The 144,179-nt window shown below is 44.6% G+C and overlaps 1 protein-coding gene across 1 annotated transcript; it reads right to left on the bottom strand.

The window, feature by feature from the left end:
• Positions 1-59,804: 59,804 nt before the first annotated feature.
• Positions 59,805-143,495, bottom strand: LOC135057790 (NXPE family member 1-like). Its single transcript, XM_063963543.1, has 4 exons — positions 142,900-143,495; positions 135,772-135,833; positions 83,654-83,872; positions 59,805-60,340 (listed from the first exon to the last, which is right to left on the bottom strand). Exons 1-4 carry the CDS (start codon positions 143,493-143,495, stop codon positions 59,805-59,807), a joined length of 1,413 nt encoding a protein of 470 aa, XP_063819613.1.
• Between the last annotated feature and the right edge of the window lie 684 nt (positions 143,496-144,179).

Below are 144,179 nucleotides of genomic sequence, written 5' to 3'. Positions count from 1 at the left end.
GCTCCTTATATAGAATCCGAGTCTCGCGATAGAATACGAGCCTCGCGAGAATCCGACAGCGGGATGATGACGTTCGGGCGCGCTCAGGTTAGCCGAGCAAGGCGGGAAGATCCGAGTCTGCCTCGGACCAGTGTAAAAAGGCTGAAGTTCGGGGGGGTTCAGATTCCGAGGAACCGAACCCGCTCATCTCTAAAAATAAGTCCACCACTGGCGCTGCTGTTGTGCAGGGTGGTGGGGAGGCGGCTACTGACTTGATGTACCAGGAAAAACATTTTTCCCTATTTCCAGCAGCAGGGGATCCTGTGGGCCTATTTTGAAGGGGGGGGGCCCATTATTAATCTAGTCCTGTCCCTTCCTTGTGAGACCACACCCTATCCCCTACCTACCACCCTGTGTCACTCTTTCCCCTCCCTACCGCCCTGCATCCCGCTATCCCCCCTACCACCCTGCTTCTCTTTATCTACTCCCTACTGCCCTGCTTCCATCTATCCCATCTCTGTATTCTCGTCCTACCTCCCTGCATCTCCCTGCTTACCGCCATGCATCGTTATACAGTATTTCCTCCCTATAAGGGGGTACAAGCGAAGAGATCCGTGCTTAATTTCTAAGCAATCTGACTAGAAATTAAGAACGGATCTCTCTCTGTGTGTATGCCCCATACCGATGGTGATGCACGACCCCACGCGTCACTATCGCCGGTACTAGATTGTGCCTGCATGCAGGCACAATCTAGTATATCGTTCACGGCTGTGTGAAGTGAGTGTCCCCCCCCGTCCCTCCTGAGCGGAGTTCTGAGCGGGGGTGGAGAGATGCGTGCTGTGCGATCTGTGGTTGATTGCTCAGCACACATCTCCCCGTGTGTACGGGGCTTACCAACCTGCTTGTCTCCCCATGTCTTTAGGGGTAATTCAAAGTTAATCGCTCGCTAGCTGTTTTTTGCAGTCCTGCGTTCGCATAGTCACCGCCCACAAGGGAGTGTATTTTTAGCTGTGCAAGTGTGCGATCGCATGTGTCGCAGAGCTGCACTAACAGATTTTGTGTAGTCTCTGAGCAGTCTAGAACTTACTCACCCGCTGTGATCACTTCAGCCTGTCCAGGACCGGAAGTTACGTCAGACACCCGCCCTGCAAACGCTTGGGAATGCCTGCGTTTTTACAGATGCTCCCTTAAAACGGTCAGTTGCCACCCACAAACGCCTTCTTCCTGTCAATCACCGTGTGATCGCTTTTTTTGCAGCAACCCGTCGCTGTCCGGCGCTCCCCGTCGCACCTGCGCATTGCGGGGCATACGCATGCGCAGTTCAGACCTGATCGCTCGCTGTGCAAAAACCTCTTTATCTTTACACTATGTAGTTTAGTATACTGTTGTATCTTGCTGATTTCTTTATTCACCTTCTTCATATTAGCAATGATTTTGCTCACACTCTTGCTAATTTTGGGTGTCATCTTGCAGTGTGTAAAACATGTATTGTACTGTATCTCAAGATACAGTATAAAATAAGGGAAAGAAAGACACCATTCAGATCATCAACACCAGAGTCTATTGAGTCTCAGCTTGCACTTTGGGGGTTATTAGTGATTTTAGCAGAGGCTGATTGCCTTATCTTTATGGCTTTGGGGTCATTCTGAGTCATTCTGAGTTGATCGCACATAGCAACTTTTTGCTGCCCGTGCAATCAACTAGACGCCGGCTATGGGGGAGGGTTTTTTTGCATAGCAAGGCTGCGAACGCTTGTGCAGCACTGATATGCAAAAAAAGTTCTGCGTAGGACAAGACCAGGGTAAGAGTTACTTACCCTGTGCGATGAATCCAGCTTTGCAGGTCCCGCAATTGATGTCAGACATCCGCCCTCCAAATGCCTAGACACGCCTGCGATCGACACACCACTCCCAGAAAACGGTAAGTTGACGCCCCGGAACGCCTTCCTCCTGTCAATCTTCTTGCGATCACGGCTGTGTTCACTTTCTTCAGTCTTCTTGTCGTTGCCGAGCTACGGCCATTGTTGGGAAACAATGCGCCTGCGCATTGCGCCCGCTGTGCATGCGCAGAACTGACCCATTCGCACCACTGCGAAAAACAGCCGCATGTGAACGGGTCAGAATGACCCCCTTTGTTTGAAGCTTGAGACCTAGTTCCTGGGTAAACAAACTGTAGTTTCACTTGGGTAGTGTGTTCACTAAACTGCAGGCTTCACCCCTGCTGTGTTTAAAAGCTGTAAAGATCAGCTAACCAGTACTGTACATACAGGCTGTGAACCTGTGACATAACATAAAGCTGACCAATCATTTGAATGAACAATTTGGGCAACCTCTTGGAACTTGAGATTGGATTGTACAAGTTATGCTAGCCATACATCAGACCAACTTTCCTTCAACCATCCGACTGACCAACCGTCCAACTTTTTTGTCCAACTAAAACTCTGCCCCACACACCAAACCAACTTTTCCGTCTGACCAGCCAACCTGCAAACTTTTTCATCAGACCAGCCAACTTCTCTCCAACTTGTGATGTCACAGAAGTAGGCGGACAGTGACTGCCTTCTTTAGCATGTTTAAAAAAAAACAAAAAAAAAACTTGCATGTCTATTTATTCCAGTAAAAGCGTATTTTTACTTTCTTTTCTTCCACACCAAAAATTAATTGGTATAGAGAAAAATATTTTATGTTAAAAAGGAAGTTTCATCCACATCAAGTAATTCAATAAAGAATGTGTCTAGCAGACTAAAATACTATTATATTAATAATGAAACTAAGATGTCATATACTAAAAGAAATCTTTTGCACATAGAATAGAAATATATATCATCCTATAAGGGAATGAGTGCACTTAAAATCTTAAGTATTTTGACGTATGTGGAGGTGCCATCTGTTTTAGGGGGGAATCGGAAGTGTTACCTGTTAAGGGGAGGGTTGGGGTGCAGGTGGGGTTGTAAAAATAATAATTTATATGACTGATATTCAGCTGATTGCATTGTCCGTAAAGTGCCCTCCAGGGAAGACCCACAGCCTCCACTGATGACAGGGGGACCCACAGCCGGTGCTGATGACAGGGAAGACCCACATCCGGCACTGATGACATGGGGACCCACAGCTGCCGTTGATGACAGAGAGGACCCACAGCTACCGCTGATGACATTGAGGACCCACAGCCACCGCTGATGACACAGGGGACCCACAGCCGCTGCTGGTGACAGGGTGACCCACAGCCATGGGTCCAACCGTTTTTGGGCATTTTTCAGCATGTGGGAGCAAACGGCTAATTATCATTTGCTCCCACAAACTGCCCAACTATCGTTCAAACCAGCTAACTAGCTGGCTGGTTGGAACAAGATTGTCTTGATGTATGGCTAGCTTTAGTTTACACTTATAGTGGACCTCATACTCCAGTCATATATATGAGTAAATATCAGCAGAATTTATAAGTGGACATTCTATGGCAAATCTCCAAGTAGATTCGATGCCAAGAAGCTTGCCAAGATGCTACCACAGACCACCAAAGCAAAGAAATGATTTTTTGTTTGTTGCAATAAATGTTTATTAAAAAAATAGCTTCAGCCTCCTTCATAAAGCTACTGACATACTGTAACAATAAAGGGAAAATAAAAACATTGTACAACCAGCAACATTACTGGACAATGTATGTCCAATGTAACCATAGAACATGACGTTCTATTATGGGGGAAGGTACTGTAGGGACCAAAAGTAAAAAAAAGTGGCTCAATAAACAAAGGGCAACAGCAATGAGTAGTGACAATACGCAGGGGGAGGGCTACTAAAGACCTACAGTAATTTATTGTCTGTCTGTAGAAAATTTTCAGCCTCTACAATTGAATTCCACCATCCTATGTTTTGAGACAAGCAATGCATTCACCTGGAAGAAGACATGAACATACTGTACTATAAAATGCTGACAGTCAGTTTTTGCATTACAGTATACGCATACCTCCCAACATGACCCTCTCCAGGAGGGACATAATTTTCTGCTCCTGGACTTCCCTCTTAATTTATTATTGCTATTACCTGTGCTGAAACACCTTTCTTATCCAGGAACCTGTTCAAAACAGGTGCTGGCAATTATTCATTAAGAGAAAAGTCCAGAAGCAGAGCATTCTGTCCCTCCTGGAGAGGGTCATGTTGGGAGGTATGGTATATGGTATCTAACAACAGTATTTGTAATACGGTGCCAGTTTCTTAAGGACAGTTTCAAGTGCCAGTTTTTTCAAGCTAATTTCTAAACATTCTCGAAACACATTTTGTAGTCAACCTATGACCCTTTTTATACTGTAGTGTGCCGGAGGTGTCCTCAGTGCAGGAGTGCCGGCAGTGTCCTCAGTGCAGGGTTGCCGACAGTGTATGCAGTGCTAGAGTACCGGTGGTGTCCTCAGTGCAGGGTTCCCGGCATTGTCGGCAATGCAGGAGTGCTGGAGGCGTCCTCAGTGCAGGAGTCACGGCAGTGTCCTCAGTGAATGGGTGATGGCAGTGTGGGAGTGCTGGAGGTGTTCTCAGTGCAGGGGTACCGGCAGTGTCAGCAGTGCAGGATTACCGGAGGTGTACTCAGTGCAGGAGTGCCAGCATTGTCCTGAGTGCAGGGGTGCCGGCAGTGTTGGCAATGCAGGAGTGCTGAAGGTGTACTCAGTGCAGGAGTGCCGGCAGTGTCCACAGTGCAGGGGTGGTGGCAGTGTCGGCAGTGCAGGAGTGCTGGAAGTGTCCTCAGAGTAGAAGTCTTGAAAAGAAAGTGCCAGTCATCCCTCTTTAGTGGCTGTGAAAACCCCAGAATGTCAGGTGCCCATTGAAGTCACTTTCAGTCTCAGCCAGTAACAAGAAGTGGTAAACTTAGTAGCACAGTACCAGGTTGTGTTCTCTGCCCTCCCCAGGGAAAACTCAAATCATACACCATGACATTGTTACTCCACCCAGGGTGGTGATAAAACAAAGGCCATATTGCAGTGGTGCTCAAACTGTGCTGTGAAACCATGGGATGCCTCATGGTACTTGCAGGGGTGCCCTGAGCTGGTGGTCCAGGCCAAATTAAAATTATTTAAGGTCAATTTAATAGACAAAACCAGTGCTTGTGGGTTACAATCATAAAATATGTGGACAAAAAGATGTGAACCCTGTCCCTCACCTCAGGATAATATATATAAACACAAATGTCTTAATTTAATATTTTTTTCTGAATTTCTCAATAAGAAACTTTTGGCCTAGCAGTGCCGTGAAAACAATTCTGATACTGTATGGCAACATGCAGTAGGTTGACAGGGTTTCTAGGTCGATATGGTCCATAGGTCCACATGTACTAGGTTGACATGACACAGAGCACGTACAAACTCCATCAGTACTAAAAACTATGGGCCTAATTCAGACCTGATCGCTTGCTAGCAGTTTTTTGCAGTCCTGCAATCAGATAGTCGCCGCCTACAGGGGAGTTTATTTTAGCTTTGCAAGTGTGCGATCGCATGTGCAGCTGTGCGGTACATAAAAACTTTGTGCAGTTTCTGAGTTGCCCAGAACTTACTCAGCCACTGCGATCACTTCAGCCTGTCCGGGCCCGGAATTGACTTCAGACACCCCACCTGCAAACGCTTGGATACGCCCTTTGTTTTTCCAAACACTCCCAGAAAATGGTCAGTTGACACCCACAAAAGCCTTCTTCCTGTCAATCACCTTGTGTTCGGCTGTGCGAATGGATTCTTCGTAAATCCCATCGCACAGCAATGATCCGCTTTGTACCCGTGCGACGTGCCTGCGCATTGCGGTGCATATGCATGCGCAGTCCTGACCTGATTGCGGCGCTGCAAAAAATGCTAGCGAGCGATCAGGTCTGAATGACACCCTATGTACATCTATGTATCAATGTTCTATGATGTTATGATTCTGCAGGGACTGTGTATAGATGGCTCATTTTTTGAATACGCATATGTGTTTATTTTTTATATTTATTGTAGAGAGTATAAACGTCTCATGAACTGCACACATCACTGAATTAAATCCGGGTGCTTGATCCACAGAATTTAATATCACAAAACCTCATAAACACATTCAGCTATGCTGAGTGAATAGAAGTGATCTGCACAACCAGTTGCAAAAAAGAATTTATTCCACCAATTATAGAGTTTCCATCAAATGCTCAAACAGACGAGTCAAAAATGCATATTTTAAGAGTAGCAGCGTTTACAAGCGTGTTACCACTCCTGGAGACATTCCTCCGATACCCCTGACAGCCGTTTCGGTGTCTGCGCACCTTTCTCAAAGGATGTATGAAAGATAATGACAAAGAGAGCATTTATATAGGGAAAACCAGAATGTCATACCTGAGTTTGATGTCTAATCTCCACCCCTCCGTCACACCACGCTCTCCTGCCGTTCCCGCCATCGTTCCCCGTAGCGGTCCCGGCGCCTCCGAAATGACGTCAGCAACCGGAACCAACATACAGAGACAAATGGCATAGGAGCCGCCAGGGGTTCCCGGGTGCCGGAAGTGAAAGACCGGAAGTCAGAGTAACCATGACTCCCTGTATACAACAACGCTGTGATTAAAAACAGTGAAAAGGACCATTATAAAATAACGATCCATCCTGTACCTTATGGCGTAATACAAAGTATGTAACAATTAAGCCACATGGTGAATAATTATTATAATCACCATAATCGCCACGGTTAACAGGATATGTGAAAGTTTCGTAATATTAAACACCAATAGTAAAACAAAAAATAAATGGACAGAGAAAACAACAACACAAACACATCTAATGAATCTAGGATATAGGGTCAATTATTGTACTCATGTGTACCATTGTCAATACCTGGGTCTAATAGCTAGCACAAAAATACTGACATATTGAACTCTTCATTAAGGCCTGCCGGGGTCATAGATTGTAGATCATAAATCCACAGGCACTCACGCTTAAGTAAAAGCTTGTGTCTGTCACCTCCTCTTCGTAAGGGGGGGATATGATCAATCGGCATGAAGCTGAAATCTTTAACAGTATGTCCTGCAGTAGCAAAGTGTTTGGCAACTGGCGGTGTATTAGTTTCAAGTTTCACAAATGCTTTCTTTAATATAGAACGGTGCATTCTGATTCTTTCTTTTAGCATTCGTATTGTTTTGCCCACATAAATACGTTTACATGGGCACAGGATCATGTAGACCACAAATTTTGTCTCACAGTTCATCCGATGTTTTAAATGATACGTACGGCCTGTCAGGGGATGTTGAAAACTCGTTCCTGTTTGAATAAATCGGCAATTGACGCATCCAGAACACTTAAAGGAGCCCTTGGTGGTAGTTAGTCAATTCCTGCCCTGTGCAACTTTTGGGCTAATGTCCGAGTATGTCACTTGTTGTTTTAGATTGTTGCTCCTCTTGTAGCAGAATAATGGTTTCTCTCCACACAGTTCACCAATAGCTGGATCTGATCTGATGATGTGCCAATGGTTCAAGATTGCTGATCTTAATGCACCCGATGTTATTGAAAAAGTTGTACCAAACATCATTTTCCCATGGCTAAGATTTTTGTTAACTGCTTTTGGGGTTAGTAGATCTTCTCTTCTCAATTTCAGACATTTTTGCTTAGTAGCTTCAATCTCTTTTGGATCATATCCCCGATCTAAAAAGTTGTTTCCCATTCTGGTAAGTGACTGTCGTAGTTCAGTTTGATTAGACGTAATTCTTACAGCTCGAACCAGCTGTGAGAACGGGAGTCCTTTCTTCAACGGTTGGGGATGAAAGCTAGAGGCAAGTAGCAAGCTATTTTTATCAGTCGGTTTCCTGAATAAAGTTGTTTCAAAGAGTCCGTTAATACATAGAATTGATACATCTAAAAACTGTATCACTTTAGAGCTAGCTGAATACATAAATCTAATAGACCCAGGTATCTGATTGAGGGAATCCACAAAGTCCTTAAGAGTGGTCTCGGTCCCAGTCCACACCAAAAACAAATCATCTATAAAACGAACATAAAAAGCAATATACTGAGAAAATTCTTGGTTAGCCATGATATGCCTTCTTTCATAGTCATACATAAATATATTTGCATACGATGGGGCCATATTAGACCCCATCGCAGTCCCTTTGAGTTGTAAATAAAAAGTATTATCAAAGAGGAAATAATTTTTATGCAAAATCAATTCAATCAATAACATCAAAAATTCAGAAGGTGGACCTTTGTAGTGTGGACTGGAACCAACCACTCGTCGGACAGCCTGCATTCCCTCAACATGATCAATGTTGGTATATAAGCTGGCAACATCTAGTGTTACCAGATAGCACCCAGTAGGAGGAGGACCAAAAGAAGACAATTTGTTAAGGAAATCAGTAGTATCTCTCAACCAGTAAGGAGTGTTTTGAACTACTGGCTGTAGATAATAATCTATATACTGAGATATAGGCTGGCAAAGGGAGCCCATGGAGGAAATAATGGGCCTGCCCGGTGGTGATGTCATCGATTTATGTATTTTGGGTAAAATGTACAGTAGTGGAATTTTAGGAAATTCTTGGGTTAGGAATTCAACAGTCTGTATATCAACCCATCCATTTGACAGACCCATCTGTATTATATTATCAATTTCTCTTTTATACTTATCAGTTGGATCAAATAGTAATTTCTTATAACAGACTGAGTCTGACAATTGTCTCATAACTTCTCTAATGTAGTCATCCCTGTTCAAAATCACAATCCCGCCGCCATTATCGGCGGGTCTTATTATTATCTCGGGATTCTCTCTCAGATTGTGTATAGCAACCCTCTCATCGTGTGTGATATTGGAAAAATGCATTTTTGTGTTATGCATAATGGGAAAAATATCTCTCTTGACCAACCTCATAAAAGTCTCAATCGAGGGATTGTTGGAAGGTGGATCAAAGGAGCTTGATTTCTTAAATGGTACACTCGTTGTGGGGGCAATGTTACCTGGATGTTTAGAAAAAAAATCTTTAAGACGTAGCTGGCGATGGAACTTGTACAGTTCAACCTCGCAATCAAATGGTCTTTGTCTGTAAGTTTGTACAAAGGATAAACCTTTGTTAAGTACAGATAGTTCTGGAGGTGTTGGTGTATAGTCAGAAAGATTAAATACCACTATTTCTTGGTCTTGTTTCTCCCTTTCTGGTAACTTCCTCCTGCTGCCCCCTCTCCTACAAGGTCTCTTCCTTTGAATCTGCTTCTTGTAGAAATTTTGTCCCCTAAAAAAGGACCCCTCCCTGATTGGTCAGAATCACTATGAGAGGTGTTGGACTCTATATCAGTAAAATGTGTATCCTGCCGTCTCCTATTTCCAACACCACCTCTCCAGGGTCTCCTATTCGCTTGGCCTGTCAACCATGGGTATACTCTAGATTCTCTATAATCTTCCTTAACTTTTCTATATTTACTCTTCTTAAAAGTCAGAAGTTCTGCTTTAAAAGAATTAACTGAGTCCTCTAATTTGGTTAACCACTCATTACTGGTATCAGATCGTAAGGTTTCAATACCATTGGATTCACACAGCACAATTTCCTTTTTGACACTTTCTATGTCCTGATTAACTTGTTGTATAACAAGGATCATCAAATCACGACTACATTGATTCAAAATTAAACACCATTGTTTGCAGAATTCCTTGTTGTACCGACCTAATGTAGGCTGATTTTTAATACGGAACCCCCTGGGTATGAGGTTCTCTTTATGGTACTGAGAGAGTGTCAACCCATGTAGCTCAAGTTCAATAAGTCTTTTCCGTTGTAGAGAGTATGTACAGATTCCAACAAATCGCTCTACTTAGAAAAAACTGAATTGATTCACATTGGACATGTATAGAATAAGTGCTTGAGAGGGGCAGCCATATCTCCACATACTAAATCTATTAGGTGATAAATATTTTGGCAGATTTTCCAGATACCGAACATATTTTTGCTACCTATGATATAAACAATTGGATGTAAAATTGATCACATTGTTTAGTATTAATCCATTATGTCGCACAATGCCTAGGATTTTAAATTAATTAATAAAAGTTATCTTTTAAACTAATTTATCTTAAAGCGTGCCCCAGATTAGGCTTATACTGTAGTAGTTCTTTTTTTATGTCTTTGTAAAAACACTTTCTTTATATCTTTTCATACAGTATGAAGTAGTCTGTCACTGGGGGGTCATTCCGACCTGTTCGCATGCTGCTGTTTTGCGCAGCGGTGTGAACGGGTCAGTTCTGCGCATGTGCGGCGGCCGCAGTGCGCAGGCACGTCGTTGCCCAGCGACAGCTGTTGCTGGGCAATGACAAGAAGAATGAAGAAAGCAATCACTCCCGCGATCGCAAGAAGATTGACAGCAGGAACGCGTTACGGGGCTGCAACTCACCATTTTATGGGAGTGGAGATCCGAACGCAGGCGTGTCAAGGCGTCTGGAGGGCGGCTGTCTGACGTCAATTCCGTAACCTGCAACGCTGGATTGATTGCACTGGGTAAGAAACTCTTACCCTGGTCTTGTTCTACACAAAAAAAATTTGCATAACAGGGCTGCACAACCATTCGCAGCCTTGCTATGCAAAAAAACCCTCCCCCATAGTCGACGTCTAATCGCATGGGCAGCAAAAGTTGCTACGTGCGATCAACTCGGAATGACCCCAATGGTCCGCAAAGCTTGGCCTCCCAGTGGTGAAACTCAGAATTGCAACTTGCTACTCCGCTTGAATGCATGGCAGGAATCAATCATGTCAGGCCATGTCAGGCCAAATTAAGTGCCATGGCACCATTTTATCTAAGCTGTAGATGGACACATCTGTATTAATTCGTCCCCACTAGAATCCATCATCACAGGTCCCTGTGTACTTTCTGGTAGCAATTGTTGGTAAATGTCTTCCTGGAGGAATTTATCATTCATTTTGATGACCATCATCTTCTTCACATTTTTTCTGATATGCCTACTTGGATGCTGTCACCAATATAATTCTCCACCATTCTTTCAATGGTGACAGCATCATATGCAGTGACAGAAGACATGTCAGTAATTGTTGGCAGCTCCTTCAGTGCAGACCAGATGTCAGCACTTGCTCCTGACTGCCCTACATCACCACCAGTGGGTTGGCTAAGAAATGTTATTATTTTCATTGCAGCCCCAGTTGCGGGATAAATGAATGAAGAGCTGATGACGGGTCACATTCTGCTTGAGTTGACAATTTTCTCACCAGCAGGTCTTTAAACCTCTGCAGACTTGTGACTGCCAGAAAGATAGCTACAACATAGGCTTTAAACCTAGGATCAAGCACGGTGGCCAAAATGTAGTGCTGATTAGATAAGCTGAAGGCTGCATAAGCCTGAGGCCATATAAGAGCCCAATTTTTTGTGATTGGTTGTTTATGACTAAGCAGTTGCTAGGCAGATCAGTGTTTTCTTGGGTATTTTCCTATAGGATTATAGGGCTGTCCATCAAGGGTTTAGGGGTTGGTCTTGGAATAATATATAAGCCATAGTCATGTGCCTCAGACTTCCTCTTGCCATTTTGGAATGCCATCCCGCCCGCCCTGACTATATTTTTTCCTGCATCTTGTCTTTCTCGGTGGGCTCTTGACAGCCAGATTGGCGGGAAGTCGCTACCAACCAGCGGTCAGATGGGCATAAGTGGTCATTGTGGGGCACCCTCTTTAGAAGGACGGCAGGTGTGTCCTTACCTTGCGGTTGGACATTTAGACGTTCCCCTGCGGGAACCAAACGTTTGCCAGAGAAAAGAGTGGTGAGTCCTGCACAATGCGGGTTATGCAGGGAGGAGGCGGGGTTTGGGTACTCCCCTCCTTGGTGGTTGGATTTCATCCAAGGGACTGGAGCTGGTGTCTGGTAGCGACTTGTCCTTTGCCATCCTCCAATATAAAATCAATTCAATTACAATTATAGTTTAAAGAACAGGTCAGCGATCAATAAATATCGTCTGACCTTTAACTACAGCTAAACGTGTCCGTGTCGTTATTTTAGTGTGTCATTATTTTAGTGATAAGCTAGCTTAAAGAAGTGTTTATGTCAATCGCAATAAAATTATGGGTGCCTTATAACAGATTGACCACCCTTAAATCCTGGCAAAGCGAATAAAGGGCTCCATCCACAAGTCCCACATACATAGCATAATTGCTCCATCTTAGCTCCTCCTTCAATTTCTCCAGCTGCTTCTGCAAAAGCCTGATGAGGGGATTGACCTGACTCAAGCTGGCAGTGTCTGAACTGACTTCACGTGTGGCAAGTTCGAAGGGTTGGAGAACCTTGCACAACACGGAAATCATTCTTCACTGCACTTGAGTCAGGTGCATTCCCCCTCCTTTGCCTATAGCGTGGGTAGATGTATAGGCTTGAATAACCTTTTGCTGCTCCTCCATCCTCTGGAACATATAGAGGGTTGAATTCCATCTCATTACTACCTCTTGCTTCAGGTGATGGCAGGGCAGGTTCAAGAGTGTTTGCTGGCACTCCAGTCTTTAGCACACAGTCACTGAATGTCGAAAGTGGCCTGCAATTTTTCAGGCCACCAACAGCATCTCCTGCATGCCCATGTCATTTTTCAAATAATTCTGCACCACCAAATTAATTGTATGTGCAAAATATGGGACATGCTGGAATTTGCCCAGATGTAATGCATGCACAATATTGGTGGCATTTTCAGATATCACAAAACCCAAGGAGAGTCTAAGTAGGGTATGCCATTGTGCGATGATGTCCCTCAGTTTCTGTAAGAGGTTGTCAGCGGTGTGCCTCTTACGGAAACAGATGATACACAGCATAGCCTGCCTAGGAATGAGTTGGCATTTGTGAGATGCTGCTGCTGGTGCCGCTGCTGGTGCTGCTGCGGAAGGCAATACATCTACCCAGTGGGCTTTCACAGTCATGTAGTCCTTAGTTTTCCCTGCTCCACTTGTCCACATGTCTGTGGTTAAGTGAACCGCATTTTTAAGGACACTGAGGACACTTTTCTTAATGTCCCTGTACAGCCCAGGAATCGCTTGCCTAGTGAAGTGGAATCTAGATGGAATTTGGTAACGGGGAAACAGTATGTCCATCAACTGTTTAAATCCCATTGCACTAATGGTGTTCGACACACATGCTGGTGTTCGACACACGTCAAACACCAGCATAGTTGTTATAGCCTCAGTAATCTGCTTTGCAACAGGGTGACTGCTGTCATATTTCATCTTCCTCACAAAGGATTGTTGGACAGTCAATTGCTTAGTTAAAGTAGTACAAGTGGTTCTTCTGACTTCCTCTCTGGGATGACGATCGACTCCCAGCAGCAACAGCAGCAGCGTCATCAGTAGGCGTACCACTGAAAGATCCTCCTGAGGAATCCCGGATAGGAGAGGACTCATCAGTCATGCCAGTGATATGGCCTGCAGGACTACTTCTGTTCCCGACTGAGGAGGAAATTGATGTTGAGGGAGTTGGTGGTGTGGATTGCAGGTGCTTGGATACAACATGAAGAAGGTACTTAGGTGTCAGTGAACTGCTTACGCTATTACCCAATGTTTCTGAACTTGACAATGACTTATGATGAATGCGCTCCAGGTGACGTATAAGGGAGGATGTTCCTAGGTGGTTAAAATCCTTACCCCTACTTATTATGGATTGACAAAGGCAACACATGGCTTGACACCTGTTGTCCAGATTTGTGGAGAAACAATTCCACACCGAAGAGGTGGCTTTTTCAGTATTTTGCCCAGGCATGACAATGGACTTTTTCATCCCATGGACAACAGCTGTCTCCACTGGTGCGTTATTCAAACAAACCACATCACCATCAGAATCCTCGTCTTCAACTTCCTCCTCAGCGCCAGCTACACCAATATCCTCCTCATCCTGTTGTACTTCTACAGTCACATCCTCAATGTCAATATCAGCAACTGGACTGGCGGTGCTCCTCCCAGCACTTGCAGAGGGCGTGCAAATGGTGGTAGGAACCTTCTCTTCCCATACAGTGTTGGGAAAGTCAGGCATAGACTTTGCAACCACTGACACACTTGGACTCTCCTTGTGGATTTGTGATATCTCTGAAAGCACAGTTGTTTTTACCTGTACTTTAACAAGCGTAATTTTTTAATTTTTCAAGAGGGAGGAGGGCTTCCATCAAGTCATGGCCAATGTATCTTTATTTTCACAGCACCCCTGTAATTTTACAGCATTATAGACAAAGGCAGTGTACCTTTATAACACCCCTGTATTTTTTACAGCATACAGGACAGAACCAGCACCCCTGTATTTTCACAGCACCCCTGTATTTTTACAGCATACAAGACAGGGCAAGTGTACCTTTATTTTATTAACAGTACCCCTGTATTTTTACAGCATACAGGACAGGGCCAGTGTACCTTTATTTTCACAGCACCCCTGTAATTTTACAGCATTATAGACAAAGGCAGTGTACCTTTATAACACCCCTGTATTTTTTACAGCATACAGGACAGAACCAGCACCCCTGTATTTTCACAGCACCCCTGTATTTTTACAGCATACAAGACAGGGCCAGTGTACCTTTATTTTCACAGCACCCCTGTATTTTTACAGCATTCAAGACAGGGCCAGTGTACCTTTATTTTCACAGCACCTCTGTAATTTTACAGCATACAAAACAGGGCCAGTGTACCTTTACAACACCCCTGTATTTTTTACAGCATACAGGAAAGAACCGGGTGGTCTTCAGTATGCCGACTGACGGGATTCCGGCGCACAGAACCAGCACCCCTATATTTTCACAGCACCCCTGTATTTTTACAGCATTCAGGACAGGGCCAGCACCCCTGTATTTTAACAACAACCCTGTAATTTTACCTCTGTAATTTTACAGCATACAAGACAGGGCCATTGTACCTTTACAACACCCCTGTATTTTTTACAACACACAGGACAGTGCCCCTGTACAGCACAGTGACAGGACAGCAACACCCATGTACAGCATTCCTAACAGCACAGGACACCACAGTGACAGGACAGCTTCCCTAACAGCACAGGACACCACAGTGACAGGACAGCACCCCTAACAGCACACAGGACATCACCCCTAAAGAGCACACACTGACTCCACCCGACACCACCACCCACAGAGAGACACAGGTTTGAGGATGAGATCCTATCATAAGGGCCTCTGTTTTATCAGGATTCAGTCAACAGTCAACTAGCATTTATCCACTCTTGGATCTCAGCTAGACAGCCATTAAGGAGTATTGTTGTGTTCTCAGTAGCTTGAGCAAAGGGCAGGTACAGTTGTGTATCATCTGCATCATAGTGGTAGACTAGGCAATGGCAACTGATTATTTCACCCAGTGGTAGTATGTATACTGCAAAAAGCATGGGGGATAGTATAGAAGCTTGTGGGACACCACATGGCAGTGTCACTGATGACAATGAGTATACTCCAGATGAAAGTCTCTGTGACTTGCGGTGAGAAATTATTTGAACCGGTTTTGGACTGTGCCATCCAGCACACAAAAAAATATTCAGGTTCTCAATCACATATTTTTTACACTTATAACACTGCTCAGCTAAACTTCACATTCTAACACTCTGACACTTTACTGCTGTCCTCTTCTTTTCTTTTACATTCAGCAGCCTCTTTCATTTGCTTAACACTGATCTTTCACTCCTATCCTTTTTCTGTGTGATGCCCTGGGGTGGTTTGGCTGGGGTGGTCTGGGGGTGCTCTGCGTCGTGGAGGTGAACCCCTGTAGTGTTAGGGACCTGTCCGATGAGGTCACCGTGAAGCAGGTGGGCAGGCTCATATACTGGCCAATATATGCCAAGAACCTCAAATATTATATTATGGTTATAATAATTTTAATGGTGTATGGTGCACCTGCACCCTTTGTCCCTATGTTGTAGTATTACAGTACTTAGTCCCAGCAAGGTAGCACATCCCATTATAATAAACTAGGGTGTGCAGTCCAGGCCCCATTTCCATATAGTCTATATTATGTGTGTGTATACACACCTGAGGGATTGGGACAGCCCTCATCTCTGGATTAGCACCCCACCCACTCCTCTCAGGCTTTTAAACAGGGAACCAGAACATTCTGACTGCACAAAAGACATAGGTATGATCCTTTTAATTATATACAAAGTCAGTTTGGGGGTGAGCTTTTGGGGCGTGGAGCTCCCCATATTGCTCTGGCTGGGCCACCTTGGGGCATCAACACCTTACATTTACTTTTAACACATATCACATTGTGTTTGTTTTATAATTATGTAGTTTTTTTCACATATTTTTTACACTTATAACACTGCTCAGCTAAACTTCACATTCTAACACTCTGACACTTTACTGCTGTCCTCTTCTTTTCTTTTACATTCAGCAGCCTCTTTCATTTGCTTAACACTGATCTTTCACTCCTATCCTTTTTCTGTGTGATGCCCTGGGGTGGTTTGGCTGGGGTGGTCTGGGGGTGCTCTGCGTCGTGGAGGTGAACCCCTGTAGTGTTAGGGACCTGTCCGATGAGGTCACCGTGAAGCAGGTTGGCAGGCTCATATACTGGCCAATATATGCCAAGAACCTCAAATATTATATTATGGTTATAATAATTTTAATGGTGTATGGTGCACCTGCACCCTTTGTTCCTATGTTGTAGTATTACAGTACTTAGTCCCAGCAAGGTAGCACATCCCATTATAATAAGCTAGGGTGTGTAGTCCAGACCTCGTTTCCATATAGTCTCAATCAGAAGCCCATGGTCTACAGTATCAGATACTCCAGAGAGATCCAGAATGATTAAAACGAAGCAGTCACCTGTCTCTTGCCATCAGAAAACCATTTAACACACACCAGGGCTTTTTTAGTGCTATACCTTCACCTGAAACCTAATTGGAATGGATCATAAATGCCATGGGTTGTCAGATGGGTTTCCAGTTGATTTTCAACCACTATCTAAATAACCTTTCTTAGAAAAGGAAGGTTTGAGACTGGTCTGTAGTTGGTCATGCATTCGGGATCTAAATTAGTTTTTAAGAAAAGGTCTAAAAATTGCTTCCTTTAGGAGTTAACGAAAAATGACTGCCTGCAAAGAACACTGAACTATTTTTGCAAATACATGGCCAATTATATTCATGCACCCTATTAAAACTTGATTAAGGGAGGGTCAAGATAAAAAGTAGTGGGACACAATATTCAGCCAGATTCAGCAATGTCCTTTACATCCATTGGGTCAAAGCTGGTCAATGAAGGCAGGTGACTTACATTGGTAGGTTTTGGTAGTTTGCCAATCCTTTGATGGCACTGTGAAGATTCCAGCCCAGATGGCAGATACTTTATATGCAAAGAAGGTGCAAACTCCTCGCATCTTGCCTCGGAGAGAGGGTTTTATCAGGCTGCCGGCATGCTGGCTTACAAAGCATATCCACTGTATGGAAAAGTTGAGCTGGCCTGCTGTACCTTGGCTTCTAAGCATATCTCAGGTTCTTCTATTATCACTAACACATGGTCAGATTACTCCATTTTAACTGCCTCTTTTGACTTCTTGGACACAAAAACATCCCACCCTTCTTGGCATTTAAACGAAACTCTGCTGAAAATCCCACACTTCCAAGAAAAAATTACATTGGCTATAACTGACTATTTCACTTTGAATATTTCTGATTCCTTATATACTCCATTAGAGTGGGAAGCACATATAGCAGTTATCAGGAGACATATCATTAGTTATGCCTCCCATAGAAATATAGAACATAAACTCAAATTGGCTTCTCTCATGGAAGAGGTCCACGCTGAAAACAGCAACAAGGCTGACACCTTACTAGCCAATAGATTGAAAGCTCGGAGAGCGTTGATGGCCATTGCAGCTATTAAGGACGACTCAGGGTAATTGCAATATAACCCGGTCACCATTAATGCTTTGTTTAAAGAATATTATGATAGGCTCTACAATCTTTCAGGCTCCTCAGCCTCGACGGCTTCTACCGACCCATCAGTCTCCGCTTACCTCCCTTCATGTAATCTCTCTTGTATAGACTCAGAGACATCTCTTGGTCTAGATAGGCTCATAACTGAAGAAGAAATACATTTAGCTCTTTAAACACAAAAGCCATCTAAGGTACCAGGTCCGGATGGCTTTGCTATGTCATACTATAAAACCTTCAAATCCTCTTTGATGCCCCATCTCGCCACTGTATGTAATCTTATTCTTGAGGGCAACCCTTTTCATTACAAAATGACCTAGGCCAAGATTACTGTCATCCCGAAACCCAACAAAGACCCGCATCTTCTGTCTAACTATCGACCCATCTCACTTTTGAACACAGACCTAAACATTTTTGCAAAAAGTTTGCCCAATATGCTCAATCCTGTACTCCCGTCCCTGATCCACCCAGTACAAGTGGGTTTTGTCCCGGCCAGACAAGCACTAGACAACACCACACGCACTATTGACATTATCCATTAAATTAATGTTCATAGGACTCCTTCTGCTGGTGCTTGCTCTGGATGCGGAGAAAGCCTTTGATAGGGTCTCTTGGCCATTTATGCTCCAGGCTCTCCAACACTTTGGTTTTCGGGGAAAATTCCTTCAAGCCATGCAAACCTTGTACCACAATCCCTCTGCTACTATGGTACTTATGAATTGCCTTTTATTTGAATCTTTCCAAATTGCTAATAAGACTAGACAGGGGTGCCCGCTGTCCCCCCTAATTTTTGTGCTCATAATTGAACCTCTCGCAAGCCACATATGGGCCAACCCGGACATTACTGGTATCTATGTTCACCGCTCCCAATATACCTTGTCTCTCTTTGCCGACGATATACTCCTTACACTAATTTATCTGCTAATTTCTCTCGCTAACCTATTCCATGAACTTTTAACATATGGTAATCTTTCGGGATACAAATTTAATGAGACGAAATCGGAAGCCTTACCTCTTCACATTCCTGGGTTCACTAAAACCCTATTGAATTCGAATTTTGACTTATCTTGGCGTAAACACTCGCTTATATATTTGGGAGTTCATCTGACCAGATCTTATGATTCTCTTTACTATACAAATTATCCCCCTCTTTTTAAATCAATTCTCCAGGATCTTCAGTGCTTGGAATCATATTTTATGTTGTGGATTGCTCATATCAACTCAGTAAAAATGAACGCGCTTCCTAAGCTTTTGTATCTGTTCCAAACCCTCCTGATTCAGATTCCCTCACACACTCTCCACACTCTTCAAACTGCATTTTGTAAATTTATTTGGAACCACAAAAAGCCATGAATTTTGCATGATATTTTAGCTAAACACTCACAGAATGGGGGTCTCGGACTGCCCATCCTTCAACGTTATTTTCATGCTACTCGGTTAAGTCAACTACTAGCCTGGCATGCCCCGTGATACACTAAGAGATGGGTCAATCTGGAGAGTGATTTAATAGGTGTCCATTCGATTTCCTTTCTGCCATGGTTATTATGTAAGCTTTATCTGCAATTTAACTCTCCTTCCCCCTACAGTCGAATTAACGCTTTGCAGTTGGGGATCTCTCAATAAGAAACTAAAGTTGTCTTCAAATCCGTCTCTCCTTACTCCCCTTTGGAATAACCCCAATTTCGCTCCGGGCTCTCCCCTGCAATGGCTCTCCCCTGGATTTCAGCAGGCATTACTAGAGTTTGTCACATCACAAGTACTCATGTTATCCAATCATTTGCCGAATTGCAAGATAACAATGGTATCCCTAATTCCCTACACTTTCAGTACTTGCAAGTCCGTCATTTTATTCACTCGCTATATCTCTCATACCTACTGCCTGTTCCCTCCCACATGGAAAGTTTATGCTTATATAACCCAACTGACAGTGGTGCGATCTCTTTCCTCTACAAATCTGGTCTGGCATTGGAATCTCCCCCCTGAAGCCTCACGAATGGACTTTGGAAATGGATATTGGGCGACAATTAGAGGAGGAGGTTTGGGACACGATTCGCTCGGGAGTTTATAAATGCTCTATTAGTTTCGCCATACGTGAAAACTCATACAAAGTTTACACGTGATGGTATCTGGTACCAGAGCGGCTACACTGCATCTACCCTAATACCTCTGACTTGACTGGAGAAATTGCAGACAGGTTCTTTTTATCATGTGTGGTGGACTTGCCCCATGATTATATGCTATTGGACCATGGTCCGCCGCCTTCCAGCACACTTGGTTGACTTCTCTGAGCGCCTTTCCCCTGTTAAACTACTCCTTTGTGCTCCTATAGACCATGCCTGTAAGGATTCCAACAAGCTGGTTCTTCATGTGTCTTGCGCAGCTAGATATCAAATTGGCCGTAACTGAAAACTCTCTGATGCGCCCAGTCTTCGAGAACTCAAAAATAGAATATGGTTCATTAACAAAATGGAATACATTATGAGTATATAAAACAACACAGTAAAACAATTCCACACTATCTGGCTCCTCTGGTTTAGATTTCATAATGCTCCTCTCCCAGGTCTTGGTTATTGTAGACCTGGATCTGTAAGCATTTACATGTTTACTTTTCTCTTTTTTGTTGTTGTTGTTGTTGTTCTGTTCCCCGATATGTTATGGGGTCCTTACTAGTGATGTGCACCGGAAATTTTTCGGGTTTTGTGTTTTGGTTTGGGATTCGGTTCCGCGGCCGTGTTTTGGATTCGGACACGTTTTGGCAAAACCTCACCGAAAATGTTTTGTCGAATTCGGGTGTGTTTTGGATTCGGGTGTTTTTTTCAAAAACCCCTAAAAAACAGCTTAAATCATAGAATTCGGGGGTCATTTTGATCCCATAGTATTATTAACCTGAATTACCATAATTTCCACTCATTTCCAGTCTATTCTGAACACCTCACACCTCACAGTATTATTTTTAGTCCTAAAATTTGCACCGCGGTCGCTGGATGACTAAGCTAAGCGACCCAAGTGGCCGACACAAACACCTGGCCCATCTAGGAGTGGCACTGCAGTGTCAGACAGGATGGCCGATTTAAAAAATAGTCCCCAAACAGCGCATGATGCAAAGAAAAAAAGAGGCGCACCAAGGTGGCTGTTTGACTAAGCTAAGCGACACAAGTGGCCGACACAAACACCTGGCCCATCTAGGAGTGGCACTGCAGTGTCAATCAAGACAGGATGGCACTTCCAAAAAATTGTCCCCAAACAGCACATGATGCAAAGAAAAATGAAAGAAAAAAGAGTTGCAAGATGGAATTGTCCTTGGGCCCTCCCACCCACCCTTATGTTGTATAAACAGGACATGCACACTTTAACGAACCCATCATTTCAGCAACAGGGTCTGCCACACGACTGTGACTGAAATGACTGGTTGGTTTGTGCCCCCACCAAAAAAGAAGCAATCAATCTCTCCTTGCACAAACTGGCTCTACAGAGGCAAGATGTCCACCTCATCATCATCCTCTGATTCCTCACCCCTTTCACTGTGTACATCCCCCTCCTCACAGATTATTAATTCGTCCCCACTGGAATCCTCCATCTCAGGTCCCCGTGTACTTTCTGGAGGCAATTGCTGCTGGTCAATGTCTCCACGGAGGAATTGATTATAATTAATTTTGATGAACATCATCTTCTCCACATTTTCTGGAAGTAACCTCGTACGCCGATTGCTGACAAGGTGAGCGGCTGCACTAAACACTCTTTCGGAGTACACACTTGAGGGAGGGCAACTTAGGTAGAATAAAGCCAGTTTGTGCAAGGGCCTCCAAATTGCCTCTTTTTCCTGCCAGTATACGTACGGACTGTCTGACGTGCCTACTTGAATGTGGTCACTCATATAATCCTCCACCATTCTTTCCATGGTGAGAGAATCATATGCAGTGACAGTAGACGACATGTCAGTAATCATTGGCAGGTCCTTCAGTCCGGACCAGATGTCAGCACTCGCTCCAGACTGCCCTGCATCACCGCCAGCGGGTGGGCTAGGAATTCTTAGCCTTTTCCTCGCACCCCCAGTTGCGGGAGAATGTGAAGGAGGAGATGTTGACGGGTCACGTTCTGCTTGACTTGACAATTTTCTCACCAGCAGGTCTTTGAACCTCTGCAGACTTGTGTCTGCCGGAAAGAGAGATACAACGTAGGTTTTAAATCTAGGATCGAGCACGGTGGCCAAAATGTAGTGCTCTGATTTCAACAGATTGACCACCCGTGAATCCTGGTTAAGCGAATTAAGGGCTCCATCCACAAGTCCCACATGCCTAGCGGAATCGCTCTGTTTTAGCTCCTCCTTCAATGTCTCCAGCTTCTTCTGCAAAAGCCTGATGAGGGGAATGACCTGACTCAGGCTGGCAGTGTCTGAACTGACTTCATGTGTGGCAAGTTCAAAGGGTTGCAGAACCTTGCACAACGTTGAAATCATTCTCCACTGCACTTGAGTCAGGTGCATTCCCCCTCCTTTGCCTATATCGTGGGCAGATGTATAGGCTTGAATGGCCTTTTGCTGCTCCTCCATCCTCTGAAGCATATAGAGGGTTGAATTCCACCTCGTTACCACCTCTTGCTTCAGATGATGGCAGGGCAGGTTCAGGAATGTTTGGTGGTGCTCCAGTCTTCTGTACGCGGTGCCTGAATGCCGAAAGTGGCCGCAATTCTTCGGGCCACCGACAGCATCTCTTGCACGCCCCTGTCTTTTTTTAAATAATTCTGCACCACCAAATTCAATGTATGTGCAAAACATGGGACATGCTGGAATTTGCCCAGATGTAATGCACGCACAATATTGCTGGCGTTGTCCGATGTCACAAATCCCCAGGAGAGTCCAATTGGGGTAAGCCATTCTGCGATGATCTTCCTCAGTTGCCGTAAGAGGTTGTCAGCTGTGTGCCTATTCTGGAAAGCGGTGATACAAAGCGTAGCCTGCCTAGGAACGAGTTGGCGTTTGCGAGATGCTGCTACTGGTGCCGCCGCTGCTGTTCTTGCAGCGGGAGGCAATACATCTACCCAGTGGGCTTTCACAGTCATATAGTCCTGAGTCTGCCCTGCTCCACTTGTCCACATGTCCGTGGTTAAGTGGACATTGGGTACAACTGCATTTTTTAGGACACTGGTGAGTCTTTTTCTGAGATCTGTGTACATTTTCGGTATCGCCTGCCTAGAGAAATGGAACCTAGATGGTATTGGGTACCGGGGACACAGTACCTCAATCAAGTCTATAGTTGCCTCTGAATTAACGATGGATACCGGAACCACGTTTCTCACCGCCCAGGCTGCCAAGGCCTGAGTTATCTGCTTTGCAGCAGGATGACTGCTGTGATATTTCATCTTCCTTGCAAAGGACTGTTGGACAGTCAATTGCTTACTGGAAGTAGTACAAGTGGTCTTCCGACTTCCCCTCTTGGATGACGATCGACTCCCAGCAGCAACAACAGCAGCGCCAGCAGCAGTAGGCGTTACACTCAAGGATGCATCGGAGGAATCCCAGGCAGGAGAGGACTCGTCAGACTTGACAGTGACATGGCCTGCAGGACTATTGGCTTTCCTGGGTAAGGAGGATTTTGACACTGAGGTAGTTGGTGGTGTGGTTTGCAGGAGCTTGGTTACAAGAGGAAGGGATTTAGTGGTCAGTGGACTGCTTCCGCTGTCACCCAAAGTTTTTGAACTTGTCACTGACTTATGATGAATGCGCTGCAGGTGACGTATAAGGGAGGATGTTCCGAGGTGGTTAACGTCCTTACCCCTACTTATTACAGCTTGACAAAGGCAACACACGGCTTGACACCTGTTGTCCGCATTTGTGTTGAAATAATTCCACACGAAGAGCTGATTTTTTTTGTATTTTGACCAGGCATGTCAATGGCCATATTTCTCCCACGGACAACAGGTGTCTTCCCGGATGCCTGACTTAAACAAACCACCTCACCATCAGAATCCTCCTTGTCAATTTCCTCCCCAGCGCCAGCAACACCCATATCCTCATCCTGGTGTACTTCAACAGTGACATCTTCACTTTGACTATCAGGAACTGGACTGCGGGTGCTACATCCAGCACTTGCAGGGGGCGTGCAAATGGTGGAAGGCGCAAGCTCTTCCCGTCCAGTGTTGGGAAGGTCAGGCATCGCAACCGACACAATTGGACTCTCCTTGGGTATTTGTGATTTAGAAGAACGCACAGTTCTTTGCTGTGCTTTTGCCAGCTTAAATCTTTTCATTTTTCTAGCGAGAGGATGAGTGTTTCCATCCTCATGTGAAGCTGAACCACTAGCCATTAACATAGGCCAGGGCCTCAACCGTTCCTTGCCACTCCGTGTCGTAAATGGCATATTGGCAAGTTTACGCTTCTCCTCAGACGCTTTTAATTTTGATTTTTGGGTCATTTTACTGAACTTTTGTGTTTTAGATTTTACATGCTCTCTACTATGACATTTGGCATCGGCCTTGGCAGACGACGTTGATGGCATTTCATCGTCTCGGCCATGACTAGTGGCAGCAGCTTCAGCACGAGGTGGAAGTGGATCTTGATCTTTCCCTTTAACCTCCACATTTTTGTTCTCCATTTTTTAATGTGTGGAATTATATGCCAGTATCAATATCAATGGCCTACTACTATATTTACTGCGCAAAACTAAAATGCGTCACAGGTATAGAATGTAGATGGATAGTATACTTAATGGATGACGAGTGACGACACAGAGGTAGGTACAGCAGTGGCCTACCGTACTGCTATAAGTATATATATAGTATACTGGTGGACACTGTCAGCCATCTGCAAAACTGTCTAAAATGCACCACAGGTATAGAATGTAGATGGATAGTATACTTAATGGATGATGAGTGACGACACAGAGGTAGGTACATCAGTGGCCTACCGTACTGCTATAAGTATATATATAGTATACTGGTGGACACTGTCAGCAAACTGCAAAACTGTCTAAAATGCACCACAGGTATAGAATGTAGATGGATAGTATACTTAATGGATGACGAGTGACGACACAGAGGTAGGTACAGCAGTGGCCTACCGTACTGCTCTAAGTATATATATAGTATACTGGTGGACACTGTCAGCAAACTGCAAAACTGTCTAAAATGCACCACAGGAATAGAATGTAGATGGATAGTATACTTAATGGATGACGAGTGACGACACAGAGGTAAGTACAGCAGTGGCCTACTGTACTGCTATAAGTATATATATAATAAACTGGTGGACACTGTCAGCAAACTGCAAAACTGTCTAAAATGCACCACAGGTATAGAATGTAGATGGATAGTATACTTAATGGATGACGAGTGATGACACAGAGGTAGGTACAGCAGTGGCCTACCGTAATGCTATAAGTATATATATAGTATACTGGTGGACACTGTCAGCAAACTGCAAAACTAAAATGCACCACATGTATAGAATGTAGATGGATAGTATACTTAATGGATGATGAGTGACAACACAGAGGTAGGTACAGCAGTGGCCTACCGTACTGCTATAAGTATATATATAGTATACTGGTGGACACTGTCAGCAAACTGCAAAACTGTCTAAAATGCACCACAGGTATAGAATGTAGATGGATAGTATACTTAATGGATGACGAGTGACGACACAGAGGTAGGTACAGCAGTGGCCTACCGTACTGCTATAAGTATATATATAGTATACTGTTGGACACTGTCAGCAAACTGCAAAACTGTCTAAAATGCACCACAGGTATAGAATGTAGATGGATAGTATACTTAATGGATGACGAGTGACGACACAGAGGTAGGTACAGCAGTGGCCTACCGTACTGCTATAAGTATATATATAGTATACTGGTGGACACTGTCAGCAAACTGCAAAACTGTCTAAAATGCACCACAGGTATAGAATGTAGATGGATAGTATACTTAATGGATGACGAGTGACGACACAGAGGTAGGTACAGCAGTGGCCTACCGTACTGCTATAAGTATATATATAATAAACTGGTGGACACTGTCAGCAAACTGTAAAACTGTCTAAAATGCACCACAGGTATAGAATGTAGATGGATTGTATACTTAATGGATGACGAGTGACGACACAGAGGTAGGTACAGCAGTGTCCTACCGTACTGCTATAAGTATATATATAGTATACTGGTGGACACTGTCAGCAAACTGCAAAACTGTCTAAAATGCACCACAGGTATAGAATGTAGATGGATAGTATACTTAATGGATGACGAGTGACGACACAGAGGTAGGTACAGCAGTGGCCTACCGTACTGCTATAAGTATATATATAGTATACTGGTGGACACTGTCAGCAAACTGCAAAACTGTCTAAAATGCACCACAGGTAAAGAATGTAGATGGATAGTATACTTAATGGATGACGAGTGACGACACAGAGGTAGGTACAGCAGTGGCCTACCGTACTGTTATTGTATATATAGTATACTGGTGGACACTGTGTCAACAAACTGCAAAACTGTCTAAAATGCACCACAGGTATAGAATGTAGATGGATAGTATACTTAATGGATGACGAGTGACGACACAGAGGTAGGTACAGCAGTGGCCTACCGTACTGCTATAAGTATATATATAGTATACTGGTGGACACTGTCAGCAAACTGCAAAACTGTCTAAAATGCACCACAGGTATAGAATGTAGATGGATAGTATACTTAATGGATGACGAGTGACGACACAGAGGTAGGTACAGCAGTGGCCTACCGTACTGCTATAAGTATATATATAATAAACTGGTGGACACTGTCAGCAAACTGTAAAACTGTCTAAAATGCACCACAGGTATAGAATGTAGATGGATTGTATACTTAATGGATGACGAGTGACGACACAGAGGTAGGTACAGCAGTGTCCTACCGTACTGCTATAAGTATATATATAGTATACTGGTGGACACTGTCAGCAAACTGCAAAACTGTCTAAAATGCACCACAGGTAAAGAATGTAGATGGATAGTATACTTAATGGATGACGAGTGACGACACAGAGGTAGGTACAGCAGTGGCCTACCGTACTGTTATTGTATATATAGTATACTGGTGGACACTGTGTCAGCAAACTGCAAAACTGTCTAAAATACACCACAGGTATAGAATGTAGATGGATAGTATACTTAATGGATGACGAGTCGATGACACAGAGGTAGGTACAGCAGTGCACTCTGCACTGTACTCCTCCTATATAATATTAATTATACTGGTGGTCCCCAGTCCCCACACAATAAAGCAGCACACTGAGAGCACAGATATGGAGTGTTTTTCAGGCAGACAACATATACTGGTGGTCACTGTCAGCAAAACTCTGCACTGTACTCCTGCTATAGCTGCTCCCCAGCAGGGGCGTATCTACCCATTGGCCGGGATGGCACTCGCCAGGGGCGCCAGCCAAGGAGGGGCGCCGCCCAGCGGTGCCATCCGAGGCCATGGGGTAGATTCACTTTGCAGAGGCTGCGGGATCACCTGTCTGCCGCCGCGCCCCCCCCCCCCTTCCGCTCCCCAACCTCTCCTCACCCGCAGTGAAGTTAGTGACAACAGCAGCGGCAGCCCCTGTTCTTGATGCTGGTGTCCGGCACTTGCACCGCACTACAATCAAGAACATGTGTAGAAACTACAGCTCCCAGCAGCCCTTCCTGCTGAGAGCTCCCGGCCGCAAAGGCTGCTGGGAGCTGTAGTTTTAGCAGAGCTTTTTGATTGTATTGCGGTGCAGTGTTGGACGGACACCGGCATCAGGAACAGTGGATGCCGCCGCTGCTGCCTGCTGTGCAGCACTGTAGGTGAGCAACTGCCTGGAGGGGAGTGGGGGAAGACAGGAGAGAAAAAATAATAAAAAACAACAACAAATGTGTATATATATATATATATATGTATATATATGTATATATATGTATGTATGTATTATATATGTGTGTGTATATATATATATATATATATAATATATGTTTATATATATATATATATATATATATTATATGTGTGTATATATATATATATATATATATATATATATATATATACAGTGGTCGAAGTGGGGTGGTATATATATAATGTAAATTTAGGCTCATTCAGTGTGCTACAATGTGAATTTCAGCTCATTCAGTGTGCTACAATGTGAATTTTCGTCTCATTCAGTGTGCTATAATGTGAATTTCGGCTCATTCAGTGTGCTATAATGTGAATTTCGGCTCATTCAGTGTGCTATAATGTGAATTTCGGCTCATTCAGTGTGCTATAATGTGAATTTCGGCTCATTCAGTGTGCTATAATGTGAATTTCGGCTCATACCGTGTGCTATAATGTGAATTTCGGCTCGTACTGTGTGCTATAATGTGAATTTTCACTCGTACCGTGTGCTGTAATGTGAAAGGGGCACCAGCACTAGATAGTATAAGGGGTTCTACTACACTGGACATGCCCCCTTTTGGGTGACGCGTCCTTAACTTTTCCATACCCCCACTTCAAAATGTCCACTTTGACCACTGTGTATATGTATATTTTATATATATATATATATATATATATATATATAGAACGGAGAGAGACGGCGGCACTCAGAGTCTTTCACTTACAGGTGAATTGAAGCAAAAAAGTGCATTTATTCGTCAACGTTTCGGGGGACGAACCCCCTTCCTCAGGACACTGCAAACTAGTGGTGATACAAAGAAAAACAACTTAAATACCTTACCTATACCGCGTACCTGCGTCCGCGTCCACGTCCCCGCCGTCCAGTGTGTGGAACCCGCACTTCCGGCAGCGTGTGGCATGCGACATCCGGAAGTCACGTCATCCCGTTACACGGACCCCTCAGTGACGTGGCTGCGGACAGAGGAAAGCCGGTAACCATGGAGACGCGACGCAGCATCGTAGTGCTGCGCCGCCTCACGTGACATGTATAACATACAAAAATGGATTAAAAACTACCCGTGCTTAATTATGTGGATGAATGAATGACAAATCCAATATGTTACAATACAGTGAATCATAAAATCATCATACAGTACTTATATAAACAGTGAGAGTGAATATCTTACATATAATTGCACAAGTTAACCACTGTTATCCACCCAGCGTGGTCATTGTTAGACCACACTAAATCCTGTCACATCAGGACTGTTTGAACGGGGGGTAAACAAAGCAGATGTATAATGAAACAATTAATCTAGACATCATTAAATGTATAGCAGGTGTGATTCCTGCATAACCCCTATTTAAGGACTGCCTGTACCTGGGTCACGGATCTAATCAATCTCTAATTTGAGGTCAAATGATGTTTAGAACATGTTTTTACTACTTGATTTTATACAAAGTTTAACAGTTTAAGGGAAATATATAATACACCGTTTAAAGACCTTGTGGGCACATAACTGCCAAAGCAAGGTCCACACCTAGCTGACAGGAATGTCCTAGGGCACCATGGCGGAGCGACAAGTCGTCATGCATCAGCAGAAATACATGTTATTGCTATGTCATGTGTTTCTGCTGATGCATGACGACTTGTCGCTCCGCCATGGTGCCCTAGGACATTCCTGTCAGCTAGGTGTGGACCTTGCTTTGGCAGTTATGTGCCCACAAGGTCTTTAAACGGTGTATTATATATTTCCCTTAAACTGTTAAACTTTGTATAAAATCAAGTAGTAAAAACATGTTCTAAACATCATTTGACCTCAAATTAGAGATTGATTAGATCCGTGACCCAGGTACAGGCAGTCCTTAAATAGGGGTTATGCAGGAATCACACCTGCTATACTTTTAATGATGTCTAGATTAATTGTTTCATTATACATCTGCTTTGTTTACCCCCCGTTCAAACAGTCCTGATGTGACAGGATTTAGTGTGGTCTAACAATGACCACGCTGGGTGGATAACAGTGGTTAACTTGTGCAATTATATGTAAGGTATTCACTCTCACTGTTTATATAAGTACTGTATGATGATTTTATGATTCACTGTATTGTAACATATTGGATTTGTCATTCATTCATCCATCCACATAAGCACGGGTAGTTTTTAATCCATTTTTGTATGTTATACATGTCACGTGAGGCGGCGCAGCACTACGATGCTGCGTCGCGTCTCCATGGTTACCGGCTTTCCTCTGTCCGCAGCCACGTCACTGAGGGGTCCGTGTAACGGGATGACGTGACTTCCGGATGTCGCATGCCACACGCTGCCGGAAGTGCGGGTTCCACACACTGGACGGCGGGGACGCGGACGCAGGTACGCGGTATAGGTAAGGTATTTAAGTTGTTTTTCTTTGTATCACCACTAGTTTGCAGTGTCCTGAGGAAGGGGGTTCGTCCCCCGAAACGTTGACGAATAAATGCACTTTTTTGCTTCAATTCACCTGTAAGTGAAAGACTCTGAGTGCCGCCGTCTCTCTCCGTTCTGCATATTGGGGCCGCCATACCCCTAGGAGGGCACCGGAGCAATACCCCTACGGGGACAACGGAGTGCCGGGCTGCCATCATGGACTATATATATATATATATATATATATTTGTAGAAAATTTTTTTTTTTTTGCGTGGATGTTCTGCACTCAGAGAGAATACGATTAGCTGCCGGTGCCAGGGTGCCCTCCTTGCATAATGATATAGCCTGGTATGGTTTGCTGTGTGAGGTTTGCACCTTCCTGACACACAAAAAGACACAGGCGGAATTCGACAGACTTATATATAAATATATTAGTGCAAATACAGCATCAAGGATCCCAACGTTTCAACACCATGCAGGGTGTTTTTTTCAACCACATTGTTTACTTGAAAAAAACAACAAAAAACACCCTGCATGGTGTTGAAACGTTGGAATCCATGATGCTGTATTTGCACTTATATATATATATATATATATATATATGCAATGGTGTACATTTGTGCTGGTACATCAAAATGAAAGCATCCAGTCCACAGGTTTAAACTCCGGCTGTAGCACAGGTAGTCTTAATTACCGCAGCTACTCTCTCAATAAGTAGCTCCGAACTCATGGAGCAAATGGATTTCTAAACACAAAGGTGAAAGGAGAATGCGCTTATAGTGCAGATTCTTTTTATTATTGTAAAAACAATATTTCAGAACAGGCCAACAGTATTAGTAAGACTTGTACCATGAATACCGCCACTGTGGGCTGGTTACCACATGAAAAAATCTTGCCTTTTGTATTGTATTTTATCATGTGGTAACCAGCCCACAGTGTGGGTATTCATGGTACGAGACTTACTAATACTGTTGGCCTGTCCTGAAATATTGTAATATTGCTTTTATAATAATAAATATAATCTGCACTATGAGTGCATTTTCCTTTCATCTTTGTCTTTAGAAATATATATCTGACGACAGTAAGTATTGCGTGGCTGTGCCCCTATTTCAAATATGTGTGTGTGTGTGTGGGGGGGGGGGGGGCGCGCCAGTCCCCTACTTTGCCAGGGGTGCTCAGACCGCTAGATACACCCCTGCTCCCCAGTCCCCACAATTAAGCAGTGTGAGCACTCAGCACAGATATATTATGCAGCACACTGAGCACAGATATGGTATGGAGCGTTTTTTTCAGGCAGAGAACGTATAAAAACTAGAGATGAGCGGGTTCGGTTCCTCGGAATCCGAACCCGCCCGAACTTCAGTTTTTTTTACACGGGGCCGAGCGACTCGGATCTTCCCGCCTTGCTCGGTTAACCCGAGCGCGCCCGAACGTCATCATCCCGCTGTCGGATTCTCGCGAGGCTCGGATTCTATCGCGAGACTCGGATTCTATATAAGGAGCCGCGCGTCGCCGCCATTTTCACACGTGCATTGAGATTCATAGGGAGAGGACGTGGCTGGCGTCCTCTCCGTTTATAGAGAAGAGAGTGAGACAGTAGAGAGAGACACAGTAGTAATTTTGGGGAGCATTAGGAGGAGTACTAGTAGTTACTTGCTGAAGTGATAGATAGTGTGACTGTATATTATCTGACTTGTGGGGGAGACACTGACAGTGGGGAGCAGTTAGAGTCTGAGAGCAGGACTCAGGAGTACATATAACGTACAGTGCACACTTTTGCTGCCAGAGTGCCACACTGCCATTGTGACCACACTGACCACCAGTATAATATATATTGTGATTGTCTGCTTAGGAGTACTACTTGCAAGTTGCTGATAGTGTGACCAGTGACCTGACCACCAGTTTAATAATCACCACCAGTGAGTTTAATATATATATATATATATATAATTGTATATAATATATATATATATAATATTGTATACCACCTACCCGTGGTTTTTTTTTTTTCTTTCTTCTTTATACATACTACTATAGTAGCTTACTGTAGCAGTCTGCGGTGCTGCTGAGCTGACAGTGTCCAGCAGGTCCGTCATCAGTCATTACATAATAAATATATCTACCTGTCCGGCTGCAGTACTAGTGATATTATATATATATATATATATATTGATTTCATCTCATTATTATCCAGTCTATATTAGCAGCAGACACAGTACGGTAGTCCACGGCTGTAGCTACCTCTGTGTCGGCAGTCGCTCGTCCATCCATAATTGTATACCACCTACCCGTGTTTTTTTTCTTTCTTTCTTCTTTATACATACTACTATAGTAGCTTACTGTAGCAGTCTGCGGTGCTGCTGAGCTGACAGTGTCCAGCAGGTCCGTCATCAGTCATTACATAATAAATATATATACCTGTCCGGCTGCAGTACTAGTGATATTATATATATATATATATATATTGATTTCATCTCATTATCATCCAGTCTATATATTAGCAGCAGACACAGTACGGTAGTCCACGGCTGTAGCTACCTCTGTGTCGGCAGTCGCTCGTCCATCCATAATTGTATACCACCTACCCGTGGTTTTTTTTTTTTCTTTCTTCTTTATACATACTACTATAGTAGCTTACTGTAGCAGTCTGCGGTGCTGCTGAGCTGACAGTGTCCAGCAGGTCCGTCATCAGTCATTACATAATAAATATATATACCTGTCCGGCTGCAGTACTAGTGATATTATATATATATATTGATTTCATCTCATTATCATCCAGTCTATATTAGCAGCAGACACAGTACGGCAGTCCACGGCTGTAGCTACCTCTGTGTCGGCAGTCGCTCGTCCATCCATAATTGTATACCACCTACCCGTGTTTTTTTTTTCTTTCTTCTTTATACATACTACTATAGTAGCTTACTGTAGCAGTCTGCGGTGCTGCTGAGCTGACAGTGTCCAGCAGGTCCGTCATCAGTCATTACATAATAAATATATATACCTGTCCGGCTGCAGTACTAGTGATATTATATATATATATATTGATTTCATCTCATTATCATCCAGTCTATATTAGCAGCAGACACAGTACGGTAGTCCACGGCTGTAGCTACCTCTTTGTCGGCAGTCGCTCGTCCATCCATAATTGTATACCACCTACCCGTGGTTTTTTTTTTTCTTTCTTCTTTATACATACTACTATAGTAGCTTACTGTAGCAGTCTGCGGTGCTGCTGAGCTGACAGTGTCCAGCAGGTCCGTCATCAGTCATTACATAATAAATATATCTACCTGTCCGGCTGCAGTACTAGTGATATTATATATATATATATTGATTTCATCTCATTATCATCCAGTCTATATTAGCAGCAGACACAGTACGGTAGTCCACGGCTGTAGCTACCTCTTTGTCGGCAGTCGCTCGTCCATCCATAATTGTATACCACCTACCCGTGGTTTTTTTTTTTCTTTCTTCTTTATACATACTACTATAGTAGCTTACTATAGCAGTCTGCGGTGCTGCTGAGCTGACAATGTCCAGCAGGTCCGTCATCAGTCATTACATAATAAATATATCTACCTGTCCGGCTGCAGTACTAGTGTGATATAATATATATTGATTTAATCTCATTATCATCCAGTCTATATAAGCAGCAGACACAGTATGGTAGTCCACGGCTGTAGCTACCTCTGTGTCTTTTAGTTGTGCCTATTAAAATATGGAGAACAAAAATGTTGAGGTTCCAAAATTAGGGAAAGATCAAGATCCACTTCCACCTCGTGCTGAAGCTGCTGCCACTAGTCATGGCCGAGACGATGAAATGCCAGCAACGTCGTCTGCCAAGGCCGATGCCCAATGTCATAGTACAGAGCATGTAAAATCCAAAACACCAAATATCAGTAAAAAAAGGACTCCAAAATCTAAAATAAAATTGTCGGAGGAGAAGCGTAAACTTGCCAATATGCCATTTACCACACGGAGTGGCAAGGAACGGCTGAGGCCCTGGCCTATGTTCATGGCTAGTGGTTCAGCTTCACATGAGGATGGAAGCACTCAGCCTCTCGCTAGAAAACTGAAAAGACTCAAGCTGGCAAAAGCACTGCAAAGAACTGTGCGTTCTTCGAAATCCCAAATCCACAAGGAGAGTCCAATTGTGTCGGTTGCGATGCCTGACCTTCCCAACACTGGACGTGAAGAGCATGCGCCTTCCACCATTTGCACGCCCCCTGCAAGTGCTGGAAGGAGCACCCGCAGTCCAGTTCCTGATAGTCAGATTGAAGATGTCAGTGTTGAAGTACACCAGGATGAGGAGGATATGGGTGTTGCTGGCGCTGGGGAGGAAATTGACAAGGAGGATTCTGATGGTGAGGTGGTTTGTTTAAGTCAGGCACCCGGGGAGACACCTGTTGTCCGTGGGAGGAATAGGGCCGTTGACATGCCTGGTGAAAATACCAAAAAAATCAGCTCTTCGGTGTGGAAGTATTTCACCAGAAATGCGGACAACATTTGTCAAGCCGTGTGTTGCCTTTGTCAAGCTGTAATAAGTAGGGGTAAGGACGTTAACCACCTCGGAACATCCTCCCTTATACGTCACCTGCAGCGCATTCATAATAAGTCAGTGACAAGTTCAAAAACTTTGGGCGACAGCGGAAGCAGTCCACTGACCAGTGAATCCCTTCCTCTTGTAACCAAGCTCACGCAAACCACCCCACCAACTCCCTCAGTGTCAATTTCCTCCTTCCCCAGGAATGCCAATAGTCCTGCAGGCCATGTCACTGGCAATTCTGACGAGTCCTCTCCTGCCTGGGATTCCTCCGATGCATCCTTGCGTGTAACGCCTACTGCTGCTGGCGCTGCTGTTGTTGCTCATGGGAGTCGATGGTCATCCCAGAAGGGAAGTCGTAAGCCCACTTTTACTACTTCCACCAAGCAATTGACTGTCCAACAGTCCTTTGCGAGGAAGATGAAATATCACAGCAGTCATCCTGTTGCAAAGCGGATAACTGAGGCCTTGACAACTATGTTGGTGTTAGACGTGCGTCCGGTATCCGCCGTTAGTTCACAGGGAACTAGACAATTTCTTGAGGTAGTGTGCCCCCGTTACCAAAAACCATCTAGGTTCCACTTCTCTAGGCAGGCGATACCGAGAATGTACACGGACGTCAGAAAAAGACTCACCAGTGTCCTAAAAAATGCAGTTGTACCCAATGTCCACTTAACCACGGACATGTGGACAAGTGGAGCAGGGCAGGGTCAGGACTATATGACTGTGACAGCCCACTGGGTAGATGTATGGACTCCCGCCGCAAGAACAGCAGCGGCGGCACCAGTAGCAGCATCTCGCAAACGCCAACTCTTTCCTAGGCAGGCTACGCTTTGTATCACCGGTTTCCAGAATACGCACACAGCTGAAAACCTCTTACGGCAACTGAGGAAGATCATCGCGGAATGGCTTACCCCAATTGGACTCTCCTGTGGATTTGTGGCATCGGACAACGCCAGCAATATTGTGTGTGCATTAAATATGGGCAAATTCCAGCACGTCCCATGTTTTGCACATACCTTGAATTTGGTGGTGCAGAATTTTTTAAAAAACGACAGGGGCGTGCAAGAGATGCTGTCGGTGGCCAGAAGAATTGCAGGACACTTTCGGCGTACAGGCACCACGTACAGAAGACTGGAGCACCACCAAAAACGCCTGAACCTGCCCTGCCATCATCTGAAGCAAGAAGTGGTAACGAGGTGGAATTCAACCCTCTATATGCTTCAGAGGATGGAGGAGCAGCAAAAGGCCATTCAAGCCTATACAATTGAGCACGATATAGGAGGTGGAATGTACCTGTCTCAAGCGCAGTGGAGAATGATTTCAACGTTGTGCAAGGTTCTGCAACCTTTTGAACTTGCCACACGTGAAGTCAGTTCAGACACTGCCAGCCTGAGTCAGGTCATTCCCCTCATCAGGCTTTTGCAGAAGAAGCTGGAGGCATTGAAGGAGGAGCTAAAAGGGAGCGATTCCGCTAGGCATGTGGGACTTGTGGATGGAGCCCTTAATTCGCTTAACAAGGATTCACGGGTGGTCAATCTGTTGAAATCAGAGCACTACATTTTGGCCACCGTGCTCGATCCTAGATTTAAAACCTACCTTGGATCTCTCTTTCCGGCAGACACAAGTCTGCTGGGGTTCAAAGACCTGCTGGTGAGAAAATTGTCAAGTCAAGCGGAACGCGACCTGTCAACATCTCCTCCTTCACATTCTCCCGCAACTGGGGGTGCGAGGAAAAGGCTCAGAATTCCGAGCCCACCCGCTGGCGGTGATGCAGGGCAGTCTGGAGCGACTGCTGATGCTGACATCTGGTCCGGACTGAAGGACCTGACAACGATTACGGACATGTCGTCTACTGTCACTGCATATGATTCTCTCACCATTGAAAGAATGGTGGAGGATTATATGAGTGACCGCATCCAAGCAGGCACGTCAGACAGTCCGTACTTATACTGGCAGGAAAAAGAGGCAATTTGGAGGCCCTTGCACAAACTGGCTTTATTCTACCTAAGTTGCCCTCCCACAAGTGTGTACTCCGAAAGAGTGTTTAGTGCCGCCGCTCACCTTGTCAGCAATCGGCGTACGAGGTTACTTCCAGAAAATGTGGAGAAGATGATGTTCATTAAAATGAATTATAATCAATTCCTCCGTGGAGACATTGACCAGCAGCAATTGCCTCCACAAAGTACACAGGGAGCTGAGATGGTGGATTCCAGTGGGGACGAATTGATAATCTGTGAGGAGCGGGATGTACACGGTGATATATCGGAGGATGATGATGAGGTGGACATCTTGCCTCTGTAGAGGCAGTTTGTGCAAGGAGAGATTAATTGCTTCTTTTTCGGTGGGGGTCCAAACCAACCCGTCATTTCAGTCACAGTCGTGTGGCAGACCCTGTCACTGAAATGATGGGTTGGTTAAAGTGTGCATGTCCTGTTTATACAACATAAGGGTGGGTGGGAGGGCCCAAGGACAATTCCATCTTGCACCTCTTTTTTCTTTCATTTTTCTTTGCGTCATGTGCTGTTTGGGGAGTGTTTTTTGGAAGGGCCATCCTGCGTGACACTGCAGTGCCACTCCTAGATGTGCCAGGTGTTTGTGTCGGCCACTAGGGTCGCTTATCTTACTCACACAGCTGCCTCATTGCGCCTATTTTTTTCTTATTTGCGTCATGTGCTGTTTGGGGAGTGTTTTTTGGAAGGACCATCCTGCGTGACACTGCAGTGCCACTCCTAGATGGGCCAGGTGTTTGTGTCGGCCTCTAGGGTCGCTTAGCTTACTCACACAGCTACCTCATTGCGCCTCTTTTTTTCTTCTTTGCGTCATGTGCTGTTTGGGGAGTGTTTTTTGGAAGGGCCATCCTGCGTGACACTGCAGTGCCACTCCTAGATGGGCCAGGTGTTTGTGTCGGCCACTAGGGTCGCTTATCTTACTCACACAGCTACCTCATTGCGCCTCTTTTTTTCTTCTTTGCGTCATGTGCTGTTTGGGGAGTGTTTTTTGGAAGGGCCATCCTGCGTGACACTGCAGTGCCACTCCTAGATGGGCCAGGTGTTTGTGTCGGCCACTAGGGTCGCTTAGCTTACTCACACAGCTACCTCATTGCGCCTCTTTTTTTCTTCTTTGCGTCATGTGCTGTTTCTGGAGTGTTTTTTGGAAGGGCCATCCTGCGTGACACTGCAGTGCCACTCCTAGATGGGCCAGGTGTTTGTGTCGGCCACTAGGGTCGCTTAGCTTACTCACACAGCTACCTCATTGCGCCTCTTTTTTTCTTCTTTGCGTCATGTGCTGTTTGGGGAGTGTTTTTTGGAAGGGCCATCCTGCGTGACACTGCAGTGCCACTCCTAGATGGGCCAGGTGTTTGTGTCGGCCACTAGGGTCGCTTAGCTTACTCACACAGCTACCTCATTGCGCCTCTTTTTTTCTTCTTTGCGTCATGTGCTGTTTGGGGAGTGTTTTTTGGAAGGGCCATCCTGCGTGACACTGCAGTGCCACTCCTAGATGGGCCAGGTGTTTGTGTCGGCCACTAGGGTCGCTTAGCTTACTCACACAGCTACCTCATTGCGCCTCTTTTTTTCTTTGCGTCATGTGCTGTTTGGGGAGTTTTTTTTGGAAGGGCCATCCTGCGTGACACTGCAGTGCCACTCCTAGATGGGCCAGGTGTTTGTGTCGGCCACTAGGGTCGCTTAGCTTAGTCATCCAGCGACCTCGGTGCAAATTTTAGGACTAAAAATAATATTGTGAGGTGTGAGGTATTCAGAATAGACTGAAAATGAGTGGAAATTATGGTTTTTGAGGTTAATAATACTTTGGGATCAAAATGACCCCCAAATTCTATGATTTAAGCTGTTTTTTAGGGTTTTTTGAAAAAAACACCCGAATCCAAAACACACCCGAATCCGACAAAAAAAATTCGGTGAGGTTTTGCCAAAACGCGGTCGAACCCAAAACACGGCCGCGGAACCGAACCCAAAACCAAAACACAAAACCTGAAAAATTTCAAGTGCACATCCCTAATAAAAACTGGTGGTCACTTATCAGCAAAACTCTGCACTGTACTCCTCCTAATAGCTGCTCCCCAATCCTCCCCACAAATAAGAAATAAAGTAAACCAATCAACTTCTACAATAAACGGAGAGGACGCCAGCCACGTCCTCTCCCTATCATCTCCAATGCACGAGTGAAAATGGCGGCGACGCGCGGCTGCTTATATAGAATCCGAATCTCGTGAGAATCCGACAGCGGGATGATGACGTTCGGGCGCGCTCGGGTTAGCCGAGCAAGGCGGGAAGGTTCTAACCTGCCTCGGACCCGTGTGAAAAAGGTGAAGTTCGGGGGGGTTCGGTTTCGGAGAAACCGAACCCGCTCATCACTAGTCCTTACTACTCTCCATTCTCTTTAGCCCCCCATATCCCAATCTTCTTCCCATTTTTCCTCTCTTTACCATGCTGTCTTTTCTTTCACCACTGACAATACTCAGATTTACATCTGTTTACTGGTATTTGTTTTATATATCTGTTACGACTGTGTTTATGTTTCACAGTTACTATTGTGTACTGATACCTCCTATCTTTTTTCTATATTGAATTGGTACACGACTTTTCTTGTATTTTATTTTTTTATTTTTGATGTGCATGTACAACTAAAGGGGGGTATACATGGGAGAGATGTGTGCTGAGCGAACCTCTCAGCACACATCTCTCCCGCAGCTCAGCACAGCGCGATGTGTGCTGAGCGATGCGAGGGGAGGACGGGGGCTGCTCATTTCACCTAGTGGGTGCATGCAGGCTCAATCTAGCAGCGGCGATAGCGATGTGCGGGGCCGCGCATCACTATCGCTGAGGGGGCTACACACGAGTGATCTGTGCTTAAAATCTAAGCAATCTAGTCAGATTGCTTAGATTTTAAGCATGGATCTCTCCGTGAGTACCCCCCTTTAAGGTTGAGCTGGCCTATTGTTTGCTACTATTATCTCATTTTACAGGAACTGATGAATGTAAAACTGTAAGAACTGCATCCTCAGTACATCGGTTTACCCGATAAGCAAACTGGAAAGGGTTAAATGTCCTAGGGAGAAGGGACTTAAAATGCATTAATACAAGACGTTCAAAACATTTCATAATAAGAGAGGTCAGCGCAATGGGCGAAAGTCATCGCAACATTTTGCTGGACCTTTCTTAAGAATAGGGACAATTGTAGTGGACCAGTACAATTAGCTAAATAGAGGTTGAATAATAAAGTCAGTATCCAATTTAACTGGTTACCGCATCCCCTAAGGACTTTATTAGGGATCCCATCAGGACCAGCAGATTTCTTAGAATCCACTCATCGCACACAATATAAAACTGCACACTTTGTAAGCACCAAGGTGGAATCATCAGGGCCAGTAAGTAATGGGACAGAAGATGCTATATTGTCCCTGTCAAACCTACATGAAAATGAGTTTAAATACTCCACTAATGCGGTATTATTAACCATCATTACCTCAGATTTTGTATGGCAACCAATGGCCTCTTTTATCCACTGGCACATCCGACTTGGATTCCTCAGTTGGGAACTCTCTGCCTCAACCTTTGCTGAATAGGCAGCCTTGGCCCTGATGATACCAGATTGTAACCTGGACCTGGCATTTCTGAAGGTATCACTGTACCCAGACTAGGGATGAGCGGGTTTGCATCTCAGAGATCTGACCCCCCCCCCCCCATTCCGAACGTCAAGATTCAAGCCGGGACCCGAGTCCAGTTCAGGACTTCCCACCAGACTCGGATCCCAGATCAAGGCAAAACGTCATCAACCCGCTATTGGATTCTCGCAGGTTTTGGATTTCATATAAGTAGACACATATCGCCGCCATTTGATGGGTGGTAGTGTAGAGGGGTGATGCTTTCCTGTGCTGTCCTGTGCTGTTCTGGGGTGGTGTCCTGGGCTGTTAGGGGTGCTGCTGTCCTGTGCTGTTATGGGATGGGGGTGGTGTCCTGTGCTGTTAGGGGTGCTGCTGTCCTTTGCTGTACAGGAGGAGTGCTGTCCTGTGCTGTTAGGGGTGCTGCTGTCCTGTGCTGTCCTGTGCTGTACAGGAGGAGTGCTGTCCTGTGCTGTTAGGGGTGCTGCTGTCCTGTACAAAGGTGCTGTTCTGGGGTGTCCTGTGCTGTTTGAGGTGCTGTACAGGAGTGATGTACAGGGGTGCTGCAGTCCTCTGCTGTACACGTGGAGTAAAGAAAAAAGGAAAACAGCGCTAGAATCAAATTCCTAAACACATTTAATATATTGGTGTTAAAAGACAACTTTAAAATTCAATTGAACTAACAAATCACACATGGAAATAAAATGTCCATTGACCATGGGGATAATAAAATTGGCTAGTTTCTGCCACTACTTTGCAACACCTTATGACCGAGTTACTGATAGATTTGCCAAATTCACATATGAGGACTTTAGTATAATAGAATGTCCATTGTTACCAGCCTTGTGTTCCTATGTTGGGATCCGTAGCGATGGTGTCTGAATGCAGCTAGACTCCACGCAATAGTAGTTGGTATCCTGGTCCACAGAGGGCTTGGAAAGCTTGGAAATGGAACCGGATTGATGAATTGCCGGGAAAGTCCTCTAGGTCTTATAAGGGCAGCAGTAAACTCCAGATCTTTCTTGGTGTGGTGATGTACACGTCACTGTTCTGTGTGCTGTAAAAATACAGGGGCACCTTGCTGTAAAAATACAGGGGTGTTGTAATAATAAAGGAATGCTGTGGCACTGTCCTCTATGCTGTAAAAATACAGGGGTGCTGTAAAAACAAAGGAACACTTTGGCCCTGTCCTGTTTGCTGTTCAAAAAACAGGTGTGCTGTAAAAATAAAGGAATGCTGTGGCCCTGTCCTGTATGCTGTAAAAATACAGGGGTAGTGTAAACATAAAGGAACTCTGTGACCCTGTCCTGTGTGCTGTAAAAATAAATGAGTACTGTAAAAATAAAGGAATGCTGTAGCCCTGTCCTGTTTGCTGTTAAAATACAGGGGTGCTGTAAAAAATAAAGGAACACTGTGGCCCTGTCGGATGCTGTAAAAATAAAGGAACATTGTGGCCCTGTCCTGTGTACTGTGAAAATACAAGCAGGGGCGGATCCAGAAGAAAATGATAGAGGGGGCACCATGGAAGGGGCAAGTGTATTTGCGTGCGGCTTCGGTGCATGCGCTTCCAGAAATGGGGTATGTCTCCACTACAAGGGGCAGCGTGTGAGGGGCAGGGGGCAGCATCTGAGGGGCAGCATGTGAGGTGCAGGGGGCAGCGTGTGAGGGGCAGGGTGAAGGGGGCAGTGTGTGAGAGGCAGGGTGCAGGGGGAAGCGTGTGAGGGGCAGGGGGCAGTGTGAGAGGGTCAGGGTGCAGGGGGCAGCGTGTGAGGGGCAGGGGTCAGCATGTTAGGTGCAGGGGACAGCGTGTGAGGGACAGTGTATAGGGGGCAGTGTGTGAGAGCCAGGGTGCAGGGGGAAGCTTGTGAGGGGCAGGGGGCAGCGTGTGAGGAGCAGGGGGCAGGGTGTGAGGGGCAGGGGGCAGCATGTTAGGTGCAGGGGACAGCGTGTGAGGGACAGTGTATAGGGAGCAGTGTGTGAGAGGCAGGGTGCAGGGGGAAGCTTGTGAGGGCAGGGGGCAGCGTGTGAGGAGCAGGGGGCAGGGTGTGAAGGGCAGGGGGCAGCGTGTGAGGTGCAGGGGGCAGCGTGTTAGGGGCAGGGTGCAGGAGGCAGTGTGTGAGGGGCAGGGGCCAGGAGGCAGCGTGTGAGGGGCAGGGTGTGGGGGCAGTGTGTGAGAGGCACATACCACCATATACTACTTATAGACCGGATCGCCCCCCCTTAGTGCCCGCCGCCGCAGCAGCAGCCGCACACACGTTAAACGTAGCTCGCACAGGCTGGCAGCCGCGATACAGCAAACAGCATACTCACTGTGACAGGCTGATATACACAGTGAGTCACTGTCTCCGTCCTGCTGCTGCTGCCTCTGCGGCTCTGCCTGCTTCGATCGGCGCCTCTGCCTCCTCTCTGTGTGGCCGCTGGGGAGCCTGGGCTGGCTGGAAGTGAAATCCAGTCCACGCGGTCCAGGGTCCACCACTACGCGCTGCCTGACTCCTTAGCCTGTCCCGCAGCCCGCTCCGTCTCCCGGCCTCCGTGCGCTGCTGCCTGCTGGTCACATGCACTGCAGCAGGAGAGGAGGAGGGAGGGAGGGCTGCACTCACTGTGGGCGTGAGCCGGCTCTGGTCCCAGCGGCAGCTGTCAAATCAGCGTGCGCTGACAGCCTGCTGGGGCCGGGCCGGCACAAATGAAGAAAAAAAATCCTCTGCCACTGAGCGCAATCCGAGGCCGCGGCCGGGGCCCCTGAGACTTAATGGGCCACAAGTGACAGGGGGGGCACGGGCCCGAGTGCCCCCCCCCTGGATCCGCCACTGAATACAAGGGTACTGTAAAAATAAAGGAACACTGTTCTGTTTGCTGTTAAAAATAAATGGTCACTGTTCTGTTTACTGTAATAATAAAGGGGCATTGTCCTGTGAAATGAAGAACAAAAATTTGAAGGAAAAAATAGTGAAAGCTCAGGAAAACACTTCCTAGTACTAGTGCTGAAGCTGTTGCCACCAGTCATAACATTGACATTGAAAGTTCATCAATGTCATCTGCTAAGGCCGATGCCCAATTCCACAGAGGGCATGTAAAATCCAAGAAGCAAAAAATATTTTTTTATTTTTTTTTATCTGTTGAGAAGCGTAAAATTGGCAATATGCCATTCACAACACGAAGTGGCAAGGAAATGCTAAGGGCTTGACCTATGTTCATTACTGGTGGCTCAGCTTCTCATGAAGATGGAAGCTCTCCTCCCTCTTTAAAAAAAATAAAAATAAAACTTGTTAAAGCAAAGAAAAAATAACTGTGCATTCAGAGATATCACAAATCCCCAAGGAGAGTCTAAGTGTGTACACGGTTGCGATGTCTAGGCCTGACCTTCCCAAGACTGTATTGGAAGAGGAGGCTCCTATCACCATTTGCACACCCTCTGCAAGTGCTGGGAGGATCACTGCTAGTCTAGTTGCTGATATTGAGATTGAGGATGTCACTGTAGAAGTACACCATGATGAGGAGGATATTGGTGTAGCTGGCACTGAGGAGGAAGTTGACGATGAGGATTCTTATGGTTATTTGGTTTGTTTGAATAAGGCACCAGTGGAGACAGTTGTTGGCCATGGGATGAAAAAGCCCATTGTCATGCCTGGGCAAAATACCATAAAATCCACCTCTTCAGTGTGGAATTATTTCTCTGTGAGGATGAGGATGGGGATGTAAACACTGAAGGGGGTGAGGAATTGGAGGATGAGGACGATTTCTTGCTTCTGTAGAGCCAGTTTATTCAAGGAGAGATTAATTGCTTCTTTTTTGGTGGGGGCCCAAACAAAGCAATTATTTCAGCCACAGTCATGTGGCAGACCCTGTCGCTGAAATTATTGGTTTGTTAAAGTGTGCATGTCCTGTTTATACAACATAAGGGTGGGAGGGAGAGCACAAGAACAATTCCATTGTATAACGCTTTTTTTTCCCTTGCGTTATATGCTCTTTAGGGCCTAATTTTTAAAACTGCCATCCTGACTGCCATTGCAGTGCCACTCCTAAATGGGCCACGTGTTTGTGTAACTTAGCATAGTCTGCCATGTACCTTGGTGCAACCTTTTGGCCTAAAAACAATATTGTGAGGTGTTCAGTGTTCAGAATAGACTAGAAATGAGTGGAAATGAATGTTATTGAGGATAATAATACCGTAGGATCAAAATTACAACCAAATTCTGTGATTTTAGCTGTTATTGTTTTTATCAAAAAAATCCAGATCCATAAACAAAACCCGAAAGGATGGTTTTGCCAAAACCAATCCAGATCCAAAACACGAATGGAGATCCAGATCCAAAACCAAAACACAAAAACTGAAAAGTATCCTCTGCACATCTCTACCCCAGACTTAATTGCCTTATCCCAGGCTCCTAAAAGAGACTGGAATTTGTTGTTTAGCCATGGTTTACAGTTAGAAAAAACACAAATGGTCTTCCTAACTGTAAAGGGGGGTACTCACGGAGCGATATTCTAAGCAATCTGACTAGATTGCTTAGAATTTGAGCATTATCGCTCCGTGTATACCCCCTACAGCGATAGCGATGCGCAGCCCCGCGCATCGCTATCGCTGGTGCTAGATTGGCCTGCATGCAGGCCAATCTAGCGGGTCACTCACTTCACCCACTGGGTGAAATGAGCGCCCCCCCAGTCTCCCCCCGCATGCTCAGCACAGATCGCGCTGTGCTGAGCGGTGGGAGAGATGTGTGCTGAGCGGTTCGCTCAGCACAACACATCTTTCCCGCATCGGCCCGTCTATATGGGCCTTAACACTCTCCACACAGCATCAAATAAAAGACAGTACCATAGATGCCAAACTATCAACATCAATATCCCCAGACTGTCTACACTCCTCTACAAACATGTCCCAATCAGGGAATTCAAAAGTATGCTGTAATCTAATTAAAGCCCCCTCTGGCCAAATAGTAAATCCTAGTAGTTAGTCTGAATCTTTTGGCATGGGGTTTGTACACCGGTAATAAAAACAAGGATAAATGATCCGAACGACCAATGTGTGGGCATGCAATAGTTTTGTAAACATTACTCAGGTTCGTATAAACCTGATCTAATGTATGTTCGCCCCTAGTAGGGACAACTTTTTTTTAATACAATTTAGAAAGAACCTTTTTAAGATCAGCCAGATTAAAATCGCCAGCCACTATGAACACAGAATCTGAAAATGCTGTTTGGAGATCCATGATAGAATCATGATAAAATCCCTAAGCTTTACCTATGTTTGCCTGAGGGGAACATAAATCACACTTTCAATATCAGCGGTACAAAGTTATTTAACACAGACAGCGTCCGAACACCACAGACAATTAATATAAACACAAAGCCCACCCTCTCTGCTTTTCGATCTACTTCAAATGTTTTTAATTGCTTTTTTTTCCAGCGCATCTATGATTTGCAAATTTGATTGTATTGTTGTGTTTATGACTAAAGTCTACAGAACTTGCACGCACCACAAATTGGTGAGTATCACAATTTAGACAATTAAGACAGTCAAATACGATGATTTGTACATATGTGTCCTCATACGTCTTTGCTGCAGTTGTGCCAAACAGCCCCTCTTGGCACGACATGTCCCATGAGGCTCTGCTATCATCAGGCAAATTTTTGCAGCTCTATTTACCGAAAATGCATCTTAGATGGAATGTGTAGTAGCTAGGAAAAACAAGGAGACTATGCTAATTAGTTTGATACAGTATGTGACACTTGTACATCTGTGTGCGACTCAGTCTCTGAATCTGCATAAGAACTGCTATGCAACAGCCATGGATTTTTTACATACCAAGTTATGTTGTGCTTCATATACAGACTCTCTTAGCGCAACGGCGGGTCTGCCTTCAAGTCGGCTTGGTATGTACCCAGATTAAGAGTACTTAACACTTTTCTAATAAGATGGTGTGGAATTATTTCTAGAGATGAGCGGGTTCGGTTCCTCGGAATCCGAACCCCCCCGAACTTCAGCCTTTTTACACGGGTCCGAGGCAGACTCGGATCTTCCCGCCTTGCTCGGCTAACCCGAGCGCGCCCGAACGTCATCATCCCGCTGTCGGATTCTCGCGAGGCTCGTATTCTATCGTGAGACTCGGATTCTATATAAGGAGCCGCGTGTCGCCGCCATTTTCACACGTGCATTGAGATTGATAGGGAGAGGACGTGGCTGGCGTCCTCTCCGTTAGAATAGATAGAGACACTTGAGTTGATTACTTAGTAATTTTGGGGAGCATTAGGAGTACTCAGAGTGCAGAGTTTTGCTGATAGTTAGTTACTAGTGACTGACCACTTTATTATTTAATATAATCCGTTCTCTGCCTGAAAAAAACGATACACAGTCACATACCATATCTGTGCTCAGCCTCAGTGTGCTGCATGATTGATAATATCATCTATGTATATCTGACTGTGCTGAGTGCTCACTGCTCACACAGCTGAATTGTGGGGGAGACTGGGGTGCAGTTATAGCAGGAGTACAGTGCACACTTTTGCTGTCAGTGTGACTGACCAGTGACCACCAGTATATTGTCTGCCTGAAAAAGTTGAACACTCCTGTGGTGTTTTTTTTTTTTTATTCTATAAACGCATTCTGCTGACAGTGTCCAGCAGGTCCGTCATTCATTATATTATATAAATATTTACCTGCAGTAGTGTTATATTTTTTTGGTTCATCTCTATCATCTTTATCATCTCTATATTAGCAGACGCAGTACGGTAGTCCACGGCTGTGGCTACCTCTGTGTCGTCAGTGCTCGTCCATAATTGTATACCTACCTGTGGTGGGTTTTTTTTTTCTATCTTCTTCATACTAGTAGTTTAGGAGTCTGCTGACAGTGTCCAGCAGGTCCGTCATTATATTATATATACCTGCAGTAGTGATATATATATATATTTTTTATATCATTATCATCTCTATACTAGCAGACGCAGTACGGTAGTCCACGGCTGTGGCTACCTCTGTGTCGTCAGTGCTCGTCCATAATTGTATACCTACCTGTGGTGGGGTTTTTTTTTTCTATCTTCTTCATACTAGTAGTTTAGGAGTCTGCTGACAGTGTCCAGCAGGTCCGTCATTATATTATATATACCTGCAGTAGTGATATATATATATTTTTTATATCATTATCATCTCTATACTAGCAGACGCAGTACGGTAGTCTGCTACCTCTGTGTCGTCAGTGCTCGTCCATAATTGTATACCTACCTGTGGTGGGGTTTTTTTTTCTATCTTCTTCATACTAGTAGTTTAGGAGTCTGCTGACAGTGTCCAGCAGGTCAATCATTATATTATATATACCTGCAGTAGTGATATATATATATATTTTATATCATTATCATCTCTATACTAGCAGACGCAGTACAGTAGTCCACGGCTGTGGCTACCTCTGTGTCGTCAGTGCTCGTCCATAATTGTATACCTACCCGTGGTGGGTTTTTTTTTCTATCTTCTTCATACTAGTAGTTTAGGAGTCTGCTGACAGTGTCCAGCAGGTCCGTCATTATATTATATATACCTGCAGTAGTAATATATATATATATTTTTTATATCATTATCATCTCTATACTAGCAGACGCAGTACGGTAGTCCACGGCTGTAGCTACCTCTGTGTCGTCAGTGCTCGTCCATAATTGTATACCTACCTGTGGTGGGGTTTTTTTTTCTATCTTCTTTATACTAGTAGTTTAGGAGTCTGCTGACAGTGTCCAGCAGGTCCGTCATTATATTATATATACCTGCAGTAGTGATATATATATATATTTTATATCATTATCATCTCTATACTAGCAGACGCAGTACGGTAGTCCACGGCAGTAGCTACCTATGTGTCGTCAGTGCTCGTCCATAATTGTATACCTACCTGTGGTGGGTTTTTTTTTTCTGTTTTCTTCATACTACTAGTTTAGGAGTCTGCTGACAGTGTCCAGCAGGTCCGTCATTATATTATATATACCTGCAGTAGTGATATATATATATTATTTATATCATTATCATCTCTATACTAGCAGACGCAGTACGGTAGTCCACGGCTGTAGCTACCTCTGTGTCGTCAGTGCTCGTCCATAATTGTATACCTAACTGTGGTGGGTTTTTTTTTCTATCTTCTTCATACTAGTAGTTTAGGAGTCTGCTGACAGTGTCTAGCAGGTCCGTCATTATATTATATATACCTGCAGTAGTGATATATATATATTTTTTATATCATTATCATCTCTATACTAGCAGACGCAGTACGGTAGTCCACGGCTGTGGCTACCTCTGTGTCGTCAGTGCTCGTCCATAATTGTATACCTACCTGTGGTGGGGTTTTTTTTCTATCTTCTTCATACTAGTAGTTTAGGAGTCTGCTGACAGTGTCCAGCAGGTCCATCATTATATTATATATACCTGCAGTAGTGATATATATATATTTTTTTTATATCATTATCATCTCTATACTAGCAGACGCAGTACGGTAGTCCACGGCTGTAGCTACCTCTGTGTCATCAGTGCTCGTCCATAATTGTATACCTACCTGTGGTGGGGTTTTTTTTTCTATCTTCTTCATACTAGTAGTTTAGGAGTCTGCTGACAGTGTCCAGCAGGTCCGTCATTATATTATATATACCTGCAGTAGTGATATATATATATTTTTTATATCATTATCATCTCTATACTAGCAGACGCAGTACGGTAGTCCACGGCTGTAGCTACCTCTGTGTCGTCAGTCACTCGTCATCCATAAGTATACTAGTATCCATCCATCTCCATTGTTTACCTGAGGTGCCTTTTAGTTGTGCCTATTAAAATATGGAGAACAAAAATGTTGAGGTTCCAAAAATAGGGAAAGATCAAGATCCACTTCCACCTCATGCTGAAGCTGCTGCCACTAGTCATGGCCGAGACGATGAAATTCCATCAACGTCGTCTGCCAAGGCCGATGCCCAATGTCATAGTACAGAGCATGTAAAATCCAAAACACAAAATATCAGTAAAAAAAGGACTCAAAAATCTAAAATAAAATCGTCGGAGGAGAAGCGTAAACTTGCCAATATGCCATTTACCACACGGAGTGGCAAGGAACGGCTGAGGCCCTGGCCTATGTTCATGGCTAGTGGTTCAGCTTCACATGAGGATGGAAGCACTCAGCCTCTCGCTAGAAAAATGAAAAGACTTAAGCTGGCAAAAGCACAGCAAAGAACTGTGCGTTCTTCGAAATCACAAATCCACAAGGAGAGTCCAATTGTGTCGGTTGCGATGCCTGACCTTCCCAACACTGGACGTGAAGAGCATGCGCCTTCCACCATTTGCACGCCCCCTGCAAGTGCTGGAAGGAGCACCCGCAGTCCAGTTCCTGATAGTCAGATTGAAGATGTCAGTGTTGAAGTACACCAGGATGAGGAGGATATGGGTGTTGCTGTCGCTGGGGAGGAAATTGACCAGGAGGATTCTGATGGTGAGGTGGTTTGTTTAAGTCAGGCACCCGGGGAGACACCTGTTGTCCGTGGGAGGAATATGGCCATTGACATGCCTGGTGAAAATACCAAAAAAATCAGCTCTTCAGTGTGGAAGTATTTCAACAGAAATGCGGACAACAGGTGTCAAGCCGTGTGTTGCCTTTGTCAAGCTGTAATAAGTAGGGGTAAGGACGTTAACCACCTTGGAACATCCTCCCTTATACGTCACCTGCAGCGCATTCATCATAAGTCAGTGACAAGTTCAAAAACTTTGGGTGACAGCGGAAGCAGTCCACTGACCAGTAAATCCCTTCCTCTTGTAACCAAGCTCACGCAAACCACCCCACCAACTCCCTCAGTGTCAATTTCCTCCTTCCCCAGGAATGCCAATAGTCCTGCAGGCCATGTCACTGGCAATTCTGACGAGTCCTCTCCTGCCTGGGATTCCTCCGATGCATCCTTGAGTGTAACGCCTACTGCTGCTGGCGCTGCTGTTGTTGTTGCTGGGAGTCGATGGTCATCCCAGAGGGGAAGTCGTAAGACCACTTTTACTACTTCCACCAAGCAATTGACTGTCCAACAGTCCTTTGCGAGGAAGATGAAATATCACAGCAGTCATCCTGCTGCAAAGCGGATAACTGAGGCCTTGGCATCCTGGGCGGTGAAAAACGTGGTTCCGGTATCCATCATTACTGCAGAGCCAACTATAGACTTGATTGAGGTACTGTGTCCCCGGTACCAAATACCATCTAGGTTCCGTTTCTCTAGGCAGGCGATACCGAAAATGTACACAGACCTCAGAAAAAGACTCACCAGTGTCCTAAAAAATGCAGTTGTACCCAATGTCCACTTAACCACGGACATGTGGACAAGTGGAGCAGGGCAGACTGACTGTGACAGCCCACTGGGTAGATGTATTGACTCCCGCAGCAAGAACAGCAGCGGCGGCACCAGTAGCAGCATCTCGCAAATGCCAACTCTTTCCTAGGCAGGCTACGCTTTGTATCACCGCTTTCCAGAATACGCACACAGCTAAAAACCTCTTACGGCAACTGAGGAAGATCATCGCAGAATGGCTTACCCCAATTGGACTCTCCTGTGGATTTGTGGCATCGGACAACGCCGGGACACTTTCGGCGTACAGGCACCACGTACAGAAGACTGGAGCAACACCAAAAACGCCTGAACCTGCCCTGCCATCATCTGAAGCAAGAAGTGGTAACGAGGTGGAATTCAACCCTCTATATGCTTCAGAGGTTGGAGGAGCAGCAAAAGGCCATTCAAGCCTATACAACTGACCACGATATAGGAGGTGGAATGCACCTGTCTCAAGCGCAGTGGAGAATGATTTCAACGTTGTGCAAGGTTCTGCAACCTTTTGAACTTGCCACACGTGAAGTCAGTTCAGACACTGCCAGCCTGAGTCAGGTCATTCCCCTCATCAGGCTTTTGCAGAAGAAGCTGGAGACATTGAAGGAGGAGCTAACACTGAGCGATTCCGCTAGGCATGTGGGACTTGTGGATGGAGCCCTTAATTCGCTTAACAAGGATTCACGGGTGGTCAATCTGTTGAAATCAGAGCACTACATTTTGGCCACCGTGCTCGATCCTAGATTTAAAACCTACGTTGTATCTCTCTTTCCGGCAGACACAAGTCTGCAGGGGTTCAAAGAACTGCTGGTGAGAAAATTGTCAAGTCAAGCGGAACGCGACCTGTCAACATCTCCTCCTTCACATTCTCCCGCAACTGGGAGTGCGAGGAAAAGGCTCAGAATTCCGAGCCCACCCGCTGGCGGTGATGCAGGGCAGTCTGGAGCGACTGCTGATGCTGACATCTGGTCCGGACTGAAGGACCTGCCAACGATTACGGACATGTCGTCTACTGTCACTGCATATGATTCTCTCACCATTGAAAGAATGGTGGAGGATTATATGAGTGACCGCATCCAAGTAGGCACGTCAGACAGTCCGTACGTATACTGGCAGGAAAAAGACGCAATTTGGAGGCCCTTGCACAAGCTGGCTTTATTCTACCTAAGTTGCCCTCCCACAAGTGTGTACTCCGAAAGACTGTTTAGTGCCGCCGCTCACCTTGTCAGCAATCGGCGTACGAGGTTACTGCCAGAAAATGTGGAGAAGATGATGTTCATTAAAATGAATTATAATCAATTCCTCCATGGAGACATTCACCAGCAGCAATTGCCTCCACAAAGTACACAGGGAGCTGTGATGGTGGATTCCAGTGGGGACGAATTGATAATCTGTGAGGAGGGGGATGTACACGGTGATGAATCGGAGGATGATGATGAGGTGGACATCTTGCCTCTGTAGAGCCAGTTTGTGCAAGGAGAAATGAATTGCTTCTTTTTTGGTGGGGGTCCAAACCAACCCGTCATTTCAGTCACAGTCGTGTGGCAGACCCTGTCACTGAAATGATGGGTTCGTTAAAGTGTGCATGTCCTGTTTATACAACATAAGGGTGGGTGGGAGGGCCCAAGGACAATTCCATCTTGCACCTCTTTTTTCTTTCATTTTTCTTTGCGTCATGTGCTGTTTGGGGAGTGTTTTTTGGAAGGGCCATCCTGCGTGACACTGCAGTGCCACTCCTAGATGGGCCAGGTGTTTGTGTCGGCCACTAGGGTCGCTGAGCTTAGTCACACAGCTACCTCATTGCGCCTTTTTTTTTCTTTGCGTCATGTGCTGTTTGGGGAGTGTTTTTTGGAAGGGCCATCCTGCGTGACACTGCAGTGCCACTCCTAGATGGGCCAGGTGTTTGTGTCGGCCACTTTGGTCGCTGAGCTTAGTCATCCAGCGACCTCGGTGCAAATTTTAGGACTAAAAATAATATTGTGAGGTGTGAGGTGTGAGAAGCGTAAACTTGCCAATATGCCATTTACCACACGGAGTGGCAAGGAACGGCTGAGGCCCTGGCCTATGTTCATGGCTAGTGGTTCAGCTTCACATGAGGATGGAAGCACTCAGCCTCTCACTAGAAAAATGAAAAGACTTAAGCTGGCAAAAGCACAGCAAAGAACTGCTGGTGAGAAAATTGTCAAGTCAAGCGGAACGCGACCTGTCAACATCTCCTCCTTCACATTCTCCCGCAACTGGGGGTGCGAGGAAAAGGCTCAGAATTCCGAGCCCACCCGCTGGCGGTGATGCAGGGCAGTCTGGAGCGACTGCTGATGCTGACATCTGGTCCGGACTGAAGGACCTGCCAACGATTACGGACATGTCGTCTACTGTCACTGCATATGATTCTCTCACCATTGAAAGAATGGTGGAGGATTATATGAGTGACCGCATCCAAGTAGGCACGTCAGACAGTCCGTACGTATACTGGCAGGAAAAAGACGCAATTTGGAGGCCCTTGCACAAGCTGGCTTTATTCTACCTAAGTTGCCCTCCCACAAGTGTGTACTCCGAAAGAGTGTTTAGTGCCGCCGCTCACCTTGTCAGCAATCGGCGTACGAGGTTACTGCCAGAAAATGTGGAGAAGATGATGTTCATTAAAATGAATTATAATCAATACCTCCATGGAGACATTCACCAGCAGCAATTGCCTCCACAAAGTACACAGGGAGCTGTGATGGTGGATTCCAGTGGGGACGAATTGATAATCTGTGAGGAGGGGGATGTACACGGTGATGAATCGGAGGATGATGATGAGGTGGACATCTTGCCTCTGTAGAGCCAGTTTGTGCAAGGAGAAATTAATTGCTTCTTTTTTGGTGGGGGTCCAAACCAACCCGTCATTTCAGTCACAGTCGTGTGGCAGACCCTGTCACTGAAATGATGGGTTGGTTAAAGTGTGCATGTCCTGTTTATACAACATAAGGGTGGGTGGGAGGGCCCAAGGACAATTCCATCTTGCACCTCTTTTTTCTTTCATTTTTCTTTGCGTCATGTGCTGTTTGGGGAGTGTTTTTTGGAAGGGCCATCCTGTGTGACACTGCAGTGCCACTCCTAGATGGGCCAGGTGTTTGTGTCGGCCACTAGGGTCGCTGAGCTTAGTCACACAGCTACCTCATTGCGCCTTTTTTTTTCTTTGCGTCATGTGCTGTTTGGGGAGTGTTTTTTGGAAGGGCCATCCTGCGTGACACTGTAGTGCCACTCCTAGATGGGCCAGGTGTTTGTGTCGGCCACTTGGGTCGCTGAGCTTAGTCATCCAGCGACCTCGGTGCAAATTTTAGGACTAAAAATAATATTGTGAGGTGTGAGGTGTTCAGAATAGACTGAAAATGAGTGGAAATTATGGTTATTGAGGTTAATAATACTTTGGGATCAAAATGACCCCCAAATTCTATGATTTAAGCTGTTTTTTAGGGTTTTTTGAAAAAAACACCCGAATCCAAAACACACCCGAATCCGACAAAAAAAATTCGGTGAGGTTTTGCCAAAACGCGTTCGAACCCAAAACACGGCCACGGAACCGAACCCAAAACCAAAACACAAAACCCGAAAAATTTCCGGTGCACATCTCTAATTATTTCACCTACGGATCTTGTCTTTTAATAAGCAAATCACTTTTTCATATTTCCATGGACACTGGGGGGGTAAATTTACTAAGATGGGAGTTCTATTTAAGATGGGATGTTGCCAATAGCAACAAATCAAATTCTACTTCTCATTTATCTAACACCTTCTAGAAGATAATACCTGGAATCTGATTCATTGCTATGGGCAACATCCCATCTTAAATAGAACTCTCATCTTAGTAAATTTACCCCTGGGTTTTCATATATTTGAATGCCTTAGGGTAATGCACTATTGTATGTATGTATATATGCTTTTACAGCATACTTGCCTACTTTTGTTTTCATGTCTCCGGGAGAAGTCGGGATAGGAGACGCTGCTGGGCACTCAGGGGGCAGGGACGTGCAGTCAGGGGAGGCAGGGGAGGCAGTGCCTCCCCTGTCATAATCATTAAAATAATATAAAGAAAATACTTATGACACATATTCTGTGTCATAAGTATATGCGTTAGGCTTTATATTATTTTAATGATTCCCCTGTCGCTAAGACTGACCACCACCAGCAGCGGTGGAGAGGGAAGTGAACCTGCCGGCTGCCTCTGTCAGGCCGGAATCCGCAGAGCAGGAGGGGAGCTGCGAGAGTCGGTCTCTGCCAAAGTCTCTGTCCCGCCGCTGTTACCAGTGTGCGGCGCGCCTTCCCCTTGTCCCGCCGCCGTCTTACCTGAGTCCCGCCGCCGCCGTCCTTACTCAGCCCCTGAGACTTGCTTCCTGCTGCCGCCGGCTGTCTGCTCCGGAGCGTCGCCGCAGCTGCCAGGACCCGAGGAGAGTGTCTGTGGATGGTGGATCGTGACCCCCCCCCCAAGGCGAGTACCAACAACAACACACACACACACTCACTCTCACTCTCTCTCTCTCGTCTGCTGATGTACTGTGTAAAAAAAAGAAGGGGGGGGGACGCTGTCTGGCGTAATGTGTAACAAAGGGGGACGCTGTCTGCCGTAATGTGTAACAAAGGGGGACGCTGTCTGCCGTAACGTGTAAAAAGGGGGGCGCTGTCTGCCGTAATGTGTAACAAATGGGGACGCTGTCTGCCGTAACGTGTAAAAAGGGGGATGCTGTCTGCCGTAATGTGTACAAAAAAAGGGGGACTGTCTGCCGTAATGTATAAAAAGGGGACGCTGTCTGCAGTAATGTGTAACAAAGGGGGACGCTGTCTGCCGTAATGAGTAAAAAAGGGGGTCTGTCTGCCGTAATGTGTAAAAAATGGACGCTGTCTGCCGTGATGTGTAAAAAGGGGTGCTGTCTGCCGTATTATGTAAAAAAGGGGTACCTCTGATCCCAATGCCCCAACTATTAAAACTCAAGGGCTACCTAAAACACATATTTGCAAAAAATAAATAAATGTTTAAATAAAAAAATAGAAGTAGGCAGGCACTGTCAGCCTACTTCCATGACATCACAAGTGGCGGTAAGGTTCATCGACGGACTTTGCGGATCATTATGGCTGCAGTGCCTCACCAGCCAATGACCTCACCGCACGCCACTGTCAGGGGGGTGGGTCGGGCTCTGATGTTATGAAGCATGGCCCCGACTACTGCAAAACGCTTTCCTTTGTGGGACTGCAGGGAGGGGGCAGAGCTAAAATTATGCTAATTGCATCCTTTTAGCCCCACCAATTTCCTGGAGAGCCATGATTGCCGGTGATATTCTCTCTATCAGGCCTGCATCACTAGGATGTGGTTGGGATGTGGGAGACCTGCTTGCTCTTCAGGGTGTGCACTGCAGGGGACAACCTTAAAAATCATCTTCTGGGAGAGTAGGCAAGTGTGTTTTACAGTGATTATTATTTTGGAAAACAGTGCTGAGATAAATAAATATTCACTAAACACATGGGCCCTCATTCCGAGTTGATCGGTCGCAATGCGAATGTAGCAGAGTTACACACGCTAAGCCGCCGCCTACTGGGAGTGTATCTTAGCTTCTTAAAAGTGCGACCAAAGTAATCGCAATATTGCGATCACAAACCTCGTAGCAGTTTTGGAGTAGCTCCAGACTTACTCTGCCTGTGCGATCAGTTCAGTGCTTGTCGTTCCTGGTTGACGTCACAAACACACCCAGCGTTCGCCCAGGCACTCCCACCGTTTCTCCGGCCACTCCTGCGTTTTTTCCGGAAACGGTAGCGTTTTCAGCCACACGCCCCTGAAACGCCGTGTTTCCGCCCAGTAACACCCATTTCCTGTCAATCACATTACGATCGCCGGAGCGATGAAAAAGCCGTGAGTAAAATTACTTTCTACATAGCAAAGTTACTTGGCGCAGTCGCAGTGCGAACATTGCGCATGCGTACTAAGCGGATTTTCATTGCGATGCGATGAAAAATACCGAGCGAACAACTCGGAATGAGGGCCATTGCTTTAGTTGTGACCACTTAGGCGATCTCTTCATAGCACACATTTTCCTCATAGCCATCCCTTATTAGTGTATATTTTGTTGTGTTGCAGATCGTATATACTTTTTTCTGAGCTATTTTGGAATTGTTTGTGGATACCAGCTTGAGAGATGAATGCAAGTCCTGTACTGGTTGAAACTCCAATTATTGTCACACTCCTACAACAGAAATATACAACTCCTTACTTTTATGACCCAGACATAATAGACTTCTTCCAATTAAATAATGAATAACATATGGCTTGTTGATTATTATCACCTATACATACCAAATATAATTATGTTATTTATACAGTAGTTCACAGACAAATAGGCTGTATGCTGTAAAAACAATAGATTTACTATATGATTTGTGGACTGATTTATGACGCATCTAAGAAGAGGGTGCTTGTGACTAGTATTTGGTAAGAGGCTGATTGATACCGACGCTGGAATCCCGACACTGCTCAGAATAACTATGCCGGGATCCCAATATGGATCAGAATGCCGGCACCAGAATCCCAAACAATCAACTGCCGGGACAAATGACTGGTAAGGCACAGGGGGAGGGGGGCGGTTATGAGTTCGGTTTAGGCTTTGGGGGGGGGGGGGGAGAGACTAGGGTTGGACTGCAGGGAGGGTTAGGTTTAGGCTGCAGGGAGGGGGGATAGGTTATGCACCAGTGGAGAGGGTTAGGTTTAGGCTGCAGGGGAGGGAGGGTTAGGGTCAAGCTGTTGGAATGGTGGGTTAGGGAGGTTAGGTGTTAGGGATAGTACATTTACCAACTAGGTGTTGAGATTCTGAGCATTTGGATACAGCTGTCAGTATTTTGACTGCCGGCATCCCAAGCGCAAGAATCCTGATACCAACCCAATTGATGCATGTATGTCTGTATGTATGTATGTACGTACGTACATACGTACGTACGTACGTACGTACGTACGTTTGTACGTATGTATGTACGTACGCAGTGGTGTAACTAGAAATTTTGGTTCCCTAAATCCCAAAAAAGTTTCTGGTGCTTCCCACCAACTGCCATTTGAAAATTAAAGAATTTGCACGTGTCTTGCCTCTATATCACATTTACCCCTGGGTGTCATGTTTGTTGCAAGAGTTATGTAATGCTTGTTGCCAGGGGTTTTCATGCTTTGGGTATCATGCTCATTGCCAGGGGTGTGTAACGCTCATTGCCAGATATTTCATGTTCCGCTTGTAATGCTGTTGCCAAAGGTTTCATTCTCAGATTGTCATGCTCATTCGCAGGGTTGTGTAATGTTCTATGTCAGTGGTTTTCATGCATACACCATAATGCTCCTGACACATTATGCCACACACCATAAAGCCTGTGACTCATTATGCCGCACACCACAATGCCCGAGATACATTATGCCACACATCATAATGCCCATGATACATTATGCCACACACCACAATGCCATTGACACATTATGCCACCCACTGCAATGCCGTGATACATTATGCCACACACCACAATGCCCATTACACATTATGCCCCACAAGACTTCTAATTAGTTTTAAAATACCTGCTTTAAGCCAGGGTTTCATGCTCTGAGTGTAATGCTCATTGCCAGGGGTTTCACGCTCTGGGTTCCATGCTTTTTGCCAGGGGTGTAATACTTGTTGCCAGGGGTGTAATGCTTGTTGCAAGGGGTTTCATTGTCTGGGTGTCATGCTTATAGGCAGGAGTGTGTTATACTCATTGCCAAGTGTTTTCATGCTCTGGGTTTCATGCTCATTGCCAGGGGTGTAATGCTCATTGTCAGTGGTGTAATGCTCTGGGTGTCATGTTTTGTTGACAGGGGTATGTAATGTTCATTGTCTGGCGTTTTCATGCTCTGGGTGTCATGCTTATTGCCAGGGTATTTCATGCTCTGGGTGTCATTATCGTTGCCAGGGGTGTGCTATGCTCTGGGATGTAATGCTTGTTGCCAGGGGTTTCATGCTCTGGGTGTCATGCTCATTACCAGGGGTGTGTAATGCTCATTGCCAGGGGTTTTCATGCCTGGGTGCCATGCTCATTTTCAGAGGTGTAATGCTCATTGGTGCCAGTGCTAAGTGCTTCTCGCACTTCCCGGCTCCCTGTCAGACACTAAAGGTCAAGCATGACCTCTAGCATCCGTCTCCTCCAAGACGGTTGCCATTTTAGGAGGGAAATGTAGCTGATTTACATGTTGACGCATAGTCCTCATGGGAATCTGCTGCTTAAACAGTGGTGGTGCCCCCAAAAGACTGGCACCTCCAAGCCTCTGCAGTGGCGGCAAGGGCTGTAGTTACACCAGTGTATGTATGTATGTATGTATGTATGTATGTATGTATGTATGTATGTATAAGGTCATTGTACCCTTATAATTTCTACTACTGTTTTGAATTTCAAAATACTGAGATATATGTACAGACAAGATACAAAATTAAAAGATAAGTATAGCAGGTTTATATCCTTTTTCTAGACATTTTAAGTTCAAGTTTTTATTTAATTCCACTTTAAAAAAAAAAAACAGACACACACAGATCTTTGAACATTTTATTTAAAATGTAATAAAAGCTAAATTGTATCTTGGCATTACACTCATGCACAGCAACCATACACAGTGGCGTCACAAGGGTGGTGCGGGGGGCGGGACCAGCACCCGGGAGTCACCCGTCAAGAGGTGACACCAAAGTGCTGGCTCCTGCTCAGTGACAGGAGCCAGGTGCTGCACTGTAACATTACGTGCAGATACCCGACTCTTGTCACCTTGCAGAAGCCAGCACTGCAAGAACGGCAGTCTCCGGGAGCAGGCAGGCATCTCCCTGACCCCGGAGTGATGAAAATGGGGCTCATGATGCTTATCCCCACCCCTCCACTTAGCTCCACCACTCTGCTTATCCCCACCCATATCCCGTGAAGCTTCACCCCTTTCGCGGCCGCACTGGGTGTCATTAGTGTGAGTGACGCCTCTGTCCATACACCCATACACCACCCTTTTTTCCCCTGACTTCTCTTAAATTATAAATATAATCTGATCAGACATATTATAGAAATGTATCTAAATAAGTTTTAGCATTAAAATAAACAAGCAAAAAATTCAATCAACAAGCATACAGTAATAAAAGTGAATAATATTTTTGTATAGTTTTAACATTATACATAAATATATAAAACCATGTAATTTATCCATAATTGTTTAGCAAATATAAGACAGGAACATATTTATTTGATTCCTAATCACTGTCTCTGATGGGTGAACGCTATAGGATCCAATGGCTGTTGTCATGTCCCATGCATCAATTACCCCAACATTAAGTCCTTTGAAGATATCCTTTGCTAAAAGATATTGTATATATCCATGAAAATCACTGAATCGCTCAACATCTGTATTTATTTCTCTGGTGTTTTCTGACTTAATGATGACCTTTGTATCTGGGCTTCTCAAGAACAGATTTTCTATAGCCTTGCGTACATTGATCAGTCTTCTGATAAACAGAGCAATAGGGAAGGGTCTGAAATGCTGTCCTAGAGCAATGACAATAACTGTGTTAGAGCCACCACCAAGTCGGTTGATTTGTCTTGTTACATAGGCATCGTCTTTCATAGAGAAGTAGCTGTAAGTAACAAATGGGTGTCCATGCTTCTTCCACTGTATATAAATGTTATTTGTTACATCTAAAGCTATGAATGTTTTATGCCAGCCGCTTCCATGAGTGTCAAAAAACTTCAGAGCTGCAAAAAAATATATATATAATAAGAGTGAATATTGTAGCTTGTTTCTTATTTCTGTTTGAAAACTTTGTTTTTAGATTTAGTTAAAAATATATGAAATATCACAAAATAAATTGCAATCCTATGTTCTCCACACAAATCTGTATATTTATTTAAAAAAATATAAACATGAAAACAATGCCGTACTTTTGAAATACATTAAATTTAGAAGAGTATAGTACACTACAAATCTTCAATTAATCTGGGTGTGCGAATCCATCCATAAGTACAAAGGTGCCTCACTTGTCACCTACACATACAAATTACACATACAGTATTTATATTAACTAAACGAGACAAATATTGTTTCACTAGAATCAATATTATATCTATCACCAAAATAAAAACTTATACTAACATTAGTTTGGCCATAATCTAACAATTGTAGTACACAAGCAACGCTTGTGCATCATGATTAAAGTTTAATGGAAGTTTTAATTTATGTTTTTCAACTCTCCCAGAACATCAGGGAAACTCATGAAATTTTCTGAAGTCTCAAGGAATTCAGGAATAGTCAGATACCCTCCCACTAGCACCTTTACAGAGGAGAAGGTCCTAATAGAGTACTCAAAACTGAAAGAGGAGAAATCAATGGGGCCAGATGGAATACATCCAAAAATGCTAAAAGAGCTTAAAGGAGTGCTGGTAGCACCATTAACAAATTATTCAACCAGACACTTGCTAAAGGAGTACTTACAGAGGACTTGAAAAATCTGAACATACTCCCACTGCACAAAAGTGGAAGCAAGGAAGAGGCAAGCAACTACCGACCAGTGAGCCTTATATCAGTAGTAGGGAAGTTGATGGAAACACTTAAAAGGAAGAGTTTTAGATGATCGCAAATCCAGCAAACTAAGCCCAAACAGCATGGATTTATTGAAGAAGGTGGAGGGGGGGGGATTGGTAATGTAAAACACATCTTATTGACTTTTTTGACTGGGTGATTAAAGTAATAGGTAAAGAGGGGTCTGTAGATATAGTTTATCTAGACTTTAGAAAAGCTTTTGACACTGTCCCACATTGCAGACTGTTAAGCTTGAAAGCATGAGATTGGATACTGAGATGGTTGAATGGATACGATCTTGGTTGCAGGATAGAAAACAGAGAGTTGTAATACATGGAGTTTCTTCACAGGAGAGAAATGTTATTAGTGGAGTACCCCACGGATCTTTACTTGGACCACTGCTTTTTAATATCTTCATTGGTGACATTGCAAATGGTATTGCAGGGAAAGTACTGTATGCCTTTTTGCAGATGACACAAAGGTATGCAACATGGTAGACATACCAGAAATTATAAAACAAATGATTGATGATCTAGGTAGACTAGAGGAATGGTAACTACAGTTTAATGCCAAAAAAATTCAAAATCATGCACTTGGGTCTCAAAAATCCAAAGGCTAAATATAGTATTAATGGCACTGTATTGCACACAATATCCGGTCTATATATCTACACTAAAAAGTTCTACAGTAAATAGGTTAACCACTAATGGAAGACATGCATTAGGTTGACAGGGTCAAAAGCTCAACATGTAAAAGGTAGACAGTTAAAAAGTTTGACAGGGTCAAAAGTTTGATAGGGTTAAAAGGTCTACATGACAATGGTCAACACAAATTTTAGTTTTCCATAATTTTCAACTTTTTCATACTTCACCATCCATGTGGACTATGACTGGAAATAGTAACCTGTGCCGAGCGCAGTGGTGCAAGGCACCTTGTCTAAAGCATGGTGAGCGAAGCAACCCATCAGAGGTGACGTGGTGCACTAATGGGCCTTGTTTGTGGCAGAAAAGTGACAAAAAGTCTACTATTTTTGTGTCGTCCATTTCCATTTCGACATTTTAACAATGTTGACATTTTGACCGGTTGGCATTTTCTACAGTCTACATAGTCTATGTCGACCTTTTGACCCTGTTGACCTAATGCATGTCTACCATTCGTGGTCGACCTATTGACTGTAGACCTTTCTAATAATCCAAACCCATTGCAAAATACTAAGGAAGAAAGGCAGTCACTATTTCAGGTGATTTAAAGGCAGGTAAGCAATGTAACAAAGCAACGAGGAAGGAAAGTCAGATGCTGGTTGCATAGGGAGAAGTTTCAGCAGCAGAAAGAAGTAATATAATGCCACTGTAAACAAATAGTAAAAACAGTCTACTTTAAATAATCCATAAAAGCTTTTATGGATTATTTTATGCACGCTGTTTTTATTATTTGTATATGTGGTTGTGGTGCATTTATGTAAGAACCTTAATAGACGTTATGGTAATGCACTATTAGAGTGCTTGTTTGTTTGTTTAATTTATTTTTGTAATACAGTATGCTCCTCATTGGAATATAACTATTTGAGTAGTTGTGTGGATTTGTCCATGGAATGGGCAGGGACGTTTAGCGAGATAAATGGTTGGGGAGACACTGGCTAAAGCTAGACACAGATTTACACACAATATATGAGCACAAGTTTTCATGTGAGTATTATACAAAAGAACAGCAGTATTTACTACCATAGACTTTCTACTCTAGATAGTACATCTGTAGATTTAGCCATGCACAGCTGTGCATGTAAGCTATGCGTTCCAATAATCAAATCATTCCTATCTCTAAGCATTTTGAAAATGAACAGTTAAAAAAACAGTCAGTTATCCTGCACTGGTGTGGACTTTATCATTTTCCTTTTCTGCTCATCCTCAGGTATGTTCACAGTGGTGTAACTAGAACTGTGTGGGCGCCATAGCAAAATCTTGAAAGGACCCTACCTCCCATTGTCACTATAATATGGTTTAGGGGAGCAAGAGAAAGAGTGTGAGGGGATAGAGAGAGAGAGAGACAAAGAGGGTGTCCAGGGGAGAAATAGACAATGAGAAAGAGAGGGAGACAGGAGGGTTTCATGGAATAATAGAGGATGAGAGAAAGAGAGAGAAGTAAGAGAGAGAGGTGGCCAGGGAGAAAGATAAAGAAAGGTATGAGAGGGGGGAGACAGAGCATCAGGGAGAGAGAGGGTGTGAGAGAGAGGTGGGGGAAATAAAAGAGAGGGAGTGGAGTGAGCGAGAGTGAGAAAGAGTGAGAGTGTGTCAGGGTGGGAGAGAAAGAGAAAGACAGGGGAATGAGAGAGTGAGAGTATCAGGGAGTGCCAGAGAGGAATATATAAAGTATGTCAAGGAGAGAGAGAAAGAATGAGAGAATGAAAGAGAGAGAGGGGGTATCAGGATGAGAGAGTCTCAAGGAGAGAGAATGTGTCAGGGAGACAGAAACAGTCTCAGTGAGAGAGATTGAGATACAGCGTCAGAGAGAGAGATGAAATTCCAGTGTCAGGGAGAGTGAGGGAGAGATACAGTGTCAGAGCGAGAGAGAAATACAGTGTCAGGAGGAGAGAGAGGGGGAGACCGTGTCAGAGAGAGACAGAGAGACAGTGTCAGGGGTAGAGAGCTTGAGAGAGAGTGTCAGAGAGAGCGAGCGAGGGGTGTGAGTGGGAGAGAAAGAGTGTTAGGGAGGGAGAGACAGAGAAGGGAACAAGAGAGAGAGAGAAAGTATCAAAGAGTGACAGAGAGGGAGCTAGAGGGTGTCTGAGGCAACGAGAGAGAGTGAGTGTGTTGGAGAGAGAGTAAGTGTCAGAGAGAGACAGTGAGAGAGAGAGGTAGAGGGAGAGTGGGCGTGAGCAGGAGAGAGAGATGGAGGGAGTGAGGAGGAGAGAGAGAGGGAGGGGAAGTGAGCAGGAGAGAGAGGGGAGGGGGTGAGCAGGAGTGAAAGGGAGATGGAGTGAGCAGGAGAGAGAGAGGGAGATAAATAGTGGGAGTGATCAGGAGAGAGGAGGGGTCAGCAGGAGAGAGAAGGGGGAGGGAGAGAGAGAGGAAGTGAGAGAGGGGGGAGTGAGCAGGAAAGAGAGGGAGGGAGAGAGAGTGAGTGAGGGAGTGGGAGTGAGCAGAAGTGAGAGAGGGGGGTAGAGGGAAGGGGAAGTAAACAGGAGAGACATTACATGATGACAGTCACTGTCACAGAGAGCCAGAGAGAGAAATGGAGATACAGTATATGTAGAGACAGTGTCAGGGAGAGAGTGAGCAGAAGTGAGAGAGGGGGGAGTGTGCAGTAGAGGGAGGAAGAGGGAGGGGGAAGTGAACAGGAGAGACATTACCTGATGACTGCACAGGCCTCTGATGGGGGTGGGCACTTCACGGCATTAGGCCTTGCCCCCTAAATACCCATGAATTGCGGCACTGCACTCCATGCTGATGGCGATGTAGGAGACGGGGCTCAGCGGACGGCACAGGCTGGGACGATGTTTACCAGCAGCATCCCCCACGGATGTTCTTCCCTATGGCCTGGGGTTAAAGGGACTGCGGCGGCCTTGGAGGTACCCATTGCGAGGGAGCTGCAGGCCTGAACACACTACACCCAAATCTAACTCTCTCTGCGCATGTTAAATCTGCCTCCCCTGCAGTGCACATGGTTTTGCCCAACTGCTAACAAAATTCCTGCTGCGATCAACTTGGAATTACCCCCTGTGTGTACTGCTGGCTGTCACACTCTCCTCCGTCCTGCTCCATACCTCCCAACATTTTGAATCCCTAAATACAGTAGGTACCTCTCACGAGTCGAAGGTGCACGCTCCCGAAAAGGGGATGTGGTCTATGTAAAAGGAGCATGGCTTTGTGGCAAACGTGAGCCACTCCCTCCATTTTCTGTCTCTCTGGGTGAATGCCCAGCACTCTATGAGTGGCTGGCATGCCCCAGTCCCTCTGTCACCTGTGAATAGACGTTGTGCGCATGGGACTGTCCAGCGAAAATCGGGACAGTTGGGAGGTATGTAGCTCTGTCTCTGCTTGCTGAGGGCCCACCACTGCATCCCGGGAGAAGGAGGAGGGAGTCTCGGAAGCATGCTGTGTCCAGGAGACTTCAGCAGTTGCCCTGATGAGCATTGTTACAGTCAGGTAGCTAGCCAGGAGGGGCGCACAGTACAGCATGTTGTGGGGAAAAAAACATAAAAACCTGTAAATACCAGAGTGTGTACAGGATATATGTGTTTCGCTGTGTGTGTTCTGCTATGGGTGTTTGCTGTGTGTTTGTGTGTGTGTGTTTTACTATGTGTGTGTGTTTTACTGTGTGTGTGTGTGTGTGTGTGTGTGTGTGTGTGTGTGTGTGTGTTTACTTTGTATATATTTAACTGTCTGTCTATAAAAATAGTGCTCTCACATAGGCCCTCATTCCGAGTTGATCGCTCGTTAGCTGCTTTTAGCAGCAGTGCAAACGCTAAGCCACCGCCCTCTGGGAGTGTATCTTAGCTTAGCAGAAGTGCGAACGAAAGGTTAGCAGAACTGCTCTAAAAAAATTTCATGCAGTTTCTCAGTAGCTGCAAACCTACTCCTACCTTGCGATCACTGCAGACTATTTAGTTCAATGTTTTGACGTCACATACACGCCTAGCGTTTGACCAGCCACTCCCCCATTTCCCCAGGCATGCCTGCGTTATCTTCTGACATGCCTGCATTTTTTAGCACACTCCCAGAAAACGGTCAGTTACCTCCCAGAAATGCCCTTTTCCTGTCAATCACTCACCAATCAGCCGAGCGACTGAAAAGAGTCGCTCGACCTTGTGTAAAACTGCATAGTTTTGTGTGAAAGTACTTTGCGCGTGCGTACTGCGGCCCATACGCATGCGCAGAACAGCCGATTTTTAGCCTGATCGCTGAGCTGCGAACAACGGCAGCTAGCGATCAACTTAGAATGACCCCCATACTGCGTGTCAGAACATGTATAAGGAGTACTACAGTGAATCGTAACGTGTAAAAGGTGCTCTACAGTGTGGCGTTGTGTATAATGAGCACTACTCTGTATGGTGTTACATGTATAAGGAGCACTACTGTGTGTGGCGATATATGTATAAGGAGCACTACTGTGTGGCATTATGTGTTTAAGGAGCGCTGCTGTGTGGCATTATGTGTATAAGGAGCACTGCTGTCTGGTGTTATGTGTATAGAAGCACTGCTGTGTGGCGGGACATGTGTAAGGAGCACTGCTGTGTGATGTTACGTGTATAAGGAGTGCTGCTGTGTGGCGTAAGGTGTATAAGGAGTGCTGCTGTGTGGTGTAAGGTATATAATGAGGGCTGCTGTGTGATGTAAGGTGTATAAGGAGTGCTGCTGTGTGAATTAAGGTGTATAAGGAGCGCAGCTGTGTGGCGTAAGGTGTATAAGTGTTATAATCCTGAGCATATTACTTGTTATTGTTTGTTATTGTTATGATTTACCTTTGCCTCAGTTTGTGGAACTACAGGTCACAGCTAGCTCCTGCATAGTTGTCTCCCAGTGCCTCAGCTCCTGCATTCAGCAATTGACTGCACAGGTGTCTGGATTCTGCAATTACAGCTGGTTGCCTGAAACCTACTATTCAGCTTGTCAGCCTGCTCAGTCTGCACTGCAGCTGCATGATATATCAATTACTGGGGGCCTGTCTGGTGCTCACAGATGATTGGTCCAGCCTGTTCTTTTAAGCCTCTCAATCCCAAGAGGCCTTGCCAGTTATAGCTACTCCATACAGCGTTCTGCTCTCTGGTTCCTCTCTGGTCTCAGCTCATCTGTCCAGTGGGTTTTGCCTTGTTCCTGCATTGAATTCCAGCTTCACCATCTTGCTGACGAACTTAGTCTGCCGACTGCCGTTACCCTGTCTCCAAGTATCTGCACCCCAGTCCGTCTGTGTGCCGCTAACTCCTGTGTCTCTCCTAGAGTTCCTGCTGCTGTTCCATCTCCATGGACCCAGTGTACCATCTGGCCGTGTGCACCCTGCCACCTTCTCCAGTTCCTGTTTGTTCCTGCGAACACCTCTACCATAACTCAAGTCCAGTTCAGGTATCAAGTGACCCAGACAGGGGGCCGCGACCTGCAAGTCGGGAGCCACGAGGCCCATATCCCCTTGCGGGGTTCCCTGGTGAAAACCTCCCGGCGTGTTAGGCCTCTGTTCTGGGTAACGTCAACCACTTGGTACCTGATCCCAAATTCCGGATTCGGCACCAGTTTCTGACATTATAACTGGCCCACCACTTCCTGTGCATGGACCCGTCACAGCAAAATCTGGCTAAAATCTTGGCTGGTCAAATACAAAATTTGACGCAGCAACTGCAAGATCTAAAGCTCCGAGTTTCCACCCAGGAAGAAACTAGCAGGTCATTGGTAGCAACAAGGGCTCCTGGGCCTGAACCAAAGCTGCATCTTCCCGATCGGTTCACAGGTGACCGGAAACAGTTCCAGAATTTCCGTGATAGCTGCAAGCTATATTTCAGACTCCGGCCATTATCGTCTGGTTCTGAGGCTCAGCGCGTAGGTATCATTATCTCCCTCCTGCAGGGGGAACCCCAGTCCTGGGCATTCGGATTAAAAATGGAGAATCCCACCTTGCACACAGTGGATGCCTTTTTCAGCGCCCTAGGAATTCTTTATGATGACCTGGACCAAGCAGCTGTCACAACTGAGGGCTGGTGTCGGTAACTGGTAGCCTCAGTTATAGGGGCTGATGGGTACCAGAATTTAGGAGGTAAGAGAGGACTCCTAGACATGCGTTGAGACAGAAGTACCTGATGCCCGAAGGCGTGACCACGACAACAGAGAATGTCTTTGAGGGGTTTTATTAAATCATAAAGTGCAGTCAAATAATAAATGTCACCAGTGATTATAAACAACACAACTGGTAAGGACCAGTATTCCAGAATATGAGTGATGGTACTGTTTAATGCTTGGGAACCCAAGTGAGGAATAATGTGATGCTGGGGATCGCAGGTAAACTGTAAATGAAACTAGAGTTCATAGGTGAGACTGAGAGTGAAGCTGGGGTTCACAGGTGAAACTGAGAAATGAAGCTGGGGTTCGCAGATGAGACTGAGAATGAAGCTGGGGATCGTAGAATATATACTCCACAATGTTGGGGAGTATTTGGCAGGAGAGTACACAGAGGAGTGCTGGAGAGTGGCTGCTGGAAAGCCACAACAACACACACTGCTGGCGCTGGGTGCGGGAACAAGGCAGGCCAGTTGCACCACAGAGCTTTAGCACAGGAGAGCTGGAACTGCACCACAGGGAGGAACCACCAGGGAGTCAGGCTATAATGCAGAAAGGTCCACAGGAGAATCCACAGAACTGCACACTGGAAACGCTGGAGAGACAATTGAAGCACTGACAACCTTCTGGGTGCTGGGACAGAATATATATACCTGCTGGATAGCAGGAATTGGCTGACAATTATGCCCTGGCTCCAGCAGCACTGTGGATAGGTGAAATGGTGACATGTGATTAAAGTCCAAAATGGCTGCACCCACTGATGGAGACTGAAGGGGAGTTAAGTGCTCAGAAACCATGTGTAATGGCGGCGGAGGCCGCAGCAACAGAAATATACGCGCCCAGACGCGCACAGCGGCCACAGGGATGGAAGTGGCGGCCGGAGCACACAGAGGATGCACATCCAGCAGAGAACCACGGGCGCGGCAGTGATGGCCGTGACAGGGCTGAGAGCGCCGCACCACCACAAGTACATACACTGAGGAGGCTGCTAAAACCAGCGCTGCAGGCAATAACCAAAACCATGGCTATAGCCTGGCCCTGGCTTGCTGAGCCAACCTCAGGAGGCACCTAACGGGTAAGAACCGGCGTCTAGTTACCCAGATCGTGACAGCAGCTTCTGCAGAGGCTCACTTACGAGCCCTGAGACAAGGGAAAAACACGGCCGAGGTATACTGCACTGAGTTTCGCAGATGGGCAGGTGATAGTGGTTGGAATGACCCAGCCCTCCGAAGTCAGTTCCGCTTAGGCCTCACTGAGCAAATTAAAGACTACCTTGTCCTCCTGAAACCCTGGACAAGCTCATGCAGTTAGTAATTCGAGTAGATCGTCTGATCAGGGAACGGAGGATGGAGAAAGGAGGGTCACCATCTCCCTCAGCTGTAGCCTTTGGAGAAGCTGAAAACTCCAGTGAACCCATGCAGATTGGGCCCTTTCGTCTTTCTGCTCAGGAAAAATCCCGCAGGCGATCGATGGGCCTATGCTTATATTGTGGAGCAAAGGGTCATTTTGCTAATGTTTGCACCCTGAAGTAGGGAAAAGACAAGACCCAGGGGTAAGAGGGGAGTTACTACTGGGTCTGGCTGGAATCTCTCCTAAAAATTCAGTCTTGCTTCCAGTTCAAATTAGTCTATCTACTCAGCTAGTGGCAGTCAAGGCTTTCGTTGATTGTGGTGCAGCTGCCAACTTTATGGATATCTCTTTCGCCCGGTCCTGGAACATTCCTATACTAAGGATGAAGCCTCCTGTGACTATTTGTGGCCTTGATGGTAACCCCCTCCTCAGTGGGCAGGTGTCTCAGCAAACTCCTCCTGTTCATTTAACTACCATTCTTCTGCATTCGGAGAATATTAGTTTCCTCCTGGTCAATTGCCCCATGGCTTCCATAGTCTTAGGGCTTCCATGGTTGAAATCCCATAATCCATCCATCTGCTGTAAGACAGGAGAACTCTTACAGTGGGGAACAGAATGTACGGGAAGGTGTCTGTCCTTGCCAATGCGATGCTCTCAATTTATACCAGAGGGGCTACCGACTCTATATCATTCATTTGCGGATGTCTTCTCCAAGAAAGAGGCGGATACTTTTCCCCCACATCGACCTTATGACTGTGCCATCACTCTGGTATCTGAAGATAAATTACTAAGGGTAGATTATGTGCTCTTTCTTTGCCGGAAACCAAAACTATGGAGGATTATATTCAGGAGAACCTGAGCAAAGGGTTTATTCGTCCCTCAAAATCACCAGGATTCTTCTTTGTGGCAAAGAAGGACGGCTCCTTACGTCCATGCATTGATTATAGAGGACTCAACAAAATCACTGTTAAGAACTCTTATCCTTTGCCTTTAATTTCCATGTTGTTTGATCAACCCCGGATGGTGGAAATCTTCTCTAAAATTGATCTTCGGGGGGCATTTAAACTCATACAAATTAAGGCCGGTGACAAATGGATGACAGCCTTCAACACTCATTCTGGGCATTATGAATACCTTGTTATGCCATTTGGATTGTCAAATGCTCCTGCCGTCTTCCAAGATTTTATCAATGATGTGCTCCGAGAATTCCAGGAAAAATTTGTTGTGGTCTACTTGGATGACATCCTGATATATTCACGGGCACTTGAGCAGCATCGAGTCCATGTCCAGATGGTATTGCAAAAGCTCTGGGAGCACCATCTATACGCCAAGTTAGAAAAATGTGAATTAGAAGTGAAGGAAGTCACTTTCTTAGGCTACATCATCTCTCCCAAGGGGTTCTCCATGGATCCCAGTAAGCTTCAAGCAATTCAAGATTGGGCATAACCTACTAACCTTAAAGCTGTACAATGCTTTCTTGGATTTGCTAATTATTACAGGAGATTTATTCGTTCTTTTTCAGACATTGTTGCACCTATTGTTGCTTTGACCAAGAAAGGTGCGGATCCATCACATTGGTCACCGTCAGCTCTACAAGCTTTTCTCAAGTTAAAAAAAGCCTTTATATCAGCACCTGTTTTTAGTCATCCAAATCCTGACCTGCATTTTGTTATGGAAGTGGATGCCTCTGAAGTGGGAGTGGGAGCAGTCCTATCGCAGAAAGATCCCGTGAATTCTAAACTTCACCCATGCTCTTTTCTGTCCAGAAAGTTCTCTCCTGCCGAAGCCAACTACGATGTTGTAAACCGTGAATTGCTTGCTATCAAGTGGGCTCTAGAAGAATGGAGGCATTGGTTGGAAGGGGCGAAACACGTGATTACAATCCTCACTGACCATAAAAACCTATCCTATATTGAATCAGCCAAGAGACTGAATCCAAGACAGACACGATGGGCGTTATTCTTCACTAGATTCAACTATGAGATCTCCTATTGGCCAGGATCAAAGAATCTTAAAGCACATGCCTTGTCACGAGGCTTCCTTCCAATTCAAAATTCATCCTGCTCTTCGGAACCAATTATTCCTGTTTCCAATATCCATGCTGGTCTTGCTCAAGATTTAGTCTCCCAGATTCAAGCCAAACAGTCTCTTGCACCCATGGGGACTCCCTCAGGACTCCTCTTTGTCCCTAAAGAGCACAGGACAGCAGTTTTATCTGAATTTCATGTAAAAAGAGTCTCTGGCCATCCAGGGATTTCTAAGACTCTGGATTTATTGTCTCGTTCAGTTTGGTGGCCTTCTATGTGCCAGGACGTTAGAAAGTTCATTCTTGCTTGTGAGATCTGTGCTCAACATAAAACTCCTCGTAAAGCTCCCATGGGACATCTTCTGCCTCTTGCGGTTCCCTCAAGACCTTGGTCCCACATTTCTATGGACTTTGTGGTTGATCTTCCTAAATCATCAGGGTACAATACCATTTGGGTTGTGGTAGACCGGTTCAGTAAGATGGCTCACTTTGTTCCTCTTCGCAAGCTGCCCAGTGCCAGAGAATTGGCAACCTTGTTTATCCAACATATCTTTAAATTACATGGATTACCACAGGACATCGTCTCCGACAGACGAACTCCGTTTATTGCTCGATTCTGGTGAGCTTTCTGTTCAGCCTTGGATATTAATCTTAGTCTGTCCTCTGGTTATCATCCACAATCCAATTGACAGACTTAGCGAGTGAACCAGCCTCTTGAACAGTATCTCCGTTGTTATGTTTCCAAGTACCATAATGATTGGGTGCTGCTGTGTGACATAAGGTGTATAAACAGCGCTGCTGTGTTACGTAAGGTGTATAAGAGCGCTGCTTTATGGTGTAAGGTGTATAAGGAGCGCTGCTGTGTGGCGTAACATGTGTAAAGAGCGCTGCTGTGTGGTGTAAGGTGTATAAAAAGCACTGCAGTGTGGTGTAAGGTGTATAAGGAGTGCTGATGAGTGGTGTAAGGAATAAAATGAGTGCTGCTGTGTGACATAAGGTGTATAAGTAGAGCAGCTGTGTTGCGTAAGGTGTATAAGGAGCACTGCTGTGTGGTGTAAGGTGTATAAGTAGCGCTGCTGTGTGTTGTAAGGTGTATAAGAAACGCTGCAGTGTGACGTAAGGTATATAAGTAGTGCTTCTGTATGGCGTAAGGTGTATAAGTAGAGCAGCTGTGTTGCGTAAGGTATATAAGGAGTGTTGCTGTGTGGAGTAACGTGTGTAAGTAATGCTGCTGTGTGGTGTAAGGTGTATAAAGAGTGCTGCTGTGTGCCGTAATGTGTTTAAGGTGCGCTGCTTTGTGTTGTAAGGTGTATAATGAACGCTGCTGTGTTATGCAAGGTGCATAAGGAGCGCTGCTGTGTGACACAAGGTGTATTAGGAGCGCTGCTGTGTGGCGTAAGGTGTAAAAGGAGCGCTGCTGTGTGGCACAATGTGTAAAAATATTGCTAATGTGTGGTGTAATGTGTATAATGAGCACTGCTTTGTGACGTAAGGTGTATAATGAGTGCTGCTGTGTGAGGTAAGGTGTATAATGAGCACTGTTGTGTGGTGTAAAGTGTATAAGGAGCGATGATGTGTGGCGTAAGATGTAAGGAGTGCTGCTGTGTGCTGTAAGGTGTATAATGGCCCTCATTCCGAGTTGTTCGCTCGTTCTTTTTCATCGCATCGCAGTGAAAATCCGCTTAGTACGCATGCGCAAAGTTCGCACTGCGACTGCGCCAAGTAACTTTACTATGAAGAAAGTATTTTTACTCGCGGCTTTTTCTTCGCTCCGGCGATCGTAATGTGATTGACAGGAAATGGGTGTTACTGGGCGGAAACACGGCGTTTCAGGGGCGTGTGGCTGAAAACGCTACCGTTTCCGGAAAAAACGCAGGAGTGGCCGGAGAATCGGTGGGAGTGCCTGGGCGAACGCTGGGTGTGTTTGTGACGTCAACCAGGAACGACAAGCACTGAACTGATCGCACAGGCAGAGTAAGTCTGGAGCTACTCTGAAACTGCTAAGTAGTTAGTAATCGCAATATTGCGAATACATCGGTCGCAATTTTAAGAAGCTAAGATTCACTCCCAGTAGGCGGCGGCTTAGCGTGTGTAACTCTGCTAAATTCGCCTTGCGACCGATCAACTCGGAATGAGGGCCAATGAGCGCTGATATGTGATGTAAGGTGTATAAGTAGAGCAGCTTTGTGGCATAATGTGTATAAGGAGCGCTGCTTTGTGATGTAAGGTGTATAAGTAGTGCTGCTGTGTGGCGTAAGGTGTATAATGAGCGCTGCTGTGTGGCATAAGGTGTATTAGTAGCCCTGCTGTGTGATGTAAGGTGTATAAAGAGTGCTGCTGTGTGGAGTAAGGTATATAAGGAGTGCTGCTGTGTGGTGTAAGGTGTATAATGAGCATTGCTGTGTGGTGTAAGGTATAAAATGAGTGCTGCTGTGTGATGTAAGGTGTATAATGAGCGCTGCTGTGTGACGTAAGGTGTATAAGTAGAGCAGCTGTGTGGCGTAATGTGTTTAAGGTGCGCTGCTTTGTGTTATGCAAGGTGCATAAGGAGTGCTGCTGTGTGACGCAAGGTGTATTAGGAGCGCTGCTGTGTGGCATAAGGTGTAAAAGGAGCGCTGCTGTGTGGCATAATGTGTAAAAATAGTGCTGATGTGTGGTGTAACGTGTATAATGAGTACTGCTTTGTGACGTAAGGTGTATAATAAGCGCTGCAGTGTGACGTAAGGTGTATAATGAGCACTGCTTTGTGGTGTAAGGTGTATAATGAGCACAGCTGTGTGGTGTAAGATGTATAAGGAGCACTGCAGTGTGACGTAAGGTGTATAAGGAGCACTGCTATGTAACGTAAGGTCTATAATGAGAACTGCTATGTGTTGTAAAGTGTATAAGGAGCGATGATGTGTTGCGTAAGGTGTATAAGAAGTGCTGCTGTGTGGCATAAGGTGTATAAGGAGTGCTGCTGTGTGTTGTAAAGTGTGTAAGTAGCACCGCTGTGTGACGTAAGGTGTATAAGGAGCCCTGCTGTGTGATGTAAAGTGTATAAGGAGCGCTGCTGTGTGGCGTAAAGTGTATAAGTAGTGCTGCTATGTGGCATAAGGAGTGCGGCTGTGTGGTGTAGGGTGCATAATAAGCGCTGCTGTGTGGTGTAAGGTATAAAATGAGCGCTGCTATGTGACGTAAGGTGTATAATGAGCGCTGCTGTGTGACGTAAGGTGTATAAGTAGAGCAGCTGTGTGGCATAATGTGTATAAAGAGTGCTGCTTTGTGATGTAAGGTGTATAAGGAGCACTGCTATGAGGCATAAGGTGTATAAGAAGTACCGCTGTGTGGTGTAAGGTGTATAATGAGCGCTGCTGTGTGGCGTAAGGTGTATAAGGAGTGCTGCTGTGTGGTGTAAGGTATAAAATGAGCACTGCTATGTGACATAAGGTGTATAATGAGCGCTGATGTGTGTCGTAAGATGTATAAGTAGAGCAGCTGTGTGGTGTAATGTGTATAAGGAGCCGTGCTGTGTGATATAAGGTGTATAAAGAGCGCTGCTGTGTAAATTAAGGTGTATAAGGAGCGCTGCTGTTTGGTGTAAGGTGTATAAGGAGTGCTGTTATGTGGCATAAGGTGTATAAGGAGTGTTGCTGTGTGGTGCAAGGTGTATAGTGAGAGCTGCTGTGTAGTGTAATGTATAAAATGAGCACTGCTATATTGAGTGCTGCTATGTGATGTAAGGTGTATAATGAGTGCTGATGTGTGACGTAAGGTGTATAAGTAGAGAAGCTGTGTGGCGTAATGTGTTTAAGGTGCGCTGCTTTGTGATGTAAGGTGTATAAGGAGTGCTGCTGTGTGAGTTAAGGTGTATAAGAAGTGCTGCTGTGTGGCGTAACATGTGTAAGTAGCGCTACTGTGTTGCATAAGGAGTATAAGGAGCCCTGCTGTGTGGTGTAAGATGTATAATGAGCGCTGCTGTGTGACGTAAGGTGTATAAGGAGCGCTGCTGTTTGGTGTAAGGTGTATAAGGAGCACTGCTGTGTGGCGTAAGGTGTATAAGGAGTGCTGCTGTGTGGCATAAGGTATATAAGGAGAGCTGCTGTTTGGTATAAGGTGTATAAGGAGTGCTGCTGTGTGGCGTAACATGTGTAAGTAGCGCTACTGTGTTGCATAAGGAGTATAAGGAGCCCTGCTGTGTGGTGTAAGATGTATAATGAGCGCTGCTGTGTGACATAAGGTGTATAAGGAGCGCTGCTGTTTGGTGTAAGGTGTATAAGGAGCGCTGCTGTGTGGCGTAAGGTGTATAAGGAGTGCTGCTGTGTGGCATAAGGTATATAAGGAGAGCTGCTGTTTGGTATAAGGTGTATAAGGAGTGCTGCTGTGTGGCGTAACATGTGTAAGTAGCGCTACTGTGTTGCAAAAGGAGTATAAGGAGCCCTGCTGTGTGGTGTAAGATGTATAATGAGCGCTGCTGTGTAACGTAAGGTGTATAAGGAGCGCTGCTGTTTGGTGTAAGGTGTATAAGGAGCGCTGCTGTGTGGCGTAAGGTGTATAAGGAGTGCTGCTGTGTGGCATAAGGTATATAAGGAGAGCTGCTGTTTGGTATAAGGAGTGCTGCTGTGTGGTGTAAGGTATATAGTGAGAGCTGCTGTGTAGTGTAATGTGTAAAATGAGCACTGCTTTGTGAAGTAGGGTGTATAAGGAGCACTGCTGTGTGACTTAAGGTGTATAAGGAGCGATGCTGTGTGGCATATGGTGTATAAGGAGTGCTGCTGTGTGGCGTAAGGTGTATAAGGAGTGGCGCTGTATGGTGTAAGAAGTCTAATGAGCACTGCTGTGTGGTGTAAGGTATAAAATAAGCTCTGTTATGTGATGTAAGGTGTATAAGGAGTGCTGCTGTGTGGCGTAAGGTGTATAAGGAGTGCTGCTGTGTGGCATAAGGTATGTAAGGAGAGCTGCTGTTTGGTATAAGGTGTATAAGGAGTGCTACTGTGTGGCGTAAGATGTATAAGGAGTGCTGCTGTGTGGCATAAGTTGCATAAGGAGCGCTGCTGTGTGGTGTAAGGTGTATAGTGAGAGCTGCTGTGTAGTGTAATATGTAAAATGAGCACTGCTTTGTGAAGTGAGGTGTACAATGAGCACTGCTGTGTGACGTAGGGTGTATAAGGAGCACTGCTGTGTAACTTAAGGTGTATAAGGAGTGATGCTGTGTGGCATATGGTGTATAAGTAGTGCTGCTGTGTGGCGTAAGGTGTATAAGGAGTGACGCTGTGTGGTGTAAGAAGTATAATGAGCGCTGCTGTGTGGTGTAAGGTATAAAATAAGCCCTGTTATGTGATGTAAGGTGTATAATGAGCGCTGCTGTGTGACGCATGGTGTATAAGTAGAGCACCTGTGTGGCGTAAGGTGTATAATGAGCGCTGCTGTGTGGTGCAAGGTTTATAAGGAGCACTGCTGTGTGATGTACGGTGTATAAAAGGGCTGCTGTGTAACGTAAGCTGTATAAGGAGTGCTGCTGTGTGGCGTAAGTTGTATAAGGAGTGCTGCTTTGTGGCATAAGGTGTATAAGGAGTGCTGCTGTGTGGTGTAAGGTGTATAGTGAGAGCTTCTGTGCAGTGTAAGGTATAAAATGATCGCTGCTATGTGACGTAAGGTGTATAGTGAGCACTGCTGTGTGACGTAGGGTGTATAAGTAATGCAGCAGTGTGGTGTAAGGTGTATAAGGAGCGCTACTGTGTGATGTAAGGTGTATAAGGAGCACTGCTGTGTGACTAAAGGTGTATAAGCAGCTCTGCTGTCTGGCGTAAGGTGTATAAGGAGCGCTGCAGTGTGGTGTAATGTGTGTAAGTAGCGCTGCAGTGTGATTTTTGGTGTATAATGAGCACTGCGGTGTGGTGTAAGGTGTATAAGTAGCACTGTTGTGTGGTGTAAGGTGTATAAGGAGTGCAGCTGTGTGACGTAAGGTGTATAAGGAGCGCTGCTGTGCAAGCGTAAGGTGTATAAGGAGTACTGCTGTGTGTCGTAAGGTATATAAGGAGCACTGCTGTGTGGCGTAAAGTGTATTAGGAATGCTGCTGTGCGTCATAAGGTGTATAATGAGTGCTGCTGTGTGGTGTAATGTGTATAAGGAGCACTGCTGTGTGGCAAAAGGTGTATAAGGAGCGCTGCTGTGTGGCATAAGGTGTATAAGGAGCGCTGCTGTGTGACGTAAGGTGTAATGTATATAAGGAGCGTAGCTGTGTGGCGTAAGGTGTATAAGGAGCGCTGTTGTGTGACTTAAGGTATATAAATAGCGCTGCTGTGTGACGTAAGGTGTATAAGGAGCACTGCCTTGTAAGCTCAGAGGGAGACAGGTGCAAAAACAGGGGAGGAAGAAGTAAGGGGAGACAGGTGGAAAAACAGTGGAAGAAGGGAAGCACACAGGAGATGGGAGGAAGAATAGGGGCTACATGGGAGGAAGACAGGAGGAAGATATGGGAAGAACAATGGAAGATGGTAGAAAGATGGGGGGAGAACAGTCAGGTGTATAATGAGCGCTGCTGTGTGGCATAAGGTGTATAAGTAGAGCAGCTATGTGGTGTAAGGTGTATAAAGAGCTCTGCTGTGTGACTTAAGGTGTATAAGTAGCGCTGCTATTTGACATAAGGTGTATAAGGAGCGCTGCAGTGTGGTGTAAGCTGTATAAGGAGCACGCTGTGTGGCGTAAGGTGTATAAGGAGTGCTGCTGTGTGGCATAAGGTGTATAGTGAGAGCTGCTGTGTAGTGTAAGGTATAAAATGAGCGCTGCTATGGGATGTAAAGTGTATAATGAGCGCTACTATGTGACGTAAGGAGTATAAGGAGCACTGCTGTGTGACTAATAATGTATAAGGAGCCCTTCTTGTCTGGCTTAAGGTGTATAAGGAGCGCTGCTGTGTGGTGTAATGTGTGTAAGTAGCATTGCTGTGTGACGTATGGTGTATAATGAGCACTGCTGTGTGGCGTAAGGTGTATAAGTAGCGCTGCTGTGTGGCGTACGGTGTATTAGTAGCCCTGCTGTGTGGCATAAGGTGTATAAGGAGTGCTGCTGTATGGGGTAAGGTGTATTAGGAGCGCTGCTGTGTGGTGCAATTTGAGGGTACTATTTTGTGGTGATGCTCCTTCTCAATGAGACCAAACTCCACTTTTTGGGTGGTCCCTATTTTGTGTATGGGAGGGGGGCCCATGGGAGGGGTCCCCTGGGCCCACCACTATCTAGTTCTGCCACTGAGAGGGAGACAGGTGGAAAAACAGTGGAAGATGGGAGGCACACAAGAGATGGGAGGAAGAATAGGGGCTACATGGGAGGAAGACAGGAGGAAGATATGGGAAGAACAATGGAAGATGGGAGAAAGACGAGGGAAGAACAGTCAGGTGTATAATGGCCCTCATTCCGAGTTGTTCGCTCGGTATTTTTCATCGCATCGCAGTGAAAATCCGCTTAGTACGCATGCGCAATGTTCGCACTGCGACTGCGCCAAGTAACTTTACTATGATGAAAGTATTTTTACTCACGGCTTTTTCTTCGCTCCGGCGATCGTAATGTGATTGACAGGAAATGGGTGTTACTGGGCGGAAACACGGCGTTTCAGGGGCGTGTGGCTGAAAACGCTACCGTTTCCGGAAAAAACGCAGGAGTGGCCGGAGAAACGGTGGGAGTGCCTGGGCGAACGCTGGGTGTGTTTGTGACGTCAACCAGGAACGACAAGCACTGAAATGATCGCACAGGCAGAGTAAGTCTGGAGCTACTCTGAAACTGCTAACTCGTTTGTAATCGCAATATTGCGCGTACGTCGGTCGCAATTTTAAGAAGCTAAGATTCACTCCCAGTAGGCGGCGGCTTAGCGTGTGTAACTCTGCTACATTCGCCTTGCGAGCGAACAACTCGGAATGAGGGCCAATGAGCGCTGCTGTGTTACATAAGGTGTATAAGTAGAGCAGCTGTATGGTGTAATGTGTTTAAGGAGCACTGCTGTGTGTTGTAAGGTGTGTAAAGAGTTCTGCTGTGTGGTGTAAGGTGTATAAGGAGCGCTGCTATTTGACATAAGGTGTATAAGGAGCGCTGCTGTGTGGTGTAAGGTGTATAATGAGTGCTGCTGTTTGGCATAAGGTGTATAAGGAGTGCTGCTGTGAGGCGTAAGGTGTATAGTGAGAGCTGCTGTATAGTGTAATGTATAAAATGAACGCTGCTGTGTGACATAAGGTGTATAAGGAGCGCTGCTGTGTGGCGTAAGGTGTATTTGGAGCGCCTCTTTGTGGCGGAAGGTGTATACTGAGTGCTGCAGTGTGGCGTAAGGTGTATAAGGAGTGCTGCTGTGTGACGTAAGGTGTATTAGGAGCGCTGCTGTGTGGCGTAAGGTGTGTAAGGAGCCGCTGCTGTATGGTATAAGGTGTATTAGGAGCGCTGCTGTGTGGTACTATTGTGTGGTGATGCCCCTTCTCAATGAGACCAAACTCCATTTTTTGGGTGGTCCCTATTTTGTATATGGGAGGGGAGGGCTATGGGAGGGGGCCCCAATGCATATTGATGGGAGGGGGGGCCCAATGCATATTGATGCACCTGGGCCCACCATTCTCTAGTTCCGCCACTGAGAGGGAGACAGGTGGAAAAACAGGGGAAGATGGGAGGAAGAAGTAAGGAGAGACAGGTGGAAGAACAGTGGAAGATGGGAGGCACACAGAAGATGGCAGGAAGAATAGGGGCTACATGGGAGGAAGACAGGAGGAAGATATGGGAAGAACAATGGAAAATGGGAGGAAGACGGGGGGAAGAACAGTCAGTTTATTTGGTGGGCAGGGGGTGGGGTATTAGCCCGGTGATGAGGGAAGAGGGGGGGATTAGCCTGGTGACAAGGGGTGGAAATGGGACTAACCTGGTGAGGAGAGGGGGGGAAGTTACCCTGGTAACAGGGTGAAGAGGGTGGATTAGGCTGGTGATGAAGGGGGGTAGCCTGGTGACAGATTGAGGAGGGTGGATTAGGCTGGTGAGGGGGGTGAGTTGGCTTGGTGACATTGGGAGGAGTGTGGATTACACTGTTGAGGGTGGAATAGCCTGGTGACAGGGGAAGGAGGAGGGGTAGCCAGGTCTGGGGATTAGCCTGGTGACAGGGGGAGGAGAAGGATTAGTCTGGTTAGGAGGGGAGGGGGAATAGCAGGAGGCGCTTCCACTTGTGCTGCTGGTGCTACATATTGCAGAGTTTTGGGTTATGTAATATATTCTGTATATTACAGTACCTGTCACTTGCAGATGGCGGCTCCAGTAGTCCTATAATAGGGGTCTCCGGGGTTTCTGTCCTACTTGCCCCGGACACAGTGAGAGCAACAGGGCACACCCGGCCTTCCACGGCCGCCAATCACTGCACAATCTTGGACGGCCCGCCTGGTATGTATAGGGAGCCGCAGCTGAGAAAAGAACACCATAGGAGCAGCCAGAGCCAGGAATGTAGGCTGGTCTCATGGACCAGGCTGCCCGGCTTGTACGCTGTGTAATGGTAGGTCCTGCCATGTACCCTCCCACTCATCCCCTCATCTACACTGTGGAGATGCCGGCAGCAGAGCAGTGCTGGGTCCTAGTGCTGCTGGCTGGATCCTCCTGCCATGCAGCCGACAGTAAATAGAGGTGCTGGCGGGGCGGCTCTGCACTGCAGCTGTGCTCACCACACCGCAGCGTCACTGGCAAGCTGCTGTAGCAGGATTTTTTTTTCCAGTTTACAGCAGCAAAGCAGTACACTATGCAGATGCTGTGGCCTATGGGCCTATTTTGAAGGTAAGCCTGGAGCTGTAGCTCCTTCAGCCCCATTGTTTATCTAGCCCTGGAAGTTATTACCTAATATGCCTACACCAATCCAGCTTACTCTATGCGTCCTAGATTTCTTTTTTAGGTCTGTGTGGCTTGCCGTATTAATCTTCTCTATTACAGTATTGTTTTGATGTCTGTAAAACGCCTTGAGTCCAGTTTGGAGAAAGGGCGCTGTATAAATAAAATTATTATTATTATTATTATTATTATTATTGCTCCAAAGTTTTGTCTATAAAAATTATTAGAATAATATAAAGAAGATATTTATAGTACATTTTTCATATACTTTACATACTCATACTGTAGTCAAAACTCTGGCTGATACTGAAGTATGGCAACAAAGGCTCTGCCTCACCTCACCGCACGTCACTGGTGATGGGAGAGAGATGTCCAAATTCAACCAGGAATTTAATACTGTATATATTTTGGAACCTTATGGGTTAAATTTACTAAGGTGGGAGTTTTTTTTGTGATGTTGCCCATAGCAACCCATCAGATTCTATCTATGGGGGTCATTCCGAGTTGATCGCACGTAGCAACTTTTTGCTGCCCGTGCTATCAACTAGACGCTGCCTATGGGGGAGTGTATATCTGCATAGCAATGCTGCGAACGCTTGTGCAGCCCTGCTATGCAAAAAAAGTTTCCTGTAAAAGAAGACCAAGGTAAGAGTTACTTACCCTGTGCGATTGATCCAGCGATGCAGGTCCCGGAATTGATGTCAGACATCCGCCCTCCAAATGCCTGGACACGCCTGCGTTGGTCTCACCATTCCCCAAAAACGGTGAGTAGCCGCCTTCCTCCTGTTAATTTTCTTGCGGTCGCTGCCTGGTGATGCCCGTCGCCGGGCAACGATGCGCCCGTGCACTGCGTCCGCTGCGCATGCTCAGTTCCGACCCGATCGCACCTGTGTAATCCCGACAGCCATTGACCGACAGTCAAAATACCGACATGGTCAAATACCGACATTCACTATGCCAACATGTTCAAACTGCCGACATAGTCAGAATACCGACATTTGAAATGCCTACTTGTCAAAATGCCGACATGAGTTTTGAAGGATTTTTGCCCCAAAACAGACTTTTCATTCTTTACTATCCCAGTGGACCTAGAGGGGGAATACAATAGGTGTGCCGAGTACAACAAGTCACTGTGCCCAAAGCACGGTGAGTGCAGCGAGCCATGCGAGGGGACGTGGTACACTTAGATGGTGTCCATGTCGACCTATGTCGACATTGACGACACCACAAAAAATAACAGAAAAACTCATGTCGGTATTTTGACATGCTGACATTTCAAATGTTGGTCTTCTGACTATGGTGGTCATTCCGAGTTGTTCGCTCTCTAGCTGCTTTTAGGAGCATTGCAAACGCTAGGCCGCCGCCCTCTGGGAGTGTATCTTAGCTTAGCAGAATAGCGAACGAAAGATTAGCAGAACTGCTACTTAATAATTCCCTGCAGTTTCTGAGTAGCTCCAGACCTACTCCTAGACTGCGATCACCTCAGTCCGTTTAGTTCCTGGTTTGATGTCACAAACACGCCCTGCGTTCGGCCAGCCACTCCCCCGTTTCTCCAGCCACTCCTGCGTTTTTACCTGGCACGCCAGCGTTTTTTAGCACACTCCCTGAAAACGGCCAGTTTCCGCCCAGAAACACCCACTTCCTGTCAATCACACTACGATCACTAGAGCGTTTCAATAACGTCACTCGAGCTTGTGTAAATCTCCAAAGTTTTGTGTTAAATTACTTAGCGCATGCGCGCTGCGTACCATGCGCATGCGCATTTTTGCCGTTTTTTCACTTGATCGCTGCACTGCGAAAATCGGCAGCGAGCGAACAACTCGGAATGATCCCCTATGTCGGCATTTTGAAAATATGGGCATAATGAATGTCGGTATTTTGACCATGTCAGTATTTTGACTGTAGGTGGTCAATGGCTGTCGGATTATGACCATTGGTATTGTGTCCATCGGTTAATCATACTGAACCCGCCATGGTAACAGGATTTTCAGCGAATCACATCATCATATTCCCAACATCCCAATTCCCAACTCCTGTCTGTGATGCAATGATTTGCAGAATTGCGATGCAAGTTGCTGGCCCAGACAACCCCTTCACAGTGGCCACTTCCATCCTCCCATTTGGAGTAGAGGACAGTTGACTGGAGGAGAACGGGAATGAGTCGGCGAAAGAGGAGAATCCTGCAGAACCAGACATATACCGTACCTAGCAACACTCTGAATGTTGGGTCAAATATTTTCCTGAAAAAAAAGTCCATAAATATTTTTAAATCTCTTCTCCTGCAACCATGAAATGGGTTTCAATTTATTATCCAAAACTTTGCTGTCTTCTGCTAAAAGACTTGGTCAGAAATATTCGTAGGGCCATGATTAATTATTGTTAGAACTGACCTTTTGCAAATATAACTACAGATGGAGCTACTGTACTTGGCTTCGTCAAAATTTGAAAAAAATTTTTTTTGCTTTGTTGCTAAACATCAAAAGTCAGCATGTATTGTAAGTAATAGATTTATATAGTTGAAAACAATAAACTTACGTACTCTTCAGGAGTTTTGGGAAGTACTCTATCCACTGTCGAACTGTTGAATCCCCCATCAGATATATCATTTTGCCAGCTAGACATGTGTGAATGTGAGATAAGGGTTCATCTGTAGATACATTGCAAAACAGAGGATACCAATGATTTTTCAGGTAGTAGCCGCTAGGAAAAGGCACGGGCATCCCAGTCTGGCATTTTGGCTTCACATTCATAGAAGTTCCTGTATTTGTCAGGAGTAAAGTAAAAATAAGGTTTTATTTTCTTTACAATCATTATACTGTATGTAGTGTATACTATTTGGAAACAATGTAATAATTAGAGATGTGCGGTGGGCACTTTTCGTGTTTTGTTTTGGTTTTGGATCTGGATCTTCACTCGTGTTTTGGACTTGGATTGGTTTTGCCAAAACGACCCTTTTGGGTTTTGGTTTTGGTTTTAGATCTGGATGATTTAAAAAAACAACAACATAAAAACAGCTAAAATCACAACATTTGAGGGTAATATTGATCCTATGATATTATTAACCTCAATAACATTTATTTCCACTCATTTCCAGTCAATCCTGAACACCTCACTCCTCACAATATTGTTTTTAGGCCAAAAGGTTGCACCAAGGTCGTTGGATCACTAAGCTAAGCGACCCAAGTGGGCAGCACAAACTCCTGGCCCATCTAGGAGTGGCACTGCAGTGGCAGACAGGATGGCACTTTTAAAAACTAGGCCCCAAATGGCACATCATGCAAAGAAGTACAAGAGGTGCAATGAGGTAGCTGTATGACTAAGCTAAGTGATACAAGTGTGCGGCACAAACACCTGGCCCATCTAGGCGTGGCACTGCAGTAGCAGACAGGATGGCACTTTTCAAAAACTAGGCCCCAAACAGGATATCAATCCAAGAAGAAAAAGAAGTGCACCAAGGTAGCTGTATGACTAAGCTAAGTGATACAAGTGTGCGGCACAAACACCTGGCCCATCTAGGAGTGGCACTGCAGTAGCAGACAGGATGGCACTTTTCAAAAACTAGGCCCCAAACAGGACATCAATCCAAGAAGAAAAAGAAGTGCACCAAGGTAGCTGTGTGACTAAGCTAAGCTACACAAATGTGAGGCACAAACACCTGCCCATCTAGGAGTGGCACTGCAATGGCAGACAGGATGGCACTTAAAAAAACTGGTTCCCAAACAGCACATGATGCAAAGAAAAATAGAGGTGCACCAAAGTCGCTGGATGGCTAAGCTAAGCGACACAAGTGTGCGGTACAAACACCTGGCCCATCTAGGAGTGGCACTGCAGTGGCAGACAGGATGTCACTTAAAAAAAACTAGGCACCAAACAGCACATTATGCAAAGAAGTAAAAGAGGTGCAATGAGGTAGCTGTATGACTAATCTAAACGACACAAGTGTGTGGCACAAACACCTGGCCCATCTAGGAGTGGCACGCAGTGGCTGAATGTCAAAAGTAGAGCGCAATTTTTTGGGCCACCAACAGCATCTCCTGCACGCCCCTGTCATTTCTCCAAAAATTCTGCACCACAAAATTAATTGTATGTGCAAAACATGAGACGTGCTGGAATTCGCCCAGATGTAATGCACGCACAAAATTGGTGGTGTTGTCCAATATCACAAATCCCCAAGAGAGTCTAAGTGGGGTAAGCCATTGTGTGATGATGTCCCTCCGTTTCCGTAAGAGGTTGTCAGCCTCTTACGGTAACCGGTGATACACAGCATACTGTAGCCTGCCTAGGAACGAGCTGGCGTTTGTGAGATGCTGCTACTGTTGCCGCTGCTGTTGTTGCTGCAGGAGGCAATACATCTACCCAGTGGGTGGTCACAGTCATGTAGTCTCCTTAGTTTGCCCTGCTCCACATGTCCGTGTTTAAGTGGACACTTGGTACAACCGCATTTTTAAGGACACTTTGAACACTTTTCTTAATGTCCCTTTACAGTCCTGGAATTGCTTTCCTAATGAAGTGGAATCTAGATGGGATTTGGTACCGGGGACACACTACCTCCATCAATTGTCTAAATCCCACTGCACTAATGGCGGATACCGGATATCTAACACCAACATAGCTGTCAAGGCCTCAGCTATCCGTTTTGCAACAGGATGACTGCTGTCATATTTAATCTTTCTCGCAAAGGACTGTTGGACAGTCAATTGCTTAGTTGAAGTAGTATATGTGGTCTTCTGACTTCCCCTCTGGGATGACAATCGACTACCAGCAGCAACAACAGCAGCGGCAGTAGGAAGAAGTGGTTCTCGATCTTTCCCTATTTTATCCTCCAAATTTTTGTTCTCCATTATTTTTCTGTGGTTATATAACAATATGCAGCACAGGAGAGCGTACCTCTACAACACACAGGCCAAACCCTGTAAAAATTATTTGGATTAAATATTAAAAACCCCTTTATTTGGAGAAAATAATATACAGAACAGGAAAGCACCACTGGACTTATACGGCAGTACCCCTGGACTTATATGGCAGCACCCCATGACTTATACGGCAGTACCCTATGACTTATATGGCAGCACCACTGGACTGGACTTATATGGCAGTACCCCTGGACTTATGCGGCAGTACCACTGGCCTTATGAGGCAGAACCATGGATTTTATACAGCAGTACCACTTGACTGGACTTATACAGCAGTATTACTTGACTTATTTGGCAGTACCACTGAACTTATATTGCAGTATCACTGGACTTATACAGCAGTACCACTTGACTGGATTTATACGGCAGTACCACTGGACTTATATGACAGTATCACTGGACTTATGGCAGCACAGGGACACAACCACTGGACTGATGCAGGACATCACAGCACCACTGCACTGGACTGGACTTATACAGCAGCACAGGACATATGGTAGCAGAGGAAACCACCACTGTCACTGGAGTGATGCAGAACAAGGACACCACCACTGGACTGAAGCAGGACAACACAGCACCACTGCAATGGACTGGACTTATACAGCAGTACTGGACATATGGCAGCAGAAGACACCACCACTGTGACTGGACTGATGCAGCACAAGACACCACCACTGGATTGATGCAGCACAAGACAGCACTGGAATGACACATAAGACAGAGCAGGTCGCCACACCACTTTCCTGCACAGACAGACACTGAGGAGAGAGACACGTCCTCTCGTTACACTCTCCAGGACTGGAGTGAAAATGGCGGTGACGCGCGACTCCTTATATGGATTCCAAAACCCACAAGAATCCGACAGTGGGATTATGATGTTTTGCCTCGCTTTGGTTTCAGTTTGGAGTTCAGGGGGGTTCGGTTGTCAGAGAGCTAAACCCGCTCATCTCCAATTCATATATATATATATATATATATATATACTGTATGTATATATATATATATATATATATATATAGTAATCTTGAACGGCGGCACTCAGGTCTGCTTAGTATGAAGAAATCACCGACACATAGCAATGTCTTTTCAACGTTTAGTGCTGCTGCACATTTATCAAGATGTGTCACACAGACTAATTAGCAAACAATAAACTTACCCCATAAATAGCCCCAGTGAGCCGGCGTCACTGGCGCTGATTCCCACCTCACAGCACAAACTCCGGGACGCTGGGAAGTGATGACAGAGAGTCACGTGTTCTTGTTGCATAGCAACCACAGACAAATAAACAAATGCCTCGTACCCACATCACAAAACATAAATACATTACAGAGTGTCTTCATAACGAAAGACCTATTTTGACACAGAGTCCATGGCAAAATGTAAACAAGTAATAAAAACAATACAAAGTCCGCCAGTCATCATATATAGAAAGACTTTACATAATCAATGCAATAATAGAACACTAGTTGCACGTACGTACTGACATCGCAGCACATAGAGCAATTCATCACTGTCATATTAACAACTGACATATCATAACACACACTTCATAGCAAGTCATAAATATGTAACAAAACATCTATAAATCAGCATGTCATTAAGTGCCAATGTGCATTTCATAGTTGATGTATTAATAAGGCAGTAATTAAGCACAAAGTTATAAAAAACAATGTAGACCAAGGGTTTCGTTTAACCCTCTAGGGGTCAATGTGCCTAGTCTGTTTATCCATTGCACCTCCCGCTGTAATAGAAGTTTCTTCCTATCGCCCCCTCTAGGTAAAACAGGGACATGATCGATAATTCGATATTTGATGGCTGTTAAGTTGTGTCTGGCTACCACAAAATGCCGTGCCAGTGGCTGATCACTGGTACCTTTCAATATAGCTGCCTTTATGGCCGAGCGATAGAGGGACATTCTCACTCTAAATTGTAATGGAAAATTTCTTACCTGAAAATGGGTGACAGAACACCGCTCCAGGTTGCATGAACCCACAGGTAGTGCAATTGGGGCACCGAAAACATCCTGGCTTGGGATTACCTAAAAATGTCACAGACTTGTTTTTACCCATATTTGTTATGCCAGTTCGCACAAGCGAGTTTCTAAGATTTTTGCCCCTATGGAAACATGGCATTAAACCAGTGTTGTTTAAATTTAACCCAGGGTCAGTACAAACCAGGGGCCAAAGTTTTTTGCCAGTTTTGGTGATAAACGGACTCATATGTGTATAAGAATTAGGCCATACAAATGTATTCTCTTTATTCTTAGGCTTATGGCTCATCAATAATTGATCAGGGGGAATAGCCAGTGCCTTGGCTTTCATTTCATTCAATAATTTAGAGCAGTAACCTCTTTCCAAAAATGTTCCAATCATCTGATCAACTTTAAACAACGCCTCTGTGCGATTACTAGTAATCCTCAGAACTCTCGAAAATTGACTAGAAGGCAATGCATCCTTCAATGCTTTTGGATGTGCACTGAATGCCATAGGGAGGTTATTCCTATCTGTAGGTTTCGTGGTTTCTAAGCGTGAACCTCTCCTAGTGATAGTTACATCAAGAAAGTTGACACTCTGTCTACTTAGGTTATATGTGAACTTGACAGGACTAGCAGTAGCGTTATGTGTCTCAATCAAGGAAATAAAATCACTTTCCCTACCTGACCAAAAAATTAACAAATTGTCAATGTACCCAAAATAAGCCTTCACGTTATTCGATACCAATGTGTTTGTGAAGAATAGATCATGCTCTATCATAAACATGAAACAATTGGCTACAGACTGTGCTACCGAAGAGCCCATAGCAACGCCCGCTGTTTGCAGGTAATATTGGCAGTCAAAAAAGAAATCATTCTTTGAAAAAATCAATTCCAACAAGGACATAAACAAGTCAATCTCAGGCCCAACATACTTCACATTATTGGATATTAACCTCCTCACAGATAGTAAACCTAGATCATGAGGAATGCAAGTGTAAAGGATGCATACATCAACCGAACACAAAATAACATCATCAGGTAATTCTGGCATCTATCTCAATGCTATCAGTAAGGAGGTTGTATCCTTTAAATGAGTAGGTTGCGCCTGTATAACAGGTTGCAGATAGCCATCAAGAAAAACCGACACAGGTTGGTAGATAGACCCCCTAGCCGATATATGCGGTCTCCCTGGTGGTCTAGTGGGGTGTGTATGGATTTTAGGCAGTGTATACAGAATAGGCTTGATAGGGTAAACAACAGTAAGACAATTTTTAATTTGCTCAGAAATCAAACCATCAAACACGCCCTTTTTGGAAAGAGGTTACTGCTCTAAATTATTGAATGAAATTAAAGCCAAGGCACTGGCTATTCCCCTTGATCAATTATTTATGAGCCATAAGCCTAAGAATAAAGAGAATAAATTTGTATGGCCTAATTCTTAAACACATGAGTCCGTTTATCAGCAAAACTGCCCAAAAAATGTTGGCCCCTGGTTCATACTGACCCTGGGTTAAATTTAAACAACACTGGTTTAATGCCATGTTTCCGTAGGGGCAAAAATCAGTGCGAACTGACATAGCAAATATGGATAAAAACAAGTTTGTGACATTTTTAGGTATTCCCAAACCAGGATGTTTTCGGTGCCCCAATTGCACTACCTGTGGGTTCATGCAACCTGGAGCGGTGTTCTGTCACCCATTTTCAGGTAAGAAATTTTCCATTAGATACCATCTCACTTGTACAAGTCAATTTGTTATCTATGTTATCACTTGCCGGTGTTCCCTGCAGTATGTGGGGAAGATGGAGAGGCAATTTAGAGAGAAAATGGCCCTCCATCGCTCGGCCATAAAGGCAGCTATATTGAAAGGTACCAGTGATCAGCCACTGGCACAGCATTTTGCGGTAGCCAGACACAACTTAACAGCCATCAAATATCGAATTATCGATCATGTCCCTGTTTTACCTAGAGGGGGCAATAGGAAGAAACTTCTATTACAGCGGGAGGTGCAATGGATAGACAGACTAGGCACATTGACCCCTAGAGGGTTAAACGAAACCCTTGGTCTACATTGTTTTTTTATAACTGTGCGCTTAATTACTGCCTTATTAATACATCAACTATGGAATGCACATTGGCACTTAATGACATGCTGATTTATCGATGTTTTGTTACATATTTATGACTTGCTATGAAGTGTGTGTTATGATAAGTCAGTTGTTAATATGACAGTGATGAATTGCTCTATGTGCTGCGATGTCGGTACGTACGTGCAACTAGTGTTCTATTATTGCATTGATTATTTAAAGTCTCTATATATGATGACTGGCGGACTTTGTATTGCTTTTATTACTTGTTTACATTTTGCCATGGACTCTGTGTCAAAATAGGTCTTTCGTTATGAAGACACTCTGTAATGTATTTATGTTTTGTGATGTGGGCACAAGGCATTTGTTTATTTGTTTGTGGTTGCTATGCAACAAGAACACGTGACTCTCTGTCGTCACTTCCTAGCGGCCCGGAGTTTGTACTGTGAGGCGGGAAGCGGCGCCGGAGACGCAGGCTCACTGGGGCAATTTCGGGGGTAAGTTTATTGTTTGTTAATTATCCTGTGTGACATATCTTGATAAAAGTGCAACAGCACTGAAACGTTGAAAAGACATTGCTATGTGTCTGTGATTTCTTCATATTAAGCAGACCTGAGTGCCGCCGTTCGAAATTAATACATGGGGTTGTATGCACTGCAGCCTAATACGGAGGGCTCCAGGCAAGTATTACTGAGGAGTTAATCTGAGTGCTGGATTTTTGCATAATATTATATATATATATATATATATATATATATATATATATATACAGTGGGGCAAAAAAGTATTTGGACAGCCGCCGATTGTGCAAGTTGACCAACTTAAAAAGATGAGAGAGGTCTGTAATTTCCATCGTAGGTACACTTCAACTGTGAGAGAGAGAATCTGAAAAAAAAAACAGGAAATCACATTGTATGATTTTTAAACAATTTACTTGTATATTCTTGTGGAAAATAAATATTTGGACACCTATCAAACAGCAAGATTTCTGGCTCTCCTAGACCTGTTACTTCTTCTTTAAGAAGCTCTTCTATCCTCCACTTGTTACCTGTATTAATGGCACCTGTTTTAAACTGGTTATCTGTATAAAAGATACCTGTCCACACCCTCAAACAGTTAGACTGCTACCTCTCCACCATGGCCAAGATCTGAGAGCTGTCTAAGGACAACTTTTATTAGTATAATAAAATATAGTCTCCCCACTTATCTATAAAAAGCGAAATATTAAAATATAGAGATAGAAAGAAATGAAATAATAAAATCTGGCGTTGGAGCACCCGATATTACTCCTGTTATTATTTAATTATTCAATTCAAATATCGTTAGTGTTATTGTGTCTGAACCATGATGATATATTGATTCTAATTCACTAAATATATCATAAAGTGATCTATTCGTAATATCCTTCCTCCTCTTATAAGCCAATCCAATTATGTAGTTATGAGGTAAATACAAATGGGACGTGTATAGATCACTAAAAATTTAATAGATAGTATGCAAACTTGTATCAAGTACAATTTAACTGTGCTTTCAGTTCAATAATGTATTTCCTCATACAGTGTTGTGAGGTTGATACAGTGTATTATGTTTGATCCTTCACTGTTACAAATTGACTGAGCAGATCACTGTAGCAATATTGTAACGGGTGGGTTGCTCACTCACTCCTCTGTGCCTTAATGCAGAGCATAATCCCAAATCAGTACATCTTACAAGTATAATAATAGTGTACTGTAGTATGGGGATACAAGGTTGTCCCATTCACAGTTGCTAGACCTCCCTGAGTGTGTTCTTTATTGCTCTTTGCCGTTTGAGAATTTTAGCTCACGCAGGGCTGCAGAAACTTATAGGTATACAATCCTACGTTAGACAGTAACAGATATAATAGTGATATATGGCAGCTTGGTTGTTAGATCTTTCCTCTATACGATCATAAAGTGCATGATCTGAAGCACCGCCACTGTGTAATTACATACAAATAAACAAATGCTGCCTTTGTATTGTCAAATAGGGCTGTGATTGATCTCTAATGTTGAACCTTTGTACCTACTGCCAGTGTACTGGATACGCATACGTTGTGCTGAGTAGGAAGATATTGCAAAATAACAGTCTGCACGCACTGCATATATTTAGAGCTTTCTCATGGTGCAAAGGACTTCTATTAATGTATGCATACTAAAGTTAATTCACTACCTAAGTGAATTAACTTTAGTATGCATACATTAATAGAAGTCCTTTGCACCATGAGAAAGCTCTAAATATATGCAGTGCGTGCAGACTGTTATTTTGCAATATCTTCCTACTCAGCACAACGTATGCGTATCCAGTACACTGGCAGTAGGTACAAAGGTTCAACATTAGAGATCAATCACAGCCCTATTTGACAATACAAAGGCAGCATTTGTTTATTTGTATGTAATTACACAGTGGCGGTGCTTCAGATCATGCACTTTATGATCGTATAGAGCACAGGTTCTCAAACTCGGTCCTCAGGACCCCACACAGTGCATGTTTTGCAGGTCTCCTCACAGAATCACAAGTTAAATAATTAGCTCCACCTGTGGACCTTTTAAAATGTGTCAGTGAGTAATTAATACACCTGTGCACCTGCTGGGTTACCTGCAAAACATGCACTGTGTGGGGTCCTGAGGACCGAGTTTGAGAACCCCTGGTATAGAGGAAAGATCTAACAACCAAGCTGCCATATATCACTATTATATCTGTTACTGTCTAACGTAGGATTGTATACCTATAAGTTTCTGCAGCCCTGCGTGAGCTAAAATTCTCAAATGGCAAAGAGCAATTAAGAACACACTCAGGGAGGTCTAGCAACTGTGAATGGGACAACCTTGTATCCCCATACTACAGTACACTATTATTATACTTGTAAGATGTACTGATTTGGGATTATGCTCTGCATTAAGGCACAGAGGAGTGAGTGAGCAACCCACCCGTTACAATATTGCTACAGTGATCTGCTCAGTCAATTTGTAACAGTGAAGGATCAAACATAATACACTGTATCAACCTCACAACACTGTATGAGGAAATACATTATTGAACTGAAAGCACAGTTAAACTGTACTTGATACAAGTTTGCATACTATCTATTTAATTTTTAGTGATCTATACACATCCCATTTGTATTTACCTCATAACTACATAATTGGATTGGCTTATAAGAGGAGGAAGGATATTACGAATAGATCACTTTATGATATATTTAGTGAATTAGAATCAATATATCATCATGGTTCAGACACAATAACACTAACGATATTTGAATTGAATAATTAAATAATAACAGGAGTAATATCGGGTGCTCCAACGCCAGATTTTATTATTTCATTTCTTTCTATCTCTATATTTTAATATTTCGCTTTTTATAGATAAGTGGGGAGACTATATTTTATTATACTAATAAAAGTTATGTTTTAAAAAATAAAAATTGTGAAACTTATCGACTAAGTGCACCACAGAACTACCTTTCTTTTTTCTCTTTTTTGGTAAAACATGTGTCTTAGGTAGCTGGTAGCACATCCCCCCCCCCTATATATATCCAGAATTTGAGGTTAATACATTAGATGGTGATATAGTCGTATTGTACCTGTGCAGAAAACTTTTGTTCTTTTCTAGCTGTCTAAGGACACCAGGGACAAAATTGTAGAGCTGCACAAGGCTGGGATGAGCTACTCGACAAAAGGCAAACAGCTTGGTGAGAAGAGATCAACTGTTGGCGCAATTATAAAAAAATGGAGAAATACAAGATCATTGACAATCTCCCTCAACCTTGGTCTCCATGCAAGATCTCACCTCGTAGGGTATCAATGATCTTGAGAACAGTGAGGAATCAGCCCAGAACTATACGGGGGGACCTGGTCAGTGACCTCAAGAGAGCTGGAACCACAGTCACAAAGGTTACCATTAGTAATACACTACTTCGTCATAAATTGAAATCCTGCAGCACCCGATAGGTCCCCCTGCTTAATCCAGCACAGATCCAGGCCCATCTAAAGTTTGCCAGTGACCATCTGGATGATCCAGAGGAGGATTGGGAGAATGTAATGTGGTCAGATGAGAGCAAAAGCAAACTTTTTGGTATAAACTCCACTCGCCATGTTTGGAAGGAGAAGAAGGATGAATGGCATCCCAAGAACACCATAGCCACTGTGAAGCATGGGGGTGGAACCATCATGCTTTGGGGCTGCTTTTCTGCAAAGGGGACAGGATAACTGATCCGTATTAAGGAGAGGATGAATGGGGCCATGTATCATGTAATTTTGGCCAAAAACCTCCTTCCCTCAGTAAGAGCATTAAAGATGGAACATGGCTGGGTCTTCCAGCATGACAGTGACCCCAAACACACTGCCCGGACAACTGAGTGGTTCTGCAAGAAGTATTTCAAGGTCCTGAAGTGGCCTAGCCAGTCTCCAGACCTCACCCCAATAGAAAATCTGTGGAGGGAGTTGAAAGTCCGTGTTTCCCGGCGACAGCCCCAAAACATGACAGATCCAGAAAAGATCTGCATGGAAGAGTGGGCCAAAATACCTGCTTCAGTGTGTGCAAACCTGGTCAAGAACTACAGGAAACGTTTGACCTCTGCAATTGCCAACCGGGGTTATATTACATGGGGGTTTAGTTAGTGAATTGGCCAATGCACGGAAGCCTGCAATCCACTCGCCAAGGTACCCCACCTTCATGCAGGTCCTACACTCTCACAAAGCCTTAAAATGCTTCTGTGCATTGGCCATTTCACTAACTAAACCCCCATCATTTATTTATTGATGTTGTGAGGACAAGTGAGCTTGCTATGGTGAGTGCTGAATTTTCTATTGGTATGTATTTGGGTATATGGCCATGGGCTGCATGCACCCCACCTTATGAGTGGTGAGTGCAGACACTGCACCCCGCTCCTGGGGTGGCGAGTGCTGTGGTTTTCTATTTTTGTTTGTGTATATATATATATATATAGTGATGTGCCGTGAGCTGAATCCGGTAAGGGGGACCCTTGAACGTATATGCCATAGTTTTGACTATATGAATTACATGAAACGTGTACAAAATATATTAGAAATATCTTCTTTGTATTATTCTAATCATTTTTATAGTCAAAACTCTGCAGGAAAAAGTCTCTGATAGGTGAGGCAGTGTTTCCTTGCCTATCATTTCCACAGATCTCTGATCAAAACTCACCAAATTTCTAGCAGTATATACTGCTGCACCTTTGTGCAATGCTATATGAACCCTTTGGCTCATATATTGTGTGTAAATCTGGCTCTAGTACTAGACAGTGCCACCTGAGGCACTTAACCTCATCTCATGTCCATATATTTATATATAAAACCAGACAAAGACTGTCACAGTGGTGAGTGTGCCAGGACCCAGGAGGCACTCACAACAGCCCTGGTTTCTCTTGTTTCTGTAGGAAAAGCGGTGGGGCTGTTGGCAGCTGCTGTATGTAAATGTCCCCTCTGACTGAGCCTGTCACAGACTTGTGCCTGGCGCTGGCAGTAGACTGGTCACACCTGCTGGGCTGGATCAGGGCTGTCCTTCAACAGAGGCAGGAGACAGGGAAGGCCCATTGCAGTGTCAGCATCTTGTTGGCACCACCAGTACTGGACCAAGTGACATGATAAAGGTGTGGAGGTTGGTGCAGTTGGCCTTTAATTAATTTTTTAATTCATTGGCAGGCAAGCAAGCTAGCAGTTTTAAAAGTATTTATAGGTGCATTAGCCTGTTTTTGTGTCACTGATCCTTTGGGGCCCTTCCTACCCTCAGGGCCTAGTATGGGTGTCCCCTTAGTCCCCCCTGTCACCAAATTTGACTACAGCTGCCAGGTAAGCTCACCCAGGACTCTCCACCACCAGGACATTGACCACAGTGGTGCTGCAGGTGACAGATATGGCACCCACAAGCCTTCCACAGCATCTGTGGAGAATGGAGCTGCAGCACATTGGTTGGGTTAACTCACTGCCATAGATGCCTTTTACCACAGCAGGTGACTTGCTTTCTCACTGTTGTAGGGGCAGGGCCGGTGCAAGGTTTCTCAGCACCCTAGGCAAATAGTCAACGGGCCCCCCCCTGCCAAAATACAGAGCCCTCAGGTAAAATTTAGGGATAGGATATTAGGGTTGTTTTAGCAGTTTGGGTTAAGGCACAGGTTCCCAAACGCGGTCTTCAAGGAACCCCAACGGTCCAGGTTTTAGGTATATCCATGGCTCAGCACAGATGGGTAAATCAAATTGACTAGGGTGCTAATTAAGTCACCTGTGGCCAAGCATGGATACATTTAAAACGTGTGTGTGTGTGTATGTGTATATATATATATATATATATACACATATACACACACACACACACACACACAGTCGTCGAAGTGGAAATTTTAAGGTTGTAATTATGTGCGCGCTGCTCCGAAAAAGGGTGCGTGGTCACTCCATAGGGGGCATGCCATCAGTGTAGTTTACCACCCCTTATACACATTTTGCACCACAACAGTAGGACCCCTTATACTTTCTAGTACTGGTGCCCCTTTCACATTATACCACACAGTTTGAGCCAAAAATCACATTATAGCACACGGTATGAGGCGAAATTCACATTATAGCACATGGTATAAGCCGAAATTGACATTATAGCACACGGTATGAGCCGAAATTCACGTTATAGCACACAGAATGAGCCGAAATTCACGTTATACCACATGGAATGAGGCGAAATTCACATAGCACACGGTATGAGCCGAAATTCACATTATAGCACACAGTATGAGCCGAAAATCACACTATAGCACATGGTATGAGCCGAAATTCACACTATAGCACACGGTATGAGCCAAAATTCACATGATACCACACAGCATGAGCCGAAAATCACATTATAGCACATGGTATGAGCCAAAATTAACATTAGAGCACACGGTATGAGCCAAAATTCACATTAGAGCACACGGAATAAGCTGAAATTCACATTATGCCACATGGAATGAGCCGAAATTCACATTATGCCACACACATAGCCACATATCTACACACACATGCATATATATATTTACACACACAGCCATATTTACACACAAATCCCACCATGACACTCTCCTCCATCAGTTTCCCTCTGCTCACCAGTTGCCGGGTAGCTGGGGGTATCAGCATACGGGAGCTGGAGCCGGGCCTCTGTGCTGTGGAGCGGGAGCCGGCCACCCGAGTTGTTATCAGGAGAAAGACAGAGCTGGGCAGCGGAGCTGTCAGGGGGGCAGGAGTCGGAGCCTTGGCGTAATCATGCTGCATGTGGGAGCCGAACCTTGCAGCCGCACTTGTCAGGGCTCAGGGACAGGTGCCAATCAGGAGCTGCTGCTACTGATTGGCTGCCGGTCTGCGGCAGATTTTAAATAGTAGCGCTGATGTCAGCTTGATGCGGTGGCGGACCATCGGGGGACAGTGCTCAAAGAAGTGCCGGTATACCATACCGTTGTATACCGGTCCACTTCAGGCACTGTAATATATATATATATATATATATATATATATATATATATATATCTGTAACTATGTCTGCACCTGTTATTTGAATGCTTTGAATACACGTTTATATGCTTTCTAAATTCTGTGGAGGGGGGACAATTAGGGTCAGGCTGCAGGAAGGGCGTGTTAGGGTTTGGGGGGGGGGGTTAGGGATCAGGGTTAGCTTACTTAATTAGTAAGTGTCAGGATTTTACAATCAGCCTGGCACTCCGTTTTGGATTGGCCCCGGTGCCCTCAGTGCGGAGGATAGTATATAGAATTGATACTGCGGCACTCGGAGTCGTTTAAAAAGAGCAAAGTGCGGTTAAAAAAATTGACATCACATAGTCCAACGTTTCGGGGTGCCTAACCCCTTTGTCACATCCTATATACTATCCTCCGCACTCAGGGCACCGGGGCCAATCAACATCCAAAACAGTGCCAGGCTGATTGTAAAATCCTGACACTTACCAATTAAGTAAGCTAACCCTGATCCCTAACCCCCACCCCCCCAAACCCTAACACACCTTTCCCCCAGCTTAATCTTAACCCTCCCCGTTGGTACCTAACACTAACCACCCCCTTCCTGCAGCGTAAACATAGCCCTCCTTCCCCCCCAGCCTAACCCTCCCCCCACAACCTACACCTAACCTAAGCGTCTCACACGGCGGTCATGATGTAGGAGGATGTGGCTCAATGTCGGCTGCACGGATCACACAGGTGTAGGGCAGGGAGTGCAGATGCTGGACGCTGGCAGGAAACAATGTATGGCGCGGCGCCTGCACGTCCCCGCGCTGCTACTCACCTCTCGGCAGGATGTGGATGAGTTGCGAGGTGTGCGGAGGCGGGAGGCGGGGCGGGGGACAGCCCGAACTCCCGGTAAAGACAACCACGACTTTCCCCGAACTGTCAGTTAAAGACAAGCCCTCTCCTCGTCGGGTGAAAGTCCCGCCCTCCGCCTCCTCCACGGGCTCCAGCAGATTTGTTGCCTCCTTAGCTGGTTTGTGGACCCGGCGCCGGGAGCAGATCATCTGATGGTCATCAGGTCGGGACGGTGGGGGGGAAGTGAGTGACACAAGAGGCGGATGTGGGAATAGTTTTTCTGACACCGGGTTAGGGGGTAGCGGAAGCGGTTGCCTGACATCCCAAATGGCGAGCCGCGAGCGCAGAGCAGTCACTTCCTTTTTTTTTTTTTTTTTGCTGCACTCAGCGCCGCCTTTCAAGTGCTGCCGCCCATAGGCAGCTGCCTAAAGCTGCCTAATGGTGGCGCCGGCCCTGTGTAGGGGTCCTGCCCATGTCTGTCTCTTCAACAGGCTTGGGCTATACTTCACCTTGCCTGCCTCTCTCTATACCTCTGGAAACCCAGCAACACACATCTCCATTGTGATCTGACTAGGCTACAGCCCCACTGTCAGCCCCCTCCTTAAGTAAATGAAAATATTCAAAAATACGGCAAAATCTGAAATCCAAAATGCTTCTGGTCCCAAACATTTCAAATATGGAAGACTCAACCTGTATTTTCATACTTATGTTGGAGGTCCCACCATTATGGAATCATCAGGAATATAGAAATAAAGAAGGACTCGAGGTGACCAGAAATGTTGAATAAAATAGATATGGTGAAACAATGCTGTAACTGGGGTGGTGACACATGTGCTCTGCACACAGCACAAATGCAGCACATATACCCATGGACTGAGCTCTGGCACCCCCACATATACTGTTTTCTGGCACTTGCTGCATCCACCAATCGCCAGCACCAGTGCTGTGCGCTCTAATGTACATAGCACTGTGTTTACATACTCTGATTACAGTGTGCTCTACCCCCTACCAGATCCCCTGTTTCCTACAGTGTCAGTAACAGTGACTGTCAGCGGGAAGCCACTCTGTGGCCCAGTGCAAGGAAGTTACTTTTACAGCAACAGCTCCCAGGAAAGGATATGGGAGAAAGAGGGGGTTGTGGAAGGAGGAATGTTAAGGAGAATGAGCAATGATGAAGAGGATGATGAGGATTCTCAACAGCTGTGGGGTTAATGAGGAGGAGCAGGAATGATAAGCATTACTGATAAGGATTTATGATGTGGAATGAGGAATTGGAATGACAATGATGAGGAATGATGATGATGAACAGAAGCTGGGATGATGATGAAGAATGAGGAGGAGGAGAAATACACAAGACTAGAAATTAGGAAGAGGGGAATGAGGAGAACTAGCGGGATCAGTATGAGATTCCAGCAGTTGGGATCCTGGCAGTCAGCAGGCCGATGCCGGGATCCCGACAACCGATATCCCATCGGTGAGCGCAGCATGTCCCCTCACTGGCTCGCTGCGCTTGCCATGCTTCGTACCCAGTGGTGACCTTAGGTCACCACAGGGTACTAATACCCCACGGGTGGTGGCGTGGACCACCACTCAAGTGGGGAAACCAACCGATGGTCGGGATTCTGACTGATGGTATTTCAGCTGGTGTCAGTATGCTGACTGGCGGTCAATTGCATGCTTCCCGGACAAGCTCTACTCTGGTGTAAAGTGTATAAAATGGACTTAATTTGCGGTGTAACATGTATAATGGACACTACTGTGTGGCGTAACATAAATAACTGACATTACTGTGCAGTATAATGTAAATAACAGACACTACTGTGCAGTGTAATATGTATAACAGACACTACTGTGTAATCTAACATGAATAATGGACACAACTGTGCAGTTTAAATGCATAATGGACACAACTGTGTGGTGTAACATGAATAACTGACTCTACTATGTAGTGTAATGGAAATAACAGACACTACTGTGCAGGGTAATATGTATAACAGACACTAGCAGACACTACTGTGTGATGTAAAATGAATAACGGACACTACTGTCCAGTGTAATGTGTGTAATGGACACTACTGTGTGGTGTAACATGAATTACGGACTCTATTGTGCTGTGTAACGTGTATAATAGACACTACTGTGTGGTGTAATGTTTATAACGGACACTACTTTGTGGTGTAACATGAATAATGGACACTACTTTGGGGTGTAATAGGAATAACGTACACTACTATGCAGTGTAATATGAGTAAGGGACATAGCTGTGTGGTGTAATGTGTATAAGGGACAGTGGAGTCTTGCACAAAAATAAATATATTTGTATACATTTTAAAATATTTTTTTTTTGCTTTTATTTTTTTTAATGGGGCTGAGCACCCCTAGATTGACAGAGCACCCCTTGATGGACAACAGAGTAGCACTCTGGATGGACAATACAGCACCCCAAGAAGGACACAGCATGGACAGAGCACCCCTAGCCCCTGGTGGACAATACAGCAGTACCCCTAGATTTACAACACAGCACTCTGGATGGACACAGCAAGGACATGTCCGCTCACTACAAGCTCCACAGCTGGAGTGAAGATGGTATGATCACCGAGTAACTTTACAGAATCCAAAACCTGCAAGAATCCGAGAGCAGAAGGATTACATTTGGTCTATTTTTGGCATCTGAGTCAAGTGGGAAAACCTGAGCCGGATTCAGATTCCGTCCCGGATCGGGAAGTTCAGGTAAGTCCAGTTCTTAGAGAAAAAGACCCGCTCATCTCTATTTATTTTGTTCCTCGTGTTTTTAAATGCAGGTGTACAGGATTTTGAGCCCTGTCTCCTGTGCACAACCCAACAACTAAAATCCGTAATCTCTTTCTGTCTACTGGCATCTTTCCATCCCCAGTTAAACATGCAGTGGTACTCCCATTCTGAAAAAAATAAATTCTGACCCTAACTTTCTCTCAAATTACCCTCCCATCTCTCAGCTCCCATGCTCCTGCAAGCTACTTGAGAGACTTGCCTACACTCGCCTCACATACTTTCTTTACTTACACAACTTATTGGACCCACTTAAGTCAGGATTTAGTGCCCAACACTCCACAGAGACAGCACTGACTAAGGTAGTGAATGACCTGGTCACTGTGAAGTCTAAAGGCCATTACTCCCTTCTTATTCTCCTTGATCTCTCTGCTGCTTTTGACTCTGTTGATCACTCTCTTCTCATACAAACGCTACACTCCCTAGGTCTCCAGGGCACAGCCCTTTCTTGGTTCTCAAACTATCTAATCATTTTTTCTGAATCCACCTCCTCTTTGCTACCTCTATCAGTTGGAGTACTGCAAGGCTCAGTCTTAGGTCCTCTGCTGTTCTCAATCTATACCACATCTTAGTAAACTAATCAGTTCTTTCAGACTTCAGTATCGTCTGTATGAGGATGATACTCAAATCTTCCTATCCTCCCCTGATTTGTCACCATCTGTGTTGGGCCGAGTCACTGAATGCCTTTCTGTCATTTCAAGTTGGATGACATCTCGCCACCTCAAACTTAATATTTCCAAAACAGAATTAATTATATTTCCACCTGCCAATAATAGTTACCAACCTGATCTCTAAAACTGTTGACAACTGTACAATCAACCCCACACCACACCACACCACACCACACGCTCGCTGCCTAGGTGTCATTCTTGATTCTGATTGTCCTTTGTTCCCCACATTCAATCTGTCTCAACATCACATTACATACATCTAAGAAACATATCCAAAATATGACCATATCTTACACAAGACACAGCAAAAACTCTAATTCATGCTCTCATTACTGTATCTCCCACATTGATTTTTGCAATAGTCTTCTGACTGCTCTTCCCAGAAATAGTCTCTCACCACTACAATCCATTTTGAATGCAGCTGCAAGGCTAATTTTCCTCACTAGACATTCATCGTCTTTGGATCCACTCTGTCAGTCCCTCCACTGGTTACCGTATTTTTACTATATTCAATATAAAATACTTTGTTACATACAAGGTTATTAACCAAACTGCACTAACCTGCATCTCTTCACTCATCTCAAAATATCTCCCTACCTGACTTCTACGCTCTGCATAAGATCTGCATCTCTCATCTACACTCATTACTTACTCCCACTGAAAATGACAGTTCTTTATCCCTCCCATGCACAATAAGGCTCATCTCTAGTCTCCAATCATTCAAAAGTTCCCTGAAAACTCACATCTTCAGACAAGCTTATCAAATTACAACCCCTCTGTACAGTCCACACATAACCTCACATATATTTTATATTTCTTCACTTTCACACCCTGGCCAAAATTGCTGGGTGACCATATAAGCATATAATAAAGCTTGTTAAGAAACTTTGCAATATGGTGGACCATTATGTAATAAGTAGCATCTATCTTTGTGTGTCAATGCCTATTTCCCTATAGATTGTACACTAGCGAGCAGGGCCTTCCTACCTTAGTGTCTGTCTGTTTTACCCAGTTTTGTTCTATTACTGTTGTTTCAATTGAAAAGTGCAATGGAATATGCTATGCTACTGTATATAAGAAACCGCTAATACATAAAATAAGGTTCTATATAAATAACATTATTATTATTATTATAACTATTTTTATTTTCTTTAATTACTATATATCTGACCAAAAATAATAATAATATATAATAATAATATATATATATATATATATATATTTCTTGACAAAGGTCCCACTAGGGACCGAAACCTCGATACCCCCCTCTTTCATGATCTGTTGAAAATAAAGAAAAAACTGCTTTGAAGACTGGTGAGTGCTTCTCTGGATTTACATTGGAATTGATGGGTCAGAGTTATCTATCATTATATGGAAGTCACCACAGCATATACTCAAAAGGCCAGAATGTGGACTGCTTGGAAATTGTATATATATATATATATATATATATATATATAAAGTCCAGAAGTGAAGCGCACACACTTAGTCAGGATATAGGGGTGCCGTGTCAACTCTTAATGATACATTTGTTCCCAATGTTTAACCAATAGGGTCAGACATAAGGAGACCAGCACACCACCAGGTAGAAAAAATGAAAAAACATTTATTGAGCGAATAGCATTATCAGGCCTTTTTGAAAAAATTGTTTGGTACTCATTGTTAATCACTGAGCAATATTCATGGAACAAACAGCCATCCCAACGGCCCATTTCGGTTGTCACACCTTCATCATGGGGTCAGCTAAGCACTGTTTTCCACGCAAGTGGTCATATTTTAACTGTTGTTTTCCAGTCTGTGATGTTGTGATGTTATGTTTACTGGTCCCCATGGCAACGTGTGCTCAACCCCCTGTGTTTACATCCACAGTGGCCGCGACGCCCCGACACGGAGTGAAGTCACTTCCGGAGGACGGGGTTTGCCATACCCGGAAGTGCGGGTGCCGTGGGACGGGATGCCGCTGGCCGCGGGCCTGGGGATGGTAAGTTATTTAAATGTTTTTTGCACTGCATGTCACACTTGTTTGCTGTGTCCTGAAGAAGGGAGTTCGTCTCCCGAAATGTTGACGACCCACATTAAACCACGTTGATCACTTTGTGAAAGTCTCCGAGTGCTGCCTTTCATTGGTGCTATATATATATAAATATATATATATATATATATATATATATATATATGAATATGCGAAAACCCTCAATCTCTCACTGACTGACTGACTCACTCATCACATAGGGGTCTATTTACTAAGCATTCCGAGATAAAGTACCAGCCAATCAGGTCATAACTCTAATTTTTCAAACACGGCCTGTGGCACAGCAGTTAGGAGCCAACTGGCTGGTACTTTATCACCGTCGACGTTATCTCCATCCATGGCTTAGTAAATAGACCCCTTAATTCTCAAAATTTTAGGAAGCTTAAATGTAACACAGGTATTCTTCAGGTGGGAAATAGGAAAAATAATTAAAATTTTAATAAACATCCCCTAAGGTATGAAAAGGGGGTTGACATAAAAATGTCATTACCAATGCATGGCTTGCGTTACGTGAACAATAATGCCCAAATGGACAATCAGATCAAACTTTGGATTGCACCTCCAGTGTATAGAATTTAATCAAATACAAAAATGGTCCCGTCACTTTTTACCGTCTCTGCTACGAGTGCTCCTTGGGTAACGCCAAGAACTATGGATTAATATTTTCTTACATTAAGACATCTAAAATTTACATCCTTATAGATATACCAACTTTTTAACACTCATTTATTTGTACAACAGTGAAAATCAGAAACTCGCCTGCAAAGAATGGGTAGAACAGCTAGTGAAAAGTTAATTGTATTGTGCCACCATATATGACTGAAAGAGCCAGGAAAACTTGTAAGAGACACATTAGGAGAAAACTTAAGCAAAATATACTATCTATAAAGGAGTTCATAGGCATTTTCTTTTCTTTTGATGCAGATGGAACTAGAGAAATTGTTTAATCTGATTTCCTTCTAATTACAGCATCTAAATTCTAACCCAAGTCCCTCTCCAAAGAAGGGATGAGTGGAGTCCGGATCGGGTTTTCCCACCAGACTCAAAAACCAGAATGAGGCAAAATGTCATCATCCCGCTGTTGGATTCTTACAAGTTTTGGATTCCATATAAGGAGCCACGCGTCGCCGCCATTTTCACTCCAGTCCTGGAGAGAGTTGCGAGAGGACGTGTCTCCTCAGTGTCTGTGTGGGAAAGTGGCATGGTGTGTGAGTTGGCGACCTGCTCTTTGGTATCATTCCAGTGGTTCTGTCTTGTGCTGCATCAGTCCAGTGGTGGTGTCTTGTGCTGCATCAGTCCAGTCACAGTGGTGGTGTCCTGTACTGCCATAAGTCCAGTGCTGCTTTATAAGTCCAGTCCAGTGGTGCTGTCTTGTGATGCATCAGTCCAGTGGTGGTGTCCTGTGCTGCCATAAGTCCAGTGGTGGTGTCCTGTGCTTCCATAAGTGCAGTGCTGCTGTAAAAGTCCAGTACAGTGGTGCCATATAAGTCCAGGGGTACTGCCGTATAACTCCAGTGGTGCTTTCCTGTGCTGTATAATATTTACTCCAAATAAAGGGGTTATTAATATTTAATCCAAATGATTTTTACAGGGTTGCTCTGTGTAGTGTAGAGAAATGCTCTCCTGTGCAGCATATTGTTATATAACTCCAGAAAAATAATGGAGAACAAAAATTTGGAGGATACTTCTTCCTACTGCTTTTGCTGCTGCCGCTGCTGTTGTTGTTGCTGGGAGTCAATTGTCATCCCAGTGGGGAAGTTGGAAGACCACTTGTACTACTTCAACTAAGCAATTGACTGTCCAACAGTCCTTTGCAAGGAAGATTAAATATTACAGCAGTCATCCTGTTGCAAAGCGAATAACTGAGGCCTTGACAGCTATGTTGGTGTTAGACGTGCGTCCGGTATCCGCCATTAGTGCAGTGGGATTTAGACAATTGATGGAGGTAGTGTGTTCCTGGTACCAAATCCCGTCTAGGTTCCACTTCACTAGGAAAGGGATTCCTAGACTGTACAGGACATTAAGAAAAGTGTCCTCAGTATCCTTAAAAATGCAGTTGTACCCAGTGTCCACTTAACCACGGACATGTGGAGCAGGACAAACTAAGGACTACATGACTGTGACAGCCCACTGGGTAGATGAATTGCCTCCCGCAGCAACAGCAGCAGCGGCACCAGTAGCTGCATCTCGCAAACGCCAGCTTATTCCAAGGCAGGCTATGCTGTGCATCACCCGTTTCCATAAGAGGCACACTGCTGACAACCTCTTACAGAACCTGAGAAACATCATCGCACAATGGATTACCCCACTTAGAATCTCCTGGGATTTGTGATATCGGACATTGGGTCTAATTCAAACCTGATCGCTAGGCTGAATTTATTTTTATTATTATTACCAGTTATTTATACAGGCACACATATTCCACAGCGCTGTACAGAGAATACTTGCCCATTCACAGCAGTCCCTGCTCCGGTGGAGCTTACAATCTATATTCCCTATCACATGTACACACAGACACATTCACACTAGGATTAGTTTTTGTTGGGAGCCAATTAACCTACCAGTATATTTTTGGATTGTGGGAGGAAACCGGAGTACCCGGAGGAAACCCCCACAAGTACGGGGGGAATATACAAACTCCGCACAGTTAGGGCCATGGTGGGAATCGAACCCATGACCTCAGTGCTGTGAGACAGTAATGCTAACCATTACACCATCCGCACTGCCCTAATTTTCAGACAGCGATCAAGTCTGAACAGCGCATGTGTATGTACTACAATGCGCAGGTGCATCGGTCCACAGTGACAGAGATCGGCGGGCAGCGACGGGATGTGCGAGGCACGGGCGACCGCAAAGTGACTGACAGGAAGAGGCCGTATGCGGGTGGCAACTGACCATTTTTAATGAGTGTCCAGAGAAACGCAGGAGGGACCAGGCAGTTGAAGTGAGGGATTCTGACATCAGCTCCGGCCCCGATCATCACACTGGAAGAGTAAGTCCTGGGCTGTGCAGAAACTGCACAAACTACTGTTTGTGCAGCTCTACTACACATGCGATCGCACACCTGCACAGCGATTTCCCCCTCCCCTGTAGGCGGCAACTACCTGATCGCAGAGATGCAAAAAATGCACCCTAGTGATCAGGTCTGAATTAGGCCCAATGCCATCAATATTGCGCGTGCATTACATCTGGGCTAATTCCAGCACGTCCAAGGTTTTGCACATACAATTAATTTGGTGGTGCAGAATTTTTGGAAAAATGACATGGGCGTGCAGGAGATTCTGTCGGTGGCCCGAAAAAATGTGTGCCACTTTCGACATTCAGCAACTGCGTGCCACTTCTAGATAGGCCAGGTGTTTGTGCCGCCCACTTGGTTCACTTAGCGTAGTCATCCAGCTACCTCATTGCACCTCTTTTTCTTCTTTGCATGATGTGCTGTTTGGGGACTAGTTTTTAAAAGTGCCATCCTTTCTGACACTGCAATGCCAATCATAGATGGGCCAGGTGATGGTGCCGCCCACTTGGGTCACTTAGCTTAGTCTTCCAGCTACCTCATTGCACCTCATTTTCTTCTTTGCATTATGTGCTGCTTGGGGCCTAGTTTTTAAAAGTGCCATCTTGTCTGACACTGCAGTGATACTCCTAGATGGGCCAGGTGTTTGTGCTGCCCACTTGGGTCGCTTAGCTTAGTCATCCAGCGACCTCATTGCACCCCTTTTTCTTCTTTGCATTATGTGCAGTTTGGGACCTAGTTTTTAAAAGTGCCATCCTGTCTGACACTGCAGTGCCACTGCTAGATGGACCTGGTGTTTGTGCTGCCCACTTGGGTCGCTTAGCTTAGTCATCCAGCTACCTCATTGCACCTCTTTTTCTTCTTTGCATTATGTGCAGTTTGGAGCCTAGTTTTTAAAAGTGCCATCCTGTCTGATACTACAGTGCCACTCCTAGATGGGCCAGGTGTTTGTGCTGCCCACTTGGGGAGGGGGTATTTAAAGGTGGCATTGGGGTGTGGGGCCCGAACATTGCAGTCATGTCCGGACCATTTGCGACCCAAAACATGGTGGGTAGCCGTCTGCCTTTGCAGCTAGGCTGCGTAGGCAGAGGGCTACCCTAAACATGCAAAATAATCACCATCATGCTATGCTTTTGCATGTGTGCAGGGGTACTGGATTCGGCATGCAGGGCAGACTTGACTTCTTCTGAGCATCCCCCACATGTTAGTATATAGAATTGTAGATGTGTGATTTTTCGCACATCTACGATTCATTCTGAATCAGGCCCTTAGTCTCTTCTATTGAGATAGCCTCATTCAGAAGAGCACACTGCGCTGCAGAAAGTTTGGGTAGCAAATTGGGGGTGATATAATGGTCAGCATTGTTGGATGATGGGTTCCACAGATTGGGTGACATACAGAAGTCAAATTATAAAGTGACTGGTAATAAGCCCTAAATTATTTAATAGTTGTAAAGGATCACATTTTGGTCACTTATCATTAACCTTCCTTATCTCATTAATCAGACCAATTTCCGTCAAAAGTTTTCACCACCATTAAGTCTCCCTTATCTGCTTTGACATGAAAACACTGATAAAGCTTCTTCAAGACATTGACAGCTCTACAGGACAACAGTGTATTCAGTTGACTTTTAGGATTGTGGATCTGAACAAATAAGTACTCATAAGGTGAATTTTGGTGCTGCACTAAGAGGGACATTATTTGAATTTCCACTGCATGATTTAATGAGCAGAGAAATTTCCTTGATCAGAGGCATTTCTGATCACTCTGCCTTTAATCATGGCCTTATGATTCTGGTGCCACCTCATCTGAAGCATTAAGTTTAAAACTAGGGGATTGCCTCTTTGATCACTTTTAATGTAGTCTGGTAAGGCAATTTACTTTAATGGGGCATTACATCCCATTCCCCACCCCCAGTGAAAGTAGAGCCCCAAGGATATTACCCCCATTGGACATTACATCGGGATGTAGTCAGGATCCCAGAGGTCAGAATACCAATGCCTAGATCCCGACCACCAGAATGCGCCACAACACCCAGAGAGTGGAAATAGAACCTGAAGTGTGCAGTGTGGCGAGCGAAGCAAGCCCACAAGGGGCTTCATTGTGCTCGCCCACCTGTTGGCATTCTGGAAGCCGGGATCCCGGTGTTGGTATTCTGACAGCCAGGATCCAGACTGCCTGCATCACATACCCAATGCATTACATCTCCCCCTCCACAAAAAGTTGGGTACACACTATAATATATATTGTATGATGTTATGCTGTGATGCAGATCAGAATGATATAGCATATGTATCATATGTGCATGGCCATCATCCTTTGCACCATCCCATTTTATGTGATGCACTGCAGATGGGAAGATGTGATGTACGATGTGCTGCACATTGTGTAAGGGTGTATGCCGGACCCCATGACCTGATGATGTATTGGTACAATCTTGCTTCTCAGTACGTCACCTGAACAGCTACTAAAATTTCTGCCCATACTCCTTGGTTTCTCTCCCCCATATACTTTAGCTTGTTTTTACACGGTTCAAAGGCATAGTTTTGTGGAGGCTGTGGGTGTGGGTATCGGAACTCAGGCAGCAGGGACTCAGCAGGGAAAAGGAGTCTCCTCTTGTATGTCTGCAGTTATGGAAACCACCATGTTGGAGACTATTGTATGCAGCGTAGCCAATAGCAGTGCATCCTAAAAGTTCTCAGCCAATCCCTGTATGCTTCCCCTTTTAAAAAGAGTTTGATTTGAATCAAACACTGCCAGTGCTTTATGTTGCTCTTCATAGAAGGAGCTTGTGCATGTGCTCCTGACGGCGTCCTGGTTGCTCTGTGCTTTGAGTCCCTGGAAGTCTCCTGCCTTGCTTATCTGCACGTTACTCCGCTTCTCTCCGCGCTCTGATCCAGAGTTCAGCACTGACGCCGCTTCCTCTGACTGCCAACTCGCCAGGTGGAATCTTCGGGTAATCCAAAGCTTTTGGTGATTTCTTGGGATCTCTGCCCTGTTGCCAAAATCCTGTTTCCAAAGTCTGAGTTCTTCAGTCTTGTTTTCCAAATATCCAGTTCTTTTAATTCTTGTCTTTGACCTACAGCAACTCAGCCTCCAGTCTTCATGGTTATTGTCTCCAAGTCCCAGTCATCAAGTACTCAGTTTTCACAGTTATTGTCTACAAGTGTCAGCCCGCAAGTAACAGTTCTCGAGTTACAGTTATTCAGCTCTCAGTCTTTACAGAGATTATCCCCAAGCCGCAGTAATCAAGTACCAGTCTTTGCAGTTATCTTCTTGCTACAGTAACCACGCTCCCTAACTTCACAGCAACAGTTATTTCTTATCCAGTTGTTATAGTGTGTCTATCCTTCTACCCTGAGAGTCTATGAAAATGAACTATATCCAGCCTCCATGTCTTCTTCTGTCAGTGGCCTCTGCCATCTCCGCTTAAACCCATTCATTGGATACCAATGAACAACATTTTTGCAGCTAAACACCTCAACAGCATGGACTGCCACTTTAGTGGCTGAAGTGTTTGGTTTATTTGGGCCCCCAGAAATCAATTTCTTGTAAGGACTACCTTCAATCACTGATAAGAAGTTTGATGATGAGGGTGTTAATTACATTATAATTATGTCAAATAAATTTCATGAACTCACAGCAAATGACGGAACATGGAAGAGGTGCCTAGATTGTTAAAATCCCTACCTCTACTAACTTTGGAATAACAAATGGATCAGATGCCTTCACAAACCGTGTCAGGATTTGAGTGAAAATAATCCCACACCCAAGAGGTGGCATGTTTGGTTTTATGCCCAGGCATCACAATGGTTTTCTTTTCATCACGGGCAAGAACTGCTACCACTGGTGGCTGTTTTACACAAACAACATTATCAGCACCCTCATCTTTATCCTCCTCAATAATGTCAGATAGTAGTAGGACATACATATCCCCCTCATCCTGTTCCACTTGCACACTAGCATTCTCAATTTCTATTTAATGTTCTCATCACCTTATTTACTTGTACTGCTCCCCACATGTGCAGATGGAACAGAAATGGTGGAAGAAGGTGAAAGAGGCTTCTTTATGAGGACAGTGTGAGAAATGTAGACTCACACATTGCTATTGTGGACACCCCTATACTCTCCTTGTGGATTTGTAAACACACAGTTTGAGCCTTAGTTGGGGGTTTTTTGGAGGGGGGGGGGGGCACTGATTTGTAACTCTTTAAGGTGACACCTCTACTCCTTTTTTAACATTGTAAAAGATTTTGATTTCAGATGACCTTTCCTAAACTTTCTGACCCCTGAACCATCATCAATTTTCACAAATGTCAACTTACTGCTTAGTCACAGAGCTTATATTTATGTTAAGTTGTGAACAGACATAGGGGTAAATTCAATTGATGTCGAAAGCTGCCGTCTGTCGAAAAGACGTCAGTTTTCGACTTTTTTTTTAGGTCGGAAGGGGTTCCAACCTATTCAATATTTTTGACAAGTTGAGGAAAACTGGGCCAAAACCGACAGGTTTCGGCCCCCTTTTCGACCAAATCAGTCCGACATAAAAAAATATCGGACTGAGATATGGGACCCAGAGGAGGAGAGGGGGGAGAGTTGCAAGGAGACGGGGGACAGTCACGGGCATATAGGGGAGATCAGCGCTACAGCACAGCGCTGCAGCAGGATGTCACACAGCTGCGCCGCTCATGGCAGCTTCCACCCAGCTCCAGCAAGTGAGGTCACGCTTGCTGGAGCCGGGTGGACACTGCCGTGAGGTCGGGCGGCTGTGTGACATCCTCCTGCAGCGCTACTGTAGCGCTGATCTCCTCCATCTGCTGGCGGCTGTCTCCCCGCGGCTCCCCCCCCCCCTCTTATTCTCTTGGTCCCTCGTCTCAAGTCGAATTGAGATGAAATTGAATAGGGGTTGTCGGATCCATTCCGACAAATGCATGTCGGAATGAATCCAACGCTGATTGAATATACCCCATAGTGGGGTACAGTACAGAACACTAGAGATGTGCACTTGAAATTTTTCGGGTTTTGTGTTTTGGTTTTGGGTTCGGTTCCGCGGCCGTGTTTTGGGTTCGACCGCGTTTTGGCAAAACCTCACCGAATTTTTTTTGTCGGATTCGGGTGTGTTTTGGATTCGGGTGTTTTTTTCAAAAAACACTAAAAAACAGCTTAAATCATAGAATTTGGGGGTCATTTTGATCCCAAAGTATTATTAACCTCAAAAACCATAATTTCCACTCATTTTCAGTCTATTCTGAACACCTCACACCTCACAATATTATTTTTATTGCTCAGCAGCACCGCAGACTGCTACAGTAAGCTACTATAGTAGTATGTATCAAGAAGAAAGAGAAAAAAAAAAACCACGGGTAGGTGGTATACAATTATGGATGGACCAGCGACTGCCGACACAGAGGTAGCTACAGCCGTGGACTACCGTACTGTGTCTGCTGCTAATATAGACTGGATGATAATGAGATGAAATTATATATATATATATATATATATATATATAATATCACTAGTACTGCAGCCGGACAGGTATATATATTTATTATGTAATGACTGATGACGGACCTGCTGGACACTGTCAGCTCAGCAGCACCACAGACTGCTACAGTAAGCTACTATAGTAGTATGTATCAAGAAGAAAGAGAAAAAAAAAACCACGGGTAGGTGGTATACAATTATGGATGGACCAGCGACTGCCGACACAGAGGTAGCTACAGCCGTGGACTACCGTACTGTGTCTGCTGCTAATATAGACTGGATGATAATGAGATGAAATTTATATATATATATATATATATATATAATATCACTAGTACTGCAGCCGGACAGGTATATATATTTATTATGTAATGACTGATGACGGACCTGCTGGACACTGTCAGCTCAGCAGCACCGCAGACTGCTACAGTAAGCTACTATAGTAGTATGTATCAAGAAGAAAGAGAAAAAAAAAAACACGGGTAGGTGGTATACAATTATGGATGGACCAGCGACTGCCGACACAGAGGTAGCTACAGCCGTGGACTACCGTACTGTGTCTGCTGCTAATATAGACTGGATGATAATGAGATGAAATTAATATATATATATATATATATATATATATATATATAATATCACTAGTACTGCAGCCGGACAGGTATATATATTTATTATGTAATGACTGATGACGGACCTGCTGGACACTGTCAGCTCAGCAGCACCGCAGACTGCTACAGTAAGCTACTATAGTAGTATGTATCAAGAAGAAAGAGAAAAAAAAAACACGGGTAGGTGGTATACAATTATGGATGGACCAGCGACTGCCGACACAGAGGTAGCTACAGCCGTGGACTACCGTACTGTGTCTGCTGCTAATATAGACTGGATAATAATGAGATGAAATTAATATATATATATATATATATATATATATATAATATCACTAGTACTGCAGCCGGACAGGTATATATATTTATTATGTAATGACTGATGACGGACCTGCTGGACACTGTCAGCTCAGCAGCACCGCAGACTGCTACAGTAAGCTACTATAGTAGTATGTATCAAGAAGAAAGAGAGAAAAAAAAACCACGGGTAGGTGGTATACAATTATGGATGGACCAGCGACTGCCGACACAGAGGTAGCTACAGCCGTGGACTACCGTACTGTGTCTGCTGCTAATATAGACTGGATGATAATGAGATGAAATGAATATATATATATATATATATAATATCACTAGTACTGCAGCCGCACAGGTATATATATTTATTATGTAATGACTGATGACGGACCTGCTGGACACTGTCAGCTCAGCAGCACCGCAGACTGCTACAGTAAGCAACTATAGTAGTATGTATCAAGAAGAAAGAGAAAAAAAAAACAACGGGTAGGTGGTATACAATTATGGATGGACCAGCGACTGCCGACACAGAGGTAGCTACAGCCGTGGACTACCGTACTGTGTCTGCTGCTAATATAGACTGGATGATAATGAGATGAAATTAATATATATATATATATAATATCACTAGTACTGCAGCCGGACAGGTATATATATTTATTATGTAATGACTGATGACGGACCTGCTGGACACTGTCAGCTCAGCAGCACCGCAGACTGCTACAGTAAGCTACTATAGTAGTATGTATCAAGAAGAAAGAGAAAAAAAAAAAAACCACGGGTAGGTGGTATACAATTATGGATGGACCAGCGACTGCCGACACAGAGGTAGCTACAGCCGTGGACTACCGTACTGTGTCTGCTGCTAATATAGACTGGATGATAATGAGATGAAATTAATATATATATATATAATATCACTAGTACTGCAGCCGGACAGGTATATATATTTATTATGTAATGACTGATGACGGACCTGCTGGACACTGTCAGCTCAGCAGCACCGCAGACTGCTACAGTAAGCTACTATAGTAGTATGTATCAAGAAGAAAGAGAAAAAAAAAAACCACGGGTAGGTGGTATACAATTATGGATGGACCAGCGACTGCCGACACAGAGGTAGCTACAGCCGTGGACTACCGTACTGTGTCTGCTGCTAATATAGACTGGATGATAATGAGATGAAATTAATATATATATATATATATATACAATATCACTAGTACTGCAGCCGCACAGGTATATATATTTATTATGTAATGACTGATGACGGACCTGCTGGACACTGTCAGCTCAGCAGCACCGCAGACTGCTACAGTAAGCTACTATAGTAGTATGTATCAAGAAGAAAGAGAAAAAAAAAAACCACGGGTAGGTGGTATACAATTATGGATGGACCAGCGACTGCCGACACAGAGGTAGCTACAGCCGTGGACTACCGTACTGTGTCTGCTGCTAATATAGACTGGATGATAATGAGATGAAATTAATATATATATATATATATATATATATATATAATATCACTAGTACTGCAGCCGGACAGGTATATATATTTATTATGTAATGACTGATGACGGACCTGCTGGACACTGTCAGCTCAGCAGCACCGCAGACTGCTACAGTAAGCTACTATAGTAGTATGTATCAAGAAGAAAGAGAAAAAAAAAAACACGGGTAGGTGGTATACAATTATGGATGGACCAGCGACTGCCGACACAGAGGTAGCTACAGCCGTGGACTACCGTACTGTGTCTGCTGCTAATATAGACTGGATGATAATGAGATGAAATTAATATATATATATATATATATATATATATAATATCACTAGTACTGCAGCCGCACAGGTATATATATTTATTATGTAATGACTGATGACGGACCTGCTGGACACTGTCAGCTCAGCAGCACCGCAGACTGCTACAGTAAGCTACTATAGTAGTTTGTATCAAGAAGAAAGAGAAAAAAAAAACCACGGGTAGGTGGTATACAATTATGGATGGACCAGCGACTGCCGACACAGAGGTAGCTACAGCCGTGGACTACCGTACTGTGTCTGCTGCTAATATAGACTGGATGATAATGAGATGAAATTAATATATATATATATATAATATCACTAGTACTGCAGCCGCACAGGTATATATATTTATTATGTAATGACTGATGACGGACCTGCTGGACACTGTCAGCTCAGCAGCACCGCAGACTGCTACAGTAAGCTACTATAGTAGTATGTATCAAGAAGAAAGAGAAAAAAAAACCACGGGTAGGTGGTATACAATTATGGATGGACCAGCGACTGCCGACACAGAGGTAGCTACAGCCGTGGACTACCGTACTGTGTCTGCTGCTAATATAGACTGGATGATAATGAGATGAAATTAATATATATATATATATATATATATATATATATAATATCACTAGTACTGCAGCCGCACAGGTATATATATTTATTATGTAATGACTGATGACGGACCTGCTGGACACTGTCAGCTCAGCAGCACCGCAGACTGCTACAGTAAGCTACTATAGTAGTATGTATCAAGAAGAAAGAGAAAAAAAAAACCACGGGTAGGTGGTATACAATTATGGATGGACCAGCGACTGCCGACACAGAGGTAGCTACAGCCGTGGACTACCGTACTGTGTCTGCTGCTAATATAGACTGGATGATAATGAGATGAAATTAATATATATATATATATATATATATATGTATAATATCACTAGTACTGCAGCCGGACAGGTATATATATTTATTATGTAATGACTGATGACGGACCTGCTGGACACTGTCAGCTCAGCAGCACCGCAGACTGCTACAGTAAGCTACTATAGTAGTATGTATCAAGAAGAAAGAAAAAAAAAAAACACGGGTAGGTGGTATACATATACAATTATATATATATTATATACAATTATATATATATATATATATATATATATATATATATTAAACTGGTGGTGATTAATTAAACTGGTGGTCAGGTCACTGGTCACACTATCAGCAACTTGCAAGTAGTACTCCTAAGCAGACAATCACAATATATACTGGTGGTCAGTGTGGTCACAATGGCAGTGTGGCACTCTGGCAGCAGAGTGCCAGCAAAAGTGTGCACTGTACGTTAAAATATGTACTCCTGCTCTCAGACTCTAACTGCTCCCCACTGTCTCCCCCACAAGTCAGATATACAGTCACACTATCACTTCAGCAAGTAGTAGTACTCCTCCTAATGCTCCCCAAAATTACTAAAGTAAATAATACTGTGTCTCTCTCTACTCTAGTAGTCTCACTCTCTATAAACGGAGAGGACGCCAGCCACGTCCTCTCCCTATCAATCTCAATGCACGTGTGAAAATGGCGGCGACGCGCGGCTCCTTATATAGAATCCGAGTCTCGCGATAGAATCCGAGCCTCGCGAGAATCCGACAGCGGGATGATGACGTTCGGGCGCGCTCGGGTTAACTGTCAGCTCAGCAGCACCGCAGACTGCTACAGTAAGCTACTATAGTAGTATGTATCAAGAAGAAAGAGAAAAAAAAAACCACGGGTAGGTGGTATACAATTATGGATGGACCAGCGACTGCCGACACAGAGGTAGCTACAGCCGTGGACTACCGTACTGTGTCTGCTGCTAATATAGACTGGATGATAATGAGATGAAATTAATATATATATATATATATATATATATATAATATCACTAGTACTGCAGCCGGACAGGTATATATATTTATTATGTAATGACTGATGACGGACCTGCTGGACACTGTCAGCTCAGCAGCACCGCAGACTGCTACAGTAAGCTACTATAGTAGTATGTATCAAGAAGAAAGAAAAAAAAAAAACACGGGTAGGTGGTATACATATACAATTATATATATATTATATACAATTATATATATATATATATATATATATATATATATATATTAAACTGGTGGTGATTAATTAAACTGGTGGTCAGGTCACTGGTCACACTATCAGCAACTTGCAAGTAGTACTCCTAAGCAGACAATCACAATATATACTGGTGGTCAGTGTGGTCACAATGGCAGTGTGGCACTCTGGCAGCAGAGTGCCAGCAAAAGTGTGCACTGTACGTTAAAATATGTACTCCTGCTCTCAGACTCTAACTGCTCCCCACTGTCTCCCCCACAAGTCAGATATACAGTCACACTATCACTTCAGCAAGTAGTAGTACTCCTCCTAATGCTCCCCAAAATTACTAAAGTAAATAATACTGTGTCTCTCTCTACTCTAGTAGTCTCACTCTCTATAAACGGAGAGGACGCCAGCCACGTCCTCTCCCTATCAATCTCAATGCACGTGTGAAAATGGCGGCGACGCGCGGCTCCTTATATAGAATCCGAGTCTCGCGATAGAATCCGAGCCTCGCGAGAATCCGACAGCGGGATGATGACGTTCGGGCGCGCTCGGGTTAACCGAGCAAGGCGGGAAGATCCGAGTCGCTCGGACCCGTGTAAAAAAAACTGAAGTTCGGGCGGGTTCGGTTTCCGAGGAACCGAACCCGCTCATCTCTACAGAACACACTAGTTGTACAAAAAAAAACCTATTTGTTTATACTTTTTTTTTACTGTTTATGCAAATGGCATCTCACACTGTGGAGAGTCATACCCCTTATGTTTATATGAACAAAATCACAGTGGGGTACAGCACAGGGAGATTCTACAAACAATTTTTTTTTCCAACTTTTGTTTTTACTTTTTTCACAAATGAAGACTCACAGAAGGGAATCACAGTACAGTGCACACTCAGGTTGTAGAAAAAAATAACTAACTTTTTTTGCAAATGACAACGCACAGCAGGAATTCAAACCACAAACTCGCTGCCTAGGTGTCATCCTTGACTCTCAACTGTCCTTTGTTCTCCACATTCAATCTGTCTCAAAATCATGTTACATGCATCTAAAAAACATATCCAAAATACGACTATACCTTACACAAGACACTGCTAAAACTCTAATCCATGCTCTCATATGTTCCTGCATTGATTATTGTAATAGCCTTCTTACTAGTCTTACCAAGAAGAGACTCTCACCATTACAATCCATTCTGAATGCAGCTGTGAGGCTAATCTTCCTCGCTAGATGTTCATCTGCAGACCCACTATGTCAGTGCCTCCACTGGTTATCTGTATTCTACCGTATTCAATATACACTACTTTTAATCACACACAAGGATATTAACCATACTACACCAAGATTAGTGATGTGCACCGGACATTTTTCGGGTTTTGTGTTTTGGTTTTGGATTCGGTTCCGCGGCCGTGTTTTGGATTCGGACGTGTTTTGGCAAAAACTCACCGAAATTTTTTTGTCGGATTCGGGTGTGCTTTGGATTCGGGGTGTTTTTTTTTTACAAAAAACCCTAAAAACCAGCTTAAATCATAGAATTTGGGGTCATTTTGATCCCATAGTTTTATTAACCTCAATAACCATAATTTCCACTCATTTCCAGTCTATTCTGAACACCTCACACCTCACAATATTATTTTTAGTCCTAAAATTTGCACCGAGGTCGCTGGATGGCTAAGCTAAGCGACACAAGTGGCCGACACAAACACCTGGCCCATCTAGGAGTGGCACTGCAGTGTCAGGCAGGATGGCACTTCAAAAAAATAGTCCCCAAACAGCACATGATGCAAAGAAAAAAAGAGGTGCACCAAGGTCGCTGTGTGACTAAGCTTAGCGACACAAGTGGCCGACACAAACACTTGGCCCATCTAGGAGTGGCACTGCAGTGTCAGGCAGGATGGCACTTCAAAAAAATAGTCCCCAAACAGCACATGATGCAAAGAAAAAAAGAGGCGCACCAAGGTCGCTGTGTGACTAAGCTAAGCGACACAAGTGGCCGACACAAACACCTGGCCCATCTAGGAGTGGCACTGCAGTGTCAGGCAGGATGGCACTTCAAAAAAATTGTCCCCAAACAGCACATGATGCAAAGAAAAAAAGAGGTGCACCAAGGTCGCTGTGTGACTAAGCTAAGCGACACAAGTGGCCGACACAAACACCTGGCCCATCTGGGAGTGGCACTGCAGTGTCAGGCAGGATGGCACTTCAAAAAAATTGTCCCCAAACAGCACATGATGCAAAGAAAAAAAGAGGCGCACCAAGGTCGCTGTGTGACTAAGCTAAGCGACACAAGTGGCCGACACAAACACCTGGCCCATCTAGGAGTGGCACTGCAGTGTCAGGCAGGATGGCACTTCAAAAAAATTGTCCCCAAACAGCACATGATGCAAAGAAAAAAAGAGGTGCACCAAGGTCGCTGTGTGACTAAGCTAAGCGACACAAGTGGCCGACACAAACACCTGGCCCATCTGGGAGTGGCACTGCAGTGTCAGGCAGGATGGCACTTTAAAAAAATTGTCCCCAAACAGTACATGATGCAAAGAAAAAAAGAGGTGCACCAAGGTCGCTGTGTGACTAAGCTAAGCGACACAAGTGGCCGACACAAACACCTGGCCCATCTAGGAGTGGCACTGCAGTGTCAGGCAGGATGGCACTTCAAAAAAATTGTCCCCAAACAGCACATGATGCAAAGAAAAAAAGAGGCGCACCACAGGTATAGAATGTAGATGGATAGTATACTTAATGATGACACAGAGGTAAGTACAGCAGTGGCCTTCCGTATTGCTATATATAGTATACTGGTGGTCACTGTGTCAGCAAACTGCAAAACTAAAATGCACCACAGGTATAGAATGTAGATGGATAGTATACTTAATGAATGACGACACAGAGGTAGGTACAGCAGTGGCCTTCCGTACTGCTATATATAGTATACTGGTGGTCACTGTCAGCAAACTGCAAAACTAAAATGCACCACAGGTATAGAATGTAGATGGATAGTATACTTAATGAATGACGACACAGAGGTAGGTACAGCAGTGGCCTTCCGTACTGCTATATATAGTATACTGGTGGTCACTGTGTCAGCAAACTGCAAAACTAAAATGCACCACAGGTATAGAATGTAGATGGATAGTATACTTAATGAATGACGACACAGAGGTAGGTACAGCAGTGGCCTTCCGTACTGCTATATATACAGGTTGAGTATCCCATATCCAAATATTCCGAAATACGGAATATTCCGAAATACGGAATTGTTAGAGCGAGAGTGAGATAGTGAAACCTTTGTTTTCTGATGGCTCAATGTACACAAACTTTGTTTAATACACAAAGTTATTAAAAATATTGTATTGAATGACCTTCAGGCTGTGTGTATAAGGTGTATACGAAACATAAATGAATTGTGTGAATGTAGACACACTTTGTTTATTGCACAAAGTTATAAAAAATATTGGCTAAAATGACCTTCAGGCTGTGTGTATAAGGTGTATATGTAACATAAATGCCTTCTGTGCTTACCTTTAAGTCCCATCACCATGATATCTCATTATGGTATGCAATTATTCCAAAATACGGAAAAATCCGATATCCAAAAGACCTCTGGTCCCAATCATTTTGGATAAGGGATACTCCACCTGTAGTATACTGGTGGTCACTGTGTCAGCAAACTGCAAAACTAAAATGCACCACAGGTATAGAATGTAGATGGAAAGTATACTTAATGACGACACAGAGGTAGGTACAGCAGTGGCCTACTCTACCGTAATGCTATATATTATATACTGGTGGTCACTGGTCAGCAAAACTCTGCACTGTACTCCTCCTATATAATATTATACTGGTGGTCCCCAGTCCCCACAATAAAGCAGCACACTCAGCACAGATATGGAGTGTTTTTCAGGCAGACAACGTATACTGGTGGTCACTGTCAGCAAAACTCTGTACTGTACTCCTGCTATATAATACAGCTGCTCCCCAGTCCTCACAATTAAGCAGTGTGAGCACAGATATATGCAGCACACTGTGAGCATAGATATGGAGCGTTTTTTTCAGGCAGAGAACGGATAACTGGTGGTCACTGATCAGCAAAACTCTGCACTGTACTCCTCCTATATACAGCTGCTCCCCAGCCCTCCCCACAATTAAGCAATAGTGCACAGCACAATCAAGTTCAACAATAACGGAGAGGACGCCAGCCACGTCCTCTCCATAACATTTCCAATGCACGAGTGAAAATGGCGGCGACGCGCGGCTGTTTATATAGAATCCGAATCTCGCGAGAATCCGACAGCGGGATGACTACGTTCGGGCGCGCTCGGGTTACCCGAGCCATACGGTAGAATCCGAGTATGGCTCGGACCCGTGTAAAAAGGGTGAAGTTCAGGGGGGTTCGGTTTCCGAGAAACCGAACCCGCTCATCACTAACCAAGATACATCTCTTTGCTTATCTCAAAATATTTCCCAACCCTCACAAGATCCACGTTTCTCATCCACACTCATTACTTGCTCCTATGCACAATTGCAGGACTTTCTTCAGGCTGCACCCACTCTGGGGAATGCGCTATCATGCACAATAAGACTCTCCTCTAGTCTCCAAACCTTCAAGCATTCCCTGAAAACTCACCTATTCATACAAGAATATCAAATTCCAGAACCGCTCACATTACCTTCATAAGCTTTCCTATCCAAGTATATGCCCACTGTAAAGTCCAAACATATCCTCACATATTTGTTCTTCCTTCACTTTCCCTTCCTCTTGACCTTGGTTCATCATTGCTGTGATGTGATATCATTTAGCCCACCAAGAACCTTTGCAATCTGGTGGACAACTATGCAAGAGATAGCACCTATCCTCGTGTATCAATGCCTATTTCCCCATAGAATGTAAGCTTGCGAGCAGGGCCTACCTACCTCTATGACTGTTTGTTATTACCCAGTTTTGTCTTATCATTGTGTCCAGTTGTAAAGCGCAATGGAATTTGCTGCGCTATATTAGAAACTATTAATAAAATTAATTAATTAAATGTTTGCCCCAGGTTTCTTACCTATGTATTTTAAATCCCCAGGAGTATTGTGTTGGTTCTTCTGAGATCTTTTGGTAAAAAATGGATTCTAGTCCTGGGGTTGCATGTGAGAACAGAGAGTAGGTTCTCTGTCTATTTAGATCCAGTTGGGTCTTTAGGCTAATAGCCTCACATAAGTCTAATTAGGATTTTCAACCTAAAGGTGCATGCACACGGGAGGTCATTCCGAGTCGTTCGCTCGGAAAATTTCTTCGCATCGCAGCGTTTTTCCGCTTAGTGCGCATGCGCAATGTCCGCACTGCGACTGCGCCAAGTAAATTTGCTATGAAGTTTGGATTTTTACTCACGGCTTTTTCTTCGCTCAGGCGATCGTAGTGTGATTGACAGGAAATGGGTGTTACTGGGCGGAAACAGGCCGTTTTATGGGCGTGTGGGAAAAAACGCTACCGTTTCCGGAAAAAACGCGGGAGTGGCTGGAGAAACGGAGGAGTGTCTGGGCGAACGCTGGGTGTGTTTGTGACGTCAAACCAGGAACGATAAGCACTGAACTGATCGCAGATGCCGAGTAAGTCTGAAGCTACTCTGAAACTGCTACGAGATGTGTAATCGCAATATTGCGAATCTTTCGTTCGCAATTTTAAGAAGCTAAGATTCACTCCCAGTAGGCGGCGGCTTAGCGTGTGCAATACTGCTAAAATCGCCTTGCGAGCGAACAACTCGGAATGAGGGCCACGGTGAGAATTTGACTATCTTCAATTTTGAATTTGCAATTTCTCCTGAACTCCCCAGAGCCTGAACTACCGATATTGACTATCTTTACTTGAGATTTTGACTATGTGAAATTTTGACTAAGTGCCAATTTTGACTATACCATGTACTAGATAGTAACTTGCCTGCACAGTCTATCTTTTCTTGTGATACCAACCCCACTGAAGCACACATCGGTATCGCAAACTGTCAACACACGGTGTGATTTGCAGTAACTTTCCTTACGATTTTGACCATACTGTATTGTCAAAATTGTAAGGTTATATTGCACCATGTGTGTGCACCTTTAGGTGTGTGTTAAAAGGCTGTCAGCCTGATCATCTGTCTCTCATACTGTTTGGGGAAAGAGAAAAGACTACAGAGTCTATGGGTCTAATTCAGACCTAATCGCTGGGTAGCGATTTTTGCAGCCCTTCAATCAGATAGTCGCCGCCTACAGGGGGAGTGTATTTTAGCTGTGCAAGTGTGCAAACGCATGTGAAGCAGAGCTGCACTAACTGCAGTGCAGACTCTGCGCAGCCCAGGACTTACTCAGCCACTGCGATCACTTCAGCCAGTCCAGGACTGGAATTAACATCAGACAACCTCCCTTCCAACGCTTGGACATGCCTGCGTTTTTCCAAGCACTCCCTGAAAATGGTCAGTTGCCACCCACAAATGCCCTCTTCCTGTCAATCTCCTTGCAAACCTCCTTGTGAACGCCCGTGCGAATGGATCCTTCGCACATAGCCATCGTCGTGCCTGCGCATTGCGAAAACGTACAGCAGTGATCAGGTCTGAATTACCCCCTATGTGAGAGAGAAATCTGCTTTTGAAAACCAGTAAGCAGTCCCTTATTTTTGCACAATAAAACTGGCCGAGGCCAGTTGCACCAAGTTAACCAACTTGTGTGATCTCTCAGCTGCTGCACACTGCCATCTTCCCCAGGAGATGATTCTCCTGTTCCCCTGAGCCTGTTACAAAGATAGATAGATAGATAGATAGATAGATAGATAGATAGATAGATAGATAGATAGATAGATAGATAGATAGATATTGGGTAAAGTTAGGGGACAGGCCGCCCCATAAGCACATTATTGCCCCCTCTTCTCATCACATCACTGCCCCCTTCATTTCAGTGCCAGTCCATATTCCTGAAGACCACCAAAGCAGCCCCAACCTAACTTCACTATCACTACCTGGTCCAAAATTTGATGCTCATTGTCCCATTCCTGTCAGTTGCAAAACAAAATATTTATAAAAGTAGAAGTAGAAGACGGTATATATAAGGCTCGGTATAGGCACTCCCACAGTATGAGTCAACAAAGGTCCAAGACCAACATGAACCGCATGATATTTGCAATGACCTATGATGTGTCTTCCACACGTTCCCAGCAGATTATGCGAAAAAATTAGCCAATTATTGCAACGGACCCAGTCTTCAAGAAACTGGGTCAGGGCCCTCCCTTGTGCGCATACCGCTGGGGGAAAAATCTTCGACAATTCCTGATGAGACCCACTTTACAGCCCGCCAATTCCATTGAGTCTTGGATGCCGAAGACAAGGACTGGGTGCTATAGGTGTCCAGACTGTACCACCTGCAGGTCCATGATGGCTGGGGATAGCTTCACACATCCGCATAGTGGAGTAAAGATCAAAATTAGACATAGGTTACATTGCAGAATGGATCATGTAATCTATTTCATCATTTGTCCATGCGGATATTATTATGTTGGCATGACCACTCGTAATTTTCGTGATCGCATGGCGAATTATCGCACCTCAATAAGAGCTGCACTTTCTACTAAAACATCAGACAAACCCGTGGCAAAACATTTTGCCGCAAAAGGTCATGCTATATCAAGCCTGAGATGTATGATCATAGATCATGTGCCTAAACCATTCCGTGGAGGGAACCGGGAGAAGATGCTTAGACAACGTGAGGCCAAATGGATTTACGAGCTTGATACAGTTGTACCACGTGGCCTCAATGAATTTAACCCGTATAATATTTTTTTGCGATAGGACTGCTATGGATGATGGCTAGAGGTATTTTGTCAATATGAAGAATCTGTTTTGACAATGGCAATTTTTTATGTTTTTGATATCATCTCGCACCAGAATTTCTGATGCGTTTTTAAAGTTATATATGTGTCTGTATTGTCTTTATTTATTTGTTGGTGTTAATGCACCATGATGCCTGTGTGCCTGCAGTGCCCAGAGAGGTATGGGATCATGTACTGTCACTAGCCTAAAGGTTATGTTTATTAATTGGGTTTACCACTATATGCTGCTATAAGGTTGGTGTATATATCTATGATTTCTTTAGTCCTTAAGGAGCCGCTGTGGAACACAGGTTAGGCACTTCCTGCGTTCCAGGTACATGGATTCTGGCCGCTGTGGAACACAGGCTAGCTGTTCCTGCGTTCCAGTGATACTCGGCTGCGGGGAAGTTGTAATACGTTACTTCCACCACTGGCACCTGGCGTGCGTTCCACCGCCGGTGGAACGCACAACACTTCCGGTCCGGCGTTATTAAGCGCTTTAGGACTGTTTGTGGTGCAATTTACTTACATTTAACATAGCGTTTGGTAGTGATGAGCAGGTTCGGTTTCTCAGAATCCGAACCCCCCCGAACTTCACCCATTTTACACGGTTCCGAGGAAGACTCGGATCCTCCCGCCTTGCTCGGTTAACCCGAGCGCGCCCGAACGTCATCATCCCGCTGTCGGATTCTTGCGAGATTCAGATTCTACATAAGCAGCCGCGCGTCGCCGCCATTTTCACTCGTGCATTGGAGATGATAGGGAGAGGACGTGCAGCGTTCTCTCAGTTTCTGTGTTCAGTGTGCTGCAAATATTTGTGCTCAGTGTGCTGCAAATATGTGTGCTCCGTGTGCTTGCAAATATCTGTGCTCAGTGTGCTTGCAAATATCTACGTTCTCTGCCTGAAAAATGCTCCATATCTGTGCTGCATTGTAGTATAGGAGGACAGTGCAGAATTTTGCTGACCAGTGACCACCAGTATTATATAGCAGTACGGTACAGTAGTCCACTGCTCTACCTACCTCTGTGTCATCAAGTATACCATCCATCCATACCTGTGGTACATTTTAGTAATGCGCAGTATATATAGTAGGAGGACAGTTCAGAATTTTGCTGACCACCATTATATAATATATAGCAGTATGGTACAGTAGTCCACTGCTCTACCTACCTCTGTGTCATCAAGTATACTATCCATCCATACCTGTGGTGCATTTTAGTTGTGCGCAGTATACATAGTAGGAGGACAGTGCAGAATTTTGCTGACCAGTGACCACCAGTATTATATAGCAGTACGGTACAGTAGTCCACTGCTCTACCTACCTCTGTGTCATCAAGTATACCATCCATCCATACCTGTGGTACATTTTAGTAATGCGCAGTATATATAGTAGGAGGACAGTGCAGAATTTTGCTGACCACCAGTATATAATATATAGCAGTACGGTACAGTAGTCCACTGCTCTACCTACCTCTGTGTTGTCAAGTATACTATCCATCCATACCTGTGGTGCATTTTAGTTGTGCGCAGTATTATATAGTAGGAGGACAGTGCAGAATTTTGCTGACCACCAGTATATATATAGCAGTACGGTACAGTAGTCCATTGCTCTACCTCTGTGTCGTCAAGTATACTACAAAAGTTCAGTAAAATTACCCAAAAATCAAAATTAAAAGCATCTGATGAGAAGCCTAAACTTGCCAATATGCCATTTACGACACGGAGTGGCAAGGAACGGCCGAGGCCCTGGCCTATGTTCATGGCTAGTGGTTCAGATTCACAGGAGGATGGAAGCACTCACCCTCTCGCTAGAAAACTGCAGTGCCACTCCTAGATGGGCCAGGTGTTTGTGTCGGCCACTTGGGTCGTTTAGCTTAGCCATCCAGCGACCTTGGTGTACCTCTTTTTTTCTTTGCATCATGTGCTGTTTGGGGACTATTTTTTAAATCGGCCATCCTGTCTGACACTGCAGTGCCACTCCTAGATGGGCCAGGTGTTTGTGTTGGTCGCTTAGCTTAGCCATCCAGCAACCTTGGTGCACCTCTTTTTTTTCTTTGCATCATGTGCTGTTTGGGGACTATTTTTTAAATCGGCCATCCTGTCTGACACTGCAGTGCCACTCCTAGATGGGCCAGGTGTTTGTGTCGGCCACTTGGGTCGCTTAGCTTAGTCATCCAGCGACCTCGGTGCAAATTGTAGGACTAAAAATAATATTGTGAGGTGTGAGGTGTTCAGAATAGACTGGAAATGAGTGGAAATTATGGTTATTGAGGTTAATAATACTATGGGATCAAAATGACCCCCAAATTCTATGACCCGAATCCGACAAAAAATTTTCAGGGAGGTTTTGCCAAAACGTGTCCGAATTCAAAACATGGCCGCGGAACTGAATCCAAAACCAAAACACAAAACCCGAAAAATTTACGGTGCACATTATTACAAGCGTTTGGGTTCTGTTTGATGTAACAGTGTACTGTGAGATTATATAAATGAACTGGTACAAATAGAAGGCTATAGTAAAGATTTTTTGATTGAGCCAGTATGGACTTCCTGTGGGTGTGTCTTTCTGGGCATTGAGGGTATATAAGGCAACTTAGTGCAGACCTGAGGTATGGGTTCCTGGATGACTGCATAAACCTGTATTGTTGGTCTTGACAAAGGTCCAGCAAGGACCGAAACGTTGACAGTGACAACTCTATAAGATTTTATCTACATGATGAATCATGTGTGAGTTACAATAAATAAGCTTGAAAATGATTAATTTGTGGTGAGTGCCTATACCTTCTTCTACTTATATTGATTGGCTTGACAGCCTTCATGGAGCACCACCGAAAGTGATGTGGCAACAGTGAGTGTGGACGCTACAATGCATTATATATATATATATATATATATATAGAAAGACAGCATAAAGGGGCACTCACCAGAATTTTGCACGTAAAAAGCATTGAATATTTTATTTATACTTATCAAGGTAATTTCACAAGGAGAGTTCTTTCAACGTTTCGATCCATCAGGATCATCATCAGGAAAATACAGCATAGGCAGCATGTACAAAAAGTTGCATCCGTTCATGTACACCAGTATCTAATGGTCAATGCCTAACGGGCCTCCTAAAGTATCCCCAGCACATTCAAATCAACCAATCCCAGTGGTCATGCAATCAGTAAAGCTAATTGATTCATTAGGCTATTCCAACTCACAGAGGGGAGGTGCAATACAACCATACCTCACCATCTGAGTGCAACTGCCAGAGACACAGAACCAAAAGACCCCCATATAGATGGTACTTACCAAGAGACAGAGCTGGTAATACATTAAGGGCTGATACCCTTACCAAATGTGCCGGCGTGCGTTACAAATGTGTCCAAAGCTGAACACATTTGGTTTCCTGTGTAAGTTGCGGGCAGCGTCAGCTGTACGGCTCGTCGCGGCCGCGCCCGCCCATAGAGCACACAGGAAGCACCGCTGTGCGTTCCATTGAGTCCGTATGGAACGCACTGCACTTCCTGTTACATCCGCATCACTTCCGGAAGCGGCTACACAGCGCCGCTGGACGCTGAATGCATACAGGATACTTGTAGTCATAGCAACACTCAATTTGGGCTCATATTATCAGTAGTCAGGATAGTTATAAACAAACTATACACACATTGTATTATCCATCTACTGTTCTATATCAATATCCAAATTGCTGGTAAAAGTGTAGATATAAAAAACGAATTTAAATCTTATTGGATGTTTGTTAGCCTCATACAGAGCCTAAAGGTATCATGACTGCATATAAAATTGATTGTGCTGAGGTCACTGGGAGACCCGCTAGAGGAAGTTTTACATAATGTTTCAGAAAATGTGTCCACAAAAGTATGTGCATATCACATCGTGCATAACAGACACCACTACACCTTACTTATATATAATATTAAAACCTATAACAGAAAAGACAACCCATATAAATCTATTGTTAGATCTACCTACTCGCAGAAACCCCACAAAGCGGGTATTGTGAGGTAGATTTATATTAAATTAAAATTAAAAATGAGTGCGTTGGCGAAACATGCTTAGATTTGGAGAATCAAGAAAAATATTTTTACAATTTAGTGATCCCTATCTCAGACACTTGATTTAACGTAGAAAAACACTTAGAGGGTTATTCTCGTTTAAACCGTTGGGTGAAATTGTGCCCAAACGTTAAATCCATCTTGATTCCAACTTCTTGAGGATCAGTCCCCTGTCCCCACCGCGTGGCAGGGGTGGTACCCAATCAATAATACGACATTGCAGAGTAACTAGTTGATGTCACCTTGTTTCTGCTTTCGTTTGCATGTATTGTTACGTGCTAGAACTTATTCTTGTACAGAATCACTTTATGTATGAAAATAACTTTTACATTCAATGCGCAGGGACAGCGATGGGGTCCAATGTGGCCCCCATCTACGCAGGAGTGTTTATGCATGAATATCAGTCAAGGCATATCATTCCACACTTTGGTGATAGAATTCTTTACTATAAAAGATACATCGATGATGTTTTTCTTCTGTGGAAAGGCACTGAGGAGCATTTTAAACGCATGCTTAGTACATTGAATTCATTAGATAGTAGTGTTCGGTTCACTGGACAATGCAGTCATACCAATATTCAATTCTTGGATGTGATGATCAAAAGGGACGGCTCCCGATTAAGCACCACCCTTTACCGCAAAGACACAGACAGAAATACTATATTACACGCTAGAAGTAATCACCCGCCTCATCTAAAGAACAGTTTGCCCATTTCGCAATTTATGCGGGTTATTAGAAACAACTCCGATCCGGTTGTCGCGGAAACACAGTTGGCTGAAATGAGTCAACGTTTCTTTGAAAGGGGTTATGACAGCAAAACTATTGAAGGATGCCTCACCAGAGCACATAACAATACATGCAAACGAAAGCAGAAACAAGGTGATCGTTTAATCTTTGTAACACAGTATGATCAGAAATCATCAAAGGTTGCCAAAACGATAAAAAAGCATTGGGCGATTGTCTCTACAGACTCTTCATTAACTACCTTTAACACTGGTAATCCGATGATGTCGTACCGTAGAGGAAGAAACCTCAAACAACTCCTGATGCACCCGAGCAGGTTGCCCACTGTGGGTGAGAATACGTGGCTGATGACCCAGAAGCCTGGGTGCATTAAATGTACAGGGTGTACGACATGTCGCTCAAAGGTCCCTGGAACCACTTTCCCGCATCCTCAAACAGGAAGGCCTATCCGAATACGTTACAAGCTGCATTGCCGCATGGATCATGTGGTGCATCTTCTCACCTGTCCATGTGGGCTGTCGTATGTGGGGATGACGTCGTGCATGTTTCGAGAACGGATGGCCAACCACAGGATGACGATTACACAAGCTCTGTCTACAGGATCAACCGATAAACCCGTCGCGCAACATTTTCTAACCGCTGGACATCAACTAGTTACTCTGCAATGTCGTATTATTGATTGGGTACCACCCCTGCCACGCGGTGGGGACAGGGGACTGATCCTCAAGAAGTTGGAGTCAAGATGGATTTACCGTTTGGGCACAATTTCACCCAACGGTTTAAACGAGAATAACCCTCTAAGTGTTTTTCTACGTTAAAACAAGTGTCTGAGATAGGGATAACTAAATTGTAAAAATATTTTTCTTGATTCTCCAAATCTAAGCATGTTTCGCCAACGCACTCATTTTTAATTTTAATTTAATATAAATCTACCTCACAATACCCGCATTGTGGGGTTTCTGCGAGTAGGTAGATCTAACAATAGATTTATATGGGTTGTCTTTTCTGTTATAGGTTTTAATATTATATATAAGTAAGGTGTAGTGGTGTCTGTTATGCACGATGTGATATGCACATACTTTTGCGGACACATTTTCTGAAACATTATGTAAAACTTCCTCTAGCGGGTCTCCCAGTGACCTCAGCACAATCAATTTTATATGCAGTCATGATACCTTTAGGCTCTGTATGAGGCTAACAAACATCCAATAAGATTTAAATTCGTTTTTTATATCTACACTTTTACCAGCAATTTGGATATTGATATAGAACAGTAGATGGATAATACAATGTGTGTATAGTTTGTTTATAACTATCCTGACTACTGATAATATGAGCCCAAATTGAGTGTTGCTATGACTACAAGTATCCTGTATGCATTCAGCGTCCAGCGGCGCTGTGTAGCCGCTTCCGGAAGTGACGCGGATGTAACAGGAAGTGCAGTGCGTTCCATACGGACTCAATGGAACGCACAGCGGTGCTTCCTGTGTGCTCTATGGGTGGGCGCGGCCGCGACGAGCCGTACAGCTGACGCTGCCCGCAACTTACACAGGAAACCAAATGTGTTCAGCTTTGGACACATTTGGAACGCACGCCGGCACATTTGGTAAGGGTATCAGCCCTTAATGTATTACCAGCTCTGTCTCTTGGTAAGTACCATCTATATGGGGGTCTTTTGGTTCTGTGTCTCTGGCAGTTGCACTCAGATGGTGAGGTATGGTTGTATTGCACCTCCCCTCTGTGAGTTAGAATAGCCTAATGAATCAATTAGCTTTACTGATTGCATGACCACTGGGATTGGTTGATTTGAATGTGCTGGGGATACTTTAGGAGGCCCGTTAGGCATTGACCATTAGATACTGGTGTACATGAACGGAGGCAACTTTTTGTACATGCTGCCTATGCTGTATTTTCCTGATGATGATCCTGATGGATCGAAATGTTGAAAGAACTCTCCTTGTGAAATTACCTTGATAAGTATAAATAAAATATTCAATGCTTTTTACGTGCAAAATTCTGGTGAGTGCCCCTTTATGCTGTCTTTCTATACGTTGACGTCTGGACTAACACTCTGGACCTCTTGGGAGCCACCCCAGTCGATGTTATACTCCTTTGTGTGAGTGCGACCACATTTGGATTTATATATATATATATATATATATATATATATATATACACAGACAGATAAAGAAGAGGGGCACTCGCCAAGTTTTCATAAAAAAGTAGAAAAGTGTCTTTAACCCTTACATATTCATAGGACATTTGTCAAGATGCACAGCAGCACAACAGGAAAAGCTGAATACACAAGCAATCCAAAAATATCACAGATTTTTTTTACCTAAAATATGTAAGAATTAAAGACACTTTTCTACTTTTGCATGAAAATCTGGTGAGTTACCCTCCTCTTTATACGTGTGGACTTTTAGAAGGTCCCTGTGGGAGACTCCCCAGTCGCTGACTCTGACCTGGATTGAATGAGTGCAGCTTGAATTTACTTATTTATAGCTACAGTAGATAGATACAGGGGCGTAAGTTCATCCCAGTCGCCAGCAAACAAGTAGGGGTTAGTCTGTTTGTATCACACTGTAGGAGTTAGTCCTGGGCTACACACAGACTGGAAATATAATTTGATGGTGAGTGAGTTGCAAACGGATTTGCAGCTGGCCTGTGTTTGAAAAGAATGGGTGTGGGAGCTGATGATGTCTATGTTCCATCTCTTTGGTACTATGAATTGCCGATGATTACGCTGAATCAGGAGGCACAGAGGTAATCTTTTAACTCATTGGATGTATAACTGAGAGAAGATGAGGCTGATAAGATGGAAGATCGTAACATCAATGACATGGTAAAGAAAAACCACACCATGCAAAAACAAAAGCACCAGCTATGAAATAAAATGAAAAATAAGTATATGAATATTTTACAAAGTCATCTTTCCATGACAATGCCCCCAAACAATAAAATATGTCAAGTATTTCTCCCAGGTCTGATTTGCACAATGCCTGACTCCAGTTGACTCTTATTGGCTTGCTGCAGCAGCAGCATCTATTTGAAGACATGGCTGTCTCTGTAGGCAGTCACTGTGACAGCAATAGCCAATAGGAATCAGGCTGATTCTTATTGACTGAGTCTGTCACTTGTGATGCTGAAGGGCTGAGTTGATGGGGGAATGGGTTCATGCTTGGCTAGAGGAGCAGTGTGGCCAATGTTGGTACCAAGCCTGGCAGGCATAGCGGTAGCTGAAACTGGCTGCTATCACACCCACCGCACTGAAGCTGCTGCTGGTCTTGGGAGTTCCTCTCTGATAAGTCATTCTAGCTGTGGCAGTTTATACAGGTTTTATATTTTTTGTGGGGGGCAATGTTTGTTTTTTCCTGTTTGGGTCAATATGTTTTACTCCTGTGGGGGTAATGTGTTTTACTCCAGTGTGGGGCAATGTGTTTGAGGCTGGTTCCTGTGTGGAGCTAATTTTTTTTTAAAAGTTTTTTTTCCCATGGGGGCCAATGTTTTTTTAGTTTCTTTCCTGTGTGGGGCAATGTGTTTATTAATGTTGGGGCCAATGTGTGATTTCAGCAGAAAGTCCCTAGCACACTTTGTGGCAAGGTCATGCTCCATTTTTGTTACATCATGCCCCCTTTTTAAGGTACACATCTGCTGTGCATGCTAATGTCCAGCCTAGGCAAATCACGAAAGCTTTTCAGATTTCAAAGCATATTGCTGACTCCTAAAAGTGAATCTACACCTGACATATTGTAACCCGTGCTTTTTTTCTTCTGCAGATAGTCTATTAAGTGTTTTTGTCATGTCAAAGTCGAAAAATATCATGATTCATATGCCTTGTATTAACCCCTAATGTGTGCGCATGCTGCTCATCGCCTGGTCCCCCGTGCGTACACATCCCCGCAGGTTTTGTAAGGGACGCTTCAGCGTCTCGTGCGCATGGGATGTGTAAATGCGGCGGAGTTTGTGAGCTTGTAGCGTGCGACTCGATCGTGACATATTAAACCCAAATAGCGTATATTATAGTTAATATTCCCCTTAACAATGTCAGCAAGTATGGTAAATTTAAAACTTCTTGGACAGAGAGATTCCTCTTTGCATGCTGGGAGGGCTCAGACAAAGGTTGGAGGGTAGTGTTTGGTGTCCAGCTGTGGGGTATTGAAGGGGTGTTGTGCCTATGATAGTTGGGAGGGATTCGCATGTTCCTGCGCATGGTTATGTGCAGAGGTAGAGAATAAGATGGATTATATTCAGAATTAAATTAGAAATAAGTGCAGGGTAAGTAAATGGAATTCAGTCATTTATTTCCCACAGACTGAATACAATGGCCTTATTTACACTAAGGTTTGAGATTCTAGGAAGAGGGCTTACACCTTTGTTTATGAATAGGACCAGGTTTCTCTCCAGAATAATGAGTGCTGAGTTGTCAATTGTCTCAACTGAAGGTGGGGTAAACAAAGCCCAGAGACAGAGTTTGTTTGGAAGATCCAAAACAATAGCTTTCCACAATACAACCAGACAGAGAGGAATTTAGAATACTTACAAGTCCTAGCCATCGCCCACTTCTTGAACTAACCAATGATCCCCGGTGCAGTACATGTCCCACCCCCTAACCAATGGAAAGAGAGCACACAGTGTCTATTGTAGTATGTCTTGAGTTAGTAAATAAATATAGCTTGCAATAGGCTTGGTCACACAAGACTCTGCAAGGTTTTCACACTGAAGGCTGGAGCCCTGGTCCAGGAGCGCCTGCGAATCATTCCCACGTGTGTAAGTTTCTCTGTGGCCATTTCGTTACTCTGTATGTATGCAATTGTTCTCTTTTAGTTATCCTATAAGTGTTTGCCATTTATTCTCTTTGTGTTTATTCTATTCGTGATCGTTCACTATTGTGTATACTTCTGTTTAGTTAGTCTGTTTAGTCATTAATGTTAGGACTGTAGTGTATAAGCTGTTAACTGTACTTTTCCCTTTTACTTACTAAAATCATCTAGTAAAGGTGTTGGAACCTTTGCAAGGAGTGTGTGTTTTACTAGTTATTATATAGGGTTTCTGAGCGTCTTAATCGCTCCAACAGCTTTCATATGATAAGGGTTAACCAGTGTTACATTGTGGTAATATTACAGTAATAAGGTTTACAGCATAAGCATACCCTTACAGTGTGTTGATAACGAGGTTTTCTGTGTGTAATTCAGTGAGCGTCAGCGCCGCTCGTATCCCGCTCTCGCGGTACAGCGTCTGCTACGCTAAGTGCGTACCATTACGGCTCCTCGTGCGCCTATTGCGTACATTGTCTTTAATAAGTATATAGCTTAGGTTCAAGGTAAATATTTAGCTTTATCAGTCATCAGTAGTATTCGTAATTAGTTTATGACACTGTTAGTTACTATTAAATATTGATATTGTGGTTTTACTAGTGTCATACAGATTCAGAATGATTTACCGGCAGATGGGATGCCAGCTGTCAATATCCTGACAGCGGCATCCCACTCTCCAGAATGCCGGCAGCTGGGTGAGTGCAATCAGTCCCTTTGTGGGCTCGGTGGTTTGATGCGCACACCACAGTATCTATTCCCCCTCTATGCTTGTTGTGGACACCCACGAGTGAGAATAGTCCTGTTGCGATGGGATTCCGCCTTGCGCCATTGTTGGCTGTCAGTATCCAAACCGCTGGGATCCCAACAGCCGGCAAATTAAACTCATCCCTGTCATACTAATGTATGTTGTTTTTTTGTACATGCTTTATTATAGATGAGCGGATTCGGTTTTACTCTGATTTACTCGGTTCTTAAAACGGCACCTTATTGGCTCATGGATGTCACGTGTTTTGGATAGCCAATCAGATGCCGTTTTGAGAACAGAGTAAATCCGAGTAAAACCGAATCCTCTCATCTCTATGTTTTATATGTATTAGTAGTGATCAAAAGGATAAACTTACCCATACATTTCAAAACATCAATATTTTCAGTCTGTTTGAAAATAACTTCTCCAATCTTGGACCTTTAAATGTTAAATAGAAAAAAATATCATAAAATTACATATACAAATAATTGCAGTAAGTAACCATTCTTCTATCAACGTTGTGGATATGAAGTCATAGGCGGATCCAGGGGGGGCACTCGGGCCCATGCCGCCCCTGTGGTTTCTGACTTCTTTTTTTCACTGCTATTTCCATCAGTCAGACTTGATAAAAGAACCAGCAGGCACTAGGACCCACCGCGGCTATAAAAGCAAGTCCTTGTGGTACCAATGGGGAGGCTGGAGCTACAGCTCACACCGCAACCTACCTCCCCAAGCTGGCCAGAGTCCAGCCCAGGCGCGGGGTTCAAATGCCAACATCGAGTAAGACTGTTACTTATGACGGCGCAGAAGGCTTCATTAGCCCTCACTGCGCAACACAGTTTCCCAGCGCTTCCTCCTCCACTTCCTTTACTACCATGCTAGGTGCAGTCACACTCAGCCTCAGCTTTGAGAAGGCGGTCCGTGTGATTGTGACAGGGCTGTCCTGCAGATGTCTTATGCTACTTGTTGGAGATCCAGCTGGCTGCTTCTGCTAATCAAAGATGGGCAGTTCGTGTCCTGCATTCTGAGTCTCAAAACAAGGCAGTGGCTTGCGATGAGGTCAGTGGCTGGTGAGGCACTACAGCCATAATGTCCGCCGAATCCTTCCGATGATCCCTACCGCCGCTAAGCTAATGCCCGCTACTGCCTCTGAGCCGATGCCCACTGCCACCGTCAATGGCTTACAAACTCACCCACCATCAACTGACCAGCTCTCCTCCACTAATTTGCATCTCAGTCCGATGCCGCCAATGCCTGCTACCTGCCTGCTCATCATACTTGTGATATACTGTATTGTACATTTTTATAGAAAAAAAATAAAAAAAATAGTGTTTGGGACTGGGAAGGGAGTGGGAGGAGGACGTGAATGCAATTTTGTTGTCCAGGACTACCATTAACTTAATGGAGAAGGGTTTGAATGGGTTAAAAAAAATGTAAAAAAATGCGTGAGATCCCCCCTCCTAAGTATAACCAGCCTCAGGCTCTTTGAGCCGGTCCTGGTTGTTTAAATAGTGGGAAGAAAATTGAACATGGGTTCCCCGTATTTAGACAACTAGCACAGGCTCTTAGTCTGGTCCTGGTTCCAAAAATACGGGGGACAAAGATGTAGGGGACCCCATATTTTTAAAACCAGCACTGGGCTCCACTAGCCAGGGACATAATGCCACAGCCGGGGGACACATTTATGTAGGTCTCTATGGCCGTGGCATTACCCCTCCAACTAGTCACCAATGGCTGGGATTCCCTGGAGGAGTGGGGACCCCTTAAATCAAGGATTCCCCCCCCCCTCCAGGCACCCAAGGTCCAGGGGTGAAGCCCGAGGAAATAACGGGCACGCTGGTTCCGTAGTTCGACAAAAAAAATACCCAAATAAAAACACAACTCACACACCTTGAAAGTAAAAATTTATTAAAACACACTTACACACTCACACATACAGTACTTACCTACATCCCACGCCGATCACGTCCACTTGTCCATGTAGAATCCAAGAGGTGTACCTGTAAACATGAGAGAGAGATTACTCACCTACATCCCACGCCGATCACGTCCGCTTGTCCATGTAAAATCCAAAAGGGGTACCAGTTTAAATTAAACTAATACTTACAAATTTTGTTAATCCACTGGAGGGTGAAAAGCATGAATAATCCCAAGGAGAGTGAGAGTGAGAGAGAGAGAGTGAGAGAGAGTGTGAGAGAGAGAAAGAGAGAGAGAGTGTGAGAGAGATTACCGCATAGGAGATCATTCCCACTCCTCCGCTTTCGACGCTGTACACGGAAGCACTGCCAGTGACCAGGGCCGGCAACAGAAATCTTGGGGCCCGGTACGCTGATACCTCTGTGGGCCCCCCTCCCACACACACATGCCAGTATTTTGTACTTCCATGCACCAGGACAGGGGTTGGAAGGAGTGTGTAGATGCGGCAAATGTACTACAGTAAATGCAAAATGCTGAATACTGATTAAAAAATTTAAAAAAGGGCAGATGTAATGCATGCACATGCATCCATGGGGGGGGGGGGAGGTTGAAATAGTGGCCACACAGAGGGGGTGATACAAAAGCTGAGACAGAACACAGAGGGGGGTGACACAATGGCTGGGTCAGAACACAGAGGGGGGTGACACAAAGACTGGGTCAGAACACAGAGGGTGTTGGGTAACAGTGACTGAATACGGGGGGGGGCGGGTGACATAAAGGCTGGTACAGTACACAGAGGCGGGGTGAAATAGTGACAGAACACAGGTGGGGTGACACAATGGCTGGAACTGAACACGGGGGGGGGGTAATGGAATAGGGACAGAACACGGGGGGATGGAATAGTGACAGAACATGGGGGGTGGCACAATGGCTGGGACTGAACATGGGGTGGAATGGAATAGGGACAGAGCATGGGGGGATGGCATAGTGACGGTAACATGGGGGTGACACAATGCCTCGGACTGAACATGGGGGGAGGGGAATGGAATAGGGACCGAACACGGGGGGGATGGAATAGTGACAGAGCATGGGGGGTTGATACAATGGCCAGGACCTCTGGTCAAACCTGCATCCACCTAATAGGGATGCTGAGTTACTGGCTCCGGTCACGGTGCACTGCTGATGAGGGACTCTGGGTCTGGGCCTGGGCCTCTGTCTGGGGCTTCATGCAGACGTGGAGGTGCAAGGCGTGGCTGGCCGCAGCAGCAATATTAGGCACTGCGGGGCATAATTGAGCGGAGTTTACCTGCATACCGCACTCACCGGGGGAAGAGGGGGGCTCGCTTGCTGGAGCCTGGGCTGCTCCACTAACTGTAAGTGCTGGAGAGGAGCTGCACTTTATAGTCACATAGCTGCCGGTGCCACTGCGCCTGTCAGGCAGCCGGCAGCATCAGTCACAGCAGAGACAGGGCGGGTGAGGACGGAGGACTCTGATAGGATGGGAGGTCCGGATGGGGCCAACTGGCAGACAGATGACGCTGGGCTGGGGGCACTGAGGGGTGACCACTGGGCCGAGGGGGGGTGGGGGGGCGTGCGCAGAATAAAAAAAAAGACAGTTCGTTACTGTTAATGATTACTTACAACTACGAAGCAGGCGGCCAGCGGGTGGCGCGATGCCGCGATTTATATTATTTAAATCTAAGACGTGCTACCGTACCTTGCAGTACGGGTGTCCCCTTTGACACCCCCTGTCGCCGGGCCTGCCAGTGACAGAAGGATGCAGTCACTGTCAGTGCTGCAGCTGCTGCCCAATCACAGAGACAGGGGCGTGCTTTCATATATGCTGAAAGCATGTCCCTGCTGCTCTGTGGCACTTGTACTGAAGCCGCTTCCACTGTTATTTTTCATGGCCTTTTCCAGTCCTCTGATTGGCTCCGCCCCCTATCTGCCCCCTGCTTCCGGACTTTTACAATGGCCAGCGTGCAGCACCGCCCTCATTGACAAGGTATGTACATTGTCAAATGATTAGAATAATATAAAGAACATACTTATGACACAGAATATGTGACATAAGTATCTTCTTTTTATTCTTTTTATCATTAATAACGGGTAGGCACTGCCTCCCCTGCCTCCCCTGACTGCATGTCCCTGAAACAAGGTATGCTGCACCTGCCACTTTAATAATTATATTGTGCCGGGGCTGCGCTTCCAGGATCCCATAACTAATGGAATCAGAGACCAACATTTCAAGGCCCAATCAGCCTTTTCATCAGGGTGAAAACATCGGCAATAAACCAGGATGCACTTCTACCACCAATCATTACCTGATGGCGTATTCTGTGAGGCCACGCCCCCTGTGATACCACACCCCTTATCTGGGAGCACACGTGCCTTAGGTGAATGTAAACATAACTATTACTGTTACCCTAGCATGGTGCCCCCCATTTCATTTTTTTCTGGATCCGCCCCTGTGTGAAGTACTCAACCATGTCCAGAGCCAGCCCCAGAAGAACTTGTTACATTTGCCATGTAAAACATTCATTATTGTAAGAAAGGTGATTTGAAGCAGTGTGTTGGTGCAAGTGCTTCCCAGGCTCGCTTGCTGGAATCAATAAATGTTATATGTACACTTTTATTTCTGAATAATGTTATTTAAGGTTACTAGAGCCTGCATTGTACGGTTTGCATTAGATTTGAACTATAATGCATCTTAAAAATATTTTCTACCTTCTGTTGATCTGCAACTTTTCCTAGGGGCAGCAGCCGCCGCTGAAGGGAACACAAGTAGAAGAGCAGGAGCACAATCCAGCTACAGGAGCTGAATAGTATATGCAGTGTTGCCCCCTGGACTTATACTTCTCACAGTCAGTCGCTCACCCATTTATTTATTATTATTATTATTATTTATTACCAGTTATTTATATAGCGCACACATATTCCGCAGCGCTTTACAGAGAATATTTGGCCATTCATATCAGTCCCTGCCCAAGTGGAGCTTACAATCTATATTCCCTATCACATGTACACGCACACATTCACGCTAGGGTTAATTTTGTTGAGAGCCAATTAACCTACCAGTATATTTTTGGATTGTGGGAGGAAACCGGAGTACCCGGGGGAAACCCACGCAAGTACGGGGAGAATATACAAACTCCACACAGTTAGTGCCATGGTGTGAATCGAACCCATGACCTCAGTGCTGTGAGGCAGTAATGCTAACCATTACACCATCCGTACTGCCCATGATCATAAGTGAAGATACTAGTACATTGGCAGTGGGCAGCCAATGAAGTGTGCAGGTTTACAGGGAAGCATCATCAAGGGTTGGAGAAGCCACACATACTAGGAACAAAGAGGTGATCTTGAAAGCCACAAGGAGGGGGATGGCCCAGCACAGCTGCTGCAATCACAATACACAAATGGTGTTTAAACGGTATCCGGTCTCTAGGTCGACCACACTTAGGTTGACCTTCATTAGGTCGACCACTATTGGTCAACATGCATTAGGTCGACATGGTCTATAGGTTGACATGGTCACTAGGTCGACATGGTCTATAGGTTGACATGGTCACTAGGTCGACATGTACTAGGTCAACATGTTAAAATGTCGACATGAGTTTTTCACAATTTTTTTGCTTTTTTTTTACTTTTTCATACTTTACGATCCACGTGTACTACAATTGGGAATAGTAACCTGTGCGGAGCACAGCGGTAGTGGAGCAAGGCACCTTGCCCGAAGCGTGGCGAGCAAAGCGAGCCATGCGAGGGGACATGGTGCACTAATTGGGGTTCCTGGTCACTTTACGAAGAAAGCGACACCAATTTTAAAAAAAAACTCATGTCGACCTTTTTCCATCCCCTATCATCCACACCTGTTTTAAACAAACACACAAACCTACTGTAAGTCACTAAGTTTCTAGGAAAAAAAGAAAAAAACTAAATAAAAGTAAAAGAAGGAAACCAGTCCAGTTCTAATGATGTGTTAGAACTGACCAGGGAGCAGGGAGAGATAGTGGTCACTGACCATGGCATGCGGATAGGGTAGGCAAGAGAGACAGAGCCTCACCTATCATGGTCCAGTATAGTGTACTTCAGAGCAGGGCTGTTTCTAGCCAATTTGGCTTCCAGTGCGAGATTTAAAAATGTGCCCCCCATTGACATAAAAAAATTGCCACCTCCCCATATATATAAAAAATACAAAGGGGGCATGGTCTCGCTAATATGGGCATGGCCTTGCCTGAAAAGACTACCTTACAGCCCAGTTTTTGTCCCTGCATTAACAGATCACGGCCACCACAGGGAAAAAATAAATTCCACCATATTAAGCCCAACACAGTAATGCCCCCTGCACCATATTATGCCACACACCACAATGCCCTCAATACATTATGCCTACAGTAAAGCTTCTAATTACTTTTAAATTACCTGCTTGTTGCCAAGGGTTTCACACTCTGGGTGTCAAGCTGGTTCCCAGGGGTTTCATGCTCTGGGATCCCTGCTGGTTGCCAAGGGTTTCATGCTCTGGGACGGGTGTCATGATTGTTGCCACTGCTGTGTAATGCCAGTTGCCAGGGCTGTTTAAATTAAACAGCCCTGGCAACTGGCAGTACACAGCCCTGGCAACTGGCATTACACCAAGTAATATCAGTTGCCAGAGCTGTGTAATGCTAGTTGCAGGGCTGTGTAGTGCTCTTTGGGGTGTTTATAGTGCCTGCCCAGCCACCCGCCAGCATCTCCCTCCTCCGCCGCCCGCCATCCCGCCCATGACTCTGTCCTAGTGTCCTGGTTCCCCCTCATCCCTGTCATTAGTACTCCGATTGGGGATGGAGTTTCAAGTAATGACACGCATCATTATGTGAAACTCCGTCCCCCGAGCAGAGTAGTAATGATGAGGAGGGGGGGGGGGAAGCACCAGGAGCCACGGTGGGTGCCCCATGCGACGGCCCGCCTCACCAGCAGGAAGAAAAGGCTCTGCTTCAGAATTTTAACTATAAAAATCATTAGAATACAACAATTATATTTAGAACTTATTTATAACTTATCTTTCTATTATTTATATAATCTTTGTATTATTCTAATCATGTTTATAGTAAAAATTCACTTCCAAATCATGTGTATGTATGTGTGCGTAGATCTGGCTCTCATACTAGCCAGTGCCTCCCCAGCCATTGACCTCACTGGTCATTGATGCTTTCTGCAATACATCGTGTTCATTGATGCTTTCTGTATTATAGTACGGTCACTGATGCTTTCTGTATAATATAGTGGTCATTGCAATGCTCTGTGGTGGGTGAGGTAGTGTAGTACAGGGAGTGATACTTATCTTTTGAGCCTTGAGACATTTAAAAGTGAAGAAACACCAGAACTAGAGAACAATACAATAAATACGTTTTGCCCACACCCAGCAAATATTTCAGTCTTAACAATTAGCAAGTCAAAGGTTACCGCTATGTACTGATCAGTGCACGGACAGACACTAAGCTTAGTCTTTGCTCCGGTGGCAGGAAGCCTAACTTCACCCTTGAAGCATAGAGTATCTGAAATTCAAACAAGTTAATTTTATAAACTAATTTTAAAGACATGTTACCTAACAAAAAGATTCTTCTCCACATTGGTGAGATTCCTGTAAGGTGTGCTCATGCTCCTTAATGAAATAAAAGCCTCACAAGCTACACCTGGTGGTTTGATACAGTAGAAGAGTTCTTCATATTTCTTGTCCTCATATGCACATATTTCGGTTTGTGAATCTATATGAAATCCACATTGTGTTTGAACTTCTTGACTTTTATTGAGGAATTTTCCTGTGTAACTAATATATTTGTATCCAGAATTCCTTGCTTTCCATAAAGCAGACACGGCTTCACTTGGATGCATCAAAAGGATGGATATCTGTACAGGACCTTCCCAAAACAGAGTGAAATAGACATTATAAGTCCCATTATTAAAATCTTCAATGTTTCCAGAAGCTCCAGCACCAAGTTTTGGGGAAAAAATTCGGGCCCTTAAAAAGTCTCCTCCATAGGTCTTCTTTTTACCCAAATAATTGAACATTTCAACTTGAACAGTTATGATGTCTCCTACACAGTACTTTTCTTTATAGTCTATAATGGTTGCTGTGCTCTTGTTAGCACTGGTTGTTTCATTTAAATACATAAAGTTGATATTTGGAATTTTTTGGTTCATGAATGTCAGTGCCTGTAGCTGGTTTATTTGCTGGTCTTTCTTCTCAGGTTCAGTTTCAATTGTCATGATATCTACTTGACCCTAGCAGAGAGCAGATAATGTTTTACATAAGGAATTCAAAACTTTAAAGATAATGGGAAATTAACAATACTTCAATTGATAGTCAATATATAGATGGGTCTACAGATACAGAGAATTATTTATTTAGTCAAAAAGAACATACTGTACCTTGAAATTTTTTAGATGAATGATGAAGCCAAATACCATGTTGAAAATTATTGCAAGAGCCAAAAGTTTTTTAAACCCTTTGTTTTCAAATTTGAACATTTTTCTAATTGTCCTGAAATAAAAATTAATAGAAATAATTGATTCCATGATATGTAGAAAATGAGAAAAACTAATAAAAGGCTGGATAGTAGACAAGAGGGGCAAAAAAGCAGATATTAGTATGGGTGATAGTCAAGGATAATTGGAGCAGGTAGATTTATGTCTGGCAGCATGCAAAACTAACCAAAATGAGAAGGGTCAGAAAATGATTCTGGGTGCAAATGCCTAGGCAAACAAACTCTCTTACAGAATACTTACTCACTCTTCAATATAGTGGATGCCTTTCCTACATTCCACCCACTTGCTATTGCGAGACTTTAAGCTTGATGATATGAATCACAGGTCTGAGAGGAGGGG

Source organism: Pseudophryne corroboree, chromosome 3 (genome assembly GCF_028390025.1).
Source record: "Pseudophryne corroboree isolate aPseCor3 chromosome 3, aPseCor3.hap2, whole genome shotgun sequence".
Classification (NCBI taxonomy): Eukaryota; Metazoa; Chordata; class Amphibia; order Anura; family Myobatrachidae; genus Pseudophryne; species Pseudophryne corroboree.
This window is presented reverse-complemented; position numbering and strand designations above follow the sequence as displayed.

What these genes read in the sequence shown, in the direction of transcription:
- LOC135057790 (XM_063963543.1), bottom strand. Translation starts at nt 143,495, where the DNA reads ATGAACCAAAAAATTCCAAATATCAACTTTATGTATTTAAATGAAACA. An exon ending in GAGAAGAATCTTTTTGTTAG is followed by an intron (nt 135,834 to 142,899) that starts GTAACATGTCTT and finishes TAACATTTAAAG; the next exon opens with GTCCAAGATTGGAGAAGTTA. An exon ending in TGATGTTTTGAAATGTATGG is followed by an intron (nt 83,873 to 135,771) that starts GTAAGTTTATCC and finishes TGACAAATACAG; the next exon opens with GAACTTCTATGAATGTGAAG.